A 144,179-nucleotide genomic window follows, 5' to 3' on the forward strand; every position below is an offset into this window, starting at 1 on the left:
CTCCAGTGCTTGCTATTTGGAGTTGGCCCCCTCTAGTTCCTGAGCACTTGACTGGAGCAACTTTTAGCAGAATATTATCCCTCACTGGTTCTTCACTCGGGCTACAGATTTCTGCATTTTTTGTGGCCACCATTCCTATCTATGGGACCACTGTTCTTGATGTGGCCCAGGAAGAATCCCATCCAGCACCCTCTTGGATCTCCTTAAGTCTCCATCCCTCCCCTGGTCTCTTGCCCCATCCCTTTTCCCTTAAATTCTTACCAATCAAAGCTTTATTCAGATCCGCTTCTTTGACAATAAAGATAATTAAAAAGTTGCTATTAGAAAAAATTTCCAATCCCTACCAATAGAAAAATTTTTTTTTCATTCAGTCCTAGTCTGAATTTTCTCTCAATTAAAGGGAAATAAATGTAATACACATTGAGTAATTTCATTTTAATACTCTAGTTCAGAAATTCTTTGACAAGATCTCTAGGTTTTGCAAAATATAGATTTAAGTAATTCTAGAATAAAGTAAACATATAAAACTCTGAAAGAAGAATACTGCAATAAAATATTCAAAATAGCCTTACTCTTTTTGAAATGAATGCAGTTATTTTCTCCCTTTATGCACAGACATGACATCCACAGAAGAGGCACTGGAAGAATTATCATTATTTAGACAATGCTGTTAATAAAATTAGCCCACAGTCACCGAAAACTTCTCAATCCATTTACATAAAGAAATAAAACACTCAGTTTTTGGCTACCCTGCAAAGATACATGAAGCAATGGAGTTAGTGTTAAGAGGATTTAGACTTAAAAAGAGAGAAAATCTATACTGAAAGATGAAAAATTATAAGGGTACCTGAACTGATTTTTGTCTGTAAATTTGCAGATAGTTAGAAAAGAGGGAAAAATGGATTCAGACACTTTTCTACAGTATCACTTAGCATAAATCTTTCTCACTGGAGACAGAGATAGCGTGCAAGAGATAGTGTACAAGAGAAAAAAAATTATGTATATTTAATTAAGCTCAATGTACTGCTAAAGCATTACAAGAATCAGAGACCAAAAGCTAACGAAAGGAGATTCTTTTTTGTTTGTTTGTTTTAATTAGTTACACACGACAGTACAAAGAGCTTGACTTGTCATACATTTGAATCAGATGGGATATAATATCTCATTTTTCTGAGTATATAGGTTGCAGAATCACATTGGTCATGCAGTCACATATATACACACAGTAATAATAATGTCTGTTTCATTCTACTATCCTTCCTATCTCCCCAACCCCTCCCCGCCCCTCCCATCACTTCTCTCTATCTAATCTAGGGTAATGCTAGATTACATTCTTTACATTATCAAAGTAATTAAATTACAATAGTTCATAAAATAGAACCTAAGGTATTAGGAAAAAATGGTTGGAAATAAAAGCAATGGCCATCACTCTGGTAAAGCCTGATGTTTAGCTACCATAGAGAATTTCATCTTCCACAAAGTTACCCAGAGAAAATTACTTTTATCTGTAAAGAGATCCACAGAAAGCTGTGAAATTCTAAAACAGCTAAGGTCATATCCCCTATGCACTAGCTACAAGAAGAGAGTAAAGAAACGGAGAACACAGAGCCTGGCAAAATACAAACTGGGATTCAGAGATTTGTTGCTTTGGGCAAACTCAGAAGTATGTAATAATTTTTGACATTTCTGGCTCACTAACATTACAAAAGTACCCAGATTATAGATTTTGACCCAGTTTCTATCTTATTTCTCTCTACCATGACTACTGCAAGGAGTGAGTTCTACTTACTTTTGAAAAGACATCATATGATTTCAAGAGTATATTTTGAAATTTTTAAAGTCACAGTGATATTCAAAGTAGGGGAACACTTATAATTATTCAGCAATTGGTTTGTTTGTTCAGTTCCTAATCTTTCTTTTGCAATTGTGCCTCTCTTTGAAAAAAAAAAAAAAAAAGTCCAACCAATAGATTTACTTAAAGAGAGAGAAAAAATAGAATTTAAAAATATACACATACATTTTTGTTTAAAATGATATCTAGGCATTATAATAAAGTGGGCTAAGATATTTGAAACACAGCTTAAAAATATACAGCTACAAAACAACACACATAGACACGTCAAGGAAGTTTAGAAAAATGTATTAATCATAAATCTCAAACTTTAGGTGACTATATAACAAAATTATTACAAACCATCTATATCAGTCTGAGTCCAGGCTTCCAATGTATAAGAAATATAATCAATACCACCAGTTACTGGTGATGAGTTCTGCTTCCTCGCATGTTGAAGTATAGCATTAGAGAAGCACACTGGGGCAAACATATAAAGCAGGGTTTATTTAAAAAGGGGTACCATAAACTTCTCTCAGGAGGGAGAAGGGGCCATAGCTGGCATCCTGCTATCCCAAGAAGTGAGGGTGTTCTGCCTTTTTATATGTTCTAGGCTTTCTTTGTCCTCCTGATCTCTTCCCCTTCTCTCTCCCCTTTCTATGTAAATGACTAGGTTCATGAGATGCTCTGTGGGACCACCAAAAGGTGGGAAACAGGTGGGCTGGAGGGGCCAGGGAAGAGTGATCAGGGCAGGAAGGGAGCCCAGGGTGAATTAATTAGCAGATCCCAGGTCTGCTCAGAGTTGCTTCATTAACAATTCCTTAGGATGGGCAGTATAGGCCAGGCTTTGGGAACATTAACTATGAATCCAAATGCATTCTTCTGTCATGTATAACAAATTAGAACAAATAAATTAATTCAAAAAATTCAATCATTTGGAAACATTTAGGTTTCCAATCTTTGGACCCAAACCAGTTTGGTCTGTTTTCTTCAATCTGGCCTGATTTATCTATGTACACTGACTACCTGTTTTTTAATTAGGCTTCATAATGTCCTTTTAAAAAACTTAATTTATTGCATTATACTACTTTGGTGCCTGCAGGCGAGAGAAAATGTATGTCTAAATCACCTTTCTCCTTGAGTACTATGCCAGACATTACTAGGATCTTAAATATATTTTTCTATGAAGCTGAATGTGTTTAAATTCTTCCTGGTTAGTTTAACAATCCCTGAAGCTTTATTAATTGGGAAAAGAGAGAGAAGATTGAACATATGCAATGAAGTGAACCATGTGGTCTTAAGACAATAAAAACAAGTAATATAAGAATAATTAAGACTAGTTATGGTTCTAGTATAAATGATCAGCCACTTCACTTTCTAAGATACACTGAGATTTGGCTAGGAATCCTCAAGGGGATCTTTCTGTCCTAGGTCTGGTCCAGATCTGCTAGTGCTATTTTTACCCCCTTTTTTTCTTAAACCACCCACTAACCTTGTTCTATTCCAAAATTGGTTCATGTCAGGCTAATTACTTCTTTTTATAAGAGCAAAAGAGTTTCTATACAGATCTCAGGAAACTGATCCAAGCTAACTTTAATGCAGAAACTTTTGCAACTGTTTTTCTATAACTCTAATATAGATTTGTAGTTTGCAAAATTTTCATGGGTACAATTCTTTTCCAATTGCAATATTCCAAATACTTCTAAACAGGCACCTGAGAATATTCAGAGATAGTTTCTTTCCTTACCTAACTGAAGAGCTTTCTGATCTTTAAGAGAAAAAATAACTCAGGTTGATAGGAAGAGTAAGTTCTGGTACTTTATTGCTTAGAAGTAACTTCTAAGCTAAATAAAATTCTTCTCCCAGTACTACAATAAGTTGTTATATAGCATTATAACATCTAAATGCCTCATGCTTATTAATGCTCCATATTCTTTTATGTATTAACCACTCATGTATGGAAATTTCCAATATTACATAGTATAAAAACACCACTTAAAATGAATAATACAGTTTCTATCTATTTAGATTTCTATTTCTATCTATTGAAAGTTTATGCAATACTGGATTATATTTTAAGGTAAGAGTGGATAAATTGTAGGTGGCAGCTAAAATAGGAACCAATACACATCATGATTGTGAGTTCTCCAATCTTTTTCAAAACACAAAGGCTTAAAAACTTGATTTTTTTTTACATAGATAGTAGGAGTAGCACTTAAAGTAGCAATTACTGTCCACTTCCATCACAACTATTCATTTTGATATCCACAAGTTATTGCTTCCAATGCACTTAAAGTAACAGTATATTCATGCTGTTACATTCTAAAAGGCAAATGGAAATCAAAAGGTATATGCACAAGAATATCCCAAAACAAGCAATAAAAAAAAGAAAAACAAAAAACCTATAGGCATAGGCAACTACAGGAAAAGGAAATTTAGGTTTTTAGAGATACAGATTGTTTTTTAAAAATTCACAATTAAAATAGAAAATATATATCTTTGTGAGTATGGGATAAAAGCTACTAGACAGTTTTATGTTTGTCATTTGAAATGAATTCAGAATTATGCATCTGGTAAAAATAAATCCAATGTATTGAGTTCTCAAGCAAAGTCATGTTTAAGCACAAAGTATATTAAGAAAACACAAAATTCATAAAATAAAATTTTAGTTATTCAATAAAATTAGATTCAGAACTCTTTTACTATTATAAATACAGTTGTTTATTATAGAAAATCTGAAGATCAAAAAAGTCACTAAATAAAATGGTTATTCTACATGACAAAGAAAATTACATTCGGTTTTCATTTAAATTTTTTTCTATTTGCATATTTTAATATCTGAGATAATACTAAAAATTCTTAATGTATGTGGATTTTTATATTGTTACTTAAGCATTTTCCACGTCACTGGTTTATTTGTAAGGAATTGAAACTCAATTAAAAGTGGCTTAAGTAAGTAAAGGTAAATTTTGGCCTATATGAATAAAAAGGTTACTGAAAAGGCCAGGAGTAAGCTTGTTTGAACTCACATGCTCAAGTGAATTAATTAAAAATCCACCTTTACCCACCTCTTAGCAGTGCTTGTCCCCATGTTGGCTTTATTCCCAGGTAGTTGTTCCCACAAAAGGCAAAAAAATCCAAGGAGCTCCAATGTTGCTTCCATCTAGAAACCCCCTTGGAAATCTTTTGCCTCTTCAGCAATGCTCCCAGAGAGGAGTCATACTGGGGTCCTTCGATAGACTCAAGGGGAATATAGCACTTACTACTCAGGCCTGAATTACCTGGAATATTCAGGAGTCACTGGCATATAGCTGAACCTAAAGCTCATGGAGCTGGATGAGATTTTACTTAGTGGGCAAGCAATTACACAGAAGAGTCCAAGAAATGAGTCATGTAAATAGATATTGAGTGCAAAGCAATAATCCTATTTATCTTTTATATAAATTCCACAATCTATAAATTGTCAGAAAGGCCACAAAACTAAAATGCCACGTATTCTAACATATCTAGAGATTAGGATCAAGATACAATTTTAGGAGAAAGTATTTTATTATGTTAATACATCATTGGAATTCAGTACCACAGAAGCCAATTAAAATAGTACTAAATGCATTAACAAAATTCTACATTTAAATGTAAGGAAATAATCCATTGCTCTGTACCTAATGATTGTAAGTTACTTTCTGGTCAAACAATGGAACTGGACAGCTTGCTCATCTTCAAAGTCAGGTTTAATAATATATGGGAAGCTATGATATAAGACAAACTGCCATTCAATATTAACATAAACGTTTGCATTAAGGTAAAGCTGCCACTTCTGAGGATATTCAATGTCTTTAGAAAATTTTATGAACAAGATCAAACTGCACAAGACTAGAATTTTAAAAGTAATGTGTGCCTTATAACAATATACAAAGAACTGGGCATGACAGAAAATAAAATATGAATAGCCTTAGTACTATGTTCAGAGCATGTTATAATGAATAATTTGCAGTTTTTCCTTTGAAATTTTTAAATAATGTAAAGAAACCTACATTAAGAGATTTATACAATGAAGTATATCTAAATATCCTGATAATTAGTTTTAGAACATTGCTTGATGTATAATCTGTAAAATTGCTGGAGGTATTTTTAAATTGTGCAAAGAACTCATGGTTCAGGCTTTTTTTTTTTTTAAATTAGGTGTCTCTGTTAAATAATAGCTATATAAGTATACTATGACTGTTTATATGATTAAATAATCCAAATTTGTAAGATAAAGTAAAAATTTCAGTGTGATAGAACATATCCTGAATATTCAAAGCAAACTAGTTAATAATAATCTTCATATTCCCAAAAAAGTATTGGAAGATCACTTTCATATTTATTTTATATGCATTTATTTTGCAGCACTTTTATAAAACATAATATCCTCTTACAATTATTTTAAAGCAATCTGCAGTCCTTTGGAGTACTAGAAAATACATCAACTGTGTCAAATTGTAATATACAAATGGATCAACTCTTTTTCTTGATTTAAAAATATATATTATTTCAGTCTCATTTGCAATCTATTACAATAAATCTGGAGTAGAGCACTGGGATTCTAGAGTTTCAATAAGCAAATTTAAGTGATTCTGTTAGAGGTAGTCTATAAGCCACAGTTCAGAGTACTTTGCTCTCATAATTTTAAAAAGGAAGAGAACTTTGCTTTTCTTAGCAAAAGCAAAACCAGGAAAAAGAGAGGGAAGAACTAGACAAATAAAAATTTAAAACTAAAGTATGTCAAAAAACACTGACCAAAATTAAAAAGCAAATGACAAACTGACAAAATCCAAAAGCCAGCTTGACTCCAATATTTTAGGATATTTAAAAATCAATGAGAAAAATAAGCATTCTAATAGAAAAGACAAACCAAGCACCTGAGAAAAATTCACTCACATGTTTCAAAAACCTGGCATAGAAGTGTATTTAATTTAGTAATCAAATAAATACAAATTAATATAGTATTATAAAATATAAAAGATAAGGTAATCTTCTTTATAGTTAGCTCTGTATTGAATCTTATTAAAATTTGTAGGAGTGTAGGAAAATAAGCTCTATTATATCTGGTAGTGGAAGGTTATATCCATCCATTTGGAGACTATTTGGAAATATTGTAGAATGTTAAAGCATATATTAAATCTACTGGCTTAAATTCTAGAAGTTTAGTAGGCCATTCAATCCTTTAATGAATTTATTGATTATAGGTCATTCAGTCAGTCATTGGTCAATCGTAACATTTATCATATCTTCAAATTCTTATAAGGGGAAAACAAAATGAATGAGTTTTGCCCAAGTTATATGAACTCAAAGCAGATGGCCTAAAATCAACCAATTCATAGGCCAGTTGATGTTCATTGAATTAGTTTGATGGGAAAGATCTGCCCAACCAGACTAGAAATATTATTTGGTCTTATAAGTTTTATATATCTCAAACACTCTGTCAAATGAAGAAGAAATTTTAAGCAATTAATCCTGAAATTTAGAGTTTATGGGAGAAATAGAAGAAGACATGAGATTTAGGTGGAGCCGAGGGGAGTATTGAGTTGAGGTCACAAAGGCCATAGAATGCTGAAGTTTAGAGGAAGCAGTCAGAAGATAAGTGAAAAGAGCATGGAAGTCAACAACATAAAGAACAGAGTACCCCTGTCAAGATCCTGACAATTCATGAACTTCTGCTGTGGAGACTGTCAGTGTTGCCTTGGATCAAGCTCCATTTGTATGCTGGCCAGCTGCACAATGGTTTCCATTCTTGGACTCCTATTTGATATTGGCCTCTCTAATTGCCCTAAGTGTTTCCTTGCCGTAAATTTTTCATTATTAAGACACCTAGAGTGAGTCTGTGTTTCAACTAAAAGATCCCAACTACAACATCTTCAGAATTCTATGCAATTCATCAACATCAATGAATAAGCTAACATATTACCCTTGGAAGTATCACTTTAGGAAGGTCATCATGTTTACTTGGCCTTGATGGTCATTTTTACATAGGAATAGCAACAGGAAGGTCATTGTATACTGTATATTTCATGTAAACAGATACATAATTTTATTTTATATTTGTTTGCAAGAATCTGATATGTAGATTGTATGTCTTTGTTTCAAAAATATTTTTTAGTTGTCAGTGGATATTTATTTATTTATATACAGTGCTGAGAATCAAACCCTGTGCCTCACACGTGCTAGGCAAGTGCTCTAACACTGAGATATTACCTCAGCCCCAAATTGTGTGTCTTTTATGGGGAGGAGTCATTTCTTTCTTTTAAGCCCTCAAACACATTAGACTGTGTAATTTACAGCATATGTACCTGGGCTCAGTGTCTTCTTATTCTCTCCTGTTCTATTTCCTCTGGAATCGGCAACATACACATTTTGAAATTAAGATATAAGATTTGCATATTTATATTTTCAGTGAACAATATCATTATTTCAAAATAACAACCATATTTCAAAAAAGTTTTTCAAATAACATAAACATTAAGTAACTTGTTTCTACTATATCAATGGCCCTCCAGTTGCTGACATTCCAAAATTTTTACAGAATGCACATATTTTATTAAGCAGTTTTAAAATATATTATTTAATATATTTTTATGTTTTATATACACAAATTGTCTATGGCCATTCATACCACATTATGCAGTTTTCACGTCCTGATACTTTATAATGATTTTGTCAATTCCTCAGGATATGACTTTGGAAAAGATGAAGCCTGTGTAAATATAAATATACACATACACATATATGCACATTCTCTGTTTCCTTAGTATTCTAAGAAATTGAGCTCACATCTATGAATTAAACCAGAAGACAGTTAAAAGTGCTCATTTTAAGGAAGTGCTTACTTGACTAAAACAAGGAAACAGAAAATTAATCCTGGTAACCCAGGGCATTCTCTTCATAAAAAGCACATAAGTATTTCAGTGTCTTCCTTGTAAGTACCACTTTAGGAACATTTATCATTTATGTTTCTCAAGCATTCCAGACTGAATGCTTGGTGTAGTTTTGTTTGATTTAAAAATTACTTGTTATTGAGGTTGACTGTTGACATATATGGGGTAAGTTGATCCCCACCTTCTTCCTCTGAAAGTAAACATGTTTTTGTCAGGTTCAACTGCTAATTCATGCAAATGCAATCTCCTTAAAATTATGAGAAATTCTTTATAAAAATGTATGCATTGATCTCCACTTTGCACTTGTTATCATCTATAAAGAGTATTTTAAATCCCCACAATACCCCTAAATGTCTTCAAGATAATAAAATCATGGTTTCATCAAGAAAACAAGATTCCATTAACAAGTAAGCTAGACTATAGAACATGATAAAACTGAAAATGATCTCCTTTATGGAATTTGAGCAGAATCTGTGCTTTAAATAAAAGCTTTGGGACACATTGAAGAGTTTAATATCAATTGGCCTATTCCCTAATATTTGTATGCTCAGAGTCTCACAGTCCATCTTAAAACAGAATAAAGCACTGAGCAGAGACATTTTAAAATTTGTAGCTATTAGTTTCACATATATGCTGAGATTGGGATTCACTGCTATCTGTTTCATCTAAGACTAAAACTTTTATGAATATGTAGACTCTTGAAAGTATACTTTACAGCACTATATAATATCAATAGCTTCCTGAAGACAGGATAATCTTCTTAATAGAGGCATCATTGATATTGACCCCAAATTGGGAGAGGCATCATTTTGCATAATTCCCAGTGAAATATTAAATTTGACTGAGTCAAATCCAACATTTGTTACAGCCAAAAAGAGACCTTGACACCATTGAAATGAAGCTCGCCAATTAAAGAAGCAGCTTTTTGCCTAAGTACTCTTCATAATTCACACAGAGATCTTTCCAACAGGGTCAGCAGGACACAGGAAATGCACTCTCTAAAAGGTGTACTGATCGATGAAGACACTTTGGTTCTCATTCAAGCTTCAGAATATTCCACCAACATTCAATTTGCAAACTCAGGGATATAGGCAGAGCTTCTGCACGAGTGTGTTATTCATAAGACACTAAACAGCATATGTGATTCAAAAAGCATCAATGCAGCCTGAAAAGCTGGGGAATACCATTATTTGCAGATCATTTTTAGAGGAAGGAAGACATCTTGGAATATTAGGAAATTTAAAGTAATGCTTATAGGCTGGAGTGTTGCTCAGTGGTAGAGCATGTGCCTAGCATGAAGAGGCCCTGGATTTGATCCCTAGCACCACACACGTACACAGAGAATAGAGAAGAATGGAATGGGATGAAATGGAATGGAATGGAATAGAACAGAATAATGTTTATTTACAGTGTTTTTTATTGCTGTGAACCATGATGTTATTCAATTCCACTCAATAAATAATTATTTAACACTGTTAAAGAAAAAAATAGAGCTGGACAATAGTTAAAGTAGTAAAAGCAGATTTTACTCAGGTACTAGTGCAATGTGGGATAAGAAAACTCAGCAAAGAACTGGCCTCAACTCCTAATGCAGGAACAAGTAGGGATTTATAGCCAAGAATCAAGGTGGGGAGGGGCAGTGGATAGAAAATTTTGGAAAGGAAACAGGGTAAGATGGAATTTGCTAAACTGTCTAGACTTGTGCTGAGAGGCTTATCCCTCTAACATCCACTGTAAGGAGCTTGAGGGTGCAGAGAAACCTCTTCAGAGACTGTTTCAGAGAACAGCATCTGCTTTATTGCACACATTCAGTACTCTGAAGCCTTGACCCAAAGGCTGACTGAATGCAGTAGGAACCAGTGTAATCCCAACCCAAGCACTCTCACAGCTACTAGCATTGTTTGTGACTGTAAAAGAGATGAGAACTTGGAAACTTTTATAGTGAGTATGTGCAAATTTACATATAACAGTCAGGGTAGGCCAGAGGTGATACATACATAAGTCAAGACACCAAGAGTCCAGAAACTACCACATAGCCTGACCCCACACCAACAACTTCTTGTCAAAGGAGCTAGGAAATTGCACCTGCCAGTGTTCTGACAGCACTTTGTTCCAAAACATAACGTTCTGTGTTAGGACTTCCCTGTTGCACAATGAGCAAGGTAAGCATTCTGCATGTGGGTTCAAGGTTAGGTCCTGCAGCAGACTGTATTCTTGCTGAAGGCAAAACAGCAACCAGATGTCATCTAGAGGTTGGAGGAAGGTGAGAAATTTGATAAGATATCATGTGTATTTAAATATGGAGGGTGGAAGTTTGGTCAACTGAATTAGGAGGATTCTTGCTAAAACTGGGGAAAGGTTGGTGCCTCTCCAAAAAGGTAGAACAGACAGCCTCACTAAAATTTGGTTAAGGAAGAAGACTTTGCCAATACAATCCAGATACAATGTACTAAAATAGTTGTGGTAAGAAGAAGAAGAAAAAAAAGGATCTGCCTTCAAGAATCTTAGTCAAATATAAACTTAGCCAAATATAAACATTAGTTCCTAGTCAAGACTTACACAACTATTAAATCATAGCACCATTATTTGTTCCAAATAACAAAGGCCCTAAAGTTTATCAGAAGTGTGATGGACTTCAGACTGACCTTTCAAGGATTCCTCCCCAGACAGTCTAGGGAGTCTCTAATGAAAACGGTCCCTTTCCTGGTTGCATATATTCATACAACCACAGGTCTCCAGCATCAAGGCTTTAACTGATGGCTTCCAGCTGTTCTGAGGGCACAAGATCTGCCTCTAGCCACTCTTATTGTCACCACCCACTTGGAAGGGACACTGAATGTCGCTGTACTCCAAGCATGAGTCTATTTTTATGACCTCACAGCAGAGCTCAGGCTAACATTTTGTGACATTTTAAGAAAGGTTTAATACTAGATGTAAATATTTGCAAGGCCCAACATTCAGTAGTCTGAAGTCTTGGCCCAAAGGCTAACTGCATGCAATAGGAACCAATGTAATCCCAACCCAGGCACACTCATAGATACTAGCATCTTTTGTGAATGTACAAGAGATGAGCATTTGGAAAGTGGACCTTCCTATGGGAAGGATGAATATGGGAGGACACCCCTGAAAAGTTGTGCCAATTGTGCCAGTTTTCATGCTTAGTGGCAAAGAGAGAAAATATACCACAGTTCTTAGATGTATGAACTCTAGAGTCACATTTGTATAATGGTATGATTGATCATTGTCACCAAGACTTGGGAGAACTGATGGTCACAATGGAATGGAGTGCTACAGGATGCATCTGTCCCTAAGTTTCTCTTCAGTGACAACCCTTTGCAGTTTGAAATCAACCATGGCAGTTATATTAACCCCACAGAAATATTCAAATGCTACAGATCAGAGGTCTTAGTCTGTTCAGGCTGCTGGAACAAAGCACCATAGAATGGGTGGCTTATAAACAACAGGAAGTCATTTCTCACAGTTCTGAAGGCTGGGAAAACCAGATCAAGGGACCGGCAGATTTGTGTCCAGTGAGAGCCTGCTTCCATATTAATAGATGGCCATCTCTCTGAGTCCTCACACAGCAGAAGGGGTAAGGGAGCTCTCTATTTTCTTTTGTAAGGTACTATTCCCATTGATGGAGACTCTGCCCTCGTTACCCTATGATTTTCCAAGGATTCATGTCCTAATGTCACCACACTAAGGGCTAGAACTCCAGTGTATGAATTTTGATATGACACAATATTCAGTATATATTATCAGAGCTCCCTTCTGCTTTTAGAGGTTGTTAAACACTTACCAGCAAATTCATTTTTTTTTTTTAAGCTGGGCAAACTTGGGCAAACTGTCTACATATTCCTTTAATTTCTTCATCTATTGGTAATAAAAATACCCACCTCATAAGTGAAATGTTTTATAAAACACTTAGCCACCTATTGGACATAAATTATCAATAAATACACATTGTTATTATCATTACTACAATTATGAAAGTTAAAACTATTGAAGGTTACAGTGCAATGTGAAACACATAATACATAACTGATCAGGACCTGCAGAACTTGAATTTCAAACAGTACTTGGTCAGTACTTCTAAGAATACAACAGCAAGTACAATGAACAAGAGAAATGACAGTTAATGCTGGTAGCTTGCAGTTTGTGTTTTCCTTAGAATTATTCAGACACTGTGAAGTCGTTGTTGATACCATAGCCCAATTATGAGACTAGAATTTGGGGTTTAATGGGGTTGTTTTAAGGCATTTGTAAGGGATAAGGGAGATTTGGGTTCTTTTTAAAAAAATTTTAATTTTTTATTTGCTCTAATTAGTTATACATGAATGCATTTTGGATCATTGTACACAAATGAACACAGCTTTTTATTTCTCTGGTAGCATATGACATAGAGCTGCACCGTACATGCAGTCATACATGTACCTGGGGTAGAGACCTGCATTCTTAAATGTGCCTGACATCAGCTAGGATGAGTTTTGCCTACTAATCTCCAGTACTATCCTTGCACCTCTGTGTTTTTGACATCTGTAAAGTGCAAAGGTTGAACTTTGTGGTTACTAGAGCCTCAGATGTGGTTAGCATTAGAACACTGGACTCTTCTCCCTATCTCAATCACATCATATACCTAACAGCTGGAATTCAGGTCCATCAGAACCAGTTGTCCACGCACACCAAGCTCTTGTCAGCCTCTGGGACTTTCTGTGTGTTGTTCCCTCTCCCAGAAAATGCTCTTTTGCACATAAGCATCTCCACCCATCCTTCAAGTCTGTATTTGTCTGCTAAGACTGTCATAAAATTGTACACATTGAAGGGTTTCAACAACAGAAATTCATTTTCTCAGAGTTTTGGAGGCAGGATCTCCAAGATCAAGACCAGCAAGATTGGTTTCTGGTGAGGTCAGATTTAGACTGTTCCTGCTTGCTATCTCACATGTTCGCTCATTACCCTTTGTGAACCTGCAGAGAGAGATATGGCACATTTTTATTTTTTCCTCTTCTTATGAGGATACCAGTCATATTGGAATGGGATCCTATCAACCCTTTTGACCTCATTTACCCTTAATGATCTTGTTAAAGGTCCTGTCTCCAAATATAGTTACATTGAGTGTTAGGGCTTCATCATACGAGTCTGGAAGGACACAGTTCAGTAATTATCAGGAAACTGCTTTAAAAAAATCTTGCTTGATTTGTAAGTACTGGTACTGCCCAGCCTCTCTAAATTTGATCTCTCCTTTCTTTCTCTCACAATATCATGACCATCTCCTTCATTATGTGAGGTGTATGTTATGATTACACACTCATATTAGGTGTGATGAGTGTGTGTGTATTTTAGAAGATTTATTTATTTCCTTAAAGTCTGGTTTCAGTACTAGACCAAATATCACAAGGACAATCACCAAGCCCTCAGCATTCACTATTATATATCCAGCGATTAGCAGAGCCTGGCAAATAGTGAGCAGTGAACACATACTATGGTTTGCTCTCTTGCTTATTTAATACATTAGCATTTTTACACAAGATATAAAAGAAGAATATTTCCTAACATTTGTTGAAATAATTTATGTCCTGGCAATGCTATATATATTTTCAAGCATTATTTCATTTATCCTGCACAGCAACATAAACTGTGAACATTTTGTTTTCCAGTTGGTGATGATAATTACTGTCTGCATTTGTGATTCACAGGAGTGGAATTACTGGGTCAAAAGGGTTGCACATTTTAAGGCTCTTGACACATATGGTTAAATTGATTTCCAGAGAGTTTATGGTGATTTACATTATTGCAACTGAGTGCCCACCTCACCACACCCTCCTAAGTATTATCATCCACTTTTACTTTTGCTAATTTTAGAAATGAAAACAGTAGAGCGTTGCTATTTTAATTTGTTAAATTTAATTCATTTGGTTACCAAAGAATGTGAAGGCAAGGTCGTCAGCTCTAGGCTGCAGTCATATCTTGTCTCTCATATTCCATGTCCCCCTGGCCCTGCTTCTTAACTTCACAGGGTCACCAAGGAACCTCCAAAACTTCACAGTTTTTTTTCAGCACAAGGTTTCAGGAACGTCTTAAGTGTGATGAGTTTCTTAAAATTGCTTCAGGAAAATTTTTTTTGTTATTCTTAACAAATTCTCTGTATGAAACCTTCAGTAAATCCTGATGGCCAACAATGTTAAGTCCAGACTCCTTGTTGCAGAACCTGAGTCACCACATTTGCTGACCACCATCTCCTTAAGGGACCTAACACAGGACCTTAGAACCCAGGGGAGTTGGTCAAGCAATCCCATATCTAGGCGGTCAATTAGAACAAACCAAAGTGGAAAGAGCAGTCAGGGCTTTCTTCACTGACTATGATAACACGAACAAGGGACAAGAGCTGTCTGCTCAGTGTTCCCGTTTTCCCTTTGAACTTGGCACTGGGAACTGGTCAGATGGATGCAATGCAGATGGCAACGATCATGCCTCTGCCCATGAGTCCCACACAAATGGCTCTGGCCTGTTTATGAATCTGGGATCTAGGAGAAGGGACGGACGAAAGAAGTAGGAATGGAAAGGTACTGACTCAAAGCTGAGAATGGCTCCTTAGAAGCTGCCTGGGAAGTGCTGAAGTCTTCCTGGGCCAGATAAGAAGGGCACTGATACGCATAGGAGCATGACTGGTCCCAGGGAGTCTGACTACAGTTTCTTCCAGAAAACTACAGTTCACCAGCTGTGCCATAAGTCTGGTGCAGGGGGTGGGGGGGCATTTAATGACAAGTAGAATACCCAAAAGGTAGAAAAACCTCACGTTTGCCTTTTGCCAAAGCCACAAAGATTGACAACCACCACTCAGGAGAGTCTGGTCTCTGCTTCTTTTCAGCTTGCCACATCTTGCACGAAAGACTTTTTAGTATCTAACCTGGAAATCTGTTGGTGGAATTTTGGTAAATATAATTCCCAGGGCTCTAGCTTTTATTTCATATATCATATATATCATACAAAAAGGGGGGAAGATTCTAAGTTGTGTCAATTCATTAACAAGCACAACACATAAGACAGAGTACAGGCATGGGGAAGAGGGAATATATTTGCCAAATAGACTACATATAGTCTAAAATGTCAGAAGCAGAGTTGGGACAACGCAGAATTGAAAGTTCAGATGACTTTGAAAATGTGAACAAATAATTAACAAAATAATAGATACTAAGAAACTTATAAAATTAAAAGTTTAATCCTATTAGTAATCAGATCAAACACACCATTTTTGGTCACTTAAAAAAAAACATTTTTGGTCACTTGTAAATGCTGTCAGTATAACTTTTATATAAGCTAATCAGTGTGTCAAGTACAGGAAGAAACAGTTATTTCTACTGGAATTTATCTTTCTTCTCATAGTTGGTCAAAGTACATCAAGAACCTTACACTGTTATTTTCTTTAGTTTCTTAATTCTAAATAAAGAGTTACAGTTGATGGTCCAAAACAATCTAGATATCCACCAGTAAGGGAAAGTTAAAAACAAATTGGACTTGTCTGAAAAAGGAGAAAAATATAAATTAGATGTGAAAAATAAATTCTGTGATACAAAGTGCATTTTACAATATTAAGGGGCATTTCATAAAAGAACATGGGCTTTCTTTTTGTTCTTTTTTAAACTAATTTTTTTAAATATTTATTTTTTAGTTGTAATTGGCCACAATACTTTTATTTTACTTATTTATTTTTATGTGGTGCTGAGGATCCAGGGCCTCACATGTGCAAGGAGAGCGCTGTACCGCTAAGCCACAACCCCAGCCCTTAAATATTTTTTTTTTTTTAGTTGTAGATGGACACTATTTATTTATTTATTTATTTTTATGTGGTGCTGAGGACTGAATCCAAGCACTCTACCACTTAACCATAGTCCCAGCCCAGAACATGCACATTCTTGCTGTTGTATACATAGAAATAAGTGGAAAGAAGAACACCAAAATGTTAGTAGCCATTCTGAATAATTGTATACGAGCCTTTTTTCACCATGATTTTTGTTTGTTGTTTGCTTGCTTATAAGGTCTATAATTAATGTTTCAGTTTTATAAAAACTTAATTGCTTAGAGAATCTATTTGCTATTTTGAGTTAATTAATTTGAAACCAAACTCTTCTGTATAATAATGTAATTCTCTCACTTTCCAGCAGTTTCCCATCAGACCCAGTAAGAAATAAGAAAACCAGGAATCTGTATGCATCGAAGGTTATATGCCACTTCACAAAGCAAGTTGGCTGAAGGCAAAGGGCTTAGGAAGTTGAGAGTCTGAGACACTGTGTCATCCTGGGAGGAAAAACACGAGGTTCTTGAAATACCTCCATTCCTAAGAACACAGCCAAGTTAAGGGAACAATAAGAGCTTGTCAGGGTAGAATGTCCAGAAAAACATTGTCTTGAAGGACATCAGCTTTTTCTCATGGACACTAAGATATGTAGAAAGTTGCTTTCTTAGGTACACACCAAGTTCCTTGGAATACTAGTCATACAATGGGACAAATTAAACTAAGCTAATAATGTCACTGCTTCTGTCACCTTTTATATAAGGTAGAAAACTCTGTTCCCAATAGTAACTGCTACAGAGCAGAGCACTGTGGAGAGGATAAGTTTTTATCCAACAGGCCACCACCAGATCACCAATGTGAGGAATGAAATTATTAATTTCTAGCAGAGCACTGGAGGAAACTGAGGTGCTACTTGCCCATTCACTTGCCACTTGACCTTCCTTGAAAGCGTTTTTCAACAAACCTTAGGCCCCACATTCCATCTCCAGATGTTTTCTGTGGTCTCATGACAACCTATTCCTCTGCCCTACCACAACTGTGCCGTGGACAGTACAGACATCATGATATCTGGCCTGGGGAGATGTCTCAGGATGGAAGAAGAGTAGTGAAAGAAAAGGAAGAAACTGAGGAACAAAGAATCCTAGTGAGAGTTTTCTTTTAAGATGAAACAATTTTTTAAAAACAGCAGCATCCAGAGTGTATCTGTGACCACAGCTGCACTCTGGATGCCAAATGGAGGGCAATCAAAAGCTGCTCCAGTCACCAAAAAACTTGAGGATGGGGTACAGGACACACTTACATGGATAGGCAGTCCCTTGGGATGGTTCATACATGAGGAAATAACAGGATACAATAAGGGTCCTGTGTTCTCAGTGGATTCAGAGGGGTACCCTGGAACAGAGTGGCAAGAACAAGGGTAAAATGCCATGATCTGAGGCAAACACCAGATGTGACATGAAGAGTTGAGAAGTGCAGCCTGCAAACCTAAACTTCTCAGAATCCTCCATTTTTAACAATAACAAGAAACTTTTATTTTAAACATTTTTTATTATCATCACTCTTTAAAAATTTGTGTTCAGATGTAACCAAATTTTCATGGTCCCTTTATGATTACTTAGCTTCTGAAGGCAAAGGAGTGATGATATCAGCTAATTTATTTCCTAGCTATCATTACAGTGATTAATGACTGGCCATACATAGAAGTCTGCTTTTATTTTATTTTTTCTCATTAAAATCATGCTAGAAATGTTGACACCTTTTCAGGCATTTCAGGTTCAAGAATATTTGAGAACCATTTTTGTGGATGCTTGCTTCAGTGAATAGATTTCAAATTATGTGAAATTGGTTTTATGTTAAAAGCAAAACTCTCTCCTAAAATATATGTTAATTTTATTAAATTGTTTAGAAGCTTAGAATTCCCTTTGAACAGAGTTAGCTAACCTCTTGGGTAAGGACAGACGACAAGACAGCCTTTCCTGCCTATTGTATATTCTGAGCTAGTGCAAAGTTATTCCCTAAAGTTATGTTACTCTATCTCCAAGATGGTAAAATGGAGGAGGCAGGGGATTCAGTGATCCCTAATGAGAACAGAATTAGTTATGGTGTTGATGGAGAGGGGTCAAGAGATAAAGCTCTTCTAGTCAAAGTTTTCATCCACATGCTCTATTTATAGGTAGATGCTATTTGTTTGAGGCAGCTTAGTTTTAGAAATGGAGCCACCATATAACCCAGCTATACCACACCTCAGTATGGTATAGCTGGGTTATACACACCCATGTTTACTGCAACACAATTCATAATAGTCAAGTTATGGAACCAGCCTAGGTATCCATCAACAGATAACTAAAGAAAATATGATACACACACACACACACACACACACACACACACACACACATGAATTTTATTCACCATAAAGAAGAATAAAATTCTATCATTTGCCAGAAAATGGGTGAAACTTGAGAGCATATGTTAAGCAAAATAGGCCCGACTCAGCAACTCAGGGATCATTATGTTTTTTCTCATTTGTGAAAACTAGAGAGAACAAAAGAATAAAAGAGGGGGATCTCATGAAATTAGGAGGGAGACCAGTAGAATAGAGGAAGGAGAGGAAAAAGATAGGTAATAGAAAGTGAAATTGACCAAATTATATTATGTGCATGTAACCTCATGTCACAATGAATCCTGCTATTATGTATAATTATAATGCACCAAGAAGGATCATTTTAAAAAGATATCTTTGTCTCCTTCACTATTTATAGATCTCAGTTCTCCTCTCTGTAGCATCTAATTCCAGCAGAGTAGCTTGAACTTCCTGTATAATGGCTCAAAGCTTCAAAAGCCATGAAACCAAAATAGTTAGCTCTCTTAAAGTTTAGGTTCAGAATGGGCACAGTGTCATTTCCACTATACTATTGGTCAAACCAGTCACAAGCATTCAAGGTTCAAGAAGGGAGTATGTACACTTATGTACATAGAGGGAAGGAACTGGTGGCAGTGACCATCAGAGTCAAGAGGAAATTGGTCATAGGGATTTGAGGATAAAAAATTTCTTATCAGATTGAGGAAGAGATTGGAAATGACTTGGATAAACAGGTGATATTTTAATGCTTATGTATTGATTTTGACATTAATAAGCATTAAATTTGTCATCAGTCTTCTTTCACTGAGTGTCTAATATACATCATTTTCCAGACATGAACAATATGATGGGCTAGATTGCATACTTCCATTGCCCCCAAATTCATATATTGAAGTCCTAACTCTCACAACTCAGAATGTGAAACAGAAATACAGCCATACCAAGAGTTGAGGTGGAGGCTGGTATCTACAGCACTGGGCCACTTAGCATTATGGTTCAGCTATGAGGTATCCCCTGAAAATTTCATGTGTTGGCTATATGATATTCAGTGTAGGAATATTCAGAAGTGAGTAATCAGATTATGAAAGCTATAACCTAATAAATGGCTTAGTCCATTTGATGGATTAATACTTTGGATTACTGGATGGTAACTGTAGACAGGTAGGGTGTGGCTAGAGGAAAATTACTGGGGATGTGTCCTTTGGGATTATATATTGTCCCTGGCTCCTTATTCACTTGCTTTCTGCTTCCTGGATGCCATGAGCTGAGCTGCTGCTGTCTTTTACCATACTTTACACCATGACATTCTTTCTGTCTCACCTTGAGCCCAGAGTAATGAAGTCAGCCCACCATGGACTGAACCTCTAAAACCATGGGCACGAAATAAACTTTTCCTCCTTAAATTGTTCTTATCAAGTTGTTAAGTTTTGGATATGTGGTATCTCCAAAAGTTCATGTGTGAGACAATAAACTAATGTTCAGAGGTGAAATGGTTAGATTATGAGTGTTGTAACTTAATTGTGGATCAATCCACCAATACAGTTTAAATAAGTAGTTACTGTAAGCAGGCAAGGTAGTTAGAGGAGGTAGGTCACTGAGGGTATGTAAGTTTTGTCCCTCATGAGAAGGGCAGTCTGCTTCCTTGTTGGCTGGTCTTGAGCTGCTTATTTCTACCACTTATTTTGCCATGATGTTCTGCCTCATCTAAGTCAGCTGACCATGGACTAAACCTCTGAAACCATGAGCTAAAATAAACGTTTCTTCCTCTAAATTGTTCTTCTCAGGTCTTTTGGTCATGGTGATGGAAAAGCTGACTAAAACTCAAATATTTTGATTTGAGCAACAAAAAACTGACTAATTCACTTAGAAAAATTTCACAACCAAATGAATGCTAGTTCTGATGTGCCATGCAGTTGTGTGCAGGATTCAGGATGTTTCTGGGATAAGTATTTGTAAATATTCTGGATGATTTCATTCTACTCCAGTTAAGAGAAATATTTTTTTCAAGATGAGTTCAAGCTATGATTGAAAAGAAGGATTAGTAAATAGAATTTATCATGATTTTAAAATAATAATCTGTGAAAATATAATGTTTAAGCAAATACTAATGGCTACCTAAATGGTCTATTTTATCTATGTTTATAAATAATGGGAGGTTTATTGAAAAAAGTTTATGCTAAAGGGAATTTAACTTGGGAAATCTTGCTGGAAGTGGATTTCTAATGAGATCAAGTTGGTATTAATGTGTATCATTCATCAGGGAGTAGTTATTTACATTTCTGATTTATTGTTTTAATTAAGCAATGTTTTCTAATAGCAGCCATGACCCTAGGGCAGATAAATAGGTATAGATTGTAGGTATGAAAAGCTTTGCACCAGACTATGATTTGTTGCAGAGAGACCAGCCTAGGGCCATATACAAATAGATATGAAATAAATACTTTTGTAATTATTGTTTACAAAATAGCACTGGGAATAAAATACCCTTTCTTATTGTATATGTTTTTGGAATTTGTTCCAGCAAACTCCCTGGGCAAAAGAATATTGAATATGGAAATACTATATAGGATTATGGTGTCTCTACAAATAATCACATTCTAAGCAGACCCCAGAAATCTGAAAGAATTCTACAAAATTTTATTTAATACACTTTTGACATAAGAGCAACCTTACTTGTACTTATTATACTGCCTTCTCTAGCCCCTGTTGTGTAAATGTCCCCTCCAAGGAAAGTTTGAAATGGCTATTTATCTATAAGGTACACACTTTTTTATTAAATAAGGGTGAATCCCTCAGCTTGCACATTTTGAAAGGCAAGACAGATTTGAATGCCTTTACTTTTTGTTATTGTTGTTGTTTATTTATTTATTTGTGGTACTGAGTATTGGACCCAGGAGCACTTCACCATTGAGCTACATCCTAAGCCCTTTGGTTTTCCTTTTGAGACAGGGTCTCATTATGTTATTGACACTGGCCTCAAAATTATGATTTTTCTCCTTCACCTTCCTGAGTTCCTGGGATTACAGATGTGAGGCACCACACCTGGCTTTCTGTGATTTCAGTGCAACCTGGTCAATGGAAGTACCCTCCAAGTACTCTGGCTTTGAATGGTATTCTTTGCCACTCTTAATCTTCCCTGTATTCAACTTCTGTGAAATATTTGAGATGCTCTTCCTTACACACTACTTTCTTCTACCATGGCTTCTCTTTCGGTACAGAAAGTTAAATACCATTTTCAAATTATTTTAGACTTGTTGCAAGGACAGGTAAAACCCAGGTTCTTAATCTATCTCCAGAATTATACTTTAATTACCCCTCCCCCAAAAAATCTCCCTAAATTACAGGCAGTTTCAAGTGCTATTTTGTGTGTTTTTGTGTATGTGTGGTTTTGTGTAATAAAAATACCTCTGCAGTGCAGTGACAGTGTAATAAAAATACCTCTGTAGTGACAGTTTGGGTGATAAATGTTCTACATGTGAGTGCTATCATATACCATGGGACATTTTTTCAGACAATGGGAAGCATGATACTTATTTTAACTCTATTATGATAACAATGTGAAATCCAAAGACTTGCTGATACCAAGATTACTAAATGTTTATGTTTACATATAGCATAGGAGCTCTTATAAGCAAACCACAGAAGTTGACTCTAATTAATAAAAAAAGAAATGTGATTTATAAGAACAATAAAGGATAGATCATAGGATCAACTTTAATGTGAGGGGATATAATATGTTTGGAAAAAGGACATAATTCCTAAGAGACCAGAAAAAACAATGCAGATCTTGCCAGATATAAAAATGTTTGTGAGATATAAACTTCACTATACTTGCATAGCTACTACCACAGATAAAATTTGGCCTTCTGCTTCCACAAATATTTCTAACCACCTTTTTGCCCACCCCTTTATCAGGATTCCAGGTGCTGAACAAAAGAATCAATTGGCTGATCCTAATTCATGGGCGGCTAGTGACCAGAAAGAGGTTTAGGATATATGAAATGCTTTCAGCATAGGAAAGATAGTCAGAAGCTTGGGAGCCAAATAATGAAACTTTGGCAAAGGACTTTTTTTTCCCCAAATTTATAAAATTGCATTATTATTTCTAGTAATGCTTAAAAAAGTTTAGCCAACCTTGACCTTATCCTACCCATTAGTTGCGCCACCATGCCAAAATAATTGTTTTCCATTAAATATGTGTATCAATTAGTCATCACCTTTTACCCATAATTTTATTCATGATATTATGGAACAGCAAAACTCTTCTCCTGAAATCTCATCCCAGAGGATCTATTACAGCTGTGGCAAGTTTCCATTTACTAAGTAATTACTATATGTTAGGGCAGTAGGCAAGGTAATTTATATGCAGCATCTTATTTAGTCTCCTAAGGACCTTGCAAACTCTACATCATTCACTCCATTTTCCATGTGAAGAAAATGAGATTCAGAAAGCTATGTAATAGTCTCAAAGTCACCAAGTTATTTATATGCAGAGTCAGATTAGAACCTAGGATTGATTGGCTCCCTTTCTTCCTTTTTTCCTTCCTTCCTTGAATCCTTCCTTCCTTCCATCTTTGTCAAAGTCTTTTTTCATAAAATTTAAACCATGTTGCCTGGCTCATCAACAGTAAAAAGTCCATGAATTCTACCTTCACAAAACAAAATCAAAATCAATCAATTCCTCCACCCCGCCCTCAATCTTTCTCTGTTTTTAAATATATGGTCACCATCATGGAGATTCCTGTGAAAGCCTAGTTGGTTTTGAAACTTTGAAAAAACAATTTCAGACTTCCATTCAGGGATGAAAACAGTATTAGAAAGATATAAACCTACAATTGTGGCACAAAAACAAAGTAGAACCCCCTAGTGCTTTAAACAAAAGAGGAGCAGGATGTTATCAGTGTGTGGCTTTACAGTTGGCATTCCTCACTTGGAGGCAGAGCAGGTTAGAAAAGCATCTGTCATCAAACGTTACAAAGGCCATTGCCCTAGTTAAACTGTTGTGAACTGGGGCGCTTGAGTCTGAGTAATTCAGGACTTTTATTTTCAGCACATGTCCCCAATCATTCCCGTCGAAATAAAGGCCATCTCTTGACTCCAAATGTGCCATTTATCCTTCACACATAATGTGTAACTTTTATCCAACCAGTAAAGACAGAAAAGTGAAAAAATGTTACATTCTCAGATAAAAAAGATTTTGAAAGCATTTGAGGAAATGAGAGACCATCTTTGCTGGGGTCTATTAAAACAAAAAGATATTTCTATTTATGTACTCCATGAGTTTCCATTCACTTTATCATCTGTCCTATAAAACCCATTCTTCTCACCACAAATAAATTTCATAATTTTTTTAAAAAATTAATAAGGGAAATACCTCCATCTACACAAATCTATATAATGTTCATATATTTTAGAATGGTGGAAAAGAACTATATTTCGTGAAATTTTTCTATTCAAATGCTAACCAGATCTGAATCTGCCTCATTTATTTAAACTAGAGCTCAGCAGTAGGCCCAGGAGTTATTCAGGTACCATTTTAATTCTGTATGACAATCTCCTTTTTTCTTCTATTTTATTATTGTTTTATTTTCCCCTAGAAGTTAAAGCCTTTTGACCCTGTATAGCATGGGCCAAGGTCAAGAAGAAGGAATAAATTTGAGTAGATTAAACAGTAGACACATTCCTAGCTGGTAGCAAGCAGTGTTATGGGCTCTGGAATCAAGCTTTGCTGATCAAATTCTAGGCATTCACTGAATAATGATTAGCTTCTCTGTAACTTAGTAGCCCTACTTGTTAAATGGAGGAAATGATAATATACTGCATAAAATTGTGAGCTAATACATGTAAAGCATTTAGACAAACCCATAGTGGGTCTTCAGAAAATACCCAAACTGTGAAAACTTAGTACCTGAATCTCCTGATGCAAGATTTCTTCCAAAATAGTTTCATAGTCACCTAGCAGTCAATCCCAGAGATGAATAATAGTTTAACTAACTCACTTTCAATTGGAATATGTTTTTAGATAGTTTCCAATTTTTCACAGTTACATATTTGCATTGTTTCCAGATTAACCTTAGAATCAACTTGTTAATTACTAAGAAAATATTCTTTGGTTTTAATTGTATTAAATAGACACATTTATATGGGGGGAATTCTTTATGAATTCCAGTTTTATCATTCAGGAATATAATATATATGTTTCTATAGTCAAGTTTACTTAAAATATACCTCTAACTTTTTATAATCATCATATAGACCATCTATATTTCTGTTTATTAATATTAATATACATATTAATATAAATTCTTAGGTATTTAACAATTCTGTCATGAGGAATTGTTATTTTGTTACTTTTATTTTTGTTACTTTTATGGAAATACTTAGTATTTTCTTTTTTAAAAAAACTTTTTTTTAGTTATAGATGGACACAATATCTTTATTTATTTTTATGTAGTGCTGAGGATCAAACCCAGTGCCTCACACATGCAAGGCAGGCACTCTACCACTGAGCCCCAGCCCCAGCAATACCTAGTATTTTCTTCTCATGACTTTTTATATAGATGCTATAATTTTTTTAAAATATTCTTTTAGTTATAGGTGGACACAATATCTTTATTTATTTATATTTATGTGGTGCTGATATTTGAACCCAGTGCCTCATGCATGCAAGGCAAGTGACCTACCACTAAATTACAACCCCAGTCCCAGATGCCATAATTTTTAATTAACTGATCTAATAATGGGTTGTTAACCTATAGAAATCTAACATGTACTGCAGTTCTGACCTCTTTTTCACATACTCATACCTTAGCTGCTTTTCACACTTTTGTAATTACCTTGTTTCTCTATTGTTTTGTTATCTGTTTTTTCCCATTCTCAAAGGACCAGAGTTTCAGGTGTCTTGTTCACCATAATGACTAATATCCAATCACAGTCTTATTCATTTATTAATTTGCTCATTCATTCACACTCTAAACAAAGATTAATCTCCTGTTCTTTGTCATAAATTTTGTATAGACATGGAGTCTTTGGCTTCAGATTGTTTACCTTCCAGAGGGACAGAGGGAGATAAAGAAAGAAGAAAATAAAGTAAGTTTGGATAATTTGGATAATGTAATTTCAGTAATAAATAATTACCCTAAGATATAAGGTAATAGGGGAGATCAAGCTAAGGTAGGTGGATAAACTGTTGCAAAATGAACAAGCAGTGAAGGCCTCCACAGGGAGGTGATAATATGAACAGAGACCTGAACGATGTGAAAGATCTGGACGAAGGATGTATACAGGTAGACTGTATACTAAGGTGGATACATTTTGTCATTTGAGAAACAATAAAACTGGTGAGAAGGGGAAAGAATGGAAGGAGGGGATTTTAAGAAGATAATCATGGTCACAGCACGCAGGCAACACAAGTGTTTTTCAAATGCTAGCTAAGGAAACTTTCATTGTGCATATACATCATGTGAGGTCTTGTAAAAATGCAGACTCTAATTCATGAGGCCTGGGACTGGGCCTGGGATTCTGAATTTCTACCAAGCTTCCAGAGAATGCTAATGCTATTGTTCTGGGGCCCACTCTTTGAATACAAGTAGAGCTATACAAAGCAGGTTGAGTTTTATGTAAATATGAATTGAAGCTGTGAAAGGGTCTTGGGCTTGGGATGACATAATTAATTTACATTTTCATAGGAGCACACATACTGAGATGTAGAAAAAACTTCCTGGTGAGAAAGCATGGAAGCAGGAAATTAGTTAGGAGATTTCTTTCCTTAGCCAACAGAAGAGAGTGGCTTAGAGTAATGTTGACCATGAAGGAGCTCATGCAACATATTTTATGCTTGAGAAGTATTTGATTAAAGAGTCAAAATACTTGATGGACTGGATGTTGACATGAAAATCAGAGTAACAAAGACTGACTACTAGCTTGTAGATGGAGCCACTGGTAGATTTCTGGTTCTCAAGAAAAAGATGAGGAAATTTGAGGAGAACAGGTTGAATAGTTAGAAATCAAGGGTTTGATTCCAGATCTCACATTTTTTAGCTTATTATATTAAAACTCAAATGGAAGTATTAAATATAAATTGGATATGTATTCAAGAGCTTAGAAGAGAGTATTGGATAGAGATGGAAATTTTGGAGTCATTAGATTTTTAAAGCTATGCAATTAAATGAACTCAAATAACAAATGACTATTAGAGAAGAGATTTGAGGTTAAAAATGGGAGAAAGGAAAGTCAAGGAGACTGAAAAGGAGCCAACAGTAAGGTAACAGAAAAAAAAAAAATCAAGAGAGAACATGGCACTTCAGAAGTCAACTGAAAAAGGAAAGGCCTTAGCACAGACACTGGGAGAGACTGGTGAAGAGGGATCCAATAGAGACCCCAAGAGCTGAAATTAAATGAGACTGAGAATTGACCATTGAATTTAGAGAAATCTCTTCTGACCTGATTTGACAAAGGTGATTTTTTGAAAATTAATTAATTAATTAATTATTAAAGTGAGAGAGAGAGAATTTTTTTATATTTATTTTTTAGTTTTCGGTGGGCACAACATCTTTATTTTATTTTATGTGGTGCTGAGGATCGAACCCAGCGCCCGGCGCATGCCAGGTGAGTGCGCTACCACTTGAGCCACATCCCCAGCCCCAAATTAATTCATTTTTTAAATACATGACAATAGTGGAATGCATTACATTCATTATTACCCATATAGAACACAATTTTTCATAACTCTGTATATAAAGTATGTTCTTGATGGATAAGATGATGAACTCTTGACTTGGAGGAAGTGAGAATAGCAGGTGATAAAATAGAGGCAGAGACAACAGATAAATCTTTCAAGGATTTTTGTGACAAAAAGGAATAGAGAAATAAGCTACATTGGAAATTTAAATTTTAAGAAAGGAGATATTGAGACATTTTTTATGTGTTGATATGAATGATAGGACAAGAGAAAACACTGGTTATACAAGTGGAGGGGCTGATTGTGAAGAGTGGAAGATAGTGACCAGAGGGTCACAATGCATGTAGGTAGATACAGAGGGTGGTGGGAAGATGAAACACTTTCCTTCTGTTTCTTTTCTTTTCTTTTTAAACCAAAAGATAAACAACCCACAGTGAGAAATGAGGAATAATTGTTGAAGATGTGAGCAGTAAAGAACTGATGTGATTTACTCATCTTAGCACGAAAGCAAATTTATTATGAAAATGTAGTAGTTTCAAGGAGAGTACTGAGGAGCCATTTTAGATATGATAATATAATTATCATGAAAGAAATGGGATTGCCTCTAGTAACATTCATGTATTTAGGGAGAAAAACAGCAAGCTTACTGAGGATCCAGGCAAGGGAGAAATTAAATCAAAGACCATGGCATCTAAACCAAGTAAGAAGGAAGCAAGGGACTAAAAAAGTAGAAAGTTGACACATTATCTAAGCAGAACCAAGGAACAGGTGTTGAAGTAAGTGAACTAAAAGATCGAAGGTTTTTTCATTCTGCTAAATAAAACCCTGACTAACCTACCTCTGAACTCTCCCAAGGTGCCAAATTACACAATATTCAGCCACATATGCACAGCTTGAGCAATCATGAACACTTCTCAGAAGACTTTACTATAGATTTCTTCTAAACAGTAAGCATATGATTTTATTTACTTATAATTTCTCAGAAATTATTCAGAAAACTAGTGTCCATCAGTTCAGCAATTATATCTTTTTTTAAATTTTAAAATATTTTACAATGTTTTAATGCACCAAATTGGAAAGCAAAACATCATTCAAACCAAAAAGGCCATTAGAGCACCACCCTTAAGTGCTGTTTTGCCTCTCTGCTTATTATTCTCTCAACAGTAATAAAACAGAAATCATATCACCCAACTGGAATGCTAATACACTTCCAGAATAACCCGAACAGCAAAAAAAAAAAAAAAAAAAAAAAGAGTCTTGCAAAGCCATCTCGTACATTCTTCAGAAGACTGTGAGGAGGGCGAAAAGTCCATAAAGTAAGGCACAAGGATAGGCAATGAGAAGCTGCTGTCCTTCCATGTCCAAGGCCGAAATGAAGATCTTAGAGGCTGAGAGACTGCACCAGCCAATGATGATCAGGGCTGACAGGGTTCCAAAGGTGCCCCTTGAACAAAGACAAAGACAATTGCCTTACATTAGAAGTGAGATGACTGGATCAGAGAGCTGCCTCTGAAATGTCCTTGTTATCATATCCAAAATTACTTTAAGTGAGGGTGATGGACCATATTGCACCTAAAAGCCTCAGTCAGTTAGAAATGTTTATGTTTCAGTAAAACTGGAATTAGGAAGAAAAAGGAGGAGGAGGAGGAGGAGGAGGAAGAGGAGGAAGAGGAGGAGGAGGAGGAGGAGGAGGAGGAAATTGCCTGCAGTCACACACTGTCATATTCCATCCATCCCCCTGAAATTCTCTTAAGCCCTGCAAGTAGAGCCTTCCCTTATGGCTATAGATTTCCTTTCCCATATTTTCTTCAGAAATGGACACAATTGCCTTACATTAGAAGTGAGATGACTGGATCAGAGAGGAAAGGTAAATAGAGATAAAATAGAGATCAAATCTAGCAGGGTAACCTACTCCTCCCAGGTCCACCTCCCAGGTTTTTGTCAGAGATATAAAACCCTGACACAACTCAAATAGAGAACCCATGGAATAGGAAAGCACATATCTGTGGGACCTCCCAGTGCCTCACCAAGTACATAGTTTATAGGTTAACATGAGGACTTTTTAGAATTTTTTAATCCATCCATACTGGAAAGAATTCGTAAAACTGGTATTTTCAAAAAGTAACTGTGGAGTCAATCTGTACTTTAAGAACAAACGGACAAATAAAATAGTTTAGTGTAGCCAGCTGGAGAATAAAAAGGGAAGTAGAGGTGGTAGAGAGTAAATTTCTTTCCTCATACGTAAAATAGAATGGATTGTGAGGCAGGAGGATCACAAGTTTGAGGCCAGCCTCAGCAACTTAGTGAGACCCTAAGCAACTTAGTAAAACCCTGCCTCAAAATAAAAATTCAAAAGATCTGGGGATGTAGATCAGTGGCAAAGCATTCCTGGGTCCCCTCCCCCCCAAAAAAATAATAATAGTACAAAAATACAGAAATAATTATTTAGGAAAATAAGACATAAGAGATAGGAACACTCAGGATTTAGTGTCTAGCTTTAAAGCAATGAAGGAACTTGACAATAGTTACCTAAGTAGATGCTAGGCAAAGATCTTTTAACTCCTAGTGCATCATTCTTTCCACTATCAAACTATACAACCTCATTGGATCCTGATTTGATTCTTAACTTGAATATTTTCAAGTTTAGAATTTTATTTGTTTATTATTTGTGATAATGACAGAAATATTAACTTTTAATAATTGAACAAAAGTAAAACAAGTAAAAAATTGCACAGTGCAGCTTTTAATACCTTAGATTATTAATAAAACAAAAATATTAATGGCACCAAATACTATATTAATTGGTTTAATTAAAACCAATTAGAAATAATTACTGGAGTGATATAATGTGTATGTTTCCATGATGGAAAATTTAAAATTATATATAATTAATTTTAATGATATAGTAATATGCCTAAAAAGACAATTTTAACTTAATGGTCTTAGAAGTCAGTTAGTTTATTCCCATTTTAATATAATTTAAAATATTTCTAAACCATCTGTTAGGGTTTGGATCCCAACTGTCTCCTCCAGGCTCAATACTAAAGGTTTAGTCACCAGCCTGTGCTACTATTGGGAGGCCTTGGAACCTTTAGAAGGTGAGGCCTAGTGGGGGAAATCAGGTCACTGGGGCCGTGGCTTTAATGGGGATATTGGGAGCCCCTTTCTCTCTCTCTTTCTGCTTCTCAGCTGTGATGAGGTAAGCAGCTTTGTTCTATTATGTGTTCCTTACCATGATGTTCTGACTTTCCATAAAACAAAAGCAAGGGACCCAAGCAACCTTTGACTAAAACCGTGAGCCAAAATAAGTCTTTCCTTTTAATAAGTTGATTTCCTCAGACATTTCTCAGACACATCATCCTTTAAAATTTCAGAATGAAAATAAAAAGTGCAAACTTTGGGTGATTTACCAAATCCAAGAGTTTTAGTTCTTTATTTTCCCCCTAATACTCTGAACCATTTAAAATGTCCTGAGGGGACATGCGACTAAATCAATCAGGGTCACTCCAAGTGAATTTTGGCTGACTAAATAAAGACATAGACACAGAAAGTACCTTTTGGGTTTAGTGACATCTGCTCAGCCACAACTTCCACAAGGAGGGCAAGGCAGGCAAGAAATAGAAAGAGCATGCCCCGAACCCAGGTTTTATTTGGCAGAAGCCATTCAAGTGAGCCAAGGGGTAAGGTTACAACAAACTAGTGGGTGTAATCCAACCCCATCAGGTGATGCCCACTCCTGGAGCTACACCTCTCTTATCCTAGCAGAGGTAAGGTCCAATTGCATTGCAATGGGTACAATACCAGTTCAGTACCTCTTTACTCAGGACTTAACAGTGTATAGGTAGCTCCTGTCTAAAGCAGCTCCCAAAAATGCTCTAAGTCTCTACTTTGCTAAAAATAATGTTAAAAACTTTGAATTTTTAAATGGTGGTCAAAATACTATTCTTTTACAAAGTGTCTGACAAAGTAGCAGTAGAACCAAACTCTGTACTATCATGTCCAGCCTATGTACTAAGCAACCCAGGAAATGGAACAACTTGCTAAAGAACACAATATGCAAAATGTGGACTTTTTTCCCATGGATAAGACTCAATAAACGTAAATCACATTATATTAATGCATTCAAGGTATCCTATCCATCTCCTGTTATTTTCTTCTTTTTTAAATGTTGAGTGATCAATGATAAACTAGGGGTTTGCTCTAAATTAATATTGCTTTAAATGAACATTACTTTAAGAATGAGACCATGTTAAACAAAAAGAGTACTGCTAAGGCATTCTCAACAATGTTATGACAAAAATTGTTTATTATGAAAATAATTATAACTATGAACACAAAAATATTAAAGGCTTTTGTAAGTTGTTCATGCTTGCACTGGTAAATTCTTAATGTCCTATCCAATGTCATTAATAACCTAAGACTTGTCTCTCCTTTGGATATAAAAGAATGAATGGACACTAAAGGCAAATATTTATTCCCAAGTGGGTTTGGAATATGGCAGGTGACAAGAATTATGATATCACTTGCTTTCTCTCACCAAAGTGGTAGTGATAGGCAGATACACTTAAAAGTGCCCTACAGAAGCTTGTATCTATGGTATCCTTATTCATAGTTTTGAATTGCAAATATCAACTGTGTAAGTGAAGGAAGAAAACTTTAAAAATGTATTGAATGAGTATATATGCTATAAAGTTCTCCAGAATTAATATCCTCATCAGGGTTCCTGGGAGTACTGCACTGCAAGGAGACCAGCTGAGAAAGAACAGTTGCTTCCAGCCTAGAAGGCAGAGTGCCTGGGAGCTGAAGCAATTTGTCAATGTTCAGATGGCATTTACTCTTCCAAAATCAAATAAGTGAATTTTCTGTAGTTGTTATATTACCCGTGACAATAGTTCACACTGAAGAATGTGGCAACTTAGAAAGTGCCAGCTTTAAAAATCACTTGGCTTAATTTATTTTTTAAATCATGGAAATAGGAATAGCACCTGAGCCAAAACCAATCTAATTTTCTGAATCCATGTGTAGCTTTTAATAGACATGGTTTCCCCAATTCCATTGCCAAAATGATCAGAAAGAGCTTAACTTTTGCACTGGTCTGGCAAGCCTTAATGATGATTGTACATGTGGGGTCCATCAGTGCACACAGACACTTACTGTAATGAAAAGAAGATGGCACAGCTGGACAGGATGACCATGGGGAGCAGGCAGTAACCTAGCACACTGGCCACACAGCCATATGACACTCCTGCAGAGCTCATCAAGTTCAGTAAGGCATGAATCCCAAGGCAGCCAATGGCACTCATGCCATACACGTAACCAAACTGAACTTTTCCTGCCTGAAGCAAAGCAAAGAAAAAAGGATAAATGCTCAACCAACATGGAAAGAAAACCAGAATGACAACAGAGCAGAGAGGATCTGAGAGTCAGTTCAAGCTGTTCTGTATCTTTGTAGTACCATCATCAGGAGACTGGGAATTCCAGAAAAAATACTGCCTGTAGTATAAATTCTGATTCTGAAAACAAATATCATGAGTATACTTGGAGTAAGACAAGCAAAAAGGACAACAGAAAGATTAAAAACTGCTAGATATATATATATATATATATATATATATATATATATATATATATATATATATATATATATATCAGTGTAATATACAGACACATTTACCATAAGTTGTCTATAAGGAGAAGAGTTCATAAAACAGACTATATTTTCTCCCCATATTTGTTGAGTATCTGAATAATGAAATAAAGTGATAATAATTCCAACTTAGTCTTGTAGATCTCTACAAAGCATATTAGTAATATTGCCATTTTAAAATTCTGTTTCAAATTCCAACACAGGTTTATATTCAAAATAGAAAGCACAGATACTATTTTCTAACTTCAAAATACTTCCTGATCAACCCTGTCTATAAAATTACCCTCATTACAACATCATGATTCAAAATATTTAATGTTCTTCTAATTATTATACTATTTTTATATTGCCCATGCATGTTGCATTTCTAGACCACACTCATAGTTCCATCAGGAAGGATAAATGGACAAGTAATTTTAAACCACTCATTTTCTTGGTGTTAGGGGTACAGATAAGGCCCAGGTTTTAAAGACTTGAGGAGCATCGTATGGCACCATGGATGAGCATGGAAGGCAGTTAGGTTACTCTGGTTGTGTCCTAGAAGGGAATATTGGGACCTTGTTCCTTTCCTATCTCTTTTGTTTCCTGGCTACCATGAAGTGCCATGAAGTGAGCAGCCTTGTCCCTCAAAACTCATCCTCCATGATGTATTGTCTTGCCACAGGCTCAAAGACAAGAAGGCCAAATGATCATGGACTGCACCTTGGAAAAGTGAGGCAAAATAATCCTTTTCTCCTTATAAGATGACTATATCAGACATTCAGTCACATTAATGGGAAGCTAATTAACAGAAAGGAGAAAGAACAAATAAAGCTAAATTTATGTTCAGAGATTGAAGTTATTTCCTGTCGTTTGCTTCCTTCAACCTGAAGAAATCCCACTAAAAGAATTGTGCCTTATGTCAGCAGAAATCATAAAAATGATGAGTATGTTATCATGAATCTTACATATCAGAGAGTGTGAAGAGATTTGGGTATTGATACCAAGTTAGCTTGGCTTTTACTGTACAATAGTTATGCCAGCCCATAAAATGATCCCTTAATTATAGATATCTAGGGCACAGTTAACCTAGCATCAAATGGATTCTGAGTTAAATCTTACTTCAATTAATATCCAGGGGGAGATTTTGGAATGTCTTTTTTGTTCTGTATATATCAGAATCAATTGTAAAGTACTGCATCTAATAGAAAATTCCAAATGGTAAAGTTTCATTAAAAGATTCAAACATTATTTCATATACATGTATATGAAATATATATGTATATTATACATATATATAAATACACAAACATATATTTGAAATATATATTATATATAAATATACAAACATATATATGAAATATATGTATTTCCATAATTTCAGAACTAAAGGGCAACTTAAGAGTCACTCAAATTCCTTTTGTCTTGAAGAAAATGAAGAAATGAAGGCATAGAAATATGAAACAAAAGTTCAAGATCATAACTAGTAGCAGTTAAGGGCAGACTGAATTTTCTCAATTCCCAATAAGGTTTCTTTTGACTATATTGTTATTGTATTTAAAACATAAGAGAGGATATTTAAATAACTCAAATCAACATTATACATCAAGAGATATCTTAATAAGATTAATGCTGTCCTTTAAGGGGTGATAAAAGTAATATTTTCTACAGAAAAATAAACAGCTGTTATATCACAAATGGATTGAAAAGAAAGATGAGTTAATATATTAAATTGATTGTTTCTGACTATTTGATTAATTGGCATTGCCATGATTAGCAGCTTATTCCAAGATTATCAAATTACTGTGACAAAGACTGAAGACAAAATGAAAACTCTAGTTGTTAGTGTGTGATTGATACAGAATATTTATATTAGCTGTAGCAAAAAGAAAAAAAAATAAGATGATATCACTATCCTGTTGTATTATCATCACCATACTTTTGTGTTCTCAGCACTATATCATTGTATTATTATCACTATACTATTGTAATGGATAAATATGATGTGATGGTTATTGGCAATAATACCATATAGAGACCATATTGCTATCAGTATTTTGATTGGTATTATAAAATTAATATATGGAAAGTTAAAATTTGTTTAGTTACAAATACATTCTAGAATATTTTTGAGAATTGTAGCTACATTTAAGGAAAATTAGTTTTTTTATAGGAAGTAGATAGTAGTAAGAAGAATGAATCTCTATTTTAAGGGCTCTTCCTAGAATCTTTAATTCCCTATAATATTTTCACTGCCAGTTTGTGCTTTAATGAAACTGTAATTTTCATACAGGCTTAATCATCTTATATTTTTAATGTATTGTCATTCCCTCCTTGATATAAAATGATAGCTTTTTTCTCATCTCTATTTTCTTCTTCCTTTTATTAATAAAACACTTTTATAAACATGAGCTGGACCTTCCAAACTTAGGTTTTCTTAACCTTTTCAATAACCTTTAATATCATCACTTCCAAATATAAAGAATATGCACAAGACACATGGTAAAGTCAAGGAGAAAATGCTTTCATAGAAGTTAGAAAACAAGGGGCTGGGGATGTGGCTTAAGCGGTAGCGCGCTAGCCTGGCATGCGTGCGGCCTGGGTTTGATCCTCAGCACCACGTACAAACAAAGATGTTGTGTCTGCCGATAACTGAAAAATAAATATTAAAATTCTCTCTCTCTTTCTGTTTCTCTCTCTCTCTCTCTCTCTCTCTCTCTCTCTCTTAAAAAAAAAAAGAAGTTAGAAAACTAAAATTATAGTGAAAAGAGTTAGGTTGATTGAACAAATCATACCTTATCATTGCACCTTAATTTATTCATAGTAGCCTAATCAAAAACAAGGAGACCTATCTCACATCTCACAGGATGTTAGAAATATTCTTAGGGGTCTGGGGATGTGGCTCAAGGGGTAGCGTGCTCGCCTGGCATGCGTGGGGCCGGGGTTCGATCCTCAGCACCACATACAAAGATGTTGTGTCCGCTGAAAACTGAAAAATAAATATTGAAGAATTCTCTCTTTCTCTCTCTCAATCTCTCTCTCACTCTTTCTTTAAAAAAAAATATATATATTCTTAGGATATACTACGGCAAAGAAAATAATGACCAAAGGGAAATGATTTGTCCAGTGGGACAATACAAATCTAACAGGAAACAAGAACTAAACTTTAGGACTTTTATTTCTCAAATCCATGTTTTCCTTCAAATGATTCCTGATTGACAGTCTTTTCTTAGTAACAAGAAAATTTGATTTGGTGGTTTTATTTTTCTAAATTTTAAGTTTATATTTTTGTCTGTTTTCATACACTACAACAGCTTCTTTTTGTCACTATGATTAATTGAATATGTCTCTCACTTTAAAAAGTCAAAAATTAAACAATTTTCACTACATAAAGCAACATACTTTCTTTCTTTTTTTAATTAACAAATATCTTTTTCAGAACACATACTGGCAAGGACAAGCATTAAAATCTGGTGTTTATGGTTGCACAGTACCAGAAGCAGGGTGGCTCCCAGGGCTATACAAAAAAGAATGGGTCCTGTGAGATCAGTTTCATTCATAATGCTGCCATCTGCTGGCTTCATTGGGTTCAACACCGTCAAGGTTTTTTGCCATATATGATCAAAATTGATTCCAAGTTCTGCAAAAAGAAAAAAAAAAAAAAATATATATATATATATATATACACACACACACACACACACATACATATACACACACATACATAAACACATATACATACATACACACATACATACATACACACATACATACATACACATATACACACATACCCACATACATACACACATACATATGCATTTATATATGTAAATATAAATAGTAAAACAAGTTACATTATTTAATTAAAATTAACACATTTGATTAGTTTACTCAGCCTTTTAATCTTATTGTTGTATCTTCATATTTTAAAGTTATATATAATAATCTTCAAAAACAAAATGAAAAGAGTTTTTGTTGCCCAAGTATATGAGCTAAAGGAATATGTTAGAGAAAAAACTTCCATCTAGGAAAAATTTTCCTTATTTATGCAATAAAGATAAGATTAAAATATAGTTAAAATTGGGAAATAGACTTATATAGTAAAAATTAAAACTCTAGCTAACAGACCCAAAATCTATTGCATCTGTAACTATTGCCTTTCCCCGTATAAAATTGCTAACACTCCTGAAATTTTGTGTTATCAACCATGGCATCATTTTTCAAATAGCAGAACTTCATAGAGACTCAATCTAGATCTGGGATTTTTATTCCACTCTGGCTAATGAGAAACAATTTAATGCCACATGGATGAAACTTCACAAAGAAAAAATGGGTAGAGGTCTTTCCAGGAAGAAAAATAATCAGGGTGTTTTTATTTCTATAAAATCAATGCACTCTGAGGTAAGGTTAATATAGTTAAAGATTAACTTCTTTTTTTTTTTTAAGATTAACTTCTTAAGACAAGTTAATCTTTCCCCTTTGTGAGTGATAGTGTTAGAATAAAATATTCAAAATCAGTGGGGTCAATGTCCATGAGTCCAGACTCATTTAGAAATTTCTAATTCTTTTCTCCATAGTCTATTTTCCAAGAAATCTTGACTACTATATTCCTCTCCTTCTATATAATTTTTGGAAAAAAATCTATTCATTTGAAATCTACTGAATATAGAAATAAATGCTGATACTATATCAGTTTCTTTTCTCACTATTCTTATAAACTAGGATGTATCTTGGGGAGAAAAACAGAACATTCAAAGAAAATTATGTGGCTTGGCTGTTTAGGATACAGTAATCAAACTTTCGCTTCCTTTCGTCATTTTAAAATTTCAATAAGGGTGAGATATATCCTAGAAAGAATCGAGGGTAAGTATGTGCATTTCACCTGAAACAAACTACCATTTATTAAGTGTTTTATCCTTTCCAAGATTTACATGCATTAGTCTTATTAACATGTTAGCACTGCTGTTTTAGTCCCATTTTATGCATCAGACGGATAAGGTTTTGAGAGATTAAGCAGATTATCCAAAGAAAATCAGTTTTGCATATTCAACAATTTGAAGAGCACATGTATTTAACTGTATAGGTGTTTTTGGATGAATGTGCATCTAATCTTTAATATATATGTGTGTGTATATATATATATATATATATATATATATATATATATATACTTGATGGCATAATTAAATTCCACACATATTTCAATATTGATTCTGAAATAGTGAATGAATGCAGAATCTACTAAATAGTTTTGTAAGAAAAATATTTTATGTTGTTTACTAAATTATATATATAAAAAATTTAGTTCACAATTTTTTTTTACAAGGTATGGGAATTAGATAAGTATGTGTTAATTGTAGAAACCCTAATACAACCCCTTTGTATACAAAATAAAATATAAAAACCATTGTGAAATTTGAATGCAAAGTTTGTTGTTTTGCTGTCATCTAGTGGTAGTAAAGTATATAACATACGCTATAAAAATAAAATATTTTCTATGCAAATTGTAGCATTACATATATATATATATATATATATATATATATATATATATATATATATCAGACTGTACTACAAATACCAATATCAGTATTTTTTTTATTCTGACAGTCTTAAATTGACTATTATTCTTGAAAATGCCTTTGTTAACATATTGACTGTCCATTATCAAAAAGCAAAAGTCATCATTCTTACATAAACCAAATGAGTGTCTTAGATTACCTTGAGGAGTAAGTAAGCACTGGAGGAGTAAATGAACACATTTTCAAATTAACATGCTTTTATGCATGGAATGTTCATTATTATAGCTTCATAATTTTATAGGACATTTTGGTATGTGCTCAATAAAAACTAACACATGTCATTTATCACCTCTCCTAGAAAGCCTGCTTAGGGCTATTCCATGTCTTTGGACAACTGAAACTTGCAACTTTCACAGCTATCCAGTTTGAAGAACATTCTGGACCAAAACTCTAGATAGTGCATAAATTCAAAAAATAGAATTATGTCATGTGCTCCCTTCTCTAGTATGTATATGGTAGGTATGATAACAAAGAGGAAAAATGTAAAAATTCATTCATAAATGTATGGGAAGGGGAATCTAACATATTTCCTATTCAAAGTTAAAAAGACATTAGTGGAGAATGAAGTGATGTCTAACATTAGAAACATTTAAGATAACTGAAAAAATATTTTCAATAAATTTTGTGGGAGAGAATTGGTTAAAGAGAAAACTAATGTAAAATTGGTTAAAGAGAAAACTAATGTAAAATACTTCACATGTTACACTAAAACAATTGACAAATCAAAAATCTAAATACTAAGCAAAAGAATAATCCTAAATTTGAAAATCTATAAGTGAGTATGAACATTTTCTGGAACTAGAAAAATAGAGTTTAAGCAACACAGCAATTGGAAAGAAAAGTTTCCAACATAAGTATTCTTGATTTTAAAATATAAACATTAAAATTTCTGTTTCCCAATGACCCATGACCAAATCAGATGGCAAACACAAGCTAGGAAGAAATGTTTGAAATACATATTCCAGAAAGTGATACCTTTACTATATAAATATCTCTTAAAAAATTTCTAGTAAATGACTAAAATAAAAATAAAATTGGAAGAAGTAAAAATGGTCAATAAACTTGTTTTTAAAATGTCAAAAATTTTTAGGAATTAAGAAATGCAAAGTCTTCCTTTTTCCTTTCTTCCTATCAAATCAAAAGAGATATATCACAGATTCTCCTGTACTGGTCTAATGGCAAATCCAATTTCTGAGATTTGGTTGACCTAGTCATTTCAAGTTATGAGTACACTCCAAGGGTAAGACTCTGTACAGGTCAAAGGATTTTCAGCACGATGCTCACCAAAGCATTACTTTTTATAAGGAACAACTTTTAAGGTATAAAACATTGTACTTTTATGCCAGAATATTAGGAAACCATTAAAAATCATGTTTTCAAATAATATTTAATGACTTTTAAGAATTCATTATGGAAATACTCATGATAAAATGTAAATGAAAATAATATAAAACTTCATACCCATGGAATGATACAACTTTCACCTTTAAATACTCAAATTCATTTACATAAAATGAAAATAATATTTCATTTTTAAGTAACCTACATATAAAATATATACACCATTCATAGGAAACCAGCACACAGACTGGACAGAAATACACCAAATTGTAAATGGTAATCATGTCTTGGAGTTTCAATTTGGAGTGATTTTTATATTTTCATTCATGTTTCCAAATATAATGGATACAATTAGACAACTGATAGTTTTTTTAAAAGCAAAGATGTTGGTGGAGTCAATGTAAAGGTTTCAGTTAATAATAACTTAAACACTATAGGTCACTCTCATTAAACTAGGTGTTTATTAATTGCAGAGACAAAATACAATGAACCGGTAGAAACATAACTGACCCAGAAACTTAAGTGGTTTCTAAAGAACCAATGGATGTATTATACAATTTCTAGTATCTTTTTGAATGGCTGAAATCATTCATTTTGTTTTACAGTTTTCAGGAAGAAAAAGAAGATGGCTCATATAAAGAATTAGTACATGCAAAGGACTTGGAGTAGCTAATCAGTAAATATATCTTCTTAGGTCTCAAATTTAAATCCATTTGAGTTTTCACTTTTTAATACCCATGTTTCTAGTATCATACTGACATTTTAGCATGGCTGAATGTATTGAAAACAAAAATCAATGGATAGATATACCTCTGAACCTCCCCCCCCCCCCGCCCCGCCAGGGACCTCAGTTTCAAGTGTTCAGGGTTTCCTTCTCAAAAGCAGCATCATTTTCTAGAATCACATTTTTTTCTCTGCCTAGTCATACCAAGCTGAGATGAGAGGGTTCATGTAAGTCAGGGGAGAGAAGCAGGCTTGTCAACAACAAATATTAATTTAAAAACTATTCCCTTTGCTCCCAGGCAAATAGCAGAAAATAAAATATAAAGTGCTTCATTAATTGGGGCAGGAAGGGTGGTTGCTTTGTTATTAGTACTTTTGTCAAAAGCTGTCTTTGCTGAGAGAGTCAAAATTTAAGAAAGAGTGAATAAACATTAATAACTACAACCATATCATAATAATAGCACAAATCTACTACCAAATTTCTCTACACAAACATGCAACAGATTTTCAATGATTTCCATGTGTTGGTTTGGCAGGCTCTTGTTATGCTGAAACAATTATACATAAACACTGTATGCAGCATGCTGACAGCACACATTAAGTGCTGATTATTGCTATTATTCTTCGAGCTATGCACACATTAATAACACTTCCTTAACTTATCTTCTAGCAAAGGAGGCTCTTCATCCAAACTGTCAATGTAAGGAGATTGTGAATAATAATCAGAGTTGGATGCTGGCTGAAAAATTTGTCCTGCATAACCTGACGGCATGAGCATCTCTGGAGGAACAAGAGGGTCAGGCTGAGGCTGCTTACTGGCTTGCTGTCTAGAAAAGGGAAAATACTGATATTTATTCATGTAATGAAAGGATATCATGACAAATCAAAAGAGGACATATAAATTTTCCTTTTATGAATTCACTTAGCTTTTATGAATATTTACTTATAAGTAAAGTAGCCTACTTCAAATTTAACTGTAATTTTAAAAATCCCACAAAATAATCAACTGGCCTTAAAAAGACTTGTAGAAGAATGAGTTATACCTACCAATTTTAATTGAGCACGTACAAGGGCACCGCCCCTTATATTTTCTGAATTAAACTTTGTATGGTTAAAACTGTATTTGTAATCCCATTTCATAGGAAAGGAAATAGAGGCTTATGGATACAAAATGACTCTCCCAGTATCATGCCAAAGCTTTGCAGGTGCTGGACGCACTTCATGGAAGCTTTCTAGAAGATGTTTTGCTCCCAAGAGGATGCAATCACCAATTGTGAAGCCCTTACAAATCCGTAGAAAGTGAGAACCACAATTTTAGTAGTATAGTCAAATTCAAAGGAATAATAAATACATGAACTACCTACTATCCATAATGGAATGCGATTTCCAGTTCTGGCCATTCCCAGAAAAATATTACTAATCAATGAATGTATCCTACAGTTTGCTTTAGTTTCTTTTTTGAAATGAGTAATTCAGTTTTGCCAGGACATCATATTTCAATTCCTTTCTGCACATGGTTTTGTTTTATTTATTTATTTATTTTTACAGTTTGTGAGGAAGTGGGGAAAATATTGATCTTTGTAAATAATGTCTTGCTAGAACTAGAGAAAGGAAGAAAGGAAAAGAAAGAGTGGTAAAGTTATTGGTGAATTTTGTATAGGTGTATAGCTTTTACCAGGGGATGAAGTATAAAATATTTCCCATTAACACGTTGAAGTTTTTTCACCTAAAGCCTTTGTCTATGCTAAAGATAAGGTCCAAAATTTGAACATTGTGACCCACTGTGATCTGCTCATGCTAAAATATTTACAGAATGGCTTTTGAATATTTCCTTCTGACATTAATCTTAATATAAAGTATAAGAATAACATACTTAATCTTTTATGTGTATAAACTTGATCAATAAAATAACTATTTTAGCAAATAAAGCCATAGAGTTGGAGAGACATACATTTAATAATTCATGAACTCAACTGTAGCTCATTAAGGGTAAGGAACCTTTTGAACTTCCCACAGCATAGGTGATTACTATAGTTTTCATTTAGTAATCCCCCCCACCCCTCTTTCTAATAGAGTAGGTAAACTATCAAAAGTACCAGTAAAACAAATGACAAGTTGATCAGTAAAATTTCCCTAGTGTATCTTTTTTAATGTATGCCTTTTTAGAAAAATAAAAAGGGCAAAGAAAGATGACCCAATGATGTATCTAAATAAGATTTTCATTGACATATTTGCCTGGCTTCACCATGAATCATGCTTAGGCATTGCCAACCAGGTTAGAGGAAGTATAACTTCCACAGTTATTATCTGTAGAACAAGCTCTATGAATGGAGGGACTCAAAATGGGTAGCTATTTTAACCCAGTGTCTCCAACAAAAGGAAAAAACACATTTTTACACATTAGAAAATACATATATGCCCATCACCAGCCAAATCCTGTCTCCTATTCTTTCCTCTATTCTGCTTTGCTCCCTCATCCAGTAAAACTTCTCCAAAAGCATCTTGGTCTCTCTCATCCTTATTATAATATTAAAATTTCTCCACCACATAATATTAAAATTTCTCCACCACATATTTAAGATAGTGAGCATTTAAAAATGTTTCCATTTTGAGGAAAAGTCAAAATGATTTATTTAGAAAAATTATCACGCTCACATTCCATGACTGTAAAAATTAAAATTCTCTTTTTTGTTTTATAACTTCAACATTGTAAACATTGACTATAATATTTACCATTACATCTTAATGAACAAAACTGAAGTGATACCAAAAGAATCACATCAACAGTTCATAGTTTTACCCCCAAACACTCTATAAATAACCCAATTATCTTTCAGGCATTTTTCCTGAAAGTGTTATGAGGAATTATGATTTTAACCACATACTATGAATCTACTTAGTACCATGTTTTCTGGTATTATCCATTTTACTAGGTTGTGCCAATTCAAAATGGCTACACCAGCAAGTTCTTTTATATTCTTAGTGATATATGTTAAGCTTTCTATATCTTTTCACACACACACACACACACACACACAAAAAAAAAAAAAAAAAAAAAAAAAACCCAGAGAGAATAGGACTGGAAATTTTGTATTATCTATAACATCATTCAGTGTTATTACCTATAACACTGAATGATCAATCTATTAGAAATAATGTCAGATTACTACACTCAATACTTAAGACCTTAAAGGTACATCATATCTGTACCCCACATAGCAGTGATGATTTTGTAGAGTGTACCAAAAATCATTTTGTTTTCAATTATACAGCATTTTTATTAGCACTATAAAAGGGCAGAGAGTGAAACTGTGATGATTTCTAAGTCATCAAATTATTCTAGATGAAATAAATTTGTACTGAATTAGATCAAAAGAAGTAGACTATGGACTGAAGGATTTAAACATTATCTTTGTTAGTAAACATCTCCTTTTTCTGTAAATGCCACTTGAAACAACTATAAGGTGACTATAAAGCTCCTTTAGAACAATCAGCAATATTCTTAGTCATATTTCCATTATTTTACTTCTAAGGCTGTGGAGTTAACATCTCTGCCTTTAACCATCTTCCAGTCATAGGATTTTTCCTGAACCAAGACGTGTGGCTTAGCAAACCCAACCTATGGAGTTGAAGCTCCTTGTGACTGAATTGCCATTTTATAATCTCAGGAAACCACTTCACATTCTATCCTCAGTTTTTTTCATCTGTAAGATGAATATAGAACAGAAGTCACATAATTGTTGTGAACTAAATTAGCAAAAATAAGTAGAGGACTTAGAATAGTATTGAGTACATGAGAAATGAGTAAAGTATAACTAATTAGAATAAATTAAAAAAATAGAATAGAAGAAGGGGATCAGGGGAGAGAGTGGAGGGAAAGGGGAGGAGGTACTGGGGAATGAAACTGGTCAAACTATACTGTTTTATTGTGTACATGTATGAACATATTATAACAAATCACAAACAAGCAAATAAATAAATAAATAAAAGCTTTAAAAAAAGTGAGTATAAGCATTAGTTAAACATTTACAAGCTCTTTGCTTCCTGAGACTTTTGGATGCAGTTTAAATAACTTCCTTGCACCCAGGAATAGTGTGCATCTGTGATTGGGGTCCCTTCCTCAATGAAATTGACATTAGCAGAGAGCTGAGTTTGTGGCCCTTATACACTAGTTACCTTCAGCTTTTACACATTTTGGTTTCCCTGGAACACCTGAAATAATTTCCACAATATCCTACCCATCCTGTGTTTTCCTATCAGAAGAATCCCCACTATACCCATACCAGGAATTCTGTCTCTGAGCTATAAAACAATCACCATTTTTCCAATATCCTCCCTTTCACCACTTATACTCATATAAAACTTCAATTAGCTTTGAAAATCTTATCTTTACTTTACACTAACGTATTTAGGTGGTCACAATCAGGAAATATTTTTACCTGTTTCGGACTCAGTATGACTTAAAATGTATCCTCTAATGCAAATATTTTAAAAATCATCATAAGAAAGCTCAGTTATAATTTTTGTGTTTAGAGATATGTTTGTTGTGTAGTGTCAACTTTTCTGTGCCTTTTCACATAATCATTAGCTACATACTTTATTAGAGGTTTTTTTTCCCCCAAATTAAAAGTTTCTACTTCCATTGTTTTGTTCAACTGGTTTCAGGGGTTTAATCCATGGTGTGTCTACTCCATGCTCTGGACCCAAGTGAGGCAGTGGAGGAATGCCACTTACTTCATGGTTTCTAGAAGCAGAGAGAAAGAATGGGACAGGAGGGAAGATGAACCCTTCCAGGGTATTCCCCCAGTGACCAACCTCCATACTTCACCTGCCTGCAGTTATCACCCAGTCCACTAGGATGGACTGACTAGGTCACTGAGAGTAGTCTAATGATTTCACTTCTGAACATTTCTGCATTAACACAGAAACTTTGTGTTACAAAGTTTCATCCAAACCATAACAGTGTCTGAAACAGACTAGGCCATTACCCCAATCAACAAAATCATGAGCTGCCCTCATTTGGTTGCATTAATTTCCATCTCTTTATCATCTTGACTTCTGGGAAATGTTGATATGAAAAATCAAATGGGGAAAGAAAATTGGGTCAGATGGGGTGGATGGAGAAAGCTGTGATCCATAAGTTCTTGCTTAGGGATAAAGCTGTCTTTTGTTGTACTTAATTTTTTCAGTCTGAAAATGTAGATGGTAGTTAACATTACTCTCTTTGCTGCAAGTACATTTATGATGTTACTTTACTTTCCAAAGTGTAAGACATAAAAGGTCACCTGACCAATGCCAGACAACATAGAACAGGAATCTGAATGAGATAAAATTCCAGATACTTCACTTTTACAGTTGTAAATATATCCCAATACATTTCCCTATCCTTAGAGCATGGTTCAGCAAGTGTAGCTAGGAAGAAGCTTGTGAAAGTAGCATCCATTTGCCTATGTGGGTAGAATGGATCAGTCAATGAAAACAGTGTCCAAATTTCCCCAAGCAGAGTTGAACAGAAGAGCTTCCCAGTGCCTCTAATATTTATTCTGTCTTTTCGACTTTCCATTTGGCGATTTCAAGGTAATTTTTATTGCTTGTTTTAAAAAGCCTTTAAGAATCTTGGTTGTGAGGTTATTTAGCCTAGATTTTCTGGACTGGCATGAACACCACACATCCTAGTTTGCCTATAGTGGTCCAGTTTATTAGTAATATCTCACCATTATCATTAACAGCACCATTTTATGCTAATATATCTTCATTATACAACAAATCATATGTTAACCATCATTGTGGGCCTCATCAAACAACACTGGATTTACATCCTAACCCCATTTCTTATTAGTAACCTTGAGAAAGTTTCTTAATTTCTCTGTGTGTCCAGTTTCTCATATGTAAAATGAGAATAGTAGTAGTACCTATCTTATAAGGTTATTTGAAGATACAGTAAATTAATTTATAAAGCTTATAATTGTTCCTAACAGAGAAAGTGCCTGGTAAATTTAGTTATTATGAAAGTTGAAGTATCTGACTCTTCTCCTAGTTCACTAACAGACCCATAAAACATCATTGGAAAAGAACAATATGACCAAATAAACAGTAAGTTTAAGTGACTTAAGGCTTATTAATTACTTTTTAAAACTATACTTATATAACAATTAAATTGTGTTTTTAAATGTACACTTTCCTACATATCATCATAATCATTTTTATTACAATTCCATGAAGTTGTTATGAGTAATGTCCTTATGTCTCAGATGAAGACAGAGAAGTCTTCCCAATGTCATGAGAACAAACAATGGTAAAGCCAGAACTTGAACCAGATGCTCCTCACTGTGTATACATTACTTTGTCATGAGTAAAGGCAAATACTTAATTCTTAATAATTGTTTTATTTTTAGTTTAAGTTCAAATTTTATCTCAAATAATGAATATTTTGTGAAATATATTCATAATGATTCCATCATAGCATTTTTCTACTATCTGTATATTACAAATGCATATTTAATTACCCAATTCCCAAAAATAAAATCTCAAATTTTGTGAGGGAAGACAGTGGATTTCATAGTAAACCCTTATCTTTGGTTTGTAATGGTCTTAATTTCAGACACAAAGTAAAACACTTGAAATTTTATTAAATTAGATGAAATCTGTTTTGCAAGCAGTGTCTTGAAAAAGATCAGTTAAAAGGAATAAGCACTTGCCTGGTGCTTGCATTCAGGTGCCCTCTTAAGTGCTAGTTGAAAAAAATATAGAGAGAAGATATTAACTTGGCATGGATTTCAAGTGAAAAGGAGCATTCAGAGAAAATTGGATTAATTTCTCTGCCCTTTCCTGTTATTTCAATGTGGGTACTTTACTGAGATATGGTAAGGAGAAGCTTGTCTTCTCCCAAAGAAATTCTTCTACTTGAAATCCCTTGTTATCATATAAACAATTCTCAAAATGGGTGTATATTGACTTAATATAAAATACTTACTCTCTTGATCCATAAAGATTTCCATAGGCATTAGAATCATTATAACTTTGCTCCTGATTATCAATGGTATAATTAGATTGATAAAAGTCAGTGTCAAATTGTCCCAGGTTTGACATCCTAAAAAATAAGAGCAGTTTTTTTTAAAGAAAGAGAGAGAGAGAGAGAGAGAGAGAGAGAGAGAGAGAGAGAGAGAGAATTTTTTAATATTTATTTTTTTTAGTTTTTGGCGTACACAGCATCTGTTTTGTATGTGGTGCTGAGGATTGAACCCAGGCCACACGCATGCCAGGCGAGCGCGCTACCGCTTGAGCCACATCCCCAGCCCCAAGAGCAGTTTTTTTAAGTTCATTTATCCATAAGTTTTTGAGACACTTACATGATGATATAATTATGGCCAAATTCCTATCAAAAGGTATTCTTTGGAAGAGGAAATTAAGTATTGTGAAAAGAATTATGGAACTAAATGATAGAAAGTCATTTACAAAATGTGTTACTTTTAACTACTTTTTCTGGAGTTTTCATATCTTCAGGTTGTAACTTTTGACTAAATTGACTTTTGTTGGCCTAAAAGAACTAACATTCTTCCCCAAATATCCTATTTTTAGTAGTTTAAGAGAAAAAGCTTAAAACTCGGTACACATCTGAAAAGTGTTCTCTTAAGCAGTGTCAGTTTTTCACTTAAAATACACACACACACACCAAAGTCAGAAAGTAAATAGCTGAAAATAATATTGAGACTGAGTTTGATTTTCCTAGAGACTTACAGTTTGCCAACAGCCTCTCTTTTCTCCAGAGTAAAAACAAAACTCTACAAACCTATTTCCTAGTTCTTAGATGTTGTACGTGGGCTTCTCATTGAGTCAGAGAGAGAAAGGCACAATACTAGTAATGGAATAGATTTTTTTTTCCTACATTCTCTCTACATTGTTTCTACTCACTTCTTGGAGTGAAGAGGAATGCATGACTTTGACTTAAATCTCAAGGACAGAAATACCAGATAGAAGAAAAAATGAAGAGGAAAAAGAGGTGGTGGAAAAAGAAGCTGTTAAAAGTAATAGTAACTCTAAATAAAAATTAGAGACTAGAGACTTTTTAGTTGAACAGATATGATTCTTCAACTCAACATATTAATCTTTATTTTTATTTAATAAATTTCTTGTTTTAAATAAGAAATTTATAAGTCAAAAGCAGTTATTCATATAATTATAATCATTTATGGAATACTACCTATAATAAATTTAAAATGAAATTGCATAAGCAGTATTGACTTTAAGAGCTTCATTAATTAAAAAAAAAAAAAAAATTCAAGTAGCAATTGTTAAATATATCAAATTTTCAGTTCAGTAAAAATACAGAAAGGTTTCCTAAAATTAGATGCAGCAATTTATACATTGATTTAATAAATCAAGAATTTTCATTAAGAATGTGTATAAAAGTAGGTATGAATTATATAAACTAAAATCAGGACTTAGAAATAAATCTTTTAACTACTTACAATATAAATAACTTAAAATGTCTTGTGTTATAACCATATCAGTCATAAAAACATGTTGTTATGAAGCATGGAAAGTAATTTCATTTGAGAAAATACTGAGTTTTTACAGCATGCAAATCTTTATGTAATATACTAACTAGTAGTATTGGAGATCTTACATAACCCAGCTTCATATTTTTTTTAAATGCCAAGTCTTTTAAAAGGATCAGTAATATCAGGCACATACCTCTATTTTGTATCTGGTGTCTGTATTTTATGTGGAAAGATCCTCCAACAAATGTAACTTTACTTGATAAATTTAAGGCAAATCAGTTGGTGAAAAGATGACGAACTGGCTATATATAAAGTTTCTAAATTTGTACTCTGACACTCTGAACAGATGCTACAGCCAAAAAAAAAAAAAAAAATCCTGCCAATATCCAGTATCATATAACACTTTTTAGGGTTTACAAACACCATGAACAGCATACAGACATAAATTTGATAATGTGGAAAAGTAGATTCAGTTTCCTAGTGTGGGGTGAAGTTGTTTCTTTGAGGCAAGCCGTGGAAACCAACAGACTCAATGCTTCTTCTAAGTCTGTGATATTCAACCTAGATAAAAGTTCCTAATAATATGCAGCAAAAAACAAAATAAAAATGGGGAGGACTTCAATTTTATCTATACCTAAAATGTTCAATTTATGTGAACAATATTCAGAAGGACTACTATGGTCTAATTTTTTTTCCTGATTCTTACTCTTCATCAGAGTTCAAGAAAAATATGCTAATATGATTTAGTGTTTTCCATGCAAGGCATGTTCTATCCCATTTTCAAGACATCTCTAAGCACTGGAAGCTTTTCAACTCTTCCCTATAGCAGGTAGCTGCCTGAACTATCTCTCTATATCACCGAGTCACTAACAAAAGAGGTTTCTGGTTCTGACTCAGGTAACCTGGCTAATCCTCTCAATTCTATCTGGATCTATTTTTTTTTTTTTTTTTTTTTTGTACTTGATACCAACCTCATAGGTGGAGGTCAAGTACTCTGGTGGTCTTTTTATGCTAATTCTCTTTTTTAAACTTGGGACTTCTCATGTATCCAAATTCCAGTAACTGAAATTTTCTGTTCAAGGGCAGATAATTTGACATTTAGGAATTCTCAGCAGAAACAAAAGACAGAATGTCAGAGTAATTTTTTTTTCTACATTGTTTAAAAGCATTTGGAATTTGAATTTCTTTAAACAGAGCTGCTTTTTCTAGGTCACCAATCAAGTAACAGTGCGTCACACACCTTAACCTACCACTGAGCACCAGACTCTATTCTTGATGCTTGGTTACAAACTAAACAGACTGGCATTTAAAGATATATATATATTTTAATATTGATCATACCACATCTATAACTAATAACTATGACCACTTAGGCATTGTTGTATAAACTTTAGATTTCGGTCATTATAGTTTTGTAATACCCTTCAGAGGTATTGTCATCTCATTTACAGAAAGAGAAATAGAGATTAAATAACTTGCACAAGGCCATCAGCTAGTGGGTAAAAGAGTCAATTAGCAGGCTGAGTCCAACACTTACTTTACTACACAAAATAATTTTATAATAACCTTGTAGAATGGACCATCAGATTGTTACAGGTATTATGATTTAGGTGTCCTCCAAAAGCTCATCTGTGAGATGATGCAAGAAAGTTTAGAGATGAAATGATGGGTTATGAGAGCATTAACCTGATCAATGTGTCAATCCCCTGATAAGGATTAACTAAGTGTAACTGAAAGCAGGTAGGGTGTGTCTCGATGAAGTGGGTCAATTGGGACTTGGTTTGAAGCATATATTTCATATCTGGTCAGCAGAGTGTCTCTCTTTGCTTCCTGGTGCCATGTCCCCTGAAGCTTTCCTCTGCCATACACTTCCACCATGATGCTCTTGCCTCTAGCTTCAAGGAGTGGAGTTGGCCATCTATGGACTAAGACCTCTCAAACTATGAGCCCCCAAATAACTTATTCCTCCTCTAAAATTGTTCTTATTAGGTCTTTTGGTAATAGTAGCAAAAAAGTTGACTAAAACATTTGATGAAAGACAGAGTTTAGATGAAATTTACATATATTCATAGTGTCATCAATTGATTATTTTATTTATTTAAGCAATTATTTTGGATTTCTGGATGACCAAAAAGACTGAATATGAATAACAAAATTCTCACCTGTATAAAGATCACCAAGTTCTACTCAGAAATACATTTTCCTTTTCTCTCCTCTCTCTAGAAATATAAAAGTTTAAGAAAGCCCTTTATTACCTAGATATTATTTATGATATTGACTAAATCCACTAGGTACCACTCAGTAAAGATGAACAAATGGCTTGGCTATATTTTCTTTAGCAATTAAGGGCAAAAAAATCTTTCTCAATGCTCTGTTATATCTTTTTGTTTCAATATTACAATATTGTTACTTCATAATCTTTGGGAATACCATACATTGAAACCATAATGCTCAGACTTCAGAGTTGCCGGGATTACAGGTGAACACCAACTCTGGGATTACAGGTGAGCACAACTGCATCTGGGAAAAGTGTTATATTCTGTGACCCTGACCCTGGTGGAAGCTTTTTTTTTTTTTTTTTTTTTTTTTAACACATACATTTTTTAGTTGTAGGCGAATGTAATACCTTCCTTTATTTTATTTGTTTATTTTTATGTGGTTCCGGGGATCAAAACCAATGCCTCACACATGATAGGCAAGCTCTTTACCGCAATCCAGGCCCTGGCAGAAGCTTTTGATGGGAGACTTACTTGTGAAGCAAAGCTGTTCATGTGCTGCCAACATTGCTGCAAAAACATTATATTGCGTGGTGAAATGGAAGACAAGCTACAGTGTTTCTTTTGCCTAAAGCCTCCAGGATTTTTTTTTTTTTTTGACATTTATTTTCCTCACATTCTTAGTACAATTTATAAATGTTTATTTCTGATATTATTTATTCAGATGTGACAATTCCCTTCATGAGATAAAAAATAAATAAGTTTTACAACTGCCAAGGAAAAATAAGACTAAGGGAAATGATGCTCCCAGGGGTAATTCACTTTCAAGTAAATTAATACTAATGTGAGGTGTTGAATAAGTCTAAAACTAATGATATAAATTAGAGGAATTAGAAGAAGAAAAATTAAACAGCATTATATAAATAATGATTCACATAAAAAGAAAAACATGTCAGAGAAGTGAAAAAGTAAAACCTGTAAGAAGTATATGCTAAAGAGATTTAGGGGAACTTTTTTGTTTGTTTTTGTTTATTTCAGAGTTGGGGAGTGACACAGTACCTTACGCTTGCTAGGCAAGTACTATATCACTGAGTTATGCTCCCAGCCCTTAAAGTAATTTTTTAATAAGACAAATGAAGCCACAAGAAAAGTAATTCCCTCAAGAAATAAAGATTCATATTCCTTGGCATTTGAACACTTAAAAATGTATTCTCCAAGACTACTTATGAGTCCTTTAATCCTAGTAATAGATATTTGTTACTACTCAACATCCAACTTGCCTTATCATTTCCCACCAGCACTGTTTTTCCTTTGGAGAACATTGCTGACATTGTCTAAGAGCCATGTGGTTTGGATCAGAATGACTTATTCCTTAGTACCAGTAGTAGATCTAAATCCTCATCTCAGAAAAGCTTGTTTTTATTGGCTGTGAGAACTGATACTTTCTCCCAGAATTTGAAAAAAAAAAAAAAAAAAACTAAAACCACCACATTTCAATTGGTTACAACATTCATTTTTTTAAAGTTTATGGTCATACATAGTAGTTGGTTCATCCCAAGAAAATCATATATGCATGGAAATTGATTTCAGTTCATGATTCCTCCTTCTCTCCCTCCCCTTTTTCCCTTCCATCCTCCCTCCCCTCTCCCATTGTCTTTACAGCATTTATTTTTAAGTACATCAATATAGGAATACACTAAAATATAGTTAGGCAGAGCCAAGGAATTATCGCATAAAAATCACACATTGTAGTGTTCCCCAAGGTCCCCTTGCTTTTGCTCTTGTCCTTACTGAAAAACATAGGGTGTGTTGATCACTCTGTCACCAGCCAGCTACATGCTTTCTCCAGCAGGCTTAAACCCAATCCCTGAACATTCCCAGGCATTGATAAAGGCCAGTTAGGTTATTGTCCAAAACATAGCAAAATAGCTCCAGTCCTGAGCCAAATCCTTAATCCCTCTTATAAACTCCAAACAAAAATACCGCTCCTTGGGAACACCTAGTCAGAGCATCCCTTCTCAATGTCCAACCAAGGATATGCTGCACTCTGCAATAAGTTTTCTAATAAATGCTTTGAAGTGATCGTCCTGGAGTATAGTGTTTCTTTCTTTGGAATCTTGACTGGCCCCTATCTGGGAATAGTTTGGGGGTGCTCTCTTTATGGGAATTCCATTCTTGCCACTTTGGGGGCCATTCTAGCTAAGGATTTGTCCAGAACCAAACATGTATTAAAATCCATATAAAATTAAATATATCTTTATAGCAAAAATCCATCAAAAGTTCCAATGAAGTACTAATCTTTAGTGAAATACACATGTTCCCTGACATAGCTTCCTGAAGAAAATAGAGCTTTGAGAGGTTTATTAGTGAAGACATTTGTTTCCAAATATATGACCATCCAAAAAGTACATCCATTGTCTGGCATTGGTGTGGGTTTATGTAAGTTATCTGATTCATGAAAAGAATAGCTTAGTCACCAGTGTGTAATATGGTGAATGGAAAGCATTTCATTGAACTGGAGCATCAAATGGGTTTTGCACACCCCAAACATCAAAAGAAAGAATGCCAACAGAACTTTCAATTATTGCTAAATCTAAGAATCATAAGAGTCACTGAAGAATATGTGAATAATCAGCTTTGGTCTTTTAAAATATTTTTACTGATGAATTGCAATTTAATATTACAGTAACTTCAGAATGATGCATTCTTACCTCCACACAGCGTGATTTGTACTATTTCATTCCTTGTACCTGCTCTTTCTCTCCTCTTCTCCCTTTCCCTAATCTCCACCCTCTACTTTACTGGTCTCCCTTCTATTTTCATGAGATCTCTCCTTTTTCTGTTTTATCTCTAGCTTACACATATAAGAGAAAATATATGACTATTGACTTTCTAAATAAGGCTTATTTCTCTTAGCATGATGTATTCTAGATTTTGGTTTTGGAATAATATCTCATGAAACTAGAAAGTGGTTGAATTAATCTTCACCTAATTGCCACAGGAGTCTCAAAAGTAGAAAACAAAACACAATTCTGCCTCTTATCTTCTAGTACCACTTACTTTTTTAGACAATAGCTGATGGCTGTCATGAATAGAAATCAGAGGCCAGTTGTTACATTTAATATGTGAACTAGGAGAGCCTCTTTTTTATTTTCCTATGCCTTTGTATGTTTAGTAACTGCCTCTTTGACACTCCATATCCTTTTAAAGACAGTTTAATTTTACCTTCTAATTAAATTCAGTTCTTTAGCTGCACTATCACTGTCCCTGTGTAGGCTGTCATTGTTATCTCTTGGAACTAGTTTATTTCTTGTCACCAGGCAGCTTTTAAAATGATCTACATGAAACATAAATTTACTCTGCTGCTTCCTGCTTAAAATCTCTTTAACCTTGCAGTGGGTACAGTTACTAGTAACATGAAATCCAAGCTCCTATTCACATGGCCATCTCCTAATTCGTTTTCCAACTTCATTTCTTGCAAAACTTCTTGTAATCTAGAAGAGTCTGCCGTGCCCTGCACATGTTATGCATTTGCTTACATAGGAACTTCCATGTGGAATACCATCCCCCACTTCATGTTCAGACTGAACATGAGACTTATCCTTTAAAACTCAAATTAGAGGTTTAAATAACTATTCAATGAATTAATTTTGAAATTTGCAAGACAGTGTTTAAATGCCATTTTGCTATACGCTATATGTATGAATGTGGGTAAGTTATTTAACTTGCCCAAGCTTGGAAAAATCCATGGTAGCTCACAGGCTGATGATGGGAATCATCTGAAGACTTGGTCACTTACAGTTAATGTGTATCATCTTAGCAAAGAGGATAAAATTAACATCACTAGTCAATTGACTTTAACCTAATATGCAAGTTTTTTTAAAGCAGAGTTTTCTCTGGTTAGAGACAGAGGAAGAAGTCAGAGATACAAAGCACAAAGGACATTTGATGTTCCATAGTTGGCTTGAAGATGGAGAGGACTATGTATCAAGGAATATGGATAGCCTTTAGGACATGAGAGCTCCTCCCAACAGATAGCCAACAAGGAAATGGGAATCACTGTTTCCAATGGAATGGAATTCTGCCAGGGTTTTAGTTAGTTTTTTTTTCCCCACTACAACAAAATACCCAAGGCAATAAACTTTGTAAAGAGAAAAGGTTTACTTAGTTCATGGGTTGGGAGGTTCAAGTGCATGACACCTGCATCAGCTCATCTTATGGCGATGGTACATCACATCACAGTAGATAACAATGGTGGGAGTGTGTTCAGGAGCAAGCAGGTCATTATATCTCAAGCCAGGAAAAAAAGAAAGAGATATGATTCCGAGTTCCTATCCCTTTCAAGGACAACCTCCTGAAGACCTGGAGGTCCATGAGGCTGTACCTACCAAAGGTTGTTCCTCCTCCCAATAGCACCACCACAGGGAATAAGCCTTTAATCACAATGGACCCTTGGAGGACAAAAAATCATATTCAAACTATAGCAGCCAGCAACCCAAATACACCTGGAAGTAGATTTTAAAAGGTCCATATCCTGGAATTCAGTCTTATGGAATACTATGCAGAGAACCCACTGAGCCATGCTGGACTTTTCCCTACTAATTTGTAGTATATTAGGTACTATATCCATGGCAGTTAGTTCCATAACAACAGAAAACTAATATGGTGGGTGTGTGGTCAGGTTATGCAGAGAGCATCTTGTACAAGATATATTTCTATGGTCATCTGAAAAAGATGTGCCACAAGTTTTTATTGATATTTGTGGGTTTGTAATATTTTCATTTGAACATAAATACTTTAAAAGTGGTTCCTATTAAAAATTCTTTGGACTAAGATTAATTTTAAGATAAGTTCACGAATCACTATAGATTTCAATGCAAATTCTTGGTTTGATTCATTTTTCAATTTCAGAAAGATGAGGTTCATTCAGGTTATTAACCACTATCAAGATTTATACAGAAGGTTGTTGACATTAGCTGGGCTGAAGGTCAGCTCTTCATTAATTTTATGCAATGAATTATGTCTCTCTCAAATGAAATGATAAAGTCATAATCCCCAGTACTCCAGAATGTGACTTATGTGTATATAGGACTTTTACAGAGGTAACCAAGTTAAAATGAGGCCATTATGATTAGTCCTAACCCAATATTATTGATGTTATTATGAAAAGAGAAATTTTGAAAAGTGACACTGGAAACATACCATGTGATGAAGGCAGAGATTGGAGTGATGCAGCTACAAGCCAAGGAATGCCAAAGATTTCAGCAAATCACCAACAGATAGTGGAGAGGAATGGAATAAACTCTCCTTGCCCATTCTCAGAAAGAATTAACATTGCTGAAACCTTGACTATAGACTTCCAGCCTCCGGAACTCGTGAGTTAATAAATTTATGTTAGTTAAACCTTCATTTTGTTATGACAAACCCAGAAAACTAATATGGATTTTGGTAACAGGAAGGAAATAACAAATATCTGAAAATGTGGAAGTTTCTTTAGAATTAGGTCATAGGGAGAGACTAAGAGTTTTGAGTTACAGAAAAAAAAATGTTTAGATTTTCCTAGAGATTGTTGGTAGAAAATTAGATGTCAAAGGAATCTGTTGCAGGAGGGTTCAGAAAGAGGAGAGGTGTAGAGAAAGTTTCTGTCATCTTAGATAATACACATTGTCAGGAAGAGAATTGTTGCAAAAATGTAAAGATGCTTCTGGTGATATCAGGCCAAAGTGAGGAGCATGTTATTAGAAACTGGAGAAAAAGATCATCAAATCAGTGCTATTAAGTGGCAGAAAATTTAGCTGAATTGTGTTCTATTGAGTGCATTGAACTTGGGTATTCAGCTGAAAATATCTGTAAGCAAATTATTGAAGGTGCAGCCTGGTTTCTTCTCCTTGATTACTGTAAGTCCTGTGAAAGAGATAAAGAAGGAATTCTGCCTCAGCATCACAAAATAGACATCCTGCCTGAATTTCCCTGCAGATTTTGGATTTAAGATACAACATCAACTCTTATCTGAATTTTCAGCCTATCAGCCTGGGCTATAAACCTTGTATTTGCTGGCTCTACTACTGTGTGAGCCACTTACTTAAAATTTTCATTTTCAATATCTGTCTATATGGATATTATATATCTTATATAAGAGTCCTGAATGTATGAGAACCCAATGTAATCAAGAAATATAATACATTTACGCTTCTGCTTTAGGAACTTTACTCTAGCAATGGTATATAAAATGGCTTGAATAATAAAGTGGCTGTTGGTTATATTTCTCTGGAGAACCCAAGTATAGATGCTTAGAGGAAATTTTTGAAAAATGTAAATGTACACCCATATAATCTATTATATTCCCTTGAGGCCTGTTACTTCCATTTCACAAAAGGATACTATGGAGTATGTTGACTTTCTCTCCTATCAAAAATTTAATTTTCTATGCTCTGACTTCAAAAGTCACCCAACATCACAGTTTTTGTTATGTTTTTACAGATGGCTTCCCAAACTGTAGCCCTGCACTTTTCCCCTTACTGGATATTAATGTGAATATTTAAATTTTACATTCTGTTAAATAGCAATGCTATTCTCCAATCTATCAATGCTAAAAAAAAAAAAATTCAGTTTTCCTGGACTCCTCCCTCTTTCCATATCAAATTAACCTTGTTATTTGTCTTCAAAATGTCTCATTTTTTAAGTCATTGATTTATCCAGAACTTTGCTGTGTCTCACCTAGATAATTAAAATAGAAAATCCTTTTTTCCTCTTTTTCATCACTTCATTTTCTTATTAAATACATTTTATACAATGTCAAAGAAAGCTTCCCAAAATGGCTTCTGCACAGGATGATGTTGTAATTCTAAGGTTCTTCATAGAATGACTCTGTTTTCCATATAAAATTCAAGTTATTTTCTCCTCCTCTTCAACAAATACTTTCTATTTGTGATATAAAACAGTTGGAAAATCACAATATGTTTTCAAAATTTAAAAAAAAGAAAAACCTAAAAGAAAAACAACAGAAAATTTAAAAACCAACTTTTAAAAAAATGAATTCTAAGTTGTAGTTTACACTATAGACACATGATGGCACCATTTTATGTGTGTAATAGAAGCACCAGCAATCCTTTAACACTGCACGAATATGCCTTGAGATTGTTACATGCTTTTAACAACTATAGTGATGTTATTGTAAAAACTCAATGGTATTGCTAGAGCCAGAGATGCTCCACAATATCAATAATCTTGAAACAGAAATTAGTAGTTATAAAATTGTCATTTATATGTTTTAATTTATCATTCCCTTTGTTATGGGCTCAATTGTGTTTCTAGTGGTAAGGTGCATATGTTGAAGCCTGAGCCTGTAGTACCTCAGAATATGACTGTTTGACGACGGCGGTCTTTGAAGAGGTAATTAAGTTAAAATGTGGGCATTGACATTGGCCCTAATCAAATATGACTGGTGTTCTCATGAGAAGAGGAAGTTAGGGCACAGAAACATATAGAGGGAAGACCATGTGAGGACACAGCATAAAAGTGGAGAGCTACAAGCCAAGAAAAGAGGTTTCAGAAGACACCAACTGTGCAGACACCTTCACCTTGTATTTCCAGCCTCTGGACCCATGAGAAAATATACTTGTTATTTGAGCCACTCAGTTTGTGGTATTTTGTTATGACAGTCCCAGCAAAACATCATTATTGTATAAAAACATAAATAAAAAAAGTTTTGCATTGATTATATAAGAATGGAATCTCTCCCTAATATACATCGGTTCTTTGGGTGAAATGGGCCATGATTTATGATTTTTAAAATTAAATGAAGCCAGGCATGATGGCACATGCCTATAATTCCAGAGGCTTGGGAGGCTAAGGCAGGGGGATCATGAATTCAAAGCCTCACCAAAAGCGAGGCACTAAACAACTCAGTGAAATCCTGTCTCTAAATTAAATACAAAAGATAGGGCTGGAAATATGGCATAGTGGTTGAGAGTCCTTTAGTTCAACCCACAATATTAAAAAAAGAAAAATTAAATGAGTTCTTCAGAAATCCTTGCCTCAAAATATCACAGGCCTCAATTTTGACCATGATTCTCTGTCAACTCTTAGTCAGTGTCTTCTGATTGTACCCATTTGTTTCCTTGCTCAACAGAATGGAGACTAATGGAATGGTCTAGGATGTAAGTTCTAGAGCCAAACTGCTTGGGTTCACAGTCCTGCTTTATCACTGTGTGATTATCCAGTTATTTAAAATGCCTGGGCCACATTTTTCTTAGCTATCTGTGTAATGGAAATAATAAGATGCCTACACTAGAGGGCTCTGTAAGCTCTCTAAAATAGGGCTAGGAATAGAGAAAATGTGATGATGCTCTTGTCAATCCTTCTACACGATTAGGCTCCAGTTATTTCCCTGGGGATGGGCAACTACTTATCTTTCAATGCACAGAAGATTCTCAGAAAAATAAATGTGTGCTGCTAAAAATATTTCAGAGAGATGAGCCTTGATTTCTAACAATCTGGATTCAAATGTAGATTTTCCCATTTACCTATTGTATCAGTCCATTTTGTGTTGCAATAATGAATTATCTAAGGCTGAGTACTTTCTAAGTAAAAGAGGTTTACTTAACTCACAGTTCTTGAGGTATAAGAGGAGGTACTGACAAGGGCTTTTAGTCAGGACTTTGTGGCTAACATCACACTGCAGGAGTGCATTTAAGAAAGGTCATGTGTGAGTAAGCAGGAGACAGATTTGCTCTTTTACAATAACCTGTACTCATGGCAAATAATCCAGTCTTGGGATAACTACATTAATCCATTCTGAAGGTTATGCCCCATGGTCTAATCAACTCTTATTAAAGATCCCACCATTTCAATACTGTTATATTATGAACAAAGCTTCCAGAATATGAATCTTTCGAGGACACATTAAACTATATCAAAACTACAGCACCCATTATACATTTTCAAACAATTTGCTAAATTTCTTAGTTTCCTCAACCAGTACATTATTTGACATGGTGGTGCTCAATATTTTTCTAATAAATCTATTTTTCAGTTGTAGGCTGGATATGTTAGCCTTGTAAGATACTGCAATGTTAAAAGTGCGAGAGTAATACTTACGGAAATACCAAGTAAATGTAGGTGAGAAACAGATGTGGAATTAAAGACACTGAATCAGCCAGGTACTCTAGTTTCGGAGGCCCAGGCAGGAGGATCAGGAGTTAAAAGCCAGCCTCAGCAAAAGAGAGGCATTAAGCAACTCAGTGAGACCTTGTCTCTAAACAAAATACAAAATAGGGCTGGGAATGTATCTCATAGGTCAAGTTCCCGGTAGTACTAACCCCCAACCCCCGCAGAAAAAAAAGACACTGGATCATACAGAGGAAGAAAAAATGAGATTCAACTCAGGGTTTGATCCTTTTGATTAAAAGGGGGCAAGTGGCAAGCATTAGATTAGAACTTTAAAATATTACCACCAGTTAACGAACCCAGATGGGCTTTCCATGGACCTCCCTCACACTCTTTATTACTTTCCACTCCATTGACTCTGCCCAAGTCCAGTTGTACCTCAGATCCCTTTAAAATGTGCAGTCATCTCTGTCCAGAGTGCATTTTATTCACTCTGGACTGTGTTTCCCATTGCAGTAGTATGTTACTATTTAAAACCTGTGCTTATCACATTAACTGGTGTCAAGCTTCGTTTTTTTCAAATCATTAAAGTCAGGGCAACATTGACAAAGTATTATGCTCAATGCATTTCAAGACAGTTATTTCTATCAACAGAATTAGTCCTGTGTCCAGAATCACTTTTTTTTTTTTTAAGTTATGGATGGACGCAATATCTTTATTTTGCTTATTTGTTTTTACGTGGTGCTGAGAAGTTAACCCAGTGCCTCACATGTGCAAGGCAAGCGCTCTGCCACTGAGCCACAACCCCAGCCCAAGAACCACTTTTAACTCATAATAGTTTCGTGAAAAAACAGGCTGTAAGAACATTTTGATCCTAAAAGCCTTAATTTCCCCCAAATTAAGGGGGGGGGGATTTTTGTAAACAATATTGAAGATTTCAATAACAATGGTGAGTTTCCAAGTGAATGGTGAATCACAATGGTGAACACACCCGTTATCTTTCTTATTTGCACCAAACTCTGGATACTTACAGAAAAACCTAAGAGAAATACTGGGAGACACTCATGATACCCTGCATGTCTTATCAGCTCTTTGTGCCCCATTCTGCCTTCTCCAAAGCCCTGTGCTCCATGTAAGGTAAACAACTGATGAAGCGGCAACTTGAAGATAATGGAGACAGTGGGATCTTTCTCCACTTTCACTGCTTGCAAAACTTCCCTAGATTCACCATTGCAATCAGCCTGTTTCCTCTCAGAATATTAGTGCAATAAATGACTACTCAGGGAATATAGTTCGACTTCCAGATTTTAAAATTCCCATTACCATTCTGCCATTAGGTAGGAGGCAAGTTCCCCAAATTAGCATCTTTAGGTCCCATGACCTAAACCTGGGGTCCTCAACGCCCCCTAGGGAGGGCTGAAGAGACCCGCACGTCAGGCTCGGGACTCGGGCTCGCTGGCCTCAGCAGTTCTACCACTCCCCACCCGCGAGCTCTAGAGTGATCGTCCATCTGGAATTCCCGAGGTGGCTCGGGGACCTAAAAGGTCAGACTCCACGGGGCCGGGGGCCGTCGTGGGGAAGCAGAGAGACAACTGGCATTGGGCTTATTGCACACCTAAAGGCTACGTCTACTACAGTGCCCCGGCGCCCCAGTACTCTAAAAGAGGATTGGCATTCACTCACGTGACCTCTTCCCTTCTCAGCGCAGAGACGCACTGACGTCAGGACGTCGCGGGGCGTGCGGGCGTGGACCAGAGGTGCTGTCCGCTCACCCGGAGGAGCGATGGGCACTTGGAGTGTGGGATAGTACTGTGGTTCCTTGTGTTTTGGCAGCCGGGATCCTGGCCTGGCCACCCGCCCTAGAGGCGGCGATTTGGAATAAACGAAGCCTTTAGCTATGGCGCCGTCTCCTCCCAGGGCCCTCTTTTGAGGCCTCCTCCTAGGGCATGTGGGCCCTAGCCGGCCGGGGCTGGTGGCGGGGGCTGGTGCTTAAACCATGGGCCACTGGGGCCGCGCGACCCGGGCTGTCCAGGGACCCGTCAGCCCCGACCCTTAGGGCTGCTACGAATTCCTGGACCACAGACAGGCTCTACAGCTCCGCAGAGCTCAAGGTGACGGCCTCTATGTCTCCGGTGAGACCTTTTAAAATGTTGGAGAGTCCCCCCACTCCCCCCCCCCCCAGCCCCCACATGTGATCTTGGAAACGTACTGGGATTCCTGGATCTGGCTGTGAGCCCATATTCCCATTCCTGCAAGGGAGGCGGAGAGTGTGGAGCGCCTGCAGGCTGCACGCCTTTCCACTACTGCCAGTGTGACCTTGAGCCAGTCATTTAACTTTCTCAGTTTAATTCTAAAATCCTCCCAAGGAACCTGCTAATTTTTTTTTTTTTTTTTTTTTTTTTTTTTTTTTTTTTGATTTGAGACATTTGGCTCTGCTTCTTCATTTGTTCAGTGATATACCAATTAAAGGTCCAGTGGCTATTTGTGGGGGTTGTGTGATGCAGTACAAAAAGCTGAAAATACAAGACGAAGAGAAGTATTGGCTATGTCTTAGCTTCCTTTTATTATTTCATTTTATTTCAGCCAAACAACCTGCAGTTTTGACTATCGTGGTTGGAGAACCTGGGATTTCAGTAACTATAGAAACTGCACTATATGATAGCTGTGAAAAGATTAGGCAGAAAAGTGAAAGATTGAATGCAAGTTATGAGTTAGTAGAAAGTAAGGTCTGTGTGATTAGTCAACTTTGGCCTATTCTAAGATCCCTGTGGGGTGTGTGTGTGTGTGTGTGTGTGTGTGTAAAAGTTCTTAAAAATAGTGCAGTACCTTTGACTCAAATGAGGGAAACATCTACTGTGGAACTATCAGATTTAGTTTTATATTTTTACGCAATTAAGTATAATTGTATTTTTGTCTCCCTTGGATTTTGCGGCAGTTATAAATACAAAAACATTGAGGTAAATTTTATAATTTCGTGCTGTTTGTTGATTATGAAATATTGACTGGAAAAATAGAGTGCACAAAATGAATATTTTACTTGAATGCCAATTTTTAGCAGTTTCTGATGTGCTGAAGTAAAACGTTCAAAATGTGTGTATTAGAAAGCAGGAGTTTAATTTTTACACATTTAAAAATGTAATGATAAGCCCTGGTTTTTTTTTCTTACAATTTAAAAAACATTTTTTTCTTCAGGAAATGTGCAAAGTAACAAAACTATCTAAATTAAAATGTTGCAGGCTTTATTAGGAACACAGATTTTTAAATAAACCTGATTTATGATTTCATGTGTGCTAGAAGCAGAGAATTCTTTCTTTCAGCTTTTCTGAGCTCCTTTGCCTTACTTCTACTAGATAATTTGCATACTCAAAACTGTTGAGAAGTTTCAGATGTCTTGTATTCTGCATTCATGGAAATAAATTCAGTTCCTCATTGGCCCCAGAAGTGATGGAAGCATTAAGGGATTTTTATTTACCTGACTGATCGTCTTTGACTATGAAAATGTTGTGTTTGATGAGTCTTCTTGTGATATGTTGTGTTATGAGCTCAGTCATGTATCTGTAGTCAGAATAATTATATGTAAACACTATAAATACTAGAAATAAAATTGAAGAGCAAGAAAATGTTTTGAATTAGTATATTTGTTTCATATAAGGAAAATTTCATACTCCTACATGTGATTTCTTTCCCCATTCTAGGAAAAACCTGACATGTCTAAATTTCTTGTTGAAGATATTAGAAATTTTAGTATCATTGCACATGTGGATCATGGCAAAAGTACACTAGCTGACAGGCTTCTAGAACTAACAGGTATTTTCATTTTATATCATATGCTTAATCAACTGCAGTGAGTTATTGGGAATCCACTTTTACCATGTTAAATTTTATTTTTAATTTTGTGTGTAGTATTTTCTTTTTTAAAGTCCAGAGAAATACCAATTAAATGTTTCTGTTTGTAGGAACAATTGATAAAACAAAGAATAATAAGCAAGTTCTTGATAAATTGCAAGTGGAACGAGAAAGAGGAATCACTGTTAAAGCACAAACAGCATCTCTCTTTTACAGTTTTCAAGGAAAGCAGTACCTTTTAAATCTCATTGATACACCAGTAAGTATATTAATAACTTTGCATGTATTATGAAAAACCTTTTATTAATAACACAAACATTGTTTAATTTTTTTGAACTGAATTTTAAATATCTTTTTTTCCCTCAATGTTTTTGTTCTAGTGTAACCTCTTTCAAAAGTACAGTTAAATAAAGAAAAAAAAGTAAACCTATGTTTAACAACATTTTATCAGTGTCAGTAGATTTGCCATAATGCCCCTTCCTGGAATAACTGTAGCTAACATTTAAAGGTATGAATATTTTTGTTTCTTAGGGCCATGTTGATTTTAGTTATGAAGTATCCAGGTCACTTTCTGCTTGCCAGGGTGTTTTACTGGTCGTTGATGCAAATGAGGTAGGATTTTTCATTTTATATAATGATATGTCTATTTGGTTGTTTCAAGATGTTTTCCTTAAAATGTATTATGGAAACAGAATTTTTCTGTTTGAATAAAGAAATAGATTGTGTTTTTCAAAATCATATGCTTTGATGCTGTTAACTTGAAGTTTTATTACATTAAGGAAGGCATTCTGTGGAATTGAATAATTTGTTAGTTTTTAAAGCTGATTGAAGTATTCAAAAGATTATAATTTTTGTTGCAGCATGAAGGTTGTCCTGTTATCAGTGCATCCTATGAAAACCTCCTCCACCAACTTTAGCAGTCCATGTCAGTAGAGTTTAAAAATCTTTAGTTTTTAGGTGATTTTTAAGGTAATAATTTAGAAAGTGTTAGAATGTCTTAGGGTTAAAGCAATAGTTTAGAATGTTGCCAATTTTAGTTTTTGTGGTATAAAATTCGTGAAATACCTATATAAGAAATATACTAAAGTTTAAGCTTTTCATGTATCTCAGTTTTTCACAAAAGTCTGAATTAAAAATTCAGGTTTTATTGTTGTTGTATTGTGTGTCTTGATTCTGCCAAGAACAGTAAATCTCCACCTTACTTACATAGTACTAGGCTTTATAAACTGCATCACATGATTGTATTCTGTAGTAGGTTTTGAAGTCCTTGAGGATCCATTTTTCATCTTTGTGTCTCTAATACCTGGCACAATTCTTGGCACATGAAGGACCTCCAATTAATGTTTCTTGAACTGAAAGAAATTATCACAGGGAATGAGCCAGGTGTATGGAAGTGTGGGTTATCAAATTTGCTGTGTAAAAACCTCTGCTTGAGGCTCCCTGTGTTAATCTTTGTAGAATGTCTATTTTGTTTAAACTATTCCCTTACCATGAGTGATCTTTATTTTAACCCCAAACACATAAGCTAGAGAGCAAAGTAGGAAGGGCAGTATTGGTCAGCTACTTGTCATTATATTGAAATGCCTGAGATAATTAGCTTATATAGAGGTTTATTTTGGCTGTTTTGGAGGCTCCTGTCCATCACCGATTGACCCATTACTTTGAGCCACTGACAGTGCAGCATTTCATGGTAATAGTATGTTGCAAAGCAAAACTACCCACCTTGTCAGACTGGAAGCAAAAAAAGGAGGAAGGGGTTACTATCCCACAGTTATCTTAAAGGGCATGTGCCAATGACCTAAGGGTCTCCTGTAGCCCCCACCTCCTAATAATGCAACCCTAGAGATAATACCTTTAATACATGGGCTTTTGGAGAATTCAGGGCCCAAACTATAGCAGGCAGATATTTGGCATTTTGTTTATTATTTGGGTGATGGAAAAATCTGTTTTGATGAGGATGATGATTTGAATACCTTATGGTTTTGAATATAAATTTTGTGATGGTAGAATGGTCATCTCAGACTCTCATGTCTTTATATCTCCAGGGTATTCAAGCCCAAACTGTAGCAAATTTCTTTCTTGCCTTTGAAGCACAGTTAACGGTAATTCCAGTTATAAACAAGGTAATTATAATAAGACAACAAAGCTATTTATTATTTTACTTTTGAAAAGTTTATTTACTGTTTAAATGTCAGGTGCAGGATTTTATATGAGGGCTATCTAGCCACTTATTCCATGTATTGGTGGGATTGACCTCTTTGAGTTGCATGGGATAGAATTACAAGTCAAACTCCTAGGCCTTTGCACAAAGCCTGAGAATGGAGTTCCTCTAAATTGCATGTAGTGTGAGAAGGCCATTTCTGTAGAAATGGTATGCAAGCAGACAAAAATATATTATACAGACTGCACATAGGAAAAGCAAAGAGGCTTATGATTATGAGAAAACAGTATAGCCCATGAAACAGTTCAGTGATAAACTGAGCTCTCTTATAAATCTCAGTTTCATATTTCATTGCATTATATTCCTTGATATTAGAGTTTAATAAAAGTAAGTCTGCCTATATAGGTAAGACAGCTTTTTATCACACTTTATATTTAACTTTGAAAATCCATTGACATGGTGCTAATTGATGTGATTACTGAACTCTTCTGCACTGAACTATTTCTTTGCATGTTGTGCTGCCTGACTTGTATATTTTGTAGTCATACTTGTTAAAATTATATTATCTACTTTTTTGAAATAAAAACAGAGAGGTTAGTTAGGTTATAGCAGTAAGCCTTTAGCTATCTCCAAATACTGTTGATATATATTTTGTTTTTATTATGCTAATATGGTGGATTTTATTTTTAAGATAGATCTGAAGAATGCTGATCCTGATATGGTTGAAAAACAAATTGAAAAAGTATTTGATATTCCAAGTGATGAATGTATTAAGGTAAAATATCATTTTTTGAAGATGGATTTTACTTTAAATAATCTCAGGTAAATGGCTTAAGTGAATTTTATGGTATTTGAGCGTCTGACATTGTACAATGTCTTTGTTATTTCATTTGATTCTCACAAGGAACCCATTTTATATTGTTAGGACACACAGGACTCATTTCTGTGTTTAAAGGAACTAAGGCTCAGATTTTTATCATGTTCCTTAGATCATAGGTTGTAGTTAGCCAGTATACCAGGACAAAAACGGGCCTTTTGAAACGCATTGCAGTATGACTTCTTGTATGCCATTTTACCTCTTTGGAAATACTGTCTTTGCAGACCAGGTTCCAACTAATTTCATATCTTTGAATTTTTACATACCTTTTAAAGGATAGTTTGCTTATTAAGTAGCCACAACCATAGCTATGCTGCATGGTAGAAAAATATATCATTGCAGCAATATAATATTTTCCTCTGTTTGGTTTTTGAAAAAGCAAATTTCTAGTGATATTATTTTTATCCTATACACAGTAGACAAATGCATACAACTGAATAAAGTAGCAACGTTTTACTTATATCTTATTTATTTTGGGGGTGAGGTACAACTGGCATGTATACTAAATGCATAGGATAGCCTCCAAAATAAAGAATTTCTTGCCCAAAATATCAATAGTGCTAACTTCTCTGCAAAGACAGTATTTCCAAAGGGGTAAAATGACATACAAAAAGTCATATTGCAGTGCATTTCATTAATAAGTGCAATGAAATGTCAGTAGAATGAGTTTGAAGGGGAAGAGGTAGTGTTTAGGAAATGGGTTTGGAAATCAATATTTCAGAGAAAGTTCTTACACTGATGATGACAAAGGTAACTCATAGTCTTGTGGTTTAAGTCTTACATTGTTTTTTCAGTGTGAGAACAATAAAAGAGTAAAGGGCTTTATAGTTGCATGCCATCCACATATACTGATCATTCTTGAGATTTAGGCTGAATATGAATAATCATTTCATATTTCAGATATGAAAGCTGAATTTCAAGAAAATAGGTATTAGTGAAAGTCCTACATTCCATGCAGACATATGATTGTTACTCTGTTTTTCTTGAGTATTGGGGATTAAATTCAGGAGCACTCCACTACTGAGCCACATCCCCTGTGCAATTTTGTATTTAATTTAGAGACAGGGTCTGACTAAGTTGCTTAGTGCCTTCCTTTTGCTGAGGTTGGCTTTGGACTCACGATCCTTCTGCCTCAGCCTTCCTAGCTACTGGGATTATAAGACGTGAGCCACCATGCCTATCATGATTGTTACTCTTGGACTTTTTCAATTCTTAGTCCATTACTTTCTCTACAGCATGCTAAGAATGCTCTTATAATTCAGTCCTGGAACCATGGAACCTCCTAACTGTAATGAAAAAAGGTATTTGTCAGCATACAAATGTGATTTTCCTTTTGCTATATTGAAACTAGTTGATAATTATTAGAATTTTTCTGAACATAAAGCTTAAGTCATCAGAATAGAAAAATATATCCTTAATTTTAAATGCTTTTTCTTTTTTTCCTGTATATTTTTAGATTTCTGCTAAACTTGGAACAAATGTTGAAAGTGTTCTTCAAGCAGTTATTGAAAGAATACCCCCGTAAGTATTTTTTGCTGTTTTTATACTATTCACTTAATATGTAATAGTTCAAAGACCATCAGTTTGATTTTTTTTAAATCGTGGATATGCAAATACACTTGTAGCGAATGAGAATAAACCTTTGTTTTTAGTAATATACTTAAGCATATACAGTAGAGTAAAAGGAAAAGAACAGGGGTGGTAGGGATCTCTTCTTAACAACCATGAAAGAATTTCATTGACAATTCTTTTTTGCTTTATAATGAACAAATATATTAACAAATAAATATTGCAATTTATTCAAAGTTGAATTCAATCTGACATACATATTTTACAGAAAGATTCTTTTATTTTGGCTGTTAGGTATCAACCCTTTCTCAAGAACAAGAGTACATTAAACATAATACCCAAGTTGAAAATAGGTGTTTTCATTAAGGTTTTAATTTGGTATATATATTTTTACTTGTATTTAATAGCCCTAAAGTGCATCGCAAAAATCCCCTGCGAGCTTTGGTATTTGACTCCACCTTCGACCAGTATAGGGGTGTGATAGCCAATGTAGCATTATTTGATGGTGTGGTTTCCAAAGGAGATAAAATTGTGTCTGCACATAATCAAAAGACATATGAAGTTAATGAAGTCGGAGTTTTGAATCCTAATGAGAAGTCAACTCATAAATTGTAAGTAATCTGTAATAGTAGCTAAAATGTTTGTATATATTTATATTTCTGCCCCTTTCTCACCTTGGTGAGCTTACAATGATCTCCACTTTGTATCTTAAAAAAGTACCTGATTATTTAATGCAACTATACAGTGAATGCTGCAGAAGGGTCTCATGTATGAAGAATGGTAGGAACGTTTATGGATATAAAATATAATCAATAGATGTTTATTCTTGACTAGTCACAACTGATTTAATGATATAGTAGATTGGGTCCTATATTGATATGTTCAGTGGAATAATTAAAGAGTTAGTTTTTCCCACCCATATCCATGTTGAGAAAATTTTTTTGGACATTTAAGTTCATTACAACTAGATTTTCTAACATAAAGATAGTATGGAACTTTGCATTCTTTTCTTTAGTGTGAAATTCACAATAAAACCTTGATTAACTAAAATCCCTGGGGAGTGGGATTAGAAAGGTAGTGTGCTTTAGAAAAACAGACCTGAGTTACAACTAGAGTGCCTGCTCTATGTTAGATACTGATGGGACATGACTTTATGTACATAGTTTGAGGTTTCTTGGGTACTGTTTCTTCATCTGTAAAAAGTTAGGGTATTGTGCCAGATGTTTGCATAGACCACATTTGAAGGTTCAATATTGTACATTACTATTACATTACATTACTATTGCAGTACATTACTAATTACCTTGAGTCAGAAATTCTGTGTATTTTAATTTTACTTAAATAATTCTAAAATCAGCTTCTATTGTGCCAAATATGAATATTATTGCATCTTCACTTAAGGTTCTCATACTTCATTCTACATATAAATTAGTTTACGTAGGGATTTCTTTTCTAAACTAAGGTAAAACTCTTGACATTTTAGAATGTGCTCTTTTCCTACAAGACAAATATCAGATAGTTGTCAGATTTGTTGAAAGCTCACATTTTTCTGCTTAAAATTTACTTTTTTGTTTATTAAAGAACATTTGTAACATTTTTATTAATTAGTAAAATAGATGATTAGTGTATCATGCTTGTGTATGGTGAAACCAGTTATACTGTGTTTATAATTTAGAAGCTGTTGTTTAATTTGTAAAAGTTTGCAGACTTATGGAGAAGTTTTAGGCTTCTGCAGGGGTTTTTGTGGTAATGGCTGAGATATGGTGTTTTTGGTTTTTTGGTCTTTTGCGGATAAGCCCCAGAGGTTTAAAATTGATATGCAGCACTTATTTGTAGTTTGATCAAGTTTTGTTTGGATGGGAAAGCTGTACAACTGTAGTATGCAATTGAGATGTTAAAGCAGTATATTTGCATATAATAATTTTATTTAGATATGCAGGACAGGTGGGCTATCTGATTGCTGGGATGAAAGATGTCACTGAAGCGCAAATAGGAGATACATTGTATTTACATAATCATCCAGTGGAGCCCTTGCCTGGGTTTAAATCAGCGAAACCAATGGTATTTGCAGGTGAGGAGCTCACAAGTTCAAAGGTCAAGGGCCAAAAATTCTTCAACTAAAAGTCTGACCCTTTAGTGAAAGAAAAATCAGAGGATAAAGACAGATTCTGGTTATTCTAAATGACTGTAAATGTCAGGATATTCTTGTCATTTCATTTTTTATGTGTGCATGCTATTGACACATAAGTTGTTAATTTCATATATATGATGAAGTTTTTCTGGGAGTTCATTTAGGACTCCTTAAGAAAATAAATGCATATGAAAAAAGCTGGTTTATAGGATATTATTTTCATTTCTCTAGGGAGTTCATTTTTATATCTGAAATGTTTTTCTAATTAGGATGTTTTTATTTCTGATTATCAGTATATTTACTGAGTATTCTCCTCTTACTTAATTGGGTTTTCTTTAATGTTATATCAGTGTAAATGTGACACAGAATACAGTGTGACTTTAAGAATATAACTTCAGAACCGTTTACTATTATGTGGTATTAAGATATTTTAGAAAAGACCAGATCAAAGATCATCAAGTTATTCTACACAGAGTACCAATTGGTTTTCTCCCTATAGACTATCTCATTGGGAATTATGAACTTTGGTTATCCCCACATTTAAGCAGCCAGCCATCTGGATATTGGCAACTTGCAAGGTGTGGTATTCACAGTTGTGAGACAAAAGAGAATTTGATGAATCAGTACACTCCCATAGTATTTGTTAGTAAATTCCTAAAAAAAAAATTGTCTTTGGATTTAATAGAGAATGGACCATATAGAACTAAAAGTTCTATGTAGTTTTCATTTCCACTCTTATTTCTTCTCTAGTAATAGAGATGCAACTATATAGTAAATGTTCCGTTCAATTGTAGAACATCTTACACTTAAATAAACTCAATTTTTTTTTTCCTGTAGGCCTAAATTTCCATGGTTCCTTCTTGTTTTTCTTCCCTCATACTTCTGTAAAAGCATAAAAACACTGTAATGTGAATCCATTTTTGTATTCCTTAAAGCTAATGAATTTTGCAACTAGTTTAACTTAATATTGATAAATTTTGAGTAAACCAGTATTTTAGTCAATAGAATATACTAAAGTAATATAAAAGCTAATTGGTTACTTTTGGACTGGAGAATACCACATATTGTTTGGTTTATAGGCAGCTTATCTTGTGATAATTAATACTTCTTGTGTCACCAGGAATGTACCCAGTAGACCAATCTGAATATAATAACTTGAAGAGTGCTATAGAAAAACTGACTTTAAATGACTCCAGTGTGACAGTGCATCGGGATAGCAGCCTTGCTCTGGGTGCTGGCTGGAGGTAAGATTCATTCATGTAGTAGAGTTGCATTTTTGTAGGAAAGCGTAGTTTAGATGGTGTATTGTTCTTGAAACATTTCTAAATATAAGTTTATATTAATATAGTAAAGTTAAACCTTATGTCAGCCTATTTTACACTGTGGATTCATGTTTTATGAATAAGTTTTATGATAATTTTAGATTTGCAATGGAAGATTTGAATCTTATTTAATAAATTATATTAGCATTTAATTATGATGTGAGTTGTTTGAATGACTCCTGGTCCACCACTCCCCTGAAGTAACATGTTCATCAAAGCTAATAGAGCCCCCAGGATATAAACAATTTAAAGTATGGCTTTTTTGTCCTCAAGGCTGGGATTTCTTGGACTTTTGCATATGGAAGTTTTCAACCAACGGCTAGAGCAAGAATATAATGCTGCTGTTATTTTGACAACACCTACTGTTCCATATAAAGCTGTTCTTTCATCAGCAAAATTAATAAAGGTACTATAGTGTTTCATATTGTTTCACATCAGCATAAAAGGGAAAACTAAATAAATTGTGTATGAAGAATGTAAGAGGAAATTCTTAGTAAGAAGTAGCTGAGTAGCTATTAATAAACTATTGATTGATTAGTGTAATAATTTATGCATTTTTTTCTTAATTTGATCTCTATATTATCAAAGCTAGTCTATTACTGATAGTAAAAATTAGAATAAATAATGAAACTACTGTTCTAAATATAGAACAAAGATGAAAAATATAATTTTGGTCATAAGTAATTTATTTTATTAAAAAGGAGAGCATTCATTCTTGTGGGCACAGAAACTTTAGATTTCAAGTTAATGATGGAGACAATGTTATTTTCCATCCAAACAGCAATTTATTAATTTTAAGTAACCATTAACTTTGGAATCTATATTTTCCAACAAAATTAACTTAGTAAACTAATACCTTAAAAGGGTCAAATTGACACATATACTTTTTAATAGCCCATGAAATGTAAAGTGTAGTAAGTCAATAACTGAAATATTTATTAACAATTGTTTTAGTAATGTTAAATGATTATTACTGGAGGGGTTTTGAATTTTGTTCTTCTTAATTCTCTTTAGTTATATATAACATTAGGATTCGTTTTGACACAATTAAAGCATGAAATGTAATTCAGCCTAATTCCTCCAGTATTTCTCCATTTCCCCTTTTCTTACCCTTCACCCTCCCATTGTTCCCTTCCCTTTATATGATCTTTCTGATATTTACAATGCTTTTTGTTTTCTTTTTTTAGTTGTGTCTTGTGGATGTACTTGATAGTGAGAATTCACTGTGCTTATATTTATATATGGACATGTGAAAGTTGGGACAGATTCATTCCACTGTTCTTCTCTCATTTTGTTGTCCCTCCCTTCCACTCAGTCCCCTTCATCTAGTCTACTGATCTTTCTTCTATTTTGATAGAATTCCCCCACTTTCTTCCTTTCTCCCCCTAACCCCTTTTAACCACCTTATTTTGGACTAGCTTCCTCATATCAGCAAAAACATTCAACCTTTGACTTTTTGGGTCTGACTTATTTAATTTAGCATGATATACTCTGGTTCCATCCATTTACCAGCCAATGCCATAATTTCATTCTTCTTCATGGCTGGGTAATACTGTATTGTGTATATATACTACATTTTTTTTACCCATTCATCTGTTGAAGGGCACCTAGGTTAGTTCCATAGCTTGCATGTTGTGAATTGAGCTGCTATAAACATTGATTTGACTGTCTTATAGTATATGGTGCTTTCATATATTGTGGATATTAATTAAAGAAAAAGTATGTTAAGATAATATTCTAAGCTTTAGGAATTCTTATATGTTCTTATTATAAGTGGCAAAAGTTTAATAAAATAATTAAATTCTAGAGTATGCTATAAGGTAAAAGATTTGCTTTTTAAAGAAATGTGGTAATTATTACATTAGTATTTTTTCTTGTTGATTTTTCTAAATTTTAGGAATACAGACAAAAAGAAATCACAATCATCAACCCTGCACAATTCCCTGATAAGCCAAAAGTAACAGAATATTTGGAGCCAATTGTTTTGGGTACCATTATCACACCAGATGAATACACTGGAAAAATAATGATGCTTTGTCAGGTAGAAATGAAAAACTATTTAATACAAAAGTAGAATTTAATCTTCTGAAACAGTAGTTCCCAACCTAGGCTTTGAAAGATTTATTTCTATTGAGAAAATTGAGTTTAATGAGATTTTCATATATATAGCTGTGTCTATATCTATACAAGTATAAAGATGCATATGCTTTTAAATTCTATTTTCAAGTAAGAAAAACAATCAGTGTTTTTGATCATCTGGTAACTTATTGATATTTTTAGCCCAAAGGAAATAAATTTAATATGCATTCTGAACTGGCTAAAAGTATGATTCCTTTTAGCCCTTTAAGGACTTCAGTATCATTTGAAAGAGGATTTGAATATCATTTGAAAGATAATTATAAAACTTCAGGGACCCTAGATTAGAAGTATTCCCCATTTTGCTTTATAATTCTTGCCTTTTTTACTGTAATAATACTTACTCCACAAATGGGGTATAATGAAATTCATAAAATCTACATATTTGGAATATTGACACACAGTATTTGGAATATTGACACATAATGTAAAGTGTGTCAAATAGTGACTAGAAGACCTGAATTTTATTTCTGTACCACAAACTACATTGTAATTACGATCCGTTGCTTAATTTCTCTGGACCCAATTTGTAAAAAAAAAAAAAAAAGAAGAAGAAGAAGAAAAGAAATTAGGACTTTGCCTTTTGTAGTTACATGTGATTTATTGCTCAATGTAATAATGTGTAATTTAAAAAAGATAAAACTGTTAGATAAACACAAAGGATTAAAGGCTTTGCTAGCAAGCATAATGTAATTGAAATACAAAAAGGTTCTTCTTGTATTAAAAAATAATGCTTCTAAATTTTTACTAGACCATTAGAGAATTATTCATTTTTTCCATTCTTTATTATTAGGATTTGTAACTTGGTAGTTGATATCTGTATGCACCAGTTTAAGACCAGTATTTGTCTAGGTTTTACTTAAATACATTTTTTCTTTTTCTTTTTTAGGCTCGAAGAGCAGTTCAGCAAAATATGATGTTCATTGATCAAAGTAGAGTTATGCTTAAATATCTTTTCCCTTTGAATGAAATTGTGGTAGATTTTTATGACTCTTTGAAATCCCTGTCTTCTGGATATGCTAGGTAAAAAATATATGGCAATCTCAAATGTTTGTTAACTTTTTGAAATACTGACAAGAATATGCCACCCACTTAGTAATTTCAACTCTCATATATAGTTGAAAATAGAAGTCTAAGGTTGGAAAGGCTTGGAATCTTGTAGTTCTAACACTGAGGTGGTGTTAGAGAATACTTATAATTTGCTTATGACAAAAAAATTCTTTTGATCAAATTGTAACTCTACTTTTAATAGAAAAAAAACAACTTAGCACCTTCTTTATGAAAAGAATTATATTCCTTCTGTCTTTTATTAAGAATTGTACATGTTAAAAAGCTACTGTGACTTCAGCTATACTTTTGAAATGTGTTCCCGTGATCCCAGGCACATCTATTTACACATGAAAAACAGAAGTACATATTCATTCTATTTAAAATGCTAGGGGTTCACCTGTGTTTATGAATAAATAACTTGGTTTTCCTAGGAATAAATGTTTTACATCATAAAAAACTGTATGTATAGGAACACAGCCAAAGTTAAGAGTTAAAAGTTAATATTAAATAATAAATAAGGAACTGTGTATCTAGTATTCTGGCATTCTTTTTTTTGTTGGGGCAATTAAGTCTGTATTATGTCAGTATCCTTAAGGTCTTACATTACAGGGTAGTGTATAGTAGAATTTAAAGGAAATATGAAACACAATAGAGAAAACAGTGTGGGAAAATAAACATTGAGATCTATAAAAAACACACAAGACATGAATATTAAAATTAACACTGAAAGAAAAATTCCAGTGTTTCAACTTCTGTAATAACCTGGAAATTTAACTTATTTTTTTCAGGTGAAGAGGGTCAGCATATAGAGTAACTCTTTTTACTACAGAAGTCTTATGTTTGATTATATAGAGAACTTAGTTTTTCTGATTTGTCATCCATTTTATTTTTCTTGTATGTCTTTTAGACAAGACTTTGAGCATGTAAGTGGTAATAAAATTTAAAATAAAATGAATTAAAGTGGCAGGTTCAAAAATTACTACAGTTAAAAGGATTATTAGTAGATATATTTGTTTTTAAACATTTTAAACAAAAGTCTATCAACTATAGTTTGCCTTTGGGTAATACTTTCTGTATTTAAAAAATCTTTTAGCTTGGAAACTTAAAATACATTTCAAATTTTGAGCTACATAAAACTAAAATCCTCAAACTTCTAACATTAAGGTGATTCTCATGTTCAAGATGAATGTCATTTCTACACTTAACAGAAATTTCTTATAGTTCGTAGCCTTCTATAAAGCCATCGACCTCCCATGGATTGAGATCAGGAAAAATTAGTTTCATGTTGAGGGTAAAAAATCTACTACAGCATGGTCATAATGAGGATGTAATGCCAAACCAAATAGCTGTTTTCTCTCAAACTTCAACCCCAAGCACAGTATCTTTTTGGAATTCCAGATGTGTTTCCTGTAATCATATAGGAAATCCAAAAGTTTCATGTATTAATGGCTGTTTGTCAATGCAACAGCACTTATTTAAACAGGATTGTCATTGGTAATAGAAAACTAAACAGAAACTCAACTAATATATCTTGAGAATGACCCATTAATATATGGTACTGAACAGAGCCCACCAGCTGCTGGGAACATTGGGGAGGAAATGACTTTTGTCTTTAGTGATCTATTATTCTAATCTGGTTTAACCATTTTCTTTTCCTTCACTTTCTGGACATAAACCTGTTGTTTTTCATCCCTTATTTCATAAAGTTTGTTCCTTATTGTGGACATTTAAACTCACTGTATATGTAATATTTGTAATATTTTGATGGCAAGCTAGATTTTGTTATAGGGGAGTGAGTAATGAAAGAAATAAGAAAAATTAATCTCCTGGGATATATGTCATTTGGACTTTTTTTTCTTGTTAGCTTTGATTATGAAGATGCAGGCTATCAGACTGCAGAACTTGTAAAAATGGATATTCTACTGAATGGAAATATTGTAGAGGAGCTAGTAACTATTGTACACAAGTAAGTTGAGTAGAAACTAATCATGAAATGTGAAAATAATCACTTTTGATGCATTTTTTCTTTAGTTATTAGTCACTCATTTTTATTCCAACAGCTACATTTAAAAAATTTTTAATGATAATTAAAATAGTTTTCGGTCTACTGGTTATATCCCTCTATTGTTTCTTATACTTCTTTCCAGATTACTAAAAATATAAAGGCAGTATAGAAGTATAGCCAATAAAATAGTGTCATGGAAAGAAAGCCTTTACCATGTGAAAGTAAATGTTTTTTAAACTTTATAATGGTGGTTTTAAGAAAACAAAAAGGTTTTAGCATTCATAAAATTATAATAATGAAAAATGAAATTATGAACTGGCACACTGGTTAAATTATGGCAAACCCATAACCATATTTCAACTCATTAAATTATATTATAAATTAGTATTTAATGACAGAAAATGAGGAAGGTAAAATGTACACTATGATCTAACTACAATAAATATCAAAAGGATATATCTTAAAAGTGTTAACTGGTTTTCTGTGGAAGAGAGAAGGGGCATCAAGGATGTTTTTTATTTTCTAATATGTTTCTAAATTTTCTAACATTAATTTTATTTAAAAAGTTATTCATGATTCAAAGAGAGATGTTTATGATAAATAAGTTCCACTTGAACCTCTTCTAAAAAAAAATCACTGTTAAATTGATTATACAAATGCCTATAGATACATTAAACATTCTTATTTAGGATATGTAAATAGTTATATATTTTTCTGTTTCAGAGACAAAGCACACACTGTTGGCAAAACCATATGTGAACGTCTAAAGGATACTCTTCCCAGGCAGTTGTTTGAGATAGCAATTCAAGCTGCTATTGGAAGTAAAATTGTTGCAAGAGAAACGTGAGTTGAAATTCATTTCTGGTTTTAGAATTGATATACCTAGAAAACTGAAGAATATTGGAAATTTTAACTTACTATTGGCCTAAGCTTTATTCCTACTTGTAGAAACAGTATGATAGCTGACTCCACTTCCAGTGGTTTAAGTGGTGACTTTTACTTTGAATTACTTACGTAACTCTATCAGGAATGTTTTTTCAGATAGGAGTTTGAAAAAATTTCCATTTATTTCCATTGAATGACTATATTGTATTTCCTTGAAGAGGAATTTCCTTAAGGTTTTATCTAGATAGACTCAACCAATTCAGGTAGTTTATAAGTAATAGAAACTGAAACTAAAAGATAAAATAAGTATCTTTTATCTGAAGCATGTAATACCACTTCCCAAGAAGTAGGGAGGTTCTAAATCAGAAAGGAACGTGAATATCATATTACGCTTTGGACTGTAGGTTAGGAACCTCATATGTGGGTTATAATAGATGAGAGATGCCTTCATTTCTGTAGCAAACTAGTCTTTTCCACAAGATAGTAATAAGTCAGAACTGAATCAGCTGATAGGAAATATTCCTAACTGCAGGAAGTCTTATAGTACACTTCCCTTTTTTTAATGATCCTAATTACTTCTGGGAAATCAGAAATACCTCTGTAGTTACGAAAAGTTGTAAATTGCTATTTAATTCTAGCTTAACCAAAGCCAACATCTTTATATATATTTGAGATAAATTTTATGTCTATTCTTGGACTGAATTTCATTTTGTAAAACTGTTTTGCTTCAGTTATTTTTGTGTTTCATGAAAACAGACTAGGCAGAATATAGTTGATAACCACAGAACATCAGGAAAATAGTAAATGATCATTCAATGATTGTGTTAAGGTTCTGCCAACACATATGGTTTTGCCAACAGTGTATGCTTTGTCTCTGAAGCAGAAAAATATGTAATTATTTACCTATCCTAAATATTTGAATGTTTAATGTGATCTGTAGTAATTTGCATAATCAGGTTTTTTTATTCTTGAAAAATAGAGGTCTGTATCTTAATGAATATCTGTAAAAGGGAGTTTTGGGGTTTTTTTTCACAGTTACATAGAGATTTTAATACCTTTTTTCAATCATTGTGGGTATTCTGATACTATATGAAAACTAAAAAAAAAAATAAATTATTTGCAGGACTATTTTTAAAAATTAGAGTGACCTGGAAATTTCTCAAACACTACAGTAATAGATTATTAATCTATGATATAGACATATTCAAATTAGGATAGGTTTTTATAAAAGCTCTGTACCACTGAGCCACAACCCCAGCATAAAAGCCTAAATCTTGTAATGTCTTCCTAGTTTATCTTTCTAACTATTCCACCCACATTCAATACTAATAATAATCCACTTTAATTGTTTTAAGTAGTAGCAGTATTACTAGGTTGAGCCATAAATAATATAACTCTTACATTAAGGTCACATTAGGCTGAAGTTTGAATAATCAAGCCTAACTACCACAGCTTGGCCTTTTTTTCTTAATAAAATACTGGTTGATAATCATGTTGAATTTATTTGCTGTTTTATGCTAACTGCATGAAAATACAAGGCACTTGAGCTACTATTTACTTGCTTACAGTAGTTTTATATACATAATAGCATTATCATTAAAGTCTTTTATTAAGGAGAAATTGTTTAAAAGTACTTTTTAAAAGTATAGTGGAAACGTGTACTTAAACATAATTTCTTCTTTTACAGTGTGAAACCCTATAGGAAAAATGTTTTGGCAAAATGTGTACGTATCTAGTGTATATTCTATTTTGTAGTATTTCTATTTCGTAGGTTTTAAGTCAAAAAGGGGTAAAAATATATTGGTTTTCATGTTGGTTTTTATAAATGTCCTTTATTTTGGGGCTGGGGATGTAGCTCAAGTGGTTGCACGCTCACCTGGCGTGCTTGCGGCCCGGGTTCGATCCTCAGCACCACATACAAAACAAAGATGTTGTGTCCGCCAATAACTAAAAAATAGATATTAAAATTCTCTCTCTCTCTCTCTCTCTCTCTCTCTCTCTCTCTCTCTCTCTCTCCCCCCCTCTCTCTCCCTCTCCCTCTCTCTTAAAAAAAAAAAAAAAAGTCCTTTATTTTAATCTTCAGGTTTCCTTTTTAAAGAGGTAAATTTTAGATTGATCATAGTAATTAGTTTGATTACATTCATAAACATTTTTTCATCTTATTCATAAGACTTTCCATATATACATATACACACACACACACTAAGGGTAGATTTGATAACTTTTTTATAGTCTAATATATGATGAAAGATTCTGAAGACCATGGCTTTTACAGTGGTAAGATTGAGAATTGAGATCCACCTCTCTTGTTTTGCCAAAGTTTTCTGTATCTCAGTTATTAACTCAATTATTATGAGAACTAAATGATTCTTTCTAAATCCTCAGTATAGTTTCTGGCACATTTTTGTCTATGTGAGTAAGACTTTCTATATTGGACTATATCTATATAATTTAAAATTACAAGCATTGAGTTGAATTGGTAATGAGACTGATAATTCTAATATGCTATAAATAACTGTAGTACTGTTTCTGTGGGGAATCTTCATATCCATCCAAAATAACTAAACCTTTTATCATTGTTTAATGAGTGTCTGCCAGCAAGATTAGAGAGGTAACTTTGCGTATGTCTACCTCATGGACAGTAATTTCATAAGAATGTTATGATTCTATTGTGATCTCTGTGTAACTATAGGATTATTATTTTGTGAAGTTTTTTGGACTTACAATTTTTCAAAATATTTTTCAGTATGGTGGTGATATTACCCGAAAGATGAAACTTTTGAAGAGACAAGCAGAAGGGAAAAAACGGATGAGGAAAATTGGCAACATTGAAGTTCCTAAAGATGCTTTTATAAAAGTTCTAAAAACACAAACTAATAAATAACTCATGGAAAACATAAGGAACCTCAATAAATTATAAACTGTGTAAAGAACTTCAACAAATTAAAACCTGTGTATTTTTTTCTTTATAGTAACTTACAACAATAAGATGAAAATAAATAAGTTTCCTTATTAGTTTCAGGGTTTTCAAGTTTGTTTAGTAAAAGTTAGGTCATAGTAAAGGTTAGGTCATTTAGTAAAGGTGAGGTCATAAGTGGAGCACACCTCCACAGGCTGTACAGGTTAAATGAGATAATATATTTTAAATACTCAGAAGAGTGCACAATGTAGTAAAGCATAGTGAATTTTAACTATTATGTTTTCATGCATGTTTTTCTCTCTCACTGCAAGGTCCCATATTTAATATTCCATGTAGTTTAAGTGAAAGAATTTCCAAAATCCACCTTAAGTGTCAAAACGTTAGCTGGATCAGTTTATCTGATATGTATGAATTACTACATATGAACCCTTACTAAACAAAGTAAAGTCAAATAACATAGTGTCTAGGCATCTGCTTTATCTTTTGATGTTCACACAGTTTATGACATGTTGGTTTGTAATGAGATAGTTTATAATGTACATCTAAATTAAAATTAAAGCAGAGGCTGTCTCTTATTTCTGACATTCAGAATTCATTCATGCAGTATGATAAGTGTTTGGTATTAGCAGCTGTTATGAATTACAGCTTAACAATTATTTAATTTTCATACTTGAGATCACAGAGCCAATAAACAGCTATATTAATTCAAAGCTCTTTAGTTCCACATTCATTCATTAATAATCACTGACAGCATGCAGAATGTATCATAGCAAATAAAATGATTTAGCCATTGGTTTTTGTCTTCTACTTGAATGAGGAAAATGTCTTTTCAGAATAAGACTATCAGTGATGAATTTTATATTGTTACATTATGAGGTAATTATAAATTAAGATAGTGGGACTTAAATTAAAATGGCAGTATATATGAAATGAAGAAACAATTAATATGGTTTCAGAACAAAATGTTCTATTCTTTCATTGTTGCAAAGGAGTCACAAGTTGCACCTGGCACATAATATGCACTATGTGTCTACCATTTAATATTTGTGCTTGTTTTATATGGTCAAATTTTATTCTGTAGTCAGTCACTCTTCAGAAATAATTTTGGAAAGTGACCTAACATAAGTAAGATTTCTACAATGAGTATTAAAATGGCACCACTTATTAAGTTTGTTGTGTGTCAGCCACTGAATTGAGTTCTCTTTAATTCAGTCTGTAAAGGAGAGGAAGAAGTTGACACTTATTGCTCACAGTTTTTGACATAGCTGGGATTCAGACAATGGTTTCTTCAAAGACTACTTAACTTTTTCTTGTAAAATGTATTCAAAAAGCTTTAAATTCTTTACTTAAGAGAATCACACCTTCTGAGTTAGGGAATTACTGTGGTCAGAGAGCAATTTGCTGAACAGAGGACACATTCCTAAATTAGCCTCCTAACTGTGGCTGTAATGAAAAAATAATTCTTTTAGACCTTTAAAGCATAGAAATACCTGTGAATGGTACACAAAAACAGACAATGTTGGCCTTTTCATTATGGCATCATATGACCTAAAGTAGTTAGGGTAGTTCAAAGTAAACAATTCTTATTACCAGAACTATTAGTATAAGATACTACTGATTTACTGGATAGTTAAATATTTATAAAGCTATTAAAAACATGATCTATAATTAAAATAAGGCAGCATTATTTTACACTAACAGTTTTATTTTTATTTCATTTTTAGTTTATTTGCTAAATATTTTAAGGTGTGTAACTACATTTCAATCGCAGAGACAAGCAGACATAAATAAGGCTTCTATAACATGGGCTTATAAAATGTGAAACATCAACAGGACAGGGAGCGTTTTGTCTTTAACTTCCAATGGAATACTGAGAAACTACAGGTAAAGGTACTGTCTATCTGTAATTGTATGATGGCAACAAACCAAAAGGAAATGTAGGCTCACAGATACTGTTGTTGCTGGAATCTCCCAAATGCAAGTATTTTTTATTTCACTTCTGGAAATAAAATTTAGATAAATTATTTATTATAAGTTTTATTTGAAGTAAAAATAGAAAATATATTTAATTTGCACTTATGTAAAGTTATGTCACTCTAAAATAGTTTACAGCAATTCCTTTTATATATATTCCACATTATAATTTTAGACATTTTTAATAAGGAATAAAGCTAATCATTTGTGAAGTTTAACAATAATCAGAAAATATTCTTCAAAAGAATTTCCTTAAGTGTGTACCTAGGTATAAAGCTCATAATTTTCAAGATACTATTATTAAGGGAATGAACCCAAGTCATTAAATAAAAATAAGCATATCTGTAAAAAAGTGCTGTATAAGAAGGTAAGCAAAAGCATGCACTTAACCACTTTCCAAAAGGTTGTAAACTAAACATTTAGGCACTGTCATCTCTTCAAGTGTTCTTCGCCAACAATATATAGCAGGACTTTTATTAATGTCCACAGGCGCTACCGCAGGAAAATGACTAAGGCAACCACATGCAGAAAAGCATGTGTGTAATGCACAGAAAAAGAGCATTCCACAAGTAAAGGTTTTCCATGACAGTTGTTGATGAAAGACTTGGAGTGTCTTCTTGTAATTAAATAAAAATCCATTTCACTAATCATGTCCCAAATGGTACATGATGTTCAGAATCTTTTTTTAAAAAACTTAATCATTCTAAAATTAAACAGGCAGATATTTCATTTCTATGCTATTTTATAGGTGGCTATGTAGCTACTGTACTGTATAATAAAATAGCCAACCAATTTTAAAAGACTACATTTCCTAAATCCTAGTGTAAAAGTGGCATTTTAAATATGGAATGTATAACATTAGATTTTAAAAATTACAATCTTCAAAATTTCCAATTTTATCATATTGCATAGCTGATAATTCATCTAATAAAAAAGTTTTCTTTCAAGCAGAATTTTGCTTCAATCTCCTTCAATTTCCTTCTTTCATACTGTGTAGTGGGTCCACAAGTTTATTGTGCACATGCATTAAACCTTAAAGAAAAAAAGCACAATTCTAGTTTTGTTTTAGTTAATTTTGAACTCTCATTTACTTTAGCAAGCATTTTAGTTAATTTTGAACTCTCATTTACTTTAGCAAGCAAAAGATTTATAAGATATAAGTATATTTTCCCATTTGATACAAAAATCAAGTTTATTGAAAAACTAAAAAATGTTTCAAAATGTTAAACTCCCTAGCAAATATCAATTTATAATTATCGATGAAACGATATAGATCTAGAATGTATACAGGTACTTTGGAAGTAGCCAGAAGTAGGAGCAGTTTTTCAGAGCATTTCTATGTCAGGATACCAAATTTGAATACAATTTGTTTATTAATACATTCTAATTACATTTAAAAGTTTTTATTGACTTTGATCTTCTGGTAGTTCTACTAGACTCCAGAGAGGAGCTGAGAACTATTACAGTAGGATAGCTTTAGTCCTTCAACATATTACCATATGCATTCAACTGGCAAATTGTTTTCTACTCCATAAATATATGTGTTTATGAAAAGGGTTGATTACATATTAACCATTACATATTGAGAAAGGTTTCCTGAACCAGTACAGAAGATGCCTATATTAAATGCTAAGTTACTGTAGAAATTTAGATTCTAAATTTAAGCAGAGTTTAAATTTCATTTTGTAATATGCTTGCGAATCGTTCTTACATATTAAAGCTTCTTGAGAAGTAGCATCTTTTAGTTATTAATGTCTAAAGGCATAAGTACTATATTTCTTTGAAAAGAAATAGTTCTAAGATTGTCTTTGACAGAATCAGTTAACTGATTATTTTATATTTTGGAAATCAGAGAAATCATTTAAATTTTCTAGGTCACTGTAAACACAGAGGCTGGGGAAAAGCACTTGGAACTTGGTTTCCAAAGAAAATGGGACTTTTAGTTTGGGGAGATAGGGTAAGTAAGGAAATGTTCTTGTCAGGGAGGCTGAACAAAGCACCCTAAAATACAAATTGTGAGGGAGACCCACTTCTAGGGTATAAGCGAAGAACCCTGCGAGGCGTTCCTGTAGGGGAAAAAAAAAAACCTAGGAGAAGTCTTCAAAGGAGATTCTGAAAGGAGGAAATATCCCATTTTCTACTGCTACTGAAAGTAAAAGAAAGTTAACTTCTCAACAGCCTACTTAAAGGCTTAATCAGCACTTCAAAGGTCCAATTTCAGTAAGACAGGGAAGAATAATTTCAGTTATGTAATTTAGAAGATGAATCATTTTGTACAGGATAATCCTGTACAGTATAATTTTCTATATTTGCTAACAACTTTGATGATGGGTAGAATATGTTGTGGCTTTAAAACACAACTTAAAACATCAAGATAAACATTAAAAACCCAACTACTTTATAAAGTTTTTTTTAACTACACACTGAAAATAGCTTCTATACATAAGGCTGTTTTCAAACTAGAAATTAATTTGAAAATTCTATTTATTGCTTTCTAGCTAATCTTTAATAATTTACTATGAAATAAGGTAAAAACTGCCAAATTTCTACATTAAGAAATTCCATAAAAAGAAATAATAACTGGCACTTAAGTCGTAAACAGAAATAAGTAAATTCTTGATACAAAATTATTAATAATTTGTATTTAAATGACATTTTGTATGTCATAATGTTATATGTCATAGTATCTAAATATTGATTTATTTACAAAGTAACTTTTACCTCTGTCAGGCTATAGGGGTGGCCCCTAAAAGGGACACAACAGAAAGAAAAAGTCATCACCATGAATAATGTTATAAAATACACCAACTCAAAGATAAATAAGTTCTAATTAAAAAGCAATACCAAAAAGCTTTATATGAATAAAATGCCCAAGTATTAGGCTTTTCTTGTGATTAACCTGTATCTTTCAAAAGATATGAAATAAACTTCCATTTAGTAATAATTGTTACTGTTTGGAATTTAATTAACTTAGATCTTTTTCAGGAACTAAATAATTAGAACCTTTACTAAATAATTAGAACTCTGTTAACATTTTTTAGTGAAGACAGAAGAAAAGGTAGTGTTGTAAATGGAATTTGAAGAACTATAGGTAACAACACCCAGAATAGTATCCTCCAGTTTTTTGATGGGATATAATAGTAACTCAGTGAGAATATGCCAAATACATAAAACTACATTTGAAATATGTGCACACTCTTGAGTATTTAATTAACTCTACTCTAAATCAAAATACTTAACTGCAAAGTAAGGCTTATATATGGCCCAGAATAAGATCTAAATTCTACTTTTTTGACACACACTGATATTCTGAAACCTCTTTAGAAATATATACAGCTCCAAAGTAGAAAGTACAAGGTACTCTTCAGTTAATGCAAATATCCTCTCATGAACAGTTTACACTTTAACATGTTTCAGAAGAACTTGGAATTTATATAACACTAAAAGAACTAAACATACATAAATACCTCCTTCTCCTCTAGTTTAAATTATCTAACTTATGCTTATATTTTTCCTGGAAGCAATGATAATAGTGTGGGGAAAAGCACACAAATATATATTTATTTAGATGATACTATATTCACAGTTTATTCCTCTTCTGGGAGGTAGTATAACAGAGTGGACAAAAGCCCAATTCTAGGTATCTGATTTCAGTTACCCAGCTCTGCCCACTATAAGCTATATGACTTCAGGTAAGTAACTTAACATCTCTATCTGTTAAGCCTACTAAATCCTTTGAAAATGGCAGTATATGAAAGTTCACTTTATAGCACTGCCATCAGAATTAAGTAAATCAATGAATATGATACATTTAGAATAATGCCTGGTCATACAAGTACTGGCTATTATTAAATTAAATATTCACTAAAATGTAAAAATAGTCTGATAAATATCAAGTTGTGATAAAATCAGACAGACTGGTACCAACAGGGTCTATTTGGGGATTACTGGTACTAGAAAATGGACACTGAAACTGGCATATGTGGAAATGTGGATTGCTTGTATTAACTTCAAGAAATCTAATATGTGCGATGAAATCTGGAGGACGATTTGGAGATATATGGATAAAATTCCATTCAAGAACTCTGTCTACTCACAGTTTATCACTGAGATGCTCTCTGCTTCTATCTGCCAAATTACAAAGAAGCCAACATTTTTGTTGTTGTTGTTGTTTAATTGGATATATTTGTGGCTTGGTAAAAACAAGTAATTTAAATGACAAGAGATAGAAAAGATGAAGTATTAAATAAAAAGGAAATATTTAAGTAAATCATGATTTATCCACTTAACTATCCATTAAAAAAATGTTTTTAAAGAGTTATTTTGTAAAATAGGAAAATGCTCACAAAACATAACTGCAAATACAAAACTATACATACAGCATTTTCTAAATTTGTTTTAAACATGAGATTTTCAGTGTTTTGTAAACTTCAATCATTTGTATCCAACCTCAATATTTTTGCCATATTCAAACATTTTATATGAATTGCAAGTTACTGATCTCCTTTAAATCAATTATAATTTTAAAGATTATTAATACTATATTTCTGAATATGAGATTCTGTATACTATAAGACATAATTATTTTATATACCACTAAAACAAAATGCTATCAGGTATACTATGATAAGACACCAATTTTAAGAAACATTCTAATTTCAGAAAGATAAATGTGTCTTAGAAGCAATAAAATATGATAACTTTCTTACACCTGTCTTAAACAATGATATTCATGAAATATAGCTGTGATGTGTTCTATACATTTTTTAATACCTGTTGAACACAGTAACTACAGTAAAAGATTAAAAATATATATTTATTGATGTAACAGAAGTAGCATATGTACTATACACTCTGTGCTAACATTTAAAACCAATTAATTTTCAATATTGGCTACATAAATATAGATACTTTATAAAGAAATACTATTTATATAGCTTGTTTATGTTTCGGTTTATATGTGGAATTCACTCTTAGTCAGGGAATGGAGTCTTCATTTAACATAGGCATATTGTCACTTGAAAAATCTCCTAAACCATTCATTAGGTCAAGTATATGCAGGTTTTTTTTATACACAGTAAGACTTACTGAACTAGACTACAGAAAAAAGAAAAAGGAAAATCATCACACAGGATTGTGGGAAATCAAACCCTATCTGCAGAGTTTATTCCATACTCTTTCAAATTTAGTGCCATTATAACTTTATAACAGGAATATATTGGTTTGAAATTATTAAGATTAAATGAGATAGTGGGAGACCCATCTTAACCATGAATTAGGTTCTAGGTAGAGGGTTAAGATGGAACTTGTAAATATAAAAACAAACCCAGAAAAGACAAAGATAGACTTCCTGTAGGGTTACTTAATATGGTAAATTCAGTATAAAAGTAAAATAATTTCCGAAATTTGGCATTTCAAGAGTTGGGTTTACTGAAAATACAAGTAAAGACATTTTCTTCTCTCTCTGTCTCTCTCTCTCTCTCTCTCTCTCTCTCTCTCTCTCTCTCTCTCACACACACACACACACACACACACACACACACACACACGGAACCTACTCTGAAAGCCACTATTATCTGAGGTGAGAATTTTTATCCATTGAAAAAACTGGCCATTGTATCAGCACAATTCCAGTTTTCAACAGGCCACAGTGTAGAATTAAACCCAGTCACATTAAATTCTGTCATCTATAACAGAACATCTCAAACATTGCTTTTTATATTCAATGCTCACCTTTAAAGTATTTCACAGTTTTAACTCTTAATTCTAAAGTAGCATCTTCATCACATACAAAAATAGTTCGGGGATGCTGCTGGAAAGCTGAAACAGTCCACATGTGATTGACTCCTTCTTCTATTGCTTTGTACAGGGCAAATGCCTTGTGTGCACCTGTTATGAGGATCATCACCTAAAAAGTGATGAACATAACTTGTTAATTAATAGTTTAATTTTGTTCCTGATGAGTAGGCAACTCTGACATGTAAGTGCATATTATTATCATGGTGGATACTGATGTGTAAAAGATACCTGGAAGGATCAAGAAGAAGGGTATGTCTTGCAAAAGAAGAATTATGGGTCTTCAAAAAATTTACATAATTTGGAATGATACACCAAATTGTTCTACTCCAGACACTATTACAGAAAAGCCGAAAGACTCTAAAACAACAGATATTTAAAGTGTTTAAGATCATTTCATTGACCATGTATGATTATCCAAAGTTGTTTCAAACAAAAATTGAACTTAAAGAGAATTAGGTATCCACTTAAACACAGGAGTTGCCTTTTAGGCACATATGTCTGAAACTTAAAATTTAGAAAAAAAACAGGTTCATGCTCCTAAATTCCTAACTGCCTATGAAATAATTCAAAGAACATATGTAACTGTAAGTGTATATGTATGTCAAAATGAGTCTTCCCTTTATCATTTTTTAGGAGCAAGTCAATCTGATTTTACTTAGAATATACACATGAATATATTAATGTTATGAATCCTTACATAATTTGCCTTATAATTAAAAACATTAGATATCTGCAGTTCTAAAATATGTATAACATCATAGACATTTTATACACGTATATGTGCATATTTTATAACTAGGAGGAAATGAAACATTAATAGATCAGGATATTACAACATTTCTTTTTTATCACAATTTACTATTCAGTTTTCACTGTGAAGATATATCTTGATTAAACCCAAGTCCATAAATATATTAAGATATGTATGAATTTCCACTAATTTTTTTAATTGATAAATCTTGTTCTTATGTATAGGTATACAAGCTCAACAAAGAATTTAATGTAGCTATAAAGCATTCATCTCTTAAAACATTCATCTTTTGAAACAGTAATTAACTATGTTTGATATAATAAGATAAATAAAACATTAACTAATGAATCTGTAAATTAGTTTTTCTTGCTGGGCATTAATAGCCAACGTGTTCTTTAAAGACTGATGCATGTATCAAGGAAGGAACTCTATAATAATACAGGTTACTGAGAAAAAACACTGGTGATTCTTATGTAAGAAGTGATGTTGAGAATCAATGATCAGGCAGATATTGTAATGATATAGCCTTAGGCTACTTAAATAATAAATGTATTGCAATAACACTATTTTAAAAGGTTATGAGATGAGCAGATTTGGGTGATAGTTCACATTTAAGCAATCATTCCATCAACAAGTAGATATTTATAGGTTACAAAAACTGAATTTTTAACCCACTGTATCCATTCCTAGTAGATATTTAAATCAAAAATGCAATTTTTAATATGTAAGTAAATTAAGGATTAAAGATTTACCTAGGAAGAAACAGGAAGCAGAAAATACATGATTTTCAGATTTTCATTTCTAAATTCTTACCCACCATACAGTCTGAAGATGGCAAGGATGCCAGAAGATGAGATACAGAAAGAAACTACTGTACTCAATGTATAAAATATATACAATATGTACAATACATAAAATGTAATAAAGCATAATGGTGACATGAAGTAACACTCTCTGGGGGAGTTGAGGAAAGTTTTAGAGTAGCTCCTCTAGAAAACCAAGTTTAAGAATAAATAGAAAATCTCTATATACAGGATCCTTTCAGACAGTTAAGGAGTAGTCAATAAAAAGCTAAAAGTTTGGTAAGGATGGAGCACAGGAAATGAAAGGAAATAGCTGGACACTGGACACTGAAGTCAAAGACTTTTACACTAAATAAAGAGACTAGATTTGATCCTGTGATGGAATAATAGAGATTCACAATTACACAGATAAATAATAAAATGAACAATGTTTTTGAAAAATTTGTCCAGGAAGTAATATAGTGAATAGGATAGGTGAAGACTGGACACAAGCATGATTTAGGATGGGACTTGCAGAGAAGATGGTAGTTTCAGCAATTAAGAAGTCATTGATAATCTGTGTGACTTTCGGTAAGAAAGTGAACAGCTGATTTTAAGTTTTATTGGTTTTGCTTTAATTCGTAAGAATAACTATGCAAATAATTACAATTAATAAAATAATTCTAAAGACGCTACAATAGCTAAAAGTACTTGTGTCTTTTGGGGGTATTATCTTCATAATATATGGCATTAATTTTTAAATATAATTTAGTAAAAACAAATTTTAATCATTTTTTAAAATTTTTTGGTACTTGTAATTGAATCCAGGGGCTCTTAACCACTGAGCTATATCCCCAACCCCCTTTTTGTATTTTATCAGAGACAGGATCTCACTGAGTTGCTTAGGGTCTCCTTAAGTTGCTGAGATGGACTTTGAACTCGAGATTCCCCTGCCTCAGTCTCTCAAGCTGCTGAGATTACAAACTTGAGTCACCGCACCTGACCCAAATTTCCTTTCCAGGTAAATTGGCTTTGAAAAATAGCCAAAAGTCAACAAAAATCATTTCTAGTGGTTCAGGTAGATAAACAAGCTGTAGTGAATAGGACCAATTTTGTCCAAAATGGATTGTGAACCTAAGGATTTCATTCAAACTATTCCCAGCAGTTGCTTAATACCTATTATGTGACAGGCAGTATGAGGGAATACATATACATGCTTCATAAATTCATGCAGAATATAAATTAGTGAAAAAACAGATATTAAATCAGTAAATATACTAAAATAATTACAAATTATGACAAGTGCTACCTAAAGGAAAATACCAGAGTGGTATGACAGAATAAAAGAAAATAATTTTGCCTGTGAGTATGATGATAAAGAGAAAAACATGAAAATTAAATGGTGCAGTGTTGGCCATGCCAGGAATGGAAAAGAGCATTCTAGACATAGTGTCATTGTGAAGACCCCAAAGCAAGGAAAGAGTTTGATAATTGAGGCTATTAGCCTATGAGGTTCCTAATCTAGTTGAAATTTCCAAAATCTTGATAAAATATGAAAAAACTTCCAAGGTGTGTTCAGAAGATCCTCATTATCTGAGCTGCCATGATGTGAATATATATATATATATCAATGAATTCACTACTTGAATTTAGTTCTATATTTAAATCTTTCCACTTAACAGTAGCTAAGTGTATGTGCTATTAAAGAAAATGACACGAAAGAACAGTTCGTTTTGTTAGGAAAAGAGAATATGAATAAATTAAACCATTATAATTAAAGATAGAAAAAATCAATAAATAAAAAAACTTGCTTCAAAAGAATGCTATGAAAAAAATCAAAGAACTAAGATAGGTCCTAAGCAAAATGACATAGCCCTGGAATAGTTTTATAATGATAATTTCCAGTAATACTTAGAAAAAAAAGGAGTTAGGTGAATGATATCATAATTTTGTTGGAAAATTTGATTCAAAGTAGGGGGAAAGATCATATTTGAATATTCTGTTCATTCTAAAAATTAACATAAGAATTGGGTTAAAACTTACATCTTGTTAAATGTTAGGAAACTTTGTTTCATTTTTCAGAAATAAAATTGTTCTAAAATGTTTTTTTCTAACTTATTTACTATAAATTTTCATTCATTAAAAGACATTTTTCAAATACTTATGATATTTAGATGAGAAATACCCATATTTCAATGATAATTCTATTTATATGTTCAAGTCTAAATATAATTAAAATAGACTTTTTAATAATACTCTGTCCACTTTGAGCTATCCAATCTGGCTACCAGAAAATAACTGATTTCTAGGCTTCCACATAATTTAACCACTAATAATCATAAACTGACTATAATTTTTCCTGTTATTCTCAAGGAAGGCAATGACAAATGAATTTTAAAAACTTAAAAATTTGACAGGGTCTACTTTTCAGAGCATGTACATTAAATTTAGAATAGACGTAGGATTCGATGGGTTCCTTTTCAGCTAAAAACTAACTGGTCTATCCTCTATGTATACTAAATCATCCTGAGAGCTCCACATTATATAGTGGGCTACCACTGCATCTGTCCCAGAAGTCCTTTCACAATACTGTTTATTTCAATTAAAAACAAACCATGTGATTGCTTAAGATTTTAGGACCTCCAACTATGAAGCAGGAATAATCAAGTGAAGCAGTACCTCAAAAAAAGGTGCTGCTAATTCTTTATAGCTCCAAAAGATAAAGTTAGTTGATTTCTAAATCTAACTATGAGACTGACAAAAAAGCTGAACACTAAAAAAAAAAAACACTAAAAAGAGAATGTGACCAAATATCAATCATTCTGCATGATAATTACTCCAAAATATATAAACATCAACATAATATATAAAGAACATAGAATTCTTACTTCTCTAGCGTCCATCACTGTCCCCACACCAACAGTGAGGGCCATAGTTGGCACTTTTGACAAATCTCCATCAAAATATTTAGCATTTGCCAAAATGGTATCCATTGCTAGAGTCTTTAATCTTGTCCTTGACACTAAACTGGATCCTGGCTCATTGAAAGCGATATGACCATCTGGACCAATTCCTTTAAAAAGAAATAAACACATACCAAAATAATAATAATAATTTTTCTCTCATTTAAATTGTCTCAAGGTTTAACATGGTTTTATGAGCAAAAATTCATAACACACTTACCTTGTCATAATTTATAGCTGAATTTCTAATACTGCATTAAAATGTGTTTCTGCATTTCATTCAACAAAATATTTCTATTTTTTTCTATAAGCATAACATTGATCTGGTATGATTCTAATAACAGCAGTAAAATTAAGTACTACACCTTAATATAGCAATTCATAACAGTATTTTCACATACATCATCACAACATATGTGTAACAATCTTATGAGATGGCAAGATTAGGCATAACTATTTCCTTCAAGTCCTTCACTTTTTATTAAGACAGACAGAAATCTTTGATACTTAAGGTAAATAAGAGACTCATTTTAAGATCACAATTTGGTAAATACAAACTCAAATTCAAGTCTTCTGATTCCTAACACAGTGGTCTTTTTTTTAAACTGGGGATTGAACCCAGGGTGCTTAATTACTGAACCATGTCCCCAGCCCTTTTTATATTTTATTTAGAAACAGGACCTCACTGAGCTGCTTAGGGTCTAAGTTGCTGAGGCTGGCTTTGAACTTGTAATCCTCCTGCTTCAGCCTCCCAAGCCACTGGGATAACAGGTGTGCACCACCACGCCTGGCTAACCAAGTGGTCTTTATACTCAAACTTTAATTTGTTGGTTTTAGTCCAGAAGGGGCAATAAACTAGTAGACTCTGTGTAGTATAGTTTCCTCAATTAAAACAATGTATACATTGGACAAAATAATATTTTATTGCAAATATAATGCAACCAAAATATCACTAATTCTGCACTGTAATCACACCAAAATATATAAGCATCAAAAAAAAAAAAAAAAGAAAAAGAAAAGAAAAGAAAAGAAACTATTAGGAGAGTATTTTTTTTTTCAAACATTTTTCACTATAATCTATGTCAATAACATTTGATACTATAATGTACACATACACACATATCACACACACACACACATCTATCTAAAATATAATTAAAACAACAACAAAAAAATCACACAAAACTATTCTCAGTCTTAGTCGGAGAATTTCCCAGCCCAAATCAAGGTAAAATATGACAAAGAATAACCTAGTTTTAAAGAATGATGAAGAAATAAATAAGCTGTTAAGCAAATATAGACCACCAAAGCACAAAAAATCCAGGAAATTTTAATGTGGGGACATACCTTTTTAATGTGAGGACACACATGTGATAAATATGCATATTTTTCAACTATTAAGTAAATATTCGCATGTAAATATGTTTTAATTATAATTGTAAATTTCTAGGTTTCTAATAAAATTATTTCTTAGATATACATATAAACAAATATTTATATTTACATCTATATATACATGTTATTTCTTACATATACATATACACAAATATTTATATTTATATCTATATATACATGTGTAAAGAGGAAAGGATGGAACCAGGAGAATAAAAGCTTCAAAAGAAAAAAAAAAAAAACGGTTAAGTGTACTAAGATCAACAACGCTGGAGCTCTCACTGGTGATTTGGGCCATACAAAAGTGTGCAGCTAAGCTGAAGCTATGAGCATAGTTAACAGGAAAGCCTTGACACATTTGTTTACTGGACATGGGTAACTCAAAAACTGAGGTCTCTGATTACATATATTATATATGTACATATAAAATATACATATACACACGTATATAATTCGGCTAATTACTCTTTGGTCTTTAGCTCTAAAGTGAGATATCAGCATCTATATAAAACATCTCAAAAACTCACTGTGTGGATTATATGTCTTTCCTATGTTATTATAGTTTTGTGGGTAGTATGTAAAGTTCAGGAGAACAATATATTACACATAGGAGGTACTATATAGATAATGGCTAAATAAATGAATGGATGATTTTTATTTTTTGGCAGACTCAGTAGTTTCTCCCACTTATTGCTCTACTTCCCTCACCACAAGGGCGTAAACAATTATCATTTCCTATGTCCCTTTTAGATAGAGATTATTGTCTAGATATAAGCACTTGCCCCAAGATAAACAAATCTATAACTGCTCTCCATATTAGAATCTTGACCTGGAATACAAAAAAAAAAAAAAAAAAAAAAATCAGAAGACATCTAGAATTGAGGCACAGGATGAGAGCACTACAGAGAAAAGATTGATGAGTTCTTACTTTTGAGATCTTAGGTTCTCTGATTCTTATTTTTCCAAAGACTTATTTTTTCCAAAAACTTATTGTTTCAACTCTTCCTTCGGTTTTGAGTTGCCTCAGAATCATTCCAACTAATTCACTTCTGGTCCCATTAGTCTGTCCATATCACTGGCAACCAAAGAATTCACTCATGTAACCAAAAAAACAAAAGGTTGGAAGTTTTTCCTACTGTTTTCATTTAAAAAAATACTTTGAGATATTTCTTATGTTCATATATTTTATTTAGAAAATGCCACATTTGTGTATCTTATTACTTGGGTACGTTAAGAAATCATGTTATACTTTACCCTCTCTTTGAACACTTTTGCCATTAGAGGAAGAATGAGAACTTTTAAGAAGATATACTTCCTCGTTTCTCTTTTTTACCAACAGAAGAAAACTCCTGCTCTAATTCCCTGGAGTAAGTAATAGTAGATTAACATTCTTCAGCTCTTCTAAGTTCTGTTTCCAATTCAGAGGGGAGGAGGAGAAAACCCCATTCTGGCTTCAAGCCAACCTGCAATCTCTAGTCCAACTTTACCTTTAATAAAGCTGATATTTTGATCCCATTTGGCACAGTTCTTAGTGTTTTTATTAACCAAACCCTGGAACAAAAGAAGGGTAAGTGGTAAGACCCTGATTTCAAGCCTCATCTTGAAAAGTCCAATGATAACAAACCTAGATCAACAAAGGAAAAGAATCAAATGAGATTCTTTCATGAACACATATCTAATAAATAGGTTATCCCAAGTAGAAGAAGAAAATTTAGTAAGCTAACCTTTCTCTTTTCACACAGAGTCATTATAGACTTTAGATGGTATATGGACAATGTCAGACCTGGGCTTATCAGACTATAGTGAGGATATTAATGGAGGAGACAAGGGAACTCTCTGAAAAAGTTTTTTTTTTTTTTTTCCTCTTTCTCTTTTTTCTTCTTTTTTGGTGTGGGGGAGATGACTATAGAAAGCTTAAGACAAACTGGCTTTAAAAAATCTATTTTTTTTTAAGTAGCAAGAGTCAGTGTTAACTATAAAAAATTATAATTCATGCTCAATCTACTTTGAAAGGAAAACTGAGGTGCTGTAGTGAGGAAACCTTCCCAAAACATTTATCTAAAAAGACATGAGAAATGACTTATAACTATAGGGAATGAAAAGTGTTCTAGCAAAATCTGGGATAAGTGAGCTACGGTTTTTAAAATTACACTAAGCTACAAATGCTTTCTGGAAAGCAGGCAAAGAACAAAGTAGGGAGATCTTATCACATTTTTAAACTCTACTTCCTGGCACTAGATTCTTATATAAGGTCAATAAATTAACAGGGAAAATAAAATTCCACAATGAAGACATTTTTTTCCACAAGCAACCTCTAACAACTAACAACCTCTAACAACTGCTTTCTTTGGACCAAAGAAATAAGTGAAAACAATTCTCAATAAAAGTAAGATAAATAGGTTAGGTCAGTGATTCTACTTCAGTTTGGTATGGAGTTTTGATAATCTAAAGAGTGGATGGTTAGTATTCTCCCTCAACATTCTCAAACATTTATTGTCTCTGGTGCAAATGGTAATTATGTCAAAATGATCCATATGTACAAAACTGGAACATGTAAGCACTCCTTTAAGGTTTGCTTAAGTAATATTAGCAAATTTTATTTAAAACATATATAACTTTCTATTTTGAAAAACAAAATAGTTTAACTTGGATTCTTGCTCATATAAATAAACATTCTATCTACACAAGAAAATAAATGATATATTTCCTCAAAGATTTTTTGATCTTACTGAGTAACCTGTCACTAATTTAATAAAAACCTCCTCAGGAGAGAGAACTATGTCAGCAGCTGTAGTTTGGAAAAAAGAACAAGACTGAAGAAATAACTACAGAGTATCAATATATATTAAGCACTATTTCAAACATGTTATGGTGTGATTAATTTTCACAGATTTTGGAACAGTTAATACTAATCTTATTTATAAACACAGTGAACTTCAATAAACTTACCATGGACATGCAGAAAGCAAGTGGCCAAAATAGGATGTAAATTTATATCTCACAGCAAAACCCAATTTTGCAACCAACTACATCAAACATACTCAATTATTCTAATCATAAACTAACATATTTCTAATTCATGTAATTATGAGTGATTTTCTAATAAGTAAATTATAAAATATACATATACAGATAGGTAATATATGTTAATTTAAGGCATTAGTATTTTAGTTGAATACTAAAAACTCTAGTGAAAATAATTTTGGCTTTAGCTTAGTTGATACACTATTCAGATGGCAACTGGCTAGATGTCTCAGATGCTTTGTACTGATAACAGAAAATCATGTTATTACAAAGGAAGACATTCCTATTTTTAGTACATTATGCATACACACATACACACACACATATAAATATATACATTTATATACACACATAAATTATAAGTGAAATTTGGTCAGTTTAATATTCATACACTGGAATTTATTAAAATAATTACATAGTTTAACTCATACTATCTAAAGGTTGATGGTAAATAAAAAGACTTAGATCATTGTAATCTGATTTTTCTTAGTGAGATGAAGCAATTTAAGTGACCTGCTACAATCTACCCATTTCTTATGTAAACTTTTAGATTCAACTCTAATTTGATAAATAGGCTGCACTGGAGTATTAAATATTAAAGATAAAGCTATCATTTAGGAAGTAAACAGGTCATTCATTTTTTATGATGTGGTAAACTATCAAACTTAAAGAGATAATTAGAAGACTATAATAGGGATTGGGACCTACCTCTCAAAATATAATTTAAGCAATTCTGAGCATTAACTATTAGAATTTTAAGATTATGTTTGATGAAAATTAAAAAATGGAAGTCAGGCTATTTCTGAATATTATACAAAGTTAAGATTTTTTTTAAATTTTAAAATACTTAATTCAAGAATTAAAAAACAAATAACTAGTGGCAAAATTGTTTACATACCTCCAACAAAGAGATCAATTCCTCCAGCTTCTTTTATTTTCTTTTCAAATGCATCACATTCTGCTTGTAAATCTGCAGCGTTTCCATCAAGGATATGAACATTGTTAGGATCTATATCAATATGCTTAAAAAAGTTATTCCACATATAAGAATGGTAGCTTTCAGGATGATTTCTTGGAAGTCCTAAATGAATTTAATAAACAAAAGTAACTATTTCCAGAAGTAAAGCTTTTTCACACTGTATTTAATTTAAAAATATTTTTAATGTGGAATGCCTGCTTGTTATATGCCCAGTATTATAACATACCACAGGTATGTAGTAACACAATAAATTTATAATACACCCATGGAAATATTATTATCCTCATTTTATAGATGAGCAAGTAAAATAGAGGGGTTGTAGCTCAGAGGGGTTGGAATACAAACACAGGCAGTCTAGGCCATGTGCATTTAATCACTATACATTTCTTGAACACATGAAGTTTTCAGCAGTGAAGCTAATTTACTAAATTAAATTTATTAAATTAATGTTTATTAAATTAACTAAATTTGTTAAATTAACTGTTCAACTGAAATGTTGGCCATGTTACTACTCTATTCCTCCCGTATCTATGCAAAGTATATTGAATCATAATAATTTGTGGGGCTATCATGTTTCTGTTAAAAGTGTATTCCTATATTTATATTTTAACAGAATTTCTATGAATCAGAGATCTTCCCAATTAAGCCAGATAACACTCAATACATTATTTAAAAAAAAAACTTCACTGTTACATATGGTTTTTAATCTGAAACATATATTTTACTAATTACTTTTACATACATTAATTTATCCTCACATCACTAGTTTTAACTGTGCCTTAAGGGAAAAAAAGAGACAGAAAAAGAGACCATAAAATGTGAATGGATTGGCTCAAAGTTGCATGAAGTGGCCAGTCATGTATTCTCCTCTTGTATTCTTGCTACTATACTGTGTTATCCACATAAAAAATACAAATTTTTACATGAATTCCCAATCTCAACATGAAGCGGTATATTCCTATTATATTCAAAACATAAATTAAATATATATATTTTCTAAAAATATATTCATTTAATTAAAAACATAATATGTAATTCAAGAAGAGCTTACCTACATATTCATCCATGTTAAAAGTCTTCACATATTTAAAAGAAAGGTCTCCACTCTTGTGATATTCTATTAGTTTTTTATAACATCCTAAAGGTGTACTCCCTAAAATAGATAAAGATTCCATTTTCTAACATAACTTGAAAAGTCATCTTAAAAAACATTTCTATATGCTTACTTCAATTCTTAACTGTATTCTGTATTTTTAATTTATTAGGCAATTATTAATCTAAATACATACCCAATTAACAAATATACATTAGCTTCTTTACAAGCTACCTTGTAAAGAGCATATTTGAATTAAAAGAAAACTAAACATCCCAGTTTTTGAAAAATGAAATAAAATAAACTCAAGTTCTAGTATAAATTGATACATAAATAGGATAAGTTTTGACCACTTAACAAAAAAGAGAACTAGTGCTAAATTTAAGTAGTGTCCCTACAGTGAATTTTGAAATTGAGAGTGAGGAACTTTAGCCCTACAGCTTTTTAACTGGAGTTCCTATTTTTCATTTCCTGTTATCTATAGCACATATCAACTAAAATGTGTAAATGAGAATCAGAAGTGTTAAGTATTTAAAACAGAGAGAACTTCTAGGAAATGGAATCTTGGCAGTGAGTGCTTGATTTTAGTTTTTTTTTTTTTTTTAACTATTCATTTTTTAGCTGTAGATAGACACAATAACTTTATTTGATTTTTATGTGGTGCTGAGAATCAAACCTAGTGCCTCGCCCATGCTAGGCAAGCTCTCTATCACTGAGCTACAACCCCAGCCCCTGATTTTAGTTTTTATAATGTGATTCTTTCATATGTTTTATAAAATTAATTGATATTTGGAAAGAGATTTGTTTGTTGGTGACTCATGATATGACACAATGAAGAAATAGATTTAGCCAATTACAAATGGTCTCCTTCACTGTTTTCTAAATTTGCTCTATTTTTTTCATGTTAGATTGACAGCATTCTATAACAACTAATCTGACCTTCCCAATTCTGATTGGAGTATTGATTCCTAGTACAACCATCACCAGAAAGAAAATACAAAACCTACATATAAAATATATACCCAAGTAGCATGTAAAAGTTTGTTAGAAATTAACAGTCTCTGAACAACAACAACAAAAATCAAATAAAAAGAGGAAATTTGGGTGTAAAAAACTGCAAGGGGCGGGGGACCTCACCTAGCATGCCTGAGGCACTGGGTTCCATCTTCAGCACCACATAAAAATAAAATAAAGATACTGTGCCCACTTATAACTAAAAAATAAATTTAAAAAACTCAAAAAACAAAAAGCTGCCTCTCATTTGACAGTTATAGAAATGGCTATAAATAATAAACACTACAAAGTTTAAAAAAAAAGAAAAGTAATAGATTTTCTGAAAACTAAGCATGTTATTTTCAACTGCAATTAATAATGTAAAAATTATGTGGTTAAACTTTATAATTCTTTTGCAAAGAACTATTGTTCATTGACACGAAATCTCAAAGATGGATAAATATGCTTCTCTTTTTCCTCTCTAGAAGGATTAATGAATCTTGTTTTTTCATTGTTAAGAGAATTACAAGAGTTCCTTAAGAATATATGAATAAAAAAATGAGAAAACATCACAATTATAAGGACAAAAAAAACACATTCATTTTCTACTAACGAATGAAAGATATGGTACAGAGGGAACTGGTTAAGGGAATTTTAATATTTTGTTTGCTATTGTTATTTAGTAACATTTAGCAAGTCCTCACTATAATTCAGATCAAATAAAGATTACCAGGATTTTTTTTCTGTATGATAAGAACTAGTAATATAGGGATAACTAAGAACAAAATAACCATGACACAAGGAAAATCTTAAATAACCTAAAAGAAGTCTAATCAAAAAGATTATAGTGTTGCTAGTTGGGAAAATGATTTAAAAAAAAACAAAACAGATGGCATTTTAATTAACTCTTTAAAAAGGTCTGAAATGGGGAGGAGGCCCAAAGATATTATCTTTTGTTTTCATACATCACCTCATGTAAATCTCACAACTTTGGGAAACTGACACTATCTTTCTCATTCTGAGGATGAAAGAAATGAGTAAAAAAGAGAAGAATTTGCCAGATATCAAATGGCTGTGAAGTCAGAGATTCAAATCTAGATCTGTCTAGTTTCAAAACTCGTGGGTTCCACTATATACCATGCTAGCAACATGAATGGAAATGAAGCAAAGAAGTCAGCACGTTTAGGCCTATTCTTTGAAATACAGGCAGTTCAATTCACCAAGTCAATTCAGTGTATGGGAATGGTGGGAATAAGGTTGGGAGGCAGGTCAAGTTCTCAGCATGCAAACCTTTAAATGTCAAGCTCATTAATGTCACTTCAGTAAATATATACTGAAGAGCTATTCCCCAGCAATTGTGCTGGGTGGGAGGATAATTATTCTATAGCATGTTAGCTGCAATCACATATATTTAATTTCAAATTTTAAAAGCATCAGGAAGGGGAACATAATTATCATGTCAATAGTCAATGAAAATGAATAGGGGAAAATATCAATAAGAGTTATCCAGAGATACTCCCCTTGTAGGAGCATTACTAAGCAGTTATACTACCAAAATTAAAGCTAAAGTTGTAGATCTATATACATAAAAACATGTTTAGCACTGCTAGCATTTAAAATTCTGAAGTTTTTCTGTTTCCGAATTCAAATAAGTATTCACTTCTGCATGATAATGAAGACAATGTGATGGGCACAATTAGGCTTAAAGTAACCCAGGATAACAGTAGACAAACTGATACTGTGAAGTCACATTCAATGACCACCTCGCATTACAGAACTGAGGGTGCTGCTGTAAGTGTACAGTACTGTTGTGCATAATTAAAAAAAAAAAAAAAAAACCCTCTGCTGTTCTCACCAAGATCTACTGCCCCAGACCAAAAAGGAAAAAGCAAAACAATAAACAAAATCAACTTGAGAAATATTAGTCATGCAAATCACCAAAGCAGAAAACATCTGTGATTAACTTTTATGTAGTTGGAATGTATAGGAGGAGGAACAGGAGAAATTTGACTATTTGATCAAAACATTATGAGAGCCTTGAATTTATAGAGTATACAGTATGCAGGGGACTTATGCACATACTTAGTTGAGCCTCCAAACAGCATTTTAAGTTATTATGATTCCTACCCTTCTTACAGATAAGGAAACAAGTATAGGTATATAAAATAACTGCCTTGAAATAACCAAGAAGTGGTTCTGACTCTAGGTATAACACCCTTTGAAAAGTCAAAGGTTAAAAATACCAAATGAAGAGCCATAAGATCAAATGGCACACTTCCTGGTCATTTTTTAAGACAAGACTTAACAGAAAACTGAATTCAATAATTATAATTAATGTTTATGTTTATTCTGTGAAAAAGAAATAGCAGTCTTATAATTTTTCAATTATAACATTCTATATTTGAAGGAAAATAAATAATAAAAGGCTAATAAGAGATGATGACAGATGATGTAAAATTAAGAAGCAATAATACATACTTAGGTACCTCCTGTGATTAATAAGAAAGGTAAGGTATTAAGAAATTGTATTAATAGTGAAAATAATGCTCCTAAAAACAAATAACTTTTATAAAAATGAACACAAAAATATAATGATCAAAATTTGTTAGGAAATTCCCTACTGCATTTCAGAATAGTAGATAAAACAGAATTTTATTTTACTATTTTTTAAAAAATAGTAATAAAATGTAGATACTAGATTATATGTAATATATATACTAGATACTAGATTAGACTAGATACTAGACTATACTAGATACTAGATTATATATATATATTCATATATATGTATGTGAATATACATATAAAATACTAGATTATATATAAACTTCTGACATAAAGCCATTAGGTTCAATCAGTGTTATGGCAAGAAATGAATAGAAAAAATATTTTACTAAGAGAAACTTTACAACTTCACAATCTTAGATAACCTGGGTATCTAAAATTTAAAAAGTGGTTTATTACCTGTTGGTAAGCCCAGTGTAAAGTATCTGTCCTGTCCAGGTTTGAACTGAATGATGCGATTACAGATGTATTTGGCTGCCCATTCACTAGCCAAGTCATAATTATCAAGAATCACAAGCCTCATTATAGTGACACACAGCTTCCAACACAAGAAGTTCCAACCTGAGAAAAATCCATTGTAGAGCACTTTAAATATTTTTACAGACACTCAAATAGAAGTATAATATATTGATGATTTTAAAAAGGGAATTATTAAGAAGAACATGCACATAATAAAATATAATCTATACTTTAAAAACAGTAATTAATAATTCTAGGTTTTAAACAGTGGGTCAGGTCATTTAAATAAACATATGAATGCTTATAATAATCTTGGAAAGAATAAATAAAATTCCCAGTTTTATATAAGAAAATAGACTCACACGATTTGAACTCACACAGGTTGTAACAAAGTCAGAATTCAAATTAAGGCATTCTTAATATAAAAAGCACCACATACACTGTATATAGGTATAACACATACTCCTACTAAAGCAATATAAAACAATCCTAAAGAGAAACAAAGCTGTAGTCATTTGTTGATTACAAGTTAATAGTAACAATCATTACTAAGCAAAATTTAGGTTACTTGCTAAAACTCAGGGCATAACAGAATAACCAAATCTCTTTTCTGTTAAACAATGTTTAAATACCACTACTCAGAAATAATTCTCATCGCTAGGTATATATCATTGCAGATACCAATGCAAATAAATAATTTTTAAGAATGAGATAATATTAGACATGCTACTTTTAATAAAAAGCAAATAAACAGAACAAAGTAAACTAAAGAAACTGCTGAACTGTGGGGGATGCTTCACAAAAACCAATTTTAGGCTCTAAAAGATTAAAGTAAAGAAAAATTATTATATGGATACTGAAATGAGTTATGGATTGATCTATCATGAAAATGTGGATTTTAGCATTTTTAACACTAATTCACATCTCCTGGTTTATGCAGAAATGTGATTTTTATATAGTAAAGATTTATAACATATACACAATATTCTATATTAATTCTTAGATTTTAATTCTTAGTTTTATCCTTTTGACATGGCTTCAGCATTACTGAGTTCTGCACCCACACACTTTTCAGAGTATTAAGTCAAATGTTTTAAATTAATAAGTCAAAAAAGATCTTATTTCAATGAATATAGTTAGAATTCTGACAAAACAATAAAAATTATGACCACCATAATCTAGAATTCTAGCATAACAAGATGTAAATAGCATTTATACTGTCAAATTCAGCCAAACAAATGGACTCATCTTCCTTTTATCAATAACCTAATATCAAAAATAATTTTATAATCACACCAAAAAAGGAAAAATAATTGCTGGCTGATATGATCATTAAAGATACATATTTACTTCTAAGAAGAATAGTCTGCAAGCTTTTAATAAAAAGAAAAAAAAAGCTGTAAGGAGCAGGAAGGACATTAGATCTTTTCAAGTTTCTTCTATGTCCTGGGCATACTGTTTTCTTAGCTTATCCAATTTATGAAAATCTACTATATGCTAAGCACTATGCTTGGTTCAATAGACACAAAGGCCATAGAAACAATAATTCCTGAGGTTGAAATTATCATCCTTTCTTTTCAAATGAAGAAAACTGCAACTCTAAGAGATTTATTGCTAAAGTTCTTAAAGCTATTAAATAGTTTTAGACAGAGGTGGAGGTGTATCTGATTCAAAGACTGGTTCTCCAAATATGCCATATTGGTTGAGAATCACTTAAGATGTTTGTTAAAAATACAGATACTTAGGCCCCTCTTCCTAGGCAGTGTTTCAACATATGTGAAATGGGAGTCTAAGAAAGCTGCAGATATATCATAGGTGATTCTCAGAATTGGGTTAAATTTGAAAAAAGAACACAATATATTTAATTGCAAAAAGATTCAAGCAAGTCTCTCAAAGCAAGGTATAGGCAAGTGTTTGTTTCTCCCCCCCCACCCCCGTTTTGGGGGAGCACTGGGGACTGAACCCTTGGGAATCTTAACACTAAACGGCATCGCCAGTCCTTTTTTAAAATTTGAGATGGGTCTACATTGCTCATGCTGGTCTTGAATTTGCAATCCTCCTGCTTCAGCTTCCCAAGTCACTGGGATTACAGGTGTGGACCACCACACCTGGCTTGTTTGTTTACTTGTAACTCTCTACAGGGCATAGACTTCACCTCCAAAAGTCCTAAACAAATCACCTCAGCCAGAGGAAAGAAAGTCTTCAAAATTTTAAGATGTGCCCTTTTCGGTTTTTGCCAGTCTTCAGAGATCCAAACTGCTGGGGCTTCATGGAATTCTCCAGCATTGTGACCAGAAGGCATTAAAAAAAAACAATACAGCACCAGCCCTTCCAGCAGGTGCTGATTCATTTCTGATGTGCATCAGTTAGGGAACTGGCAGCTGAACACAAACCTGTGAACTTGAGAGCTGGATGGGAACTTCTATAACACTTAAGTTACACTGCTAGTTAGTGGAATGGCCAGGACAAGAATCTAGACACAGAATCTCTGCTCTAAGCTTCTCCCTACTGCACCCTGTACCTGATCTGAAAAGGTTTCTGAAGCTTGGACCAGAAAAGCAGCAGGGGCGGCCTGGCCATACCAGCAGGATCCTGAAGAGCTGGGAGAAGCAGCAGAGAAGCCTGTGGCTTCTCCAGGACGCTGAGGTCTGCAGCCCACCTCAAATGCGTGGCTGCTGGGCCCAGTCATTCCGCAAACTACAGCGAATGCAAATGAGGATGGCTGTTACGAATTTCTAAAAATGTCGGGAGAAGGGTCCTGAGAAAGGCGCGCGAGAGAAGGGGACAAGGAATTGGTGTCCCAATTCCGGAGAGGACGACCAGCCAGGTTCGAAAGGGTCTAGGCCGGGGAACCACAGGTCCCCCGCCCCGAGCCTCCAGGGACCGCAACCCGGCCCTGGTCTATCTAGGCACAAAGCTCCACAGGCTAATCGCTAGCCAGGTCCCCGCCCAAGTCCCCTCCTAGGACCGATCCCCCAACTCACCAGCGGACTCTCTGGCTTTTCCGAGGCTGGAACAGCGGGAAACAGCAGCACTCAGCAACCCGCGAACGACCCCAGCCGGCACTGGGAGGGCGAAGCCCGAGGACCCGGATGCAGATGAGACCCAGCTAAGGGAGCGGAGTGCTGCGCCTGCGCACTGCCTCCAAGCTTCTGGTTGGAACAGGGAGTTTAGTGTGGACTAACCACTTCCTACCTGGCGGTCTTGGGTTTCTGGGGGATTCTGTAGACACTGGTTTCATTTTTTTTTTCCCCCTCTTCTTTCTTCTTTTGTTTCTCTTGCCTTGAACTGCATTAGATTCCTTAAATTTATAATATTTATGATATTTCCCATGCAGGACAATAATGCTCCTAGATTAATTTGTAAAATAATGGGCAGTATGAATTCATCTCGTCACCCCAAGCCACTGCAAACATACTGACACTGTCTTTTGTATCGTAAAAACTCATCAAAGTTAAGTTTCAAGAAAGGCAAACCATAAACCATGGGAAACCCAGGAGTGTCTTAAAAAATAGGAAACAGAGGATATTAGAGTGATGTATATGGCTTATGCTGAATGATTCTGAACAAAGCGTAAGGGAAACAGAAATCAACTTTGAGTAGATATCAGTAATCTTTGTACAGGAGAAGAAAGTTATTGTTAAGCAAGTAACAATTACTCAAAAGGACAAAAATCTCTTGTCCTCACCATGTCTCACTAAAAACCATTTAGGGTTCTGTCAAAAACAATACACTGACTACTGTCTGTGAATGGCAGACTCAAGATCCTATAAAAACTACAAAATTAAGGTAAATGTGAAATGTTATGTCCTCTAACTTATGATCTTAAGTTATAAGCCCAGGCTGTTTCTCTGGGTCATATACCAATCTTTGCTTATGTCCTCAAGCAGAGTGGGATGTTCCATTCCTACCGATATGACTTCAAATACCCGAGTTTCTCATTATTGTTACAGGACAAGGTTTCTTATCACTATAGCTTTGAGCTCATTTACCATAGCAATTTTTAACATCTTCCCAGTGCTATCCTATGTCATCTAACAAATATTTATTTGCATCTATTTTGGTCAGAAAGACCTGCAAGTAATTGCAGGTAATTACTTGCAAGTAATTACCTGCAAGTAACTGTGCACTTTGGCACAGCATGAGAGCATACATGTAAAACCAGCTCCTCCAGAGTTGAGATAGGAGGATCACAAGTTATAGCCCAGCCTGGGCAACTTAGTAAGATCTTGTCTCAAATAGAAAAGTATTTAAAAGGGCTAGGGATTTAGTTCAGTGTAGAGCTCTTGCATAAAATGAGCGGAGGCCCTATTTGGGTTCAATATCCAGAAACACAAGAAAAAAAAGTGGGAAATATTCTTGATGCATAGAAGGACATTTCTGAAATCTTTTCTTTCTTCATTGTTTTACTTCTTTAATTTAGAAAAAGAAATGTGCCTATGCTGTAAGTACTGACTGGTTAATTTCTTCTTGATCACACTGTATCATGTCCCATAGACTCTTTTCTTAGGCTTGTGTTTCTCATCTCTTGCACCCCATCTGCCACACTGTTTGTTCCAAGAAGTCACTGCAGTCAAAAGCAAAATCTTTAATAGTAGGCAATAAATTTGTTTTAGACAATGGCAGGGACATGTAAGCTGAGTCATCATTTGTCTATTCAATACTTAGGTAAATATTAGTAAATATTTGCTTGGTAAGTATTGAGTGAATATTATGCCAGCTGCCAGCAGGGGTAAAACAGAAGTATAAGCCCTGCCATTTGTGAACTAAAAGAATGATGGGAATGCAGATATAAATCATTACCGCCTCATCACTCAGTAAATTCAAATAATGCAAAGTAGTCTCAGTCATGAGTCTTTATTTGAGATAGGTCTTTATGTTTGGAGATAACATCCATAAAAAAAGACCCATATCTTGTATTTCAGATAAAATCCCAAGAAATGGAAAGTTTAACAGAAATATTCCCTGAACCAAGGTTTAGTTTCAAGAGTTTGCTAGAAAAGCTTTAACAGGCTGTAATTCAGGAGAGTGGCAGAATTAGAACAGCATAGGAATAGTAGAATATAGACAGCTATATAGGTGACATGAGAGAAATATCAGAGAGCAGTAATACCTTATATCCTTGGTAGATGAGATAGGGCCAGCAGTTATCTGACAAAGAACTTGAAGTTATCTGAGGAGGAGCCTGAAGTGATGTTTCAGTTTGTATGCCTTATGCTTATGAAGGCCAGTAGACAAAAGATGGTCATCAGATACCAGTGGGAATAAATGCTGATGACCGAAGACACACAAGTGAGATACACTGTGGTAGATGTCAGAGGAGAGAGAACTCCAGAAAAGATGCCTCTGATCATGTAGACTTGCAGGAGCCTTCTTACCTTAAGTGAAGGGAGATGCTCAGAATTGACAGAATGTGCAACTGAAGTGACTAAAGAAACAGAAAAACAAATTAGCCAAAAAAAAATTGTTGTTTTCTGCATTAATAAATAAATTAACTAATAAATAAAAATGGGGCTCAGGGAATAGGGCTGAGTTGTTTTTGGTATGCATTTCCCTGAAGACTGATGATATTGAATATATTTTTCTGTGATTATTGCTGTTTCTGCATCTTCTTTGGAGAATATATGCAAATCCTTTGTCAATTTTTAAATTAATCTTTTTTATTGTTGGGTTGAAAGAGTTCTTTATGTATCTTTGGTAATAGACCTTTATCAGATGTATAGTTTATACACATTATCTCCCAACCTGTGGTTTGTCTTTCCACTTTCTTTAATTTGGTGAAGTACAATTTATCTACTTTTTATTTTTTGTTGTGATGTCTAAGAAATTACTGTCCAATACGAGGACAAGAAGATTTACACCTATGTTCCGTTCTAAAATTTTTAGAACTTTTTCTCTTTAAATTTAGGACTTTGAGTTGTTTAAAGTATAGTAAGGGGTCCAGCTAGCTCTTGTTTTTACATGTGGATGTCAGTTGTCATGGCACCATGCATTAAAAAGATGATTTGTTCCTCATTAAATGGTATTGGCACTCTTCTTGAAAATCAGTTGACCATAAACACATAAACTCTCAATTCTATTCCATTGAGTTGTATGTCTTTCTTTATGTCAGTACTATACTATCTTGATTATGTTAGTTTTGTGGTAAGGCTTACGATCTGGAAATAGGAATTTCCAATGTCTTTACTTCTTTCCAAAGATTATTTGCCTATTTTGAATTCACTTACATTTTCATATGAGTTTTAGGATCAATGTTCATAATTTCTGAAAAAATTAAGTTCATTGGAATTCTGTAGTAATTGCACTGAGTATACATATCAATTTACAAAGTATTGGTGTCTTAACTCTACTAAGTTTACCAAACCAAGAATACCAGATGGCTTTTATCTTACTTCTCTTTAATGTTTTAGCAGTGTTTTGCAGTTTTTAGTTTAAAAGTCATGCACATTTGCTGTTGCAAATGGAATTGTTGCATTAACTTCACATTTGCATTTTTTTAAAAAAAATTTATCTAGTTTGTTATGATAGCAGAATGCATTATAATTCATATTACACATATAAAGTACAATTTTTCATATCTCTGATCGTATACAAAGTATAGTCACACCATTCATGTCTTCATACATGTATTTAGGGTAATGTTGTTCATCTTATTCCACTTTCTTGTCTACCCTGATAGCCCCTCACTTTTTCTCCCACCCCTTTTCCCCATCTAGAGTTTTTCTAATCCTCCCATGCTCCCCCTCCTAACCCCACTATGAATCAGCCTCCTTATAGCAGAGAAAATATGGGCAGTTGGTTTGGGGGATTGGCTAACTTCACTTAGCATTACATTCTCCAACTCCAAACATCCATTTACCTGCAAATGCCATGATTTATTCTCTTTCATTGCTGAGTAATATTCCATTGTATATATATACCACATTTTCTTTATCCATTCATCTACTGAAGGGCATCTAGGTTGGTTTCCAGTTTAGCTATTGTGAATTGTGCTGCAATAAACATTGGTGTGGTGTGTCCCTCTATTATGCTGTGTTTAAGTCCTTTGGGTATAGACAAAGGAGTGGGATAGCTGGGTCAAATGGTGGTTCCATTCCCAGTTGTTCAAGGAATCTCCATACTGATTTCTTTATTGGCTGCACCATTTTGCAGTCCCACCCAACAAAGCATGAGTGTGCCTTTTCCCCCCACATCCTTGCCAACAATTATCATCGTTTGTATTCTTAATAGCTGCCATTCTGACTGGAGTGAGATGAAATGTTAGAGTAGTTTTGATTTACATTTCTCTAATTGCTAGAGATGTCGAACATTATTTCATGTATTTGTGGATTGATGCTAATCACCTTCTGATAAGTGTCTGTTCAGTTCCTTGGCCCATTTATTGATTGAGTTATTTGCTTTTTTTTTTTTTTTTTTTTTTTTGGTGTGTGTGTGTGTGTTTAGCTTTTGGACTTTTTTATATACCCTAGAGATTAGTGCTCTATCTGATGTGCAAGTGATAAAAATTTGCTCCCAAGCTATATGCTCTCTATTCACCTCACTTATTGTTTCTTTTGCTGAGAAATTTTTTAGTTTGAATCCATCCAATTTATTAATTCCTTATTTTAATTCTTGTACTACAGGAGTCTTATTAAAGAAATATGGGCCTAATCAAATATGATGAAATTTGGGCCTGCTTTTTTTTCTATTAGATGAAGGGTCTCTGGTTTAATTCCTAGGTCCTTGATCTATTTTAAGTTGAGTTTTGTGCATGGTGAGATATAGTGGTTTAATTTCATTTTGTTGCATATGGATTTCCAGTTTTCCCAGCACCATTTATTGAAGAGGCTATCTTTTCTCCATTGCATGTTTTTTGGCACCTTTGTCTAATATAAGATAACTATAATTATATGGGTTAGTCTCTGTATTCTCTATTCTGTACCATTGGTCTACCAGTCTATTTTGGTACCAATATCATGCTGTTTTTGGTTCTATTGCTCTGTAGTATAGTTTAAGGTCTGGTATAGCGATGCTGCCTGCTTCTCTCTTTCTGCTAAGGATTGCTTTAGCTATTCTGGGTCTTTTGCTTATTTCTGTGAGGAATGTCATTGGGATTTTTTTATTGGAATTACATTAAAATATGTATATCAGATAAATCTGTATAACAGTGTTTAGTAGTGCGGTAACTTTGATAATATTAATTCTGCCTATCCAAGAACAGGGGAGATCTTTCCATCTTCTAAGGTCTTCTTTAATTTCTTTCTTTAGCATTCTGTAGCTTTCATTGTAGAGGTCTTTCACCTCTTTTGTTAGGTTGATTCTCAAGTTTTTTTTTTTTTTTTTAAGGCTATTGTCAATTAGATAGTTTTCCTAGTTTCTTTTTCAGAGTATTTGTCACTGATATACAGGAATGCCTTTGATTTATGGGTGTTGATCTTATATCTTGATTCTTTGCTGAATTCATTTACTAGTTCTACAAGTTTTCTGATGGAATTTTTGGGGTCTTCTAGGTATAGAATCATATCGTCAGCAAATAGTGCTAATTTGAGTTCTTCTTTTCCCATCTGTAGCTGTTTAATTTCTTTCATCTGTTTAAATTGCTTTGGCCAGTGTTTCAAGAACTATGTTAAATATAAGTGGTGAAAGAGGGCGTCACTGTCTTGTTCCAGTTTTTAGAGGGAATGCTTTCAATTTTTCTCTATTCAGAATGATGTTGGCCTGGGGCTTGGCATTGATAGCTTCTACAATGATTAGATATGTTCTTGTTATTCCTAGTTATTCTAGGGTTTTGAACATGAAGGAGTGCTGTATTTTGTCGAATGCTTTTTCTGCATCTATTGAGATGATCATATGGTTCTTATCTTTAATTCTATTGATGTGATGAATTACATTTATTGATTTCCATATGTTGAATCAACCTTGCATCCCTGGGATGAACCCCACTTGATCATGGTGCACTATCTTTGTGATATGTTTTTGATTTGTCAGAATTTTATTGAGAATTTTTGCATCTATGTTCATTAGAGATATTGATCTGAAGTTTTCTTTTTTTGATGTGTCTTTGCCTGATTTTGGAATCAGAGTGATATTGGCCTCATAGAATGAGTTTGGAAATTCTCCCTCTTTTTCTATTTCCTGAAATAAACTGAAGAATATTTGTATTAGTTCTTCGTTAAAGGTCTTATAGAACTTGGCTGTGTATACATACTGTCCTGGGCTTTTCTTGGTTTGTAGGCTTCTGATGGTGTCTTGTATTTCATAACCTGAAATTGATCTGTTTAAATTGTGTATATCATCCTGATTCAATTTGGGCAAATCATATGACTCTAGAAGTTTGTCAATGCCTTCGATATTTTTTATTTTATTGGAGGACAAGTTTTCAAAATAGTTTCTAATTATCTTCTGTATTTCAGATGTCTGTTGTGATATTTTCTTCTTCATATTGTACTGTAGTAATTTGAGTTTTCTCTCTTTTTCTCTTTGTTAGCACAGCCAGGTGTTCATCTATTTCATTTATTTTTTCAAAGAACCAACTTTTTGTTTTGTCAGTTTTTTCAATTGTTTCAATTTCACTGATTTCAGCTCTGATTTTAATTATTTCCTGTCTTCTACTGCTTTTGGTGTTGATTTGTTTTTCTTTTTCTAGGGCTTTGAGATGTAATGTTAAATCATTCATTTCTTGACTTTTTTTTCTTTTATGGAATGAACTCCATGCAAGAATTTTCCTTTTAGTACTGACTTCATAGTGTCCTAGAGATTTTGATACATTGTATCTATGTTCTCATTCACCTCTTAGAATTTTTTAATCTCCTCCTTGATGTCTTTTGCAACCCATTGTTCATTTAGTAGCATATAATTTAGTCTCCAGGTGTTGGAGTAGCTTTTATTTTTTATTTTATCATTGATTTCTAATTTAATTTCATTATGATCTGATAGAATGCAGGGTAGTATCTGTACTTTTTTATATTTGCTAAGAAATGCTTTGTGGCATAATATATGGTCTATTCTAAAGAAAGAATCCATGTGCTGCTGAGAAGAAAGTTTATTTGTTCATAGAAGGATGAAATACTCTATATATGTCAGTTAAGTCTAAGTTATTGATTGTATTATTGAGTTCTATAGTTTCTTTGTTCAGATTTTGATTGGCAGGCCTATCCAGTGATGAAAGAGGTGTGTTAAAATCACCCAGAATTATTGTGTTGTGGTCAATTTGACTCTTGAACTTGACAAAGAGTTTGTTTGATGAATGTAGATGTTCCATTGTTTGAGGCATATAAGTTTATTATTGTTATTGTCTTGTTGATGAATGTTTCCCTTCAGCAGTATGAAATATCCTTCTCTATCCCTTTTTATTAACTTTGGCTTGAAGTCTACTTTTTTGATATGAGATGGAAACCCCTGCTTGCTTCTGAAGTGCATGTGAGTGGTATGATTTTTACCAAGCTTTCACCTTTGGTCTGTGGATGTGTTTTTCTATGAGATGAGTCTCTTGGAGGCAGCATATTGTTGGGTCTTTTTTTTTTTTTAAATACACTCTGCCAGTCTATGTCTTTTTATTAGTGAGTTCTGGCCATTAACATTCAGGGTTATTATTGAGACATGATTTGTATTACCAGTCATTTTTATTTATTTTTCATATTTAACTTGACTTGGTTTTCCCCTTTTATTAGTTTTTTTTCTTTAGTGTAATACCTCCCTTTGCTAACTTTTAATGTTGTTTTTCAATTCCTCTTCGTGAAATATTTTGCTGAGAATATTCTGTAGTGTAGGCTTTTGAGTTGTAAATTCTTTTAGTTTTTGTTTATCATGGAAGGTTTTTATTTCATCATCAAATCTAAAGCTTAATTTTGCTGGATATAAGATTCTTGGTTTGCACCTTTTTAGAGCTTGATATATGTTGTTCTAGGATCTTCTAGTTTTCAGGGTCTGGGTTGAAAAAAACCTGCACATAATCTAATTGGTTTTCCCCTATATTTAATCTGATTTCTTTCATTTGTGGCTTTTAATATTCTCTCCTTATTCTGTATGTTAGACCTTTCCATTATAATGTGCCTTGGTGTGGATCTGTTGTAATTTTGTACATTTGGCATACTGTAAGCCTCTTGAATTTGGTTTTCCAATTCATTCTTCATGTTTGGAAAATTTTCTGATATTATTCCATTGAATAGAATGTTCATTCCTTTGGTTTGGAACTTTATGCTTTTCTCTATCCCAATAACTCTTAAATTTGGACTTTGTATGCTATCCATATTTCTTGAATGTTCTACTCATGGTTTCTTACCATTTTCACTGTGTTGTCCACATTCTTTTTAAGATTAGATATTTTGTTTGAGGTCCTGTCTTCCAAGTGGTCTAATCTGTTGGTGATGATTTCAATTGAACTTTTAATTTTGTTTATTGCTTCTTTCATTTCAAGGATTTCTGTTTGTTTTTTTCTTAGAACCTCTATCTCCCTATTGAAATAATCTTTTGCTTCCTGTATTTGTTTATGTAGATCTTTGTCAAAATGATCTTTTGCTGCACATATCTGCTCTCTTATATCATCTTTTAATTCACAGAACATTTTAATTATGTACATCTTGAACTCCTTCTCTGTAATTTCTTCTGCTGTACTGTCCATGGATTTGAATAATGTGGTATCTTGATTGGTTTGAGGCACTTTCTTCCCTTCTCTTTTCATGTTGCTTGTGTGTCTTCCCTTCGAGCACTGTGGATTCGAGGCATTATAGTGACCCTGTAGGGTTCCTATACCTCTCCTTTGAGGTGAAGAAAATGTTATCATATCCCAATATAAACAATATACACCCTAAAACCAAATATTTGCTATTAAAATATTTACAGTTTGTTTACAATGTACAGAAATGGTGAATTCATTTATTATCTACAATAAAATCATTAGGTTTGTAAAATGGTTTACAATTTCTAATGGTGGAGAAAAAAAACAGGGAGGAGGTGTGGGATGATATGCTGAGGAGGTAGGAGGTGAAGATATAGAATTATTATATCTTAGGAAGTGTGAAAGAGAAATCTAAAAAGAGGTTAATAGCAAGAGAATAGAGAGGAAGTAATTTGGGGTAGACAAATACGTTGGAAGACAGTAGAGTACGTAAAACAAACACACACATATATTAAGAAAAATAAAAAAAGTGTTAAAGTAGTAAAAAGTGATGGAAAAAAAGAAAAAGGAATATACAACACAACTGTAAAATACAATTCAGATGTCCCAGTCCTCAAAATCCTAATTCAAGCATAGTACTTGGTTTCACATATGTTGGGGATGTAAGGGCGGGAGAATAGAGAGGAGAAGAAAAAAATCTTGAATGAAGAAAGAGGGATTGTTTTGGTTGGAGATCAGTATCCTTCTTGCTTCCCTTCTCATCCAATAGGTGGTATTGTCTGTTGTTAGGTGCTGTTGTCTGTTATTAGCTGGTATCTCCGTCCTCAGGATTGTGAAAGTAACAAGGGTGGGAGGGTTGGTCCTGGTTGGAGGCCACCTGGAAGTGGAGTATGGGACCCTCTGATCCCCGAAGGCTGACTGCATCTCAAGGATCTCTTTTTGGACCTACTCATGTGATCTGAGGGCCTGGTCTTTCTCTTTATCTCACCTGAAGACTTTCTAGTTCCTGGACTCTGCGATAGTCTCTAGACCATATCACACTCACCCTCTCCTTTACTACTTCCTAATGAGGGACCTTTCTCTCAGAGGCTCTTGAGCATGGTGCTTTGGCATGTTGCACACCTGCCCCACTGAGAGGTGTTTTGTGTTAGGCACTCACTATGCAAGGTTAGCGGCTGCTGGGGAGGTGGGGGGAGTTAGAAACTGAGTACTTGGCCAGCCAGAGTTCCAAACTGGGAGTTGCCCCCACTGAAGATGGTGATGAAGGTGACCCAAGATGGAGACGGTAACTTTCAGCTATGGGTTGTCTTGTCGGGTTGGGTGAGCTGGATGATGGCATTGGAGGATGAGTTCAGAGACAACCTCTGTGATGTGCAGTGTGTGGCCCTCTGCTGATTTCAGAGCCTGTGTGAAGTTCTCTGGTGCAAGCAGGCTACTGCGAGTATCTCTGCTGCTGCAACATCCCAAGATGGAGGCGATTGAGGGAGCCCCACGGTGGTAGATGGGGGTCCACACGAGAGTGGTGGCCAGAGTTCCTGCATGGAGGAAGCTGTCAGGTGTCCTGTCTTGGAGCAGCATCTGTATTTCTGCTCATATGGGTGGCTGAAAGTTCTGCACAGGTGCTGCTGCTGCTGGTGGTCCTGCTTTGGTACCTGGTAGTCCTGTGTGGATGAGTAATTGGGAGACCTACTCTGATGCTGAGGCCTGGAGCCCTGCGTGGACACCGTGGCTGTTATTCCTGTGTGGGAGCAGGAATATCGCTCACGGAGAAGCGGTATTCTCACTACTTAAGTCCCAGGTCACAAAGTGACACAGAATGCTGCCTTCCTCTGGCCTGCCATCTTGGATCCCTCTTAACATTTGTGTTTTTATTTCATAGTGTAAAAAAATACAACCGATTTTTAAATATAGATCTCATGTCCTGCAACTTTGCTGAATTAACTTATTAGTGCTAATCATGTGTGTATACGTGTGTGCACATGCACTCGTGCATATTAATTCTTTAGTGTTTTCCATATAAATTATTATGCTTCTTCAGATGGAAACAATTTTACTTCCTTCCAATCTGAATGACTATTATTTCATTTTCTTGCTTATTTATTATTTATTATATTCTTCCACAGAAATGTAAGATAGAAGTGACAAGAATGGGCATCTTCATTTTGTCCTGAAAATTTCTCAGTCTTTTGCTATTAAGTGTACTGTTAACTGTATTTTTATAGGCACTTTTTGTTGGGTTGAGGAATTCCTCTTCTAAGTTTGTCGAGTGCTTTTGTTATGAAAGGGTATTGGATTTTTTAATATGTCTACTGAGATAACTATTTGGCTTTTTTTTAGATAACTACTTGGTTTTATTCTATAAAATAGTGTTCATGTTGATTTTCATAGTGAAACAACATTAAATGCCTGGGAGAAATTTCATTTGGCAATGTATAATCCTTTTCATAGGCAGTTGTATTTGATTTGCTAATATTTTGTTGGGGATTTTTGCAGGTATACTTCTAATTGTTACTAATCTATAGTTTTCTTGGAATGTCTCTGCTTAGCTTTGAATCAGGGTAATACTGGCTTCTTCGAATGAATTAGGAAGGATGCTCTCCTCTTCTAAGTCAAAGCTTGAGAAGAATTTATGTTAATTATTCTTAGAATTTGCCAGCGAAATGAACTATTATTTGGCTTTTTGTGTGTAAGTTTTTTGGTGTCTAATTCAATCTCTTTATTTATTTTATATCTATTGGATTTTACAATATTTAAGTCTTCTGCATCCTTACTGACTTTATATCTACTTGTTCTATCAATATATGAGTGGCTTGGCATTTTAAAGAGATAATATGAAATTGTCTGTTTATTCATACTGTATTATCAGTGTTTGTTTTATGTCTTCCAAACCTTCCAAACTTTATTACTAGGTATATAAATATTGTGGTTTATGAGTTGACTACTTTATCATTATGAAAGAATCTTGTTTGTATCCAAAGTAATATTTTTTTCCCTTTGAAATCTTCTTCATCTCATGTTAATATCACCATTCCAATTTCCTTTCAACTACTGTTCACATGGTATATTTTTTGTTATTTTACTTTTATCCTATTAATGTATTTGCATTAAAGTTGGTTTCTTGTAAGCAGCTTATAATCCTTGTCTTGGTCCATATTCTGTCACTATAACAATATACACGAGGATTGGTGTTTTAAAAGAGAAAGAGGTTGATTTAGCTTACAATTTGGGTTCTGGGGCTGGGGATGTGGCTCAAGTGGTAGCGCGCTCTCCTGGCATGCGTGCGGCCCGGGTTCGATTCTCAGCACCACATACAAACAAAGATGTTGTGTCCCCCGAGAACTAAAAAATAAATATTAAAAAAAAAAAAAATTCTCTCTCTCTCCTCTCTCACTCTCTCTTTAAAAAAAAAACAAAAAACAATTTGGGTTCTGTAAGTACAAGAGCATGATACTAGCACCTGGTCATTTCCATGGTGAGGGCCTTGTGCTGGGTCACATCATGACAATGAATCCAAATGGGGAAGCAGACATGAACAGAGGGAGCACATGTGGGAAAGAGACTTAAGAGGAGATATCAGGCTTGCTTTATAACAGCCCTCTGTTGTTATGATCAATCCAGTGCCATAAGAGAAAACTCATACCTATGAGAAAAACATTAATCTTCCTGAAGGTCCCAACACCTCTCATTAGAGACTAATCCTCAACATGAGTTTGGGCAAGTGTAAGCCATATTCAATCTATAGCAGAGATTGCTTTTTATAAGTCTAATTTTAAATAATTTATATTAAATGTGATTATTATATGGCTGAGTTAAATCTATCATCTTACTATTTGGTTTTATTTGACTTTATGTTTCCTCTTTTTCTACCTTCTCTTAGATTGAATGTATTTTACAAGTCGGTCTTACCATCTTTGTCATGTCATTTTTGTTGGTTGTTATAGGATTTATAATACATATATTTATCTTATATCTACCTTCACTGATATCATATGAATTCATATGCATCCTAAATACCTTACAATCCTATATTTCCACTTCTGTGCTGTTATCAAATTTTATTTTTATATGTGCTTTTAATTCCATGATATTTTTTCTTTACACGGTCAATTATTTTTGAAAGAAACAAGAAAAAAATATTTGTATTTCCCATGTAAGTATATCTGGTGATCTTTATTTCTTTTTGAATAGTCAGTTTTTCTTTTTACATTTTTTTCTACTTAAAGGATTTTCTTGAAGATTTCAAGTATTGTATATCTTCTGGTAATATTCTGTTTCAAAAATGAAAATGAAACATCTGCTTGACATATAAAAGCTGAAATTGTTTCTCAGGCAAAGAATTCTAAGCTCATAATTTTTTTCTTTCAGCATTTTAATTTTTTTTCACTGCTTTCCATATTTTATTGCTTCAGAAGAGAGATCTTCTATAATGATTCTTGCCTTTGTTTCTCTGTAAAAAATGTAAATTTGAATCCCTCTTTGGTTGGTTTTAAGAATTAATTTTTGTTAATAGTCTTCAGTAATTATGACATACCTTGGTATAGTTTTGTGTTTGGACTTCTTTGAACTACCTTTTTTTACAGGTGTTTTTTCAGGTGGTTAATAGATAGCCTCAAAGCCCGAAACTTCTTTGATTTACATAATTTTCCAGAGTTACAATCTTTTCTGACATATATTGGTTACCTAAGATATTAAGTACATTGTTTAAAATGTTTTCCTGTAACCTTTGCCAATCATGATTAAGCTTTTACATTTTTACCTCAATCACTAGATGCTACACTATGCAACTAGACTACATGTCTCCTGACCTATTATTGACTTTTAACTTTAAAGCATACCTATAATTATTTCATTAACCTTTAACTTTAAAGCATACTTGTGATTATTGATAAGCTTTCTTACTTCTAATCTAAAATTCCCGCAAGACACACTTAAAATAGTGAAAGCCTATTACTTAAAAGCTTACTACTCTGAAGCGCCTCTAAAATATATCTATGTTAATTTTACATTATTTTATTTTTAATCTCCAAAGTAATTTCCTTTTTTTCATATGACCCATTTACTGCTTTCTTACAGAGTTTCTTTGATCCTTGGTCAAAGTACACCAAGTCTTATGTCTTTGTATTCTTTAACTAAAGGGCAGACTCTCTGCCTCAAATTATTTGCCATTAATATTAACTATGTGTTTCCCATTTTCATCATAAATTCCTCTGTAAGACAAAGGAGGGTCTGTTGGTGGTGGGAATGTATTTTAATTAGCCTCTTGTCCTCGAGGGGAATACCATAATTTTCCTTTAATTAAGTAAGCTACATACGGTGGTCCTTGTACTGTTGGCACAGCAATTGTTTTTCTGTAACTAGGCTGTTGCACAGGTTTTGGCTTTAGAATGGGAGTCTTGGTGTAAATTGTTAACTTAGTGTAAATTGTGGGATAAATATTTCTTGTTACTTAGGCTTGAGAAATAATACTATTGTTTGTAGCCTGAGAGATATTGAAACACATCTCAGAGCATGTCTTAATTGTATCCTTAGTCTCATTCTGGGAATTTTCCTGCAATCTCAGGCAATACGTACTTTTATTATTGATTGACATATTCCCTATTATCCATATCATGAGTATCATGAACAAAACACTTCACATTCTCCATGGTTTTGATTTCCAGATGGTATGGCCCTGTTGCAGGATCCCCCACAATGTGACCCTGTCAGACAGCGGGTGCAGGAATGCCTTCACCATTCATTGATTTTCTGTTCATTTTTCTCCACTCATTTATATTATCCTCCATTCATTTTTTAAATTTCTTGTATTGTACATTAAGTTCACTAATGTTTTATCCTGACATGTCTAATGTGCTGTTAATTCAATAACAGGGTATTTCCCATCTCAAACATTGTAGTTTTCATTTCTAGAAATTTGATTTTAGGTTTTTATATTTCTCTTTCTACTTAGCATCTTCAGTCTCTTTCCATTAGTTTCTTCTTCTTTACTTCTCTATTTAGTTATTTATTTTTATTATTTTTGTGGTGCTAGGAATTGAACTCAGGGCTTCACATGTGCTTGGCAAGCACTCTCCTATTGAGCCACTTTCTCAGCCTCCATTAGCTTTATGATCATATGGAATACAGTAATAATAACTGTCTTAATGTTCCGGTCTACTAATTTTATCATTTATCATATTTCTGCTTCTCTTCCAACTAGTCAATTTTTCCTCATTATTCTACTTATTTGCATGCCTATTAATTTTTATTTGATATTCACATTATGAATTTTATATGTTGGGTAATGGACATTATTGTTTTCCTAAAAAATATTTTTTGAGATATTTTTGTGTAGTTGTAGATGGATACCTTTATTTTATTTGTTTATCTTTATATGGTGCTGAGGATCAAACCCAGGGCTTCACACATGCTAGGCAGGCACTTTACCACTAAGTCCAGCCCCTAAAAACATTTTTGAGTTTGTTCCATGAAATTAATATTAGTTAGCCATGTTTAGTTCCTTTGGGTCTGCTTTTATGCTTTTTCACGTAGGGATTTTTTCCCAGGGTTAATTTTCCCCACTAATGAAACAAGAAATTTTATAGTACCATGCTCTAAACTCCACCTCATGAATTATGATGTTTTCTATTCTGCTTGTGGGAAGAGGCCATATGTTAGATTCCATGTATGCTCAGACTCTGTTTCCTCTAACCCCTTCAGGTATTTCTATACTAGTCTCATATGCTTTTGACGATCAGAGTTCAGCTGAATGCTCCAGGGGAATATCCTTCAGATTTCCAGAATCTTCTCTCTTTTAACTTTCTTCTTTTGGTAATATGTTTCATAATTTTTTTCCAGTTTTTTAGTTGTCTTAGAAGGGCAAATATGAACCCATCTCAGCTGAATTTTAAGGAGACCTTCATGGTTACACAAAATACATATACAATGGTGGGAGGGGGAAGGGAAGAAAAAAAGAGAGAGAGAGAGAGAGAGATAAGTGTCACAGTAGAATGGGTAGAGAGAGGTGATGGGAGGGGAGGGGAGAGGAGGGGGGATAGGGAGGGCAGCAGAATACAACTGACACTAGGATTGCTGTATGTATACACATGGATGTATAACCAATGTGATCCTGCTATCTATACACGTGGAAAAATGAGAATTCATACCCTATTTGAATCAAATGTATGATATGTTAAGATCATTGTATTGTCTTGAGCATCTAATAAAAAAAAAGAATGTCACTATGATTGGTGAAAAATCAATACATTTTTTCTGCCTACTGTTGTAATTTATTTTCTTTCTGAAAAAGATGATTATGAATTTTTCAGAGTCCCCATTAAACAGTCATTATCAGGAATTGATTATAACTATTTTAAAAATAAGACCCAATTTTAAATATCTGTATTAATGAAACCAAGTTTAAATATCTTAGGAAATAAGTTCAAATATCCTAGGAAATATAACTACAAAATGTTATTTGAAAGAGTCATATAAATTACAATTTAATGGCTTTTAAAATATTTTGAATTTCATTTTATTTGAATTTTGAAATATGAAGAAATGCATTTGACTAGCCTGACATAGATGACCCCAAAACTTTTCTCTCTATATATGTATTTATACACTCTACAAATACTGTGCATATATGATCATTTTCTGTGTCCTATCATATCAAAATATTTGTAAATCTTCAGATGAGAAGTGTAAATCTTTGCAGCAACTGTGGATAAATGAATTGGCCTGAGTGAGCTCATGCCTATTGGTAAGAGATACTCAGAATATTTGTGTGTCCGTGGATTTGTGTTTTAGTTTTCTTTCTTTATAGAATGCAATACAAGCAAAAGTAAGGTCAGATTTGTTTCAGAAAAGAAATGATTTTGTACACATCATTACTAGACATCGTGTGGCAAACTGATTGTGAAAATGGCCTCAAATATACTCCATCTCTCCTCATATCCACACCCTTTCTAATGTGACTAAGCTTTCTGGTAATTTATTTTGCATCACTGTTGTAGCAATTGCTAACTAGTATACATCTATTGTAATGAACTGGAGAAAGAATGATCATATGTAACTCCCACACCCCTACCCTCAAACATGATGAAAAAAGTTCTCAGAGATGTTCAATGTATCAGCTGAGATGGGTTTTAAGCTCCTGAGCAGATAGATACCTTACCATTCATATCATGGAGGAGCAATGTTTGCAGATCCAGTTCCCTGGCTCATGACAGGCCTATACGGTGAAGACTGGCAATACAGGATATCTAAGAGTTTGCTTAGCTTTTACTCATAATTTTAACCAGAGATTCAAATATATAGACAGGGCAAAAGCCTTCCTTCAGGAAATGTTCATATCATTCATTTCTTAAAGAAATATACAATCCATAAGGACAAATGGGGACAAATCGAGATATTTAGACTTTTAATGTAAATTAGGTTTCAAGTCAGCCATCTGGTTTTAAGGAGAAACTGGGAAACTTGATTTGAAGATACATTTACATAGAAGAATCATTGTTTTTAATTAAATGTTAGGTTTGTTTGGGGTCATTTGGCATTTGACAAAATTGGGGAAGGACCAATTACTACTAAGTTACTACTCATAGGATTAACCTCAACCAGCAAACCCCTGCTATAATTTGTACTAGTTTGAATGTGTCTCCCAGGGGTTGGAAACCTTGGAAGCATAGTCCTCAATCTGGTTGTATTAAGAGGTGGTGAAACTACCTTCAAGAGTGGAATCTAGAGTGAGGTGTAAAGGTCATTGGAAGCATTTCCTTCAGAAAAAAATTATGCCAATCTTATACATCAGTTATACATCAGTTCTTATAAGAGCAAGCTGATACAAAAGAGTCAGCACGTTTACTCCTTCCTATGATCCTTGAGTGTTCTTGCCTTTAGGCCCTTACCAGAGACATAACAATTGGGGCCACCCAATCTTGGACTTTCAGTTTTTCAAACTAAGATAAATAAGCCTTTTTTCTTTATATATTATCCAGCCTCAAGTAAATATTTATAGCTGTGGAAACAGATTAATATACCTCCCTCCCTGAAAACACTGAAGTAGAATAAGAGCTTATAAACAGTAAGAATCAGAGAAAGTGGGCAATTGATTAAACATAATAATGCAAGATTGTTTTCACACTTAGAAATGAAGGAACAATCTCCCAAATCAAAGATGTGATGATTTCTCTTTTAAAAGCAAAGCAATAGAATTCATGTAATCAAAAGCAGAATAGATGACTATTGAATTAAGTATTTCATTAAAATCTAATTCTGCTAAATCTGCCTACTATGGTTTACATCTTATCATATTTTTATTTATTATGGGGAAGTATATTCTGGACCATGTAATAAATTACCTATTTGTAGCCAACACTATCAAGTTACTGTTATTTTAAATTAAAACAAGAACTTTTGTTAGAAACTCACAAAACCCAGATAGCAAAGTTTAAGAAATTTATATCATCACAGAGACTTCCAGAAAATTTCTTTAGATAACAATCATAAAATTGCAGATGGAAAGAATGTATAATAAGATTCAGGAAATTTCAACTTTAATAACAGAATAAAGAAAGCACGGTCTCTTGCCTGTAATTTAATAAAGAAAGTTTTCCTTGGATCATAAAATATAAAATTATAGCCTCAGAGGCTTCTCAATGACAGCTAACACTAAGATTAAATAAGAGTTTTAGAATTAAACATCACAATGTGTTATACTGTAGATACATTTCTATAAATAATAGCTATAAAACTAAGTCAGTGTATTCTAAAATTTTTACCACTAGAGGCTAAGGAGAAGCTGGAGGCAAACTAAATCAATAATTTAAGATTGTATTCTAAAGAAACTGTTGACAATAATTCTTTTTCAGCTGATAAAACCTATCGGTACCATATAATGAAATGCTTAATCTTCATATAGAGAAGTATTGAAATGACATTTAAACTTTCAGAATAAAAGGAGAAAGCCCTCAGCAATCTTCATAAAGGCAGGAATCATGTAGGTCTCATCTCCACCTGTGACCTTAGCACCTTGAGTTGAACCTGGTGTGTAGTGTGCTCAGTGTTCAGAGCATCTCAATTTAAATCGAGAGCTGCTATGCTGCACATTGACACAAGAGGGCATGACTGAGACAGAGGATAGCCCCTGCAGCTGGTACTGCATTTTCTTAGAAACTGTGTTTTTTTTTTTTTTTTTTTTTTTTTTCATCCATGTTTATGGATAACAGGATTCTGGATGATCTATAAAATAGCAGTAACTGACAGAAAAGAGTATAAAAGTATATTAAACTGAAGCGTTAGTACAATATAAAGTTTAGTATCTATTACATTTGCTAAAGGATTCACTAGAAAACTTGTAAAGAAAAACACAAAATAGAGTGGTGAAGATTTCAGGATTTTTTTTCCCTTTAATAGCAGCACATGAGGGGCTGGGGATGTGGCTGAAGCGGTAGCGCGCTCGCCTGGCATGCGTGTGGCCCAGGTTTGATCCTCAGCACCACATACAGACAAAGATGTTGTGTCCGCCAAATACTAAAAAAAAAAATATATATATATATTAAAAAAAATTCTCTCTCTCTCCCTCTTTCTCACTCTCTCTTACTCTTTAAAAAAAATAGCAGCACATGAACTGAGTCTCGGTATCAGGTCATTGGGACATAAATTGTTTTGTTCATTGGATTGTGCATTCCTTAAATTATATTTTCCTCCACTTTTATGAGTAGTGAGCAAATTCAGGGTCAAAAAATGTTTAACTTTGATAAGAAGATATATTCTTCTTTTTTTTTATTAGCCATCATATCAGAGAATAATATAGAATTAACAAACAACCAGTAGAATTGAGGAAGTGGTCTTTAATATTTTACAGTTGGAGAGAAAGTGAGAGCTCTACAGACCATTCTAGACTCTTGGTAAGTGGCTGCATTGGTTCTGCAAAGACACAAGGCATGGCCTCTTCCTGACCAAATTAGAATTGTATAGCTATTATAAATCAATTTTATTCTCTTTTCTTCTAGATCAATGTTGTCTTCCTTCAAAAACTAACAGCAGAACAACAAAATAACAATTAACAAATTCCTCCACAACTACCTTCCTAGGTATTTTTCTTCATTGGCAGTGGTCATCACATTTGTTTCAAAGATTGATGGGCACTTTCCCTCCTCTTATTTGATCTCTAGGAAGCATTTAATGCCATCAATCTCTCTTTCCACTTTAAAATATTATTCTCTCCTGCTTTCCTTCTTACCTTCACAAACTTTTAATCTCTCAAATGAGATTCTCCTTCCAAAGTTTCCTCTTTGATTCTTTTCTGTCACTTTATTCATTGCCTCTGTACAACTAAATCTACTCTGTGATTTCACTTATATTGTGATGAACTTATAACTTTAGCTTAGTTCTCAACCTTGAGCGCTAAACCTCTATGAAACTGAGTCCTGGGCTTCACAGCTGGAAATTTAAATGTATTCAAAAAGATCTAATAACTGTTTACCCCAAATTCATTCCTCTTTCATCACTTAGTTCAGTGAATGCCAATACCATCTGGCCAATAGTCTAAGCCAGATGTCTAAGCTGTAATTTTGTTTTCTCTTTCCTTCTCTGCTTCCCTATTGACTATTCTGAGAACTTTTATTGCTTGTTCTTCAATAAGTTGATCACAATTGTTGGAACCTATCACCCATTAGAGAGGCTAAAAGGGTCAGTTTTTGAACAGGATCAATCCTTTCCATCCTGTTATGGATGTTGCTGTTTGAAGATGTGATGCTTAGGATCATGAAATAGAGACAATAGATACATAGATAAGTCAATGCAAAGTTTGGACAGGGGGACAGAGAAACCATGCTGTGATTATTAAGGTGACAACTTGATTAGGTTTGGAATGGCCAGATAGGTGGTAAAGCATTATATTTCTGGTTGTGTTATGGTTTGGATCTATAATGACACCCCAAAATCATGGGTTTAAAGCATGGTCCCCAATTCAGCAAGGTTTAAAGGTTGAACTTTTACATAATGATTGGATCTTGAGGGATGTGACCTCATTAGTGGACTAATCATTAATAGCGGGATGGACTTCTGGAATGTAGCCTAGTTAAAGGAAGTAGGTCTCTGTGTCATGCCCTGAGAGCCCTCTCTCCTGTTTCCTGGCTGCCATGAGCATCTTTCCACCAGTTCTTCCACCATGATGTTATACCTTGTCTCAGGCGCAAGGTAATGGAACCAGCTGACCACAGACTGAAACCATGAGCCAAAATTAATATTTCCTCCTCTCAGTTGTTCTTGTCAGGTACTTTAGTCACAGAGATGAAAAAATGACTAATACAGGGTGTGACTGTATTCGTTTTTTTTGGGGGGGAAGCAATTAGCTTACATGATTTTGGAAGTTGAGAAGTCCCACAATCTTCCTCCTAGAAGCCGGAGGCCTGGGAACGCTGGTATATTGTTCTAGTGTAACCCTGAAGTCCCGAGAACCACAGAAGCATCAATCAGCTGTGCTGATATCCAAGGATATCAGAGGGATTTTATTTTTAAACTTCAAGTTAGAGCATGCCTTTGCCCTTCTTAAAAAAATTCAATGGTTTCTATTAATCTTCAAGACAAAGTTTAACTTCCTTCAAAGCAGAACATAGTAGCCTTCTGCATTTTTTCCTGTTGCTCTACTCCATCTGCATCAGTCTTGCCTTCTCACTGTGTATTGTCTGTACTAGCTACTGTGTTTAGTTTTAAATAGGTATGATTTCCATTGTTTTTGAGAATGGGATTTTGAACCTCTTTTCTCAGTTTGTCTGCCCAGCATTTGTATCTTGATAGGATTATTTATTTGTTGTTACTATTCTTAGACAGTTTTAACATAAGAATAATAATGATATGAGAAGGGAAATTTGGTTTTAGCCTCATACAGAATTCTATCATGCAATTTGGAGTTTATAAAGACCTCAGGATAAAGGACTTAAGAAGTTCAATTTTAAGTTTCCTTAATGTTTACACTATCTCTCATTTCCAAGCCCTTACATATGCTATTATTTCTGTCAGGAAGAGTATTTTCCTTTTATTCTCCCATTTCTTACATGGTCCCTCAATATCAAGTTCCAATTTTTTTTTCAGGTAATGTAAGATAGTAGTAGTCATTGTTAGAGGTCTTGTAGTCCCAAAATGTCAGATAACACTTTTGCTGCTAGATCAACTCACTTCTCACACTATCATAAATTTGTTTAGTAAAGAAACAATGAGCCTAAGTAAAATTGGACAGTTTATTAACCACAAGACATTAGGTAGCATGAGCTTCATGACCATATTTATTCTCCTTGCTCTCTCTGTATTTTCTGGGGATGATAAAGAGCGGTGTGGTGAACTGTACACACAATGTATTGTGTCACTGATGAAGAACACTGAACATAGGAAATTATGTTAGTCAAGTTTCTGTTGCTGTAATAAAATACCTCAGACAATAAATTTTTTAAAAAAGAAAAGGTTTATTGTGGCTCACATTTTTAAAGATTTTAGTCCATAGGAAGTTGGCCCCTTTGCTTTGGGGCTTGTAGCAAGGCAGTACTTCATGCAAGGAAGCATGTGGTAGAGCAAGCTGCTATACTTATGATGGTCTTCATGCTAAAAGAGATTGGCATCTCACAGTCTTCTTCAGGCATGCTCTAACATCGCCTACTAGGTCCCACGTCTTAAAATTTCTACTATCTCCTAATAGTATCAATCTGGAAGCCAGGCCTTTAATATTTAGGTCTTTGCCAGGGACACCCAAGATCTGAGCTACAGTAGAAGCTAATATTGTAAAGAGTTGCAAGCCAATGTATCCATTTTGCACCTGAGGGAAACATTATTTTATGTTGATAGGGGACAAATCTGTTCTCTGACACAGAGGGAGACTCTCTCTCTTGTTTTCAAGGATATTTTCCAGATAAAATGACCTTATGTTGTCTAGATTACTGGAGATAGGTTCAAACATTTTTTCTCCTAATTGTTCTCATAATAGTAAATCATAATGTAAGACATGGAGAAATCTAATAAAGAATTGGTTCCAAAAGTTAGGAACTGGATAGACTCAAACTAAAAAACTTCTCAGCAAAAGAAACAATCTGTGAGGTCAATAGAGAGCCTAAATCTTGGGAGCAAATCTTTACCCCTCACACATCAGATACAGCACTCATCTCTAGGGTTTATAAAGAACTCAAAAAGCTGAACACCAAAAATCAAATAATCCAATCAATAAATGGGCCAAGGATCTGAATAGTCACTTCTCAGAAGAGGATATACAATCAATTAACAAATATATGAAAAAATGTTCATCATTGCTAGCAATTAGAGAAATGCAATTCAAAACTACTCTAAGATTTCACCTCACTCCAGTCAGAATGGCAGCTATTAGGAAGACAAATAATAAGTGTTGGTGAGGATATGGGGAAAAGGAACACTCATACACTGCAGGTGGGACTGCAAATTGGTGCACCAATATGGAAAGCAATATGGAGATTCCTTGGAAAACTGGGAATGGAATCACCATTTGATCCAGCTATCCCTCTCCTTGGTCTATACCCAAAGGACTTAAAAACAGCATACTACAGGGACACAGGCATGTCAAAGTTTATAGCAGCATAATTCATTACAGCTAAACTGTGGAACCAATTTAGATGCCCTTCAGTAGATGAATGGATTTAAAAAATGTGGCATATAAACACAATGGAATATTACTCAGCAATAAAAGAGAATAAAACCATGGCATTTGCAGGTAAGTGGATGCAGTTGGAGAAGACAATGCTAAGTGAAGTTAGCCAATCCCAAAAAACCAAATGCCAAATGTTTTCTTTGATGTAAGGATGCTGGTTCATAGTGGGATAAGGAGAGGCAGCATGGGAGGAATAGATGAACTCTAGATAGGGCAGAGGGGTGGGAGGGGTAGGGAGGGGGCATGGGGGTAATTAATGATGGTTGAATGTGATGATCATTATTATCCAAAGTACATGTATGAGGACACAAATTGGTGTGAGTATAATATGTATACAACCAGAGATATAAAAAATTGAGCTCTATACATGTAATAAGAATTGTAATGCATTCCGCTGTTATATATAAATAAAAATAAATTAATTAATTAAAAACAAAACAAACAAAACAAAAGTTAGTACCTGTGAATCAAAGAGATCTAGAATCAAATTTATATATTTATGACTCTCAAATTTATTTCTCCAACCCAGCCTCTTCTCTCAAACTCCATTTTGATGTATCTATTTTATTTTTATTTATTTTTATTTTTTTTATTGGTTGTTCAAAACATTACAAAGATCTTGACATATCATATTTCATATATTTTGCTGGGAGCCATCAGCCAAGTAGGTATGACAATTTCCTTGCCAGCATACTCCCATGCTGTCTAGTGGAAGGACTCCTGAAAGGTGACCTTGCTCAAAGACCAGGGCGGATCCGTGTTTAGGGTGTTCCCGGTTTAGGATAATAGGAGATTAGGGTGTTCCCCGTTTAGAATAGGGCGTATCCTGCTGCCTGAGTTCCTCTTGAGTTCTTAGGGTCAGACAGTATATTTTTGGGAGACAGAAGCCCAGTGGGTGTGGATTTGGGCAGAGAACGTGGATTTCCCCAGAACGTGTTTGTAGAAGGCCGGTGTGAGATCGGGAATAAAGAATTGCGGTTTGAATCTACAAGCTGTGTGGTGGCTCGTGATTTGTGCCCAGTCAGAGACTGCGGCATATTTGATTCAAGTGGGTTATGAACTCCCATTTTTACCCCGTATACAGATTGCAGAATCACATCGGTTACACATCCACATCCATGTTGATGTATCTAGCTTCCTACTCCACAAGTATACTTGGATATCCAATAAGAAGATCAAACTTACTGTGTTCTAAACTAGGTTCCCTGTTATTTTGCCACCAAATTTCTTCCTCTGAAGAATTAATGGCAACTTATTTTTTCTGGTCACTAAGGCTTTGAAACTTATTGTCCTTTTTGACTTCTCTCTTTCTATTATATCCCACATTAAGTCTGTCTCCAAATACTGTTGGATCTTTTTTCAAAGTCACTGAGAATCTGCAAATTTGTCTCTATTGTTATTGCATCTACATAAGTTGTCTGAATTGCTGACTCTGTGTTCTAACTAGTTTCCCTGTTTTATCTCTTCTGTTTGTTACCATAATAAGCTGGAAATGATCCATTAAAACGTGGCCTCCTAGGATCAAAACCTCATTTTCTTATCACTTATCACACCAATTGGCCACCTCAGGACCTTTTGCCTTGCTATTATTCTCCTTTAAATACTTTCCCCTTATAAGTCTGCATGTCAAATTCTATCACTACCTTTAGATAATTACCCTAATGTCCCTTTCTCTTATATATTCACTGACTAATGACAAACGCACTTGAAGGTCTAATAAAGTGTCAACCTTAAGAAGAGTTCTATATGAGCAGTTCATTGATTATCTTATTTAAAAATTTGGCCACTTCTATTTTCCTTCTGTCAGTTGTTTTATAGGTATTTATCACTATCTACCATTCCCTCTTCTATATGCATAAATTTATCACTATCTACTATCCCCCCAATACATATATTTCATGGTTTAGATATGAAGCATCCCCTAAAAGCTCATGTATGATACAACTCAAGAATGTTCAGAGGTGAAAGATTAGATTAAGAGAGCTGAAACTTAATCAGTGAATTTATCCACGGATAATAGATTACTGGGTGGTAATTGCAAGCAGATAGGGTGTGGCTGGAGGAAGTAGGTGGCTGGGGGAATGCTTTTTGGGTTTATGTTTTGTTCCTGGAGAGAAGACCTCTTTCCCTGCTTCCTGGATGTCATGACTAAGCAGCTTTACACTGTCATACCCTTCTGCCTTGATGTTTTGCTTTACCATGGGCACAGTGCTATACAGTTGGCTCGCTTTGGACTGCAACTCTGAAACCTGAACCCAAATAAGCCTTTCTTCTGTCAAATTTTTCTTGTCAGGTCTTTTGGTCACAGCAACACAGAGCTCACTAAAACTAACTGTATAAACTTTAAATATATTATCTCATTGAATTCTTAGAATCAACCTGTGTAAGGAGTAGACCGAGTAAGCTCACTATTACATATATTAGGAAGAAACCAAATTTTAGAAGGATTCACTATCTAAACTGCAGTCAGTACATTGGCAAATCTTACTAGTGATTTTTTTTTTTATTCTGATAAAAAGATTCTCACATTTTCTAAAAGTTACTGAAATAAAGGTATTTTTTTTAAAAAGCAGCATATCTATGAATATTAACTTGAGATCCTCTCCAATTCTGGTTGTGTTTGACTTTCATCATCTTTTAAATACATTTTGAATATCTTGGTGAAATTGTGTTGAAAGTGAGATATATCTTAATTCTCCTCATTCTCTTATACCTCATCTAGATCCTATTATGTAGGAAGGTCAAACAATGCCTAATCTTCTGAAATGGTCTGTTTTAAAAGCAAAGATTAAATCATAACATAAAGAGAAAATTGGCCTCCTTGAAAAAAATCTTGTAAAAATTATTATGTGCTAGTTGAGGGTTTTAAAAATATACTTTGCCTCTAAATTGGTGTCTGACATGACATTAATTAAAATAACTCTATAATCATGACTTCAATATTGAGTCTTTTTAAATGTCTTCTCCAGTAATTGTTTTGACAAAGAGAAAAATCATTACTCTTATCAAATTATAATGATCATCTTACCAATATAGTTAGGAATTACTGACAGGTTATTGAAGTAGAAAAGATGATTGATAAAGAGGGCAGAGTTTCTGGGTAGCTGGGGAAAGTTAGAATAATTCTGTGAACACATTGTTTTCTTCTGGCTTATTTCTTAAATTTTGAGACTTAACAGAATACAAATTTATTTTATTTTTATAGTTCCAGGAGTGTGGAATCCACAGTAGTCTCAGTAGGCTACAATGAATGTGTTGACAGGACGACATTCCCTCCTGGAGACTGTCGGGAAAGGCCCAGTTTCTTGCCTTGTACAAGTCCTGGAGTTTCCCAGGAGTTCTTTGTTCATGAGCAGTTTCCAAACCTTGAAAGCCAGTGGTCATTCTTGCAATGCCAGCTCTCTGGTTCTGATTCTCCTTCTTCCCTCTTCCATGTTTCAAGGGCCCTGTGATTGCATTGAGCTGTCTGAATGATCCAGGACAATTTCCTTGTTTTGACTTTAGCTGATGAGCAACCTTAATTTCATCAGCAATCTTAACTCCCCTTTGACAGGTAATGAAACATACTTTTAGTCCCAGAGGATTAGAATGTGGACATCTCAGTGGGACATAATTTTACCAACTACAGTGGCTAAAGCAAAGACCGAGGCCTGAGATAGAATATTAATTATGATTTTATATTTAGGTCAGGAGGGTGGGGTGGGGATATCAGTACTACAGTTTGATACTTGCTTACATCTTAATTCCCGACTTATTTTAGTTCTGATCATGCTTTTTTATGACTACTTGATCCAGGTCAAACCCATAATTGGCAATTACCTTTCTTACACAGTGCTTCAAAGTGCTTATTTTGCAAATGATTTTACAGTTATCAATAATATATGCCTACTTACTGACTATGAGATTTCTCATACTTGATATTCATTTTTCATTTCTTCTGGCAGGAAAAGGACACTTTATTAATCATATTAATTTTAACTCACATATATTGCTGCCTACAACCATGGGAAAAGGACTTTGTTTAGATGAAGATGCACAAACAAGTAAACAGAAATTTGCAACCCCCTCCTCACCTTTTATCCTATATAACTTTTTTTTTTTTTTCAAATGATATATTCTTTGGTATCTAAAACCTGTATCTAGAATAGGTTAAAATGGAACTGTTGGCTGGGGCATGGTGGCACATTCCTGTAATCACAGTGGCTGTGGAGGCTGAGATGGGAAGATCATGTGTTCAAAGCCAGCCTCAGCAAAAGTGAGGTGCTAAGCAACTCAGTGAGACCTTGTCTCTAAACGAAATACAAAATAGGGCTGGAGATGTGGCTCAGTGGCCAAGTGCCCCTGGGTTTAATCCCTAGTTAACCTTCACCCGCCACCAAAAAAAAAAAAAGAGAGAGAGAGAGAGAGAGAGAGAGAGAGAGAGAGAGAGAGAACTGTTTTGTTGCTAGAGGATGAGCTCTAAGGCTCATGCCTCACTTTTCATTCCTGCCAATTTCCCCCTGAAAAAAATGTGTATTCGTGTGTCTTCCCAAAATTCACCAAGGAAGTAGAAAATAAAACATATAAAAAACTTAAGGAGAAGGCAGATTGAAATAAGTGACAAAATTGAGGTACAAAGTAGAGTAGGTACCAACTCAAGAAACAGAAATTATCATGATCTGCTGAAGCTGGTTGCTTCTGGAGCCTTGGCTTGAAGGAAAAGTAAGATTTTTAAAGAATTGAGGTCCTGAGGCCATAGGACAGGAAGAAAGCAAAGAGGTGAGGGAAAACGAAGAGGAAATCTGAGCACAGTGGTACACACCTGTAATCCTAGAGGCTGGGGAGGCTGAGGCAGGAGGATCACAAATTTAAACCTCGCCACAGCAATTTAGCCAGGCCCTGAGTAAGTTAGCGAGACCTTGTCTCAAAAAATAAAAAGGATTGGGGATGTGGCTCAGTGAAAAGTGCTTGGGGTTGTTCAATCCTTGGTACAAAACAAGCAAACAAATAAACAACAACAACAACAACAACAATAAACAAGAGGAAAAGCACAGGCTATGACAATTAAATGAGTCAAGAGATGAAGTGGAAAAGGAGGGGAAAGACTTGAATACAATGGTGAAAACCCAACTTGACTTTGGCCATGTGAAACTTAATGCTGATTATAGGAGTAAAGAATAAGAAGCAAGTTCAATTTGAATAGTTGAAGCCCATTTATAAAACTAGTTGGTAGTCTGAAAATCTCCTTTGCACTAAGCAGAGTTCATGCTGATGAATTCTGACAACTACTCTGACTTCCATTCTGTCGCCCAGTAGTGTGTCTTACTTGGTGATAAGGCATGCCCTCAGTCACATCCCCTCACCCCAAAGGTATATCATCTGTCACAAACCACTCTGTTCTGTTTCTGAAATAGCACACATGGAATTTTCCTATTCCTAGGAGGACCTATAACTTGATTTACGCATAGCAGAACACAGTGAATACAAAGCCTATTTATATAGTATCCTTGGCAATGTTTCATTTTGGAGAATTCCCACAAGAAGGTTGATTTGACAGATGTGAGAATGGAGTTTATATGGCTTCATACCTCAAAGGAAATCATGGCTTATTTCCACACATTCTGGCAATGTTTGTTATGAAAGTTTAATAGATTCTGCTGTTGTACCACATGCCAGATAGCTTTCAGTAATAACATTTTTTAAAAAATTGATTGAGACTTATATTGAATATTCTACCAAAATTCTTGCAATTTTTTCTAGCTGCACCATTCATGTGGATTTACTTTCAGATTATTAGAAACACGCATGGAACTTCTATTCATTTTCTAGGAAAAACTAGTGTAAGGGGCTACTGGCACCATCATCTAGAAATAGCGCCATTACCACCACATTTCTCAGACAAGAAGCCATTATTATTGATGGCCCCCTCAAAAACATGGTGACAATTATCTATTCCTCCTTCTCTCCACACCTTTTGCAATGAGACTTTGCCATGTCTCTTATAAGAAGTAGATTTATTTCATCTTCTCTTTAGTTTGGGTGGGCCTTGTGACAATTTATGTGTAAAATAAACAAGAAATACAGAAAAAAAATTAAAATGTATTTTTTGCTGTTCTAAATATTTAAATTTACAACATTTATCCAAGTATCAAGGATAGGTAGTTATATTTGAAAATCTGTGACTTCAGTCCCAGCTCCGTATTATCTTTATTTGAATAAATATTTTAAAATATAATTTTATTGAGATATAACTTACATAATATTCACCTATTTAAAATGTATAGTTCAGTGGTTTCTGCTATAGTCACAGAGTTGTGCAGTCTTTAGCACAATCAATTTTAGAGCATGTATTTATCATCCCCAATGGGAATTTTTAATCAATTAGCAATCACCCCACAGCCTTCCACCCATCCCAACCCTAGGTAACCACTAATTAATGGTGTGCCCCTACATTCTGGAAAATTCATATAAATTGAATGATACAATATTTGCTTCTTTGTGTCTGGCCTGTATTTCTTAGCATAATGTCTTCTGGGTTCTTTGATGTGATAGCATGTACACATACTTCATAGCTTTTTATTGCAAAGTAATATGCCATTGTATGGAAATGCCACATTTTACTTATCTATTTATCAACTGATAAATATTTAGATTGTTTTCACTTTTAAGCTGTTATGATTAGTGCTACTATGAACATTCATGTACATTTTTTATTCATGAATATACATTCATTTCCTGCTGTATTCCTAGGTTTGGAATTTCTGAGTCATGAGGAAGTTATGGTTCCTTAAATTAGGGAAGAATTACCAAACTGTTTTCAAAGCTGCTTCATTATTTTATATTTCCACTAGTAGTGCATGAGGGTTCTGATTTCTCCATATTCTCTCTTACAATATCTCAATAAATTTATGAACATGTACATTTCATACTTCCATGAAATTAATCTCTGTCTTCAATTTCTCATCAATTCAATATGTTTGCCATAAAACTATCATACTGATATTTCTAAATGTTTTAAGCAGGCAGCTCTTTGGAAACATAATTTATTCTTATTACCAATAATAACATACACAAATCCTGAACCCACATTTCAATGTCTTGAATAACTTAGCAACACTTGACCTTTTCAACATTAATGTTTGTTTTAAACAAGCCAAGATTTACTCCTCCTCACCTTTCTTGGTCTAGAAATGTCCCACTATCTCATTAGTTTGCATTACTTTGTTCATTTCTGTTTCCTCCCACCTTCAAAATAGTCTTTCTGCTTCCGCTGATCATAATGCACTCACCGGATACTTGCAGGCCCTTGCAGTTTTAAACATGGAACTAAGGGCTGGGGTGTAGCTCAGTGGCAGAGTGTTTGCCTGTCGTGAATGAGGCCTGGACTTTATTTCCAGATCTGCTAAGAAAAAAAGAAAAAATAAATAAAAGTTGGAGCTGCTACTATGATAGTGTACAGTGTCCTTGCCACCCACTCCCTTTTAAACCAAAATTAGAACAATTTCCTTAGACTTGTTTTCAACAATAAAGTAAAACGTTTTTCACAATACAAATTATTGAATATAATTTCTGCTATCTTCATAAAGAATGAATTGATTTAGCTGTCTTTTATATTCCTTAAAACTCAAGGTGATTGGAATTACAGAAAGAAAGTCCCTTTTAGTTTAGTCATGGATTCTGAGCAGAAAGTTACTCAAATGTTAGAATATTGATCTGGCACAATTTCTTATCCATAACAAAATACTGTGATTTCTTTATTACAGTTTTCACATAGAATTATGGTATGGATTAAAAGTCTAAGGAAATATGATAGGCATGGTAAAGTGACATTTAGTAATGGCATGACATAAAGAAGGACAAAGTGATTAGAATCCAGGGAATTGAAACCAGAAGTGATACATACTATAAGATATATTATGGAAAAGAATCGATGCTCAGGATTTTAGCTTCGTCAAGACGTTTATTATTGTGTATCCTTTTATATTTAGAAGCAAAATACTATCCGGTTTGTATTTATTTAAAACTCTAGCATTTTCACAATTTAATTCACCTATATGTTCATTATATCCATTTAGGGAAAGCTTGGATACTATAAGAAATAATAGGGTAATAACTTAGAAAAAATAAAAAAGCATTTTTACTCAAGTTCTAGTCCGATGAGCATTCTGGGTGGCAGATAGCTATGCTTCAGGAAGTCCTGTAGGGAACTGGTTTTCTTCTGGATGATACCCTGGAGAGTCATCCTCACTTTCTTGAATGAAACTGAGTTTAGATGCTTCTGTCTTCTCACCTGTGAAAATGGAAGCTGAATACAAGGGCTCAATCTAAGGTTTTACAGGTTAGGCCTGGAAATCATGTGAGTGTAACTTCTGCTGGCATTCCCTTGATTAAGGACTCCATCACCAACTTTCACCTGTTCACAAGGACCCCTGGGAGATAAAGTCCTGGCTAGGCAGTTGTGTCAGGTGTATCTCTCACTACTGCAGAAAAAAAAAAAAAGAAAGAAATAGATCTTGGGCAGCTAACAGTTTCCTCACATTTACTCTATATCAAAGCTCTAAGACTACTAGTGAAAAAAATGGATCCAGAAGAGACTATTGCTAGCCTTGGATATGTAGCCTTGGATAAGTTCTGCCCCATACCAGCCAAATTTCTTGGACATATAATCTCTATACTTTGCATTGCCACAAAAGTAGAAAAAATAACCTTATTTTCTCTTGAATAACCAGCTACTTACCATCGGTGTGACTGTGAGCAAAAATCCTCTACTCACTTAATACCATTGTGACCTTGGACATGTATCTGCTATCACTCACCATCTATCCGACCTTGAACACCAAAATTTTACCACTTATTACCCGTGTTACCTTGAACACTTTGCCTTATAATACTGATTAGCTATGTGACCTTACACTCAGGGTCTCTACCATTTAGCACCAGTGGGATCTTGAACATATACTCTCTACCATTTACCATTTATTATAACCTTGGTTTAATAATATCTATCATTTAACACCTATATGACCTTGGCCACAGATAGCAGAGTCTTTCAACTCTATCTCATACAATTTTAAAAGATTGTATTAGCCGATACAATGAATGAAAACAAACACAATGAGAAATACACAGTGCAGGATAATTTAAGCTGCTAATGTCATAATTGTTACTACTACTACAGTTACTGCTACTTTTGTTAATTCAGGTGACAGAAAATTGCAAAAACTTTGTAATTAATCTTTCATTAATGACATAGAGAAAGGTTTCAGGATACCAGATTACCAATATAAAATTGAGTTATTGCTAGCCATAGACATGAATAAAGATTATAGTTAATATGTTACCAAAATCAACATTTAATGTGCATATTGATACTTTATATCAATTAATATACATATGATACTTCATAGCAGTTATAGTTTCAGATTAAATGAAAGAGTAACAAATTAGTGTTGTTCTGTTTGACAGTTTTATAATCCTATGGCTTGCTTATTTTGTGATTTTTGTGAAGAAAGTGAAAACATCAAAATGGGAAAACTTATTCTGAATATATTCTTAGAATTAAATCTACTGTTAGTACATTTCATCCACACTTTGCTATGCTAACATTCCAGGAAAACGAAGCGACTTTAAAGATTATTTACTCACTAAATAAATCATTTAATTCAATTCAGAAGTCTGGAAACTAAAAACCCCAATTAGCAGATTATCAAGGTTTTCCAAAATCAAATGATATCAATTTTTAAATAGGCTATTTCGTGTTAATGATCTGTCCCATCACACATGCAGGAAACTGCCTGGAACAGATGAAGAGTCCTTGTGAACTATCTAGAGTAAACAAATGATTATCAAAGTCAGAATTTGTTTTTTACTGTATTTTACAGATATCAACAGGAGACATTTTCAGCATTCTGCTTCTACTGATGCCGTAGTTTGCTTTTTGCTTTAAGTTAGTCACAAGTTTAGATTACTAATAGACCCTTTCAAAGTATATTGATACCTCATTTTTTTAAGTGAGAGTTCACACTTGTTAGTGACTCCATACACTGTGTGATTTTCAGATTTAAAAATTATCCACAAATGTGCATGTGTTTGGTATGTGTGTATATGTGTAAGCATACTTAAATCCTTTCAGTGATTCAAATACATTTTCACAGAGTGTAGAAAAAGTATCCTTGATACTTATAAATTAGATGTTTGTATGTATGTTAGCATTCACACATGTATGCACACATAAGAATTTAGCAATTTTATTATTTTTGATTCATCATGTATGTGACAAAGAACTCTCTTTATTCTTTTGAAAATGTACCTGAAAAAAAAAAAACAGATTATTATTACCAGCAATGGAGATGATGGAAATTAAAGAAATCTTACAAATCTTTTAGGAAATAGAAACTTATACTAATTTGAGATCAAACAGTCAAATTCAGCAGGGATGTGGCAGTATGTTATGAAAAGGATTGCCATACTTTATGTAAAAATGTAAAAGTATGAATCAAAATTATTTCAATGAGTATTCATGGAAAATTAATTTTTACAGGTTTATAAGTGCAAAAATATAGATATTTTTGTAGAATGAATAAAACTATAGAAATGGAACTGTTTATATTCAATTATGGCATTTAAAAGGATATTTTACAATAGAATATTTAAGAATTTGGGGAGCTGATATAGCTTTAGCATATACCTCTTGGAAATGAAATAGTAATTAGAAAAGAAATAATCATTACTTAGAGAATCTCAGTTACTACAAATGATTCAGTCTTAAAACCTAGATATGTGGATTGTGTTCTGGATTTTTCTAAAACAGCACTAACATTAAAATGTAGTATTTAAATATATATTCAAGTTTATGTTCATACTGATAGATTTTAAATCAATTTTCAAATTAATTATCTTTTAGAATATACTGAAAGTGAAAAAAGTCAGTATTTATAATTAGAAGTGTTTAATTGCACAACGTAAGACTTGTGTGATATCTTATTTAGAGATATCTCATGAAAATGCCCTAGAGCATCATTACATTTTTTCTTTTTCACATTTGCAATGGGCTATTCACTGGACCCTAATATTTTACTATTAATCGAAACATTGTCCTGAAATTAGTAAAAACATTGTCATTTTAATTCTTTACAACCTTCGGGTACTAACAAGTTTTGCCACTGGGGGTCACTATTGTTCTATATTTTTAAAAACAGTTGCTTAAAAAGTGAAGTAGGAGGTAACTTGTAATGTTTGGCTTCTGGTTTAAAGAAACATCACTTCAGAAAAGTCTTAACCATAGACAGAGGTTCCTAGAGATTTAAATAACATCCTCGATGAGTCAAGTGATTCCACAGAACCAATGATTTTTCTACAGGTTTTATTCAGGGATAATAAAATAGTGACTATGTTCAAAATAACCATGCATGTATTTCAGGAGGGTTATAAAAGCTTTGCCACTTGGAGGCAGTTTATGGGCTGGATGCTCTTGTAGGCTGCAGAGACCAGTGGAGGAGAAAGAATTCAATGAAATGGATGAGGCATGGCTGAGGACTGGGTAGGGAGGCCTGGGTTCGGCTCTGGCTCCATCACCCACCAGCTGGGACTCGCTTCTCCTGTGTAAAATGAAGAGGGCAGCAGCCTCCATAATTTCAACAGTCCCTTCTAATCCTATATTTCTAAGAGTTCCTGTCAATATCCATCAGATTTTACAGTTTTCATATGAAAGGAAATAAAACCATTTTTAAATTTTCAACTCCATGACAGACAAATATCAAGACGACAAAAACAAAGTCCTCTTTTTTGGTTGCATCTGACATTTGATGATTGCAGAACAAAGTGATACTTGCTAGAAGTTCTTCTTTTGTAGTGAATCAGTCACAAGCAGAGACCAACATTCTGGGAAGTTTTACTAATGTTTTAGGCCAGGTTCATGTGCTTTTCACCAGTTTTGCCTAGTAAGTTCTTGCATACTGAGGTCCCTCCCAAATTTACTTAATTGGCACTGATTGATTCATAGAGTAAAGATGATTCCTACCCGTAAACCACTGGATTCTCTTATTTGTTCAGCCTTTAGTAGAGTAAGATTTACTCTCAGATGAATATGTTAGCCTCCATGTTTGGGGGTGGTTTGGTCTCTAGCACTATAGTCCTAAACCAGGTGATCTTGACCTTATGCCTCAGATCTGTCAATGATAAAAACAGCTAGTGTTGTAAATAGTGCAGGGAAGTAAAACTCCAGCAGAAAGCAAGGGATTTAATAGTTTAAATGGGTCACAACTCAATACTGCCAGCTAACTGGAAATTAGAAGGAAAATACTTAAAAATGGGAAAAGCTCAAGATCTGCATGAAATTGCTCTCATTCTTTGGATTCACATAAACTGTGCAGGCACAGGGGACATCCAAGGAATGGAAGGGGAAAAAATACAGTGTTGGCAAAAAATACTAAACTGATTTGAATTGCTGCCCACTTCAGGGGTGACATGACAGGAAATCTTTCCAAATAAGAAGGTCATTTAATTGAAACTTCAGAACTATGACATGGGAATAATAATTATTCAATTTGCACTAAACATTCATTTTAGGACTAAGGATAAGTTGAAACCCTCCCTAACAAATTATAAAATCAAACCCACGCAAGTTCAAGATCTGTAGTAAGTAACATATTTGCTAAAACAGAATCAGCAGTCCTTAGGGAAAGATTTCAGAATCCAGAATTTTATTTTGAACAATCCACAATGCATAAAATGTAACCAAAAGTTACTATATATGTGGAAAAAAAGTGGGAAAATCTAATCTATAGTCAAAAGTAAATTAAACGATAGAAACATTTGTTGAGATGTCTCACATGTTAGAATTAAATACAAGTCTTTAAATTGGCTCTTATACAAGTGTTTAAAGAGATAAAGAAAATGATGCTAAACAGATGGAGAATCTCAGCAAAGAAATCACTATCATAAACAAAAAAAATAGAGATTCTACATAAAAATATAATATTTTAAGTACAAATTTATGAACAGGTTTAATAGCAGATAGAAGATTGCAAAAGAAAAGGTTGCTCAGTAAACTTGAAACCCAATCAATAGACATTATATGTTCTAAAGAGTAGAGTGAAACACAATTTTATAATATGAATAGATACTTACTGTATTGTTTGACAATATTAAACTATTAATGTATGTTAAAGGGATATTCAAATAGGAAAGAAAGAAATGGAAAGGAAAACTGAAAAATAATGGCTAAATTTAGCCACTTTGGTGAGAATATCAATCTACAGAACCAACGTTAAGTGGACTCAAAAAACACAAAGAACACATCTACACCAAATAAGGCACATTATATATAAGGTTACTGAAAACCAACAGGAAAAAAATAAACCATAAATCTTGGAAGTAGTGGAAGTAGAGAAATTTCATAAAAAGAAAAACAGTACAAGTTATAATGGATTTCTCATGCCAAATAATGGGGGGCAGATGGAATGAAATAACTTTGAAATATTCAAAGGAGAAAAGGATAATCCAGCATTTTATATCTTGTCTTCTCTATTAAAAATAAATAAAGGTGAAATAGGCATTTACTACAGATAAATAACAGTTGAAATATTTCAATTCTAGAAGTCCTGT

The 144,179-nt window shown here is 33.8% G+C and overlaps 3 protein-coding genes across 11 annotated transcripts; 1 reads left to right on the forward strand and 2 right to left on the reverse strand.

Moving 5' to 3' along the window:
* Positions 1-28,513: 28,513 nt before the first annotated feature.
* On the reverse strand, positions 28,514-62,236 carry Yipf7 (Yip1 domain family member 7). 3 transcript variants are annotated; one of them, XM_076864930.2, is made up of 8 exons: positions 62,164-62,236; positions 60,671-60,827; positions 58,289-58,557; positions 47,828-47,944; positions 41,517-41,681; positions 36,700-36,844; positions 32,734-32,915; positions 28,514-29,023 (listed from the first exon to the last, which is right to left on the reverse strand). In XM_076864930.2, exons 4-8 carry the CDS (start codon positions 47,941-47,943, stop codon positions 28,861-28,863), a joined length of 771 nt encoding a protein of 256 aa, XP_076721045.2. In that variant the 5' UTR covers position 47,944; positions 58,289-58,557; positions 60,671-60,827; positions 62,164-62,236; the 3' UTR covers positions 28,514-28,860. The 3 variants fall into 3 exon arrangements, with proteins under 3 accessions (XP_076721045.2, XP_076721044.2, XP_076721046.2); XM_076864929.2 differs by lacking the exons at positions 58,289-58,557; positions 60,671-60,827; positions 62,164-62,236 and adding an exon at positions 49,549-49,652; XM_076864931.2 differs by lacking the exons at positions 28,514-29,023; positions 32,734-32,915; positions 36,700-36,844; ... (1 more) ...; positions 60,671-60,827; positions 62,164-62,236 and adding an exon at positions 49,549-49,652 and having other exon boundaries at positions 41,495-41,681.
* Positions 62,237-62,426: 190 nt separating this feature from the next.
* Guf1 (GTP binding elongation factor GUF1) lies at positions 62,427-81,610 on the forward strand. Of its 3 annotated transcripts, none has more exons than XM_076865229.2 (17): positions 62,427-62,811; positions 64,375-64,486; positions 64,636-64,784; positions 65,057-65,137; positions 66,571-66,648; positions 67,378-67,461; positions 69,020-69,084; positions 69,540-69,743; positions 71,064-71,203; positions 72,384-72,507; positions 72,859-72,991; positions 74,483-74,626; positions 75,611-75,744; positions 77,636-77,737; positions 78,500-78,619; positions 80,349-80,385; positions 81,408-81,610. In XM_076865229.2, the coding sequence occupies exons 1-17, from the start codon at positions 62,626-62,628 to the stop codon at positions 81,543-81,545; spliced, it is 2,031 nt and encodes a 676-aa protein (XP_076721344.1). In that variant the 5' UTR covers positions 62,427-62,625; the 3' UTR covers positions 81,546-81,610. The 3 variants fall into 3 exon arrangements, with proteins under 3 accessions (XP_076721344.1, XP_076721345.1, XP_076721346.1); XM_076865230.2 differs by having other exon boundaries at positions 62,427-62,790; XM_076865231.2 differs by lacking the exon at positions 77,636-77,737.
* Gnpda2 (glucosamine-6-phosphate deaminase 2) lies at positions 65,745-107,457 on the reverse strand. Of its 5 annotated transcripts, none has more exons than XM_076865234.2 (7): positions 107,340-107,416; positions 104,296-104,457; positions 100,297-100,398; positions 99,165-99,347; positions 93,776-93,960; positions 89,289-89,463; positions 65,745-65,877 (listed from the first exon to the last, which is right to left on the reverse strand). In XM_076865234.2, the coding sequence occupies exons 2-7, from the start codon at positions 104,417-104,419 to the stop codon at positions 65,822-65,824; spliced, it is 825 nt and encodes a 274-aa protein (XP_076721349.2). In that variant the 5' UTR covers positions 104,420-104,457; positions 107,340-107,416; the 3' UTR covers positions 65,745-65,821. The 5 variants fall into 5 exon arrangements, with proteins under 5 accessions (XP_076721349.2, XP_076721351.2, XP_076721348.2 ...); XM_076865236.2 differs by lacking the exon at positions 65,745-65,877 and adding an exon at positions 83,316-83,580; XM_076865233.2 differs by lacking the exon at positions 65,745-65,877 and adding an exon at positions 83,316-84,587.
* Positions 107,458-144,179: the final 36,722 nt, after the last annotated feature.

Source organism: Callospermophilus lateralis, chromosome 8, assembly GCF_048772815.1.
Source record: "Callospermophilus lateralis isolate mCalLat2 chromosome 8, mCalLat2.hap1, whole genome shotgun sequence".
NCBI lineage: Eukaryota > Metazoa > Chordata > Mammalia > Rodentia > Sciuridae > Callospermophilus > Callospermophilus lateralis.

Bases quoted from the DNA above. Each gene is read 5' to 3' on its own strand.
- Guf1 (XM_076865229.2), top strand. From the start codon at position 62,626: ATGTGGGCCCTAGCCGGCCGGGGCTGGTGGCGGGGGCTGGTGCTTAAA. The intron at 65,138-66,570 runs GTAGGATTTTTC...TTATATCTCCAG, and splicing joins TGGTCGTTGATGCAAATGAG to GGTATTCAAGCCCAAACTGT. The intron at 66,649-67,377 runs GTAATTATAATA...TTTATTTTTAAG, and splicing joins TAATTCCAGTTATAAACAAG to ATAGATCTGAAGAATGCTGA.
- Gnpda2 (XM_076865237.2), bottom strand. From the start codon at position 104,419: ATGAGGCTTGTGATTCTTGATAATTATGACTTGGCTAGTGAATGGGCA. The intron at 100,399-104,295 runs GTAATAAACCAC...TATCTATTTTAG, and splicing joins TACACTGGGCTTACCAACAG to GGAGTACACCTTTAGGATGT. The intron at 89,464-93,775 runs GTAAGAATTCTA...ATCACTTTTTAG, and splicing joins CAGTGATGGACGCTAGAGAA to GTGATGATCCTCATAACAGG.
- Yipf7 (XM_076864930.2), bottom strand. From the start codon at position 47,943: ATGTCAAACCTGGGACAATTTGACACTGACTTTTATCAATCTAATTAT. The intron at 41,682-47,827 runs GTAAGTATTTTA...TCCCTTTTCTAG, and splicing joins AATCTTTATGGATCAAGAGA to ACAGCAAGCCAGTAAGCAGC. The intron at 29,024-32,733 runs GTAAGTGTCTGT...TCTTTGTTCAAG, and splicing joins GCCATCTTCTTTTCATTACA to GGGCACCTTTGGAACCCTGT.